The following is a 144,179-nucleotide window of genomic DNA, read 5'->3' on the forward strand; positions in this document are numbered from 1 at the left end:
GGAGTGTGATAGGAGGTGACCTGCTCCCTATTCTGTTGTCCTGGCCGAGCAGCTTTCTATACGTGTAACATCGCATGGCTGAGGGTTTCCCCCATTGTCACGGCTGGAGGTGGGGGAAACCCCCAGCCGTGCGGTGCCAGGAGATGGTAGGGTTATCACTTGGCCAAACAACACAGAATTAGGGAGCAGGTCACCTCCTGTTGCATCCCTAACTCTGGCCCTGTCTCCTACCTGCATGGGCCGACCTTGAAGGTAGGAGGACCCATGCGCAGGAACCTCGGATCCCTGCTGACCCTCCGCAGATCCCTGACCTAGGAGCTGGGTGAGACGACCTACTCCTCCTTGGCACGGAGGGGCAGGAGTCTCAATGGCCAAGCAACAAGGGGAAACAGAAAACACCTTATGGCAGTGACAGGCAAATGCAATCAACGCAACACTCACCTGCCACAGAACAACACAACCAGGAACCCATGTGCAGGTGCTGTTTGTTCAGGACACCAACAATGACAGCACACACAGACATCACACAGGGACCCGGACCATAAGCTGCAATGATACAGAAACCCCACACACACCTAGATAACACCGTGTAACAAAGATTTATGACCAGAAGGGAGGCCCCCACTGGTAGATGGTAATGTACAGGAGGTTGCTCCAGCTATGCCTGGCTGAATGCAACCTACTGAGCCAAGCCAGAGAACGAGGCTATATAGGCCTAGGTGGCCACACCCACCGGTCAGAACACACCCAGTGACATCACACACACTGGGAAGAGAATTAACCCTTCCTGCACCACAGGAAAGGGAAAACACCAACTAAAAGGGGAAGTACACACAATCCATAAAACACACCAACACACTCACCTGTTACCGCCAGCAACGGCATGCGTGGCAACCATGTTCTGGGGAACAGCCAGCAGGCCGAGACCCTGCCACCACATGCATACAACAACAGACGTTGCCGCGGACAACCGCAGGTGAAGGAAGGTGTCTACGTGCATACAACACATAACCTCGTGCACCACAAAACGACAAAGGGAGTGCACATAAAACACGTTGCCAAAGGCGACCGCTCGCATGCCTGTTGTCCGCGGCAACCGCACCTGAGGCAAACCACAAAGTGCCCCCAGCTGCGGTTGACACAACACCAAACCGCGGGTAACTGCATGCGGCTCCCAAGGAGTCATGACCATGACCAAGGGTCGTGACACCCATCCTCAGTTGTGACATTATCCCTCTGTACTGCGTTGTCCTCTTGGTTTTGACCCGGTCCCTTCACTATCTGTTATTTGTCTTGTCTGTCCTTCCCGCACGTATCCTAAGTTAGTGACTGCCGTCCAGTTGTCCCCTGTCATCAGGACTCGTGAGGCAAGTAGGCAGGGCCAAGGGTGAGGATGGAGCTCAGTTGTCACTATCCTCCCCCCTGTATGTGTGTGTATTTGACCGTTACAGTACTGCTGGCCCTGCCTTCAATCAACCTTGGACCCAACTACAAAATGGGCCCACTTTTTTATTTTATTTTTTCAGAGCCACTTTAAGTTCCCAATCCGCCCCCTGCCTACTGTTTTGTAAATTAACACACCCTGCTTCATCAGACATGTTTTAATCCAATGGGTCCAAATGTCTTTCTACAATCACATCAAGTAGTTGATAGCAATACTGTAATAAGTAGTAAACCACGGCACTCGTTTTAGTAGTTTTGGAGATTTATATTTTCATTTCATTTTTTCATTTCATCATTTATCATTTCATTGTTATCAGCATCCAGGAATAGTATATGCAAAACTGGCCAACATTTCGGTCCTAACATGGGACCTTGTTCACGGCCTTATACACTACATGTTGCCTCTGGGATGCGGTGATAGCAATACGACACATACTTCTGTCTAACCCCTCCTTAAAATCTTGCCCAGCTGACATTGGCATGGCTTCAGGCTAAGGCTACTTTCACACTAGTGTTTAGTTTTCCGGTACTGAGATCCGTCATTGTCAATGGGGACAAAACTGAACGGAATGCTCCAAAATGCATTTCGTTCCGTTTAGTTGCGTTTCCATACTGGAGAGCAAACCGCAACATGTTGTAGTTTGCATTCCGTCGTGGTATACGGAGCAAGACAGATCTGGCATGACCCCCAATGCAAGTCAATGAGGACAGACCCGTTTTCTCTGACACAATAGACAGATCTATCTTGGCAATGTTAAAGATAATACAACCAGATCAGTTCATAACAGATGCAGACGGTTGTATTATCAGTAATGGACGCCTTTTTGCTGAGGCCTGATGGATCCAGTAAAAAGACTAGTGTGAAAGTAGCCTAAGGGCTGATTTACATAATCGTGCTTGGTCCAGGATACATGGTCCATGTGTCAGCCGCATCTTCCGGACTAGCTGCGACTCCCCTGATGGCATCATTGTGTTTTATGATGCAGTCAGTTGCTCCATCATCTTGTACAGTACATTAGACCTACAATCATATGGGAACTGACTGCTTTACAAAACACTATGATCCAGTCATCTTGGGTCAGTGGAGCCGCAGCCACTCTGGCAGATGTGGCCAGCACGGACATATGAATCAGGCCTAAGAGATTTCAGTACATGTTAACATGATTTTTGCTAGGATATGTAGGAAGGCGCAAGGGTCCGTCATTGACGGAAGGTATGTGTCACCGAGATTGCTGGCCTCGGCGAGGTAAGAGCTGGTAAATTCATGTGTCGGCGGCAGCTAGTGCTGGCTGACATGATTTTGCTATTTAGTATGGCTATAAAGCCGATACTGGGAGCAGCCAAAGTGCAAGGTGGGTGGCTTTTCCCCATGTTCCAGGCCGGTTTTTGTTTGGGCTATAAAACACAGGCAGCACTGTCAGGTGGTGGGAATTGACTCCTCTCTGACAGTGAAGCTCTGTCAGTCTCTGTGTTGGGACCTGCGAGTTTGGGCCTGCGTAAAAGCCTGCTACCTTGATGGCGTGAGAGCAGGTGGTTTATGTGCTCTGTCCAAGGACTTCTGCATTGCTGCATTGTGTGAGCAAACACCAGACTCAAGGTGACTGTGTTTTCCTTGAAACTGACTTTTTGTTTTGCTTATCCTTATGTGTGAATAAACGCCGAACTGTTTAAGTTAAAGACGTTGTCATTGCCTCTGTACTTTGTCCGCAAGCCTGTCTACCAGAGCAAATCCCCACAATTGGTGTCAAATGTGGGCAAATGCAGTGAGGCAGGCCTGAAGGCTGAAAAGTTTTTTGTTTTCCCCGGCACAAGTGCATCTCCTACATTAAGCCGGCAAGGTTACGACCCGTGTCCCCTGACAAAATGGAGGCCCTCGTGGAGGCTAACTTGCAGCAGCGGGAGGCTAACAAGCAGCAGCAGGAAACTAACCAGCTGCTATTAGAACATGTGATAGCATTGCAAGTGGCAGGAGCATTCCTGAATGTCCATGATGCCCGGAAAGATGTCCGTGTGGCGATCCCTAAGATGACCCCCTCGGATGACATCAAGACCTATCTGGCAGTGTTCGAAAAGGTGGCCGTGAGTGAAAAGTTACCCTGAGACTAGTGGGCTGAGGTAGTTGCTCCGTTCCTGTCATCTGGACCCCAGCAAGTTTTTTCGATCTCCCCGATGATCAAGCGGCCGACTACCTGACCGTAAAAGGTGAGATCCTGGCGAGACTGGGGGTGAATGTGTTGGTCCGCACCCAGCGAGTGCATCAGTGGGAATTTAACCTGGCTGAACCCGCCAGACTGCAGTATTATGACCTGTTACACCGTTTGCAAAAATGGCTGCAGCCTGACGTACTGACCTCCACTGCTATGCTGGACCATCTCTTGGCGGATGTGTTCTGGAGGGATTTGCCGTACCCCCTCCAGCACTGGATCGGCCAGGTGTCTCCGGGTAATGCTTTGAAGATGGTTGACCTGGTGGAGCGCTACGAGGCCACCAGAAATCTACAGTGGGGTTCTTTTGAGAGGGGGCCAGTCAAACCCCGGAAATCTCCACCCCAGACCTGGCTGCCAGTGCCAGCCGAACCCGCCCGGGACGTACCCCCTGTAGACCCAGCCCCGGTGGTCTGCTGGCGATGTCAGGAGCCTGGACACATAAAGGCCGACTGTCCCCATGGGGTGGACCCATGGACACCAACTATGGCTACCACCACTCAATATAAGCCAGGAAGTTGTGTGCCACAGGAACCTCTGAGACTATAGACAATAGCCACCTGTGCCCGGTGGAAGTGGGGGACAATCTGACGGTGGCTCTGTCGGATTCAGGGAGCCTGTTGTCCCTGGTAAGAGCTGCCCTGGTACGGCCCGCCGAGTATACTGGCCGAAAGGTCGGCGTAGTGTGTATTCATGGACACTTAAAGGACTATCCCACCACCCTAGTCTCTCTATCAACGGTGGCTGGCAGGTGGACTCATGAGGTGGCCGTCGCCACAAAATTACAGTATGAACTCATAATTGGGAGAGACTTCCCCGGTTTCCCGACACTATGGCCGGATAATAAAGTTACCGATACTTGGGAGACAGACGTAACCCTAGCAGAGTGGCCCGGCTCAGGGGGGAGACCAGAACCCTGGGAACCTGAGTCCGAAGGGCCAGCGGTAGGGGTAACCACCACTTTGGTGGAAGACGGGGAGACAACCACACTAAGTGTGATGGTGGGAGACATGGAGGACTTGCCTCGGGGTCAGGAGTTGGCAGACCTCAACGTCCCAACTTTATCCCGAGCCTGGGAGAATGTGGTAGTAGTTGAGGGTGAGCCGCAACAACCGGGGGCCAAGTCTATGTTCCCCCGTTTTGTGGTTCAACAGGAGATGCTGTACCGGGTAAATCAACTACGGGGTGAGCATATTGAACAGCTGGTGGTGCCCAAGGCGTATTGCAAGCTTGTGTTGGAGTTAGCCCACCAACATGTTCTTGGGGAACACCTGGGCCAGCAGAAAACGCAGGATCGGATTCTACAGCGGTTCTACTGGCCCAGTGTGTTCAGAGAGGTGGAAGAGTTTTGCAAGTCTTGCCCAACCTGCCAGATAACCAGCCCCCAGCCACATTTCCGTAGTCCTCTGATCCCTCTCCCGATTATTGAGGTTCCATCCGAGCGGATCGCTATGGATCTCATAGGCCCAGTACCAAACTCATCTAGAGGGCACCAACACATCTTGGTCATCCTCGACTACGCCACTCGGTACCCGGAGGCGGTGCCACTGTGTCATACATTAGCCAAACTCATAGCTAAGGAGTTAATGGAGATGTTTTCTCGAGTGGGTCTGCCTAAGGAGGTTCTGACTGACCAAGGGTCCCCGTTTATGTCCAAGGTCATGAGGGAACTCTGTAAGTTTCTCCACATAAAACAGTTACAGACGTCCGTGTATCAACCGCAAACGGATGGCCTGGTAGAGAGGTTTAATCAAACACTAAAAAAATATGTTTAAAAGAGTGGTGTCTAAGGATTAGAGGGACTGGGACCTTCTTCTGCCCTATCTCATGTTCGCAGTGCGAGAAGTGCCCCAGGCCTCTACTGGGTTCTGGCCCTTTCGAACAACTATGCGGCAGACACCCTTGCGGTCTGTTGGCCGTCGCCAAAGAGGCGTGGGAACACCAACCCACACCACACAAAAGTGTTGTTGAGTACGTCCCTCAGATGCAAGAATGGATGGAAACAGTGTTACCTCTGGTTAGGGAGCATATGGAGGCAGCACAGCGAGCCCAGAGTAGGGTCTATAATCGGCAGGCTCGGGTCCGGAACTTTAACCCGGGTGATCGGGTGTTGGTTCTGGTACCGACTGTAGACAGTAAGGCCTCTTTCACACGGGCGTCATGTTTTTGGCCCGGATAAGATGAGGGTGCGTTGCGGGAAAATGCAAGTTTTTTTCTGCGCGAGTGCAAAACATTGTAAAGCGTTTCGCATGCGCGTGAGAAAAATCGGCATGTTTGGTACCCAGACCCGAACCCGGACTTCTTCACAGAAGTTCGGGTTTGGGTTCGGTGTTGTGTAGATTTTATTATTTTTCCCTTATAATATGGTTATAAGGGAAAATAATAGCATTCTTAATACAGAATGCATAGTACAATAGGGCTGGAGGGGTTAAAAAAAATGTAAAAAATAATTTAACTCACCTTTATCCACTTGCTCGCGCAGCCCGGCTTCTCTTCTGTCTTCTTCTTTGAGGAATAGGACCTTTGATGACGTCACTGCGCTCATCACTTGGTCCATCATGGATCATGTGACTGACCATGTGATGACCGCAGTGACGTCACCACAGGTCCTTTTCCTGTGCACAGCAAAGAAGAAGACAGAAGAGAAGCCAGGCTGCGCGAGCAAGTAGATTAAGATGAGTTAAAAAAAAATTATTTATTTTTTTAACCCCTACAGCCCTATTGTACTATGCATTCTGTATTAAGAAAGCTATTATTTTCCCTTATAACCATGTTATAAGGGAAAATAATAATGATCGGGTCCCCATCCCGATCGTCTCCTAACAACCGTGCGTGAAAATCGCACCGCATCCGCACTTGCTTGCGGATGCTTGCGATTTTCACGCAGCCCCATTCACTTCTATGGGGCCTGCATTGCGCGGAAAACGCACAAAGAGGAGCATGCTGCGATTTTCACGCAACGCACAAGTGATGCCTGAAAATCACCGCTCACGTGCACAGCCCCATAGAAATGAATGGGTCTTGATTCAGTGCGGGTGCAATGTGTTCACCTCACGCATTGCACCCTCACGGAAATCTCGCCTGTGTGAAAGGGGCCTAAGTTCCTAGCTAGGTGGCAGGGGCCCTAGGAGGTACTTGAAAAAATTGGAGAGGTAGATTACAAGGTACACCAGCCAGGGAGGCAAAAGCCGGAGCAGGTGTACCATGTGAATCTGCTCAAACCATGGAAAGATGGGGAAACCTGTACGGAAGGCAGCCCACAACCAAGGTTCTTAGGGGAAGCAGTTTCGGCCTCTCTGTCTGTAACAAGGGAAGCGGCTGCCACTGTGAAAATTGCTGACACCCTCTCCTCTAAACAGGCTCAGGAAACCAGGGAGTTCATTAGTCGGAACACGGATGTGTTCTCGGACCTCCCTGGACGCACGTCCATAATCCGGCATGGCATTATCACTGAGCCTCAGGCAAAAGGCCAGTTAAAACCGTACCAGGTACCCGAGGCTCGGCAACAAGCCATCGCGGAGGACGTGCAGCTAATGCTCCAGCTAGGTGTCATCGAGGAGTTAAAAAGTGAATGGGCCAGTCCGATAGTCTAAATACCCAAGCCGAATGGGACATTGAGGTTCTGCAACAACTTCCGCAAACTGAATGAGGTGTCCAAGTTTGACGCATATCCCATGCCCCGAGTAGATGAGCTTAATAAGAAGTTAAGCCAAGCCCAGTATTTTTCTGTGTTGGACCTCACCAAAGGGTATTGGCAGGTACCCTTGACGGAGGTTGCCAAGTAAAAAACGGCTTTCATCACACCAGAGGGGCTGTATCAGTACAAGGCATTACCCTTTGGTCTACATGGCGCTCCTGCCACGTTTCAAAGGCTAATAGACGTTGCACTACGCCCACGCTTCTGCGTACCTGGATGATATCATTATCCATAGCACCGACTGGGAAAGTCACCTATCTAAAGTACAGGCTGTAGTGGACTCCCTAAGGAAGGCAGGCTTAACCGCTAACCCATAAAAGTGCGCGACAGGGTTAGAAGAGACCAAGTACCTGGGGTATGTAATTGGGCACGGAATGATCAAACCTCAGGTGAACAAAATTGAGGCATTTAGGAATTGGCCCCCAACCTGTCACTACTAGTAAAGTCGTTTCTGGGTATGGTGGGGTAGTATATGAGGTTTGTCCTCAATTTTGCTACAGTTGCCACACCATTGACAGGCCTTTTGAAGGGACGCAAGTCAGTGACGGTTCAGTGGAATGAACAGGCGGAAAAGGCTTTCTCCGCTTTGAAGTCTGCCCTTTTTGGGTCCCCAGTGTTGGTGACACCTGACTTCAAGAGGCCTCGGAGCTGTACTCTCTCAGGACATCAATGGGGAGGAACATCCTGTGGTTTCCCGAGCCGAAAGCTTACCCCAGCTGAGACTAGGTACAGTATAGTGGAGAGAGGGTGCCTGGCCATAAAATGAGCACTCGAGTCTCTCCGCTATTATCTGTTGGGGAGAAAGTTCCATCTGGTGACCGACCACTCCCCTCTCAAGTGGATGAGCCAGGCCAAAGAGAAGAATTCTTCGGTCACCAGATGGTTCTTGTTGTTACAGAACTTCAAGTTCTCAGTGGAACAGAGGGCAGGCCACTTACATGGAAACGCGGATCCCCTGTCCCGGGTACACTGTCTGGCAAGTGTTCACCCCCTCACGGTTGAACAAAGGGGGCAGGTATGTAGGAAGGCGCAAGGGTCCGTCATTGACGAAAGGTATGTGTCACTAAGATCCCTGGCCTTGGTGAGATAAGAGCCAGTAATTTCATGTGTTATCGGCAGCTAGTGCTGGCTGACATGGTTTTGCTATTTAAGGGCTCTTTCACACCTGCGTTCTTTTCTTCCGGCATAGAGTTCCTTCATCGGGGCTCTATGCTGGAAGAATCCTGATCAGTTTTATCCTAATGCATTCTGAATGGAGAGAAATCCATTCAGGATGCATCAGGATGTCTTTAGTTCCGGACCGAACGTTTTTTGGCCGGAGAAAATACTGCAGCATGCTGCGCTTTTTGCTCCTGCCAAAAATCCTGAGAACTTGCCGCAAGGCCGGATCCGGAATTAATGCCCATTGAAAGGCATTGATCCGGATCCGGCCTTAAGCTAAATGTCGTTTCGGCGCATTGCCGGATCCGACGTTTAGCTTTTTCTGAAAGGTTATCATGGCTGCCGGGACGCTAAAGTCCTGGCAGCCATGGTAAAGTGTAGCGGGGAGCGGGGGAGCAGTATACTTACCGTCCGTGCGGCTCCCGGGGCGCTTCAGAGTGACGTCAGGGCGCCCCAAGCGCATGGATCACGTGATCGCATGGCACGTCATCCATGCGCATGGGGCGCTCTGACGTCATTCTGGAGCGCCCCGGGAGCCGCACGGACTGCAAGTATACCACTCCCCACTACTACCATGGCAACCAGGACTTTAATAGCATCCTGGCTGCCATAGTAACACTGAAAGCATTTTGAAGACCGATCCGTCTTCAAATGCTTTCAGTACACTTGCGTTTTTCCGGATCCGGTGTGTAATTCCGGCAAGTGGAGTACACGCCGGATCCGGACAACGCATGTGTGAAAGAGGCCTTACCGATCTGGGCCGGCTCTTACTGGGAGCAGCTAAAGTGCAGGGTGGGTGGCTTCTTCCCATGTCCCAGGCCAAGTCTTGGTTTGGGCTATAAAACACTGGCAGCACTGGCATGTGGTAAGAATTGACTCCTCTCTGAGTTGGGACCTGGGAGTTTGGGCCTGCGTAAAGGCCTGCTACCTTGTTGGCGTGAGAGCAGGTGGTTTCTGCTATGTCCAAGGACTTCTGCATTGCTGCATTGTGTGAGCAAACACCCGGCTAGAGGTGACTGTGACTTAAAACTGACTTTTTGTTTTGCTTATCCTTATGTGTGAATAAACACCGAACTGTTTAAGTTAAAGACGTTGTCGTTGCCTCTATACTGTGTCCGCAAGCCTGTCTACCAGAGCAAATCCCCACAGATAACATTCACGGCTTCTCATGATACTCGGTTGGATGTCTGCAACACTGACGGTATCCGGACATGTGGTTCTCTATTTTTGTGGCATCCTCCATGGATCCTCTGTTATACCACTTTCACAATAAACCTGCTTTTTTGTAACAGGAAGCTCTGGAAATTCAGAGCTTTCTGCGGCAGTCTTGATAAATCTCCCCCTATATGTGGTGGGTGCCGGCTGCATAATACCAGGATCTGAGATAACTTTAATTCAGTCACAGAATAAAAAATGTAAATGTGCAATTCTATATTTATTTCTACTACAGTTCAGCCTTCAAAATGCAAGCCCTTACAGAGTACTACAGATAGAAGTATAAAAAACACGTATGGGTGTCAGAATATGGCAACGTATTGAAATTTTTTATTTTTATTTAACTTTTTTTTCTAAGCAGTAAAACAAAAAAAACTACTTAGATTTGACATCACTGTAATCATCAGTGACTGCCGTAATATCAAGACCCAATACAAGACATGGTAAATTAAGTGGTGCAATTAAAAATAAAATTAGTCTGCAAATTGTGGATCCGCAAACTACCGGTCCTGTGCATTCTGCATTTTGTGGAACGGAAAGTCTGGCCCATAGTAGAACAGTCCTATCCTTGTCCGTAACGTGCACAATAGGACATGTTCTATATTTTTGCGGAACGGCCATGAAGAAATGCAATGCACATCGGCTATAAACATTTTTTTGTATGCAGACCCACTGAAGTGAATGGATCCGCATAGGGGACGCAAAAAAACCCCATGGAAATGGATTTAAAAAAAATATGTTTGTGTGCCGTTATACGGCGATGTGAGCGGAAAATTTCAAAACTTATGGTTCTTGGAAAGTGTGGGGGGAATAAAACACAGTCCTTAAGGGGTTAAGGATGAGGCGTGATGAGTATTATCCTGTACAAACCACACAAAGGAAACAGGGTCTGGTTTTGGTGGTCCACCCCATAGTTACAATATCCTCCTGACAACCGCTGCTGGCTACAGCCTCAACTACTATAATGACTTCCTAAAAAGCACAAAATATAGTTAAAAAAACAACAACTCACAGACAATATAGAAATACAGGAGTACAAATATCAGTAGTGCCCATAAATAGGAGTCAGAGAACAAGCAGAGCAGAGGGCAAATCCGTCCTGGTTCACTACAACTTCCAATATGCATTGCTGCTCAGGCACCAAAACTACATATACCATCAGCCATTACCACTGTAATGGACTACAAATCCCATGATGCACAAATAAAGTTAACAGAATTAGAGCGGATTAAGTTAAGGGGATTGTCTAGCGGTTCTTGTGCATTATTTATCCAAATTCTTAGAATACTTCGCGTTTCGATAATAAAAATTCCGCAAGTTGAGTGTAAGGAAAAACTACGTCTCCCGGCAAGCACCGGGGTTACCAAGGAGATTGCGCTCTATTTCCCGGAAAATCAAGCGAGCGCATGCGCTTAGAGATCAGTTGCTCGCATGGACTTCAGTTCCCGGCATGCCTCACTTCTCCTGTGAGAGGCCCAGCGGGGAGGACTCCATGTCCCAACATGCTCCGCGTCACTGAGGGAGAGGGGGCGGTGCCAGCGGCGGGCGGAGGCGGCTCAGAGGCACTCAGCGCAGAGACACGGAGGAGGAGAGGGGAGAGCGGCGCTTAGACCGGGGATATACCGGAGCGACAGCTACAGCGCCAGAAACATACTCGGCGGACAGACGGTGCATTCGCGGGCGGAGAGGAGCGGCAGAGTACCGCGGGACTGGCTGAGCTCACCAGGGGAATACCTGGAGACGGAAGCGGAGACGCAGCCAGAGAGATCCGGCGCCCACCCGGGACACGCAGGGGTCTCCGCGCTGAGCCAGCGGCCAGGGGAGAGTTCAGAGAGCGCCAGCAGCTGAGGCCGCCTCTCACTTCACCCCCCGGGGAATCTCCGCTTACTGAGGCCCCGGGGACTGCACGGCCCCGTGATGATGTGACCATGCTGAGCGTGCCCGGACCTGGATCAGCCATGAGCGGCAGAGAACAGCCGGAGCCGGCAGGGAGCGGTCAGTGTGGCACCGGGCACAGGGGACACGTCCAGGGAGGGAGGGAGGGGGGAGCGGCTGGTGCCAGGGGGTTATCCCGGGGCATGTCTATGCTGTGCGCGCTGTTGGAGGGCCCCCCGGGGACGGTGCTGGCTCCGCCGGGTGCGTGCGCCCTGCAGCGGGGCTGTAGATTTGTAGTCACCCCCTGTGGTGATTCATCTCCGGTGACTTCTCGGTATATACCCTGGGGGTCGTCTCATCCAGCACACACCGCAGGCGCCCCCGGATCTCATCTCCATGCATGTCTGTCTGTGCCAGGCTGTGGGCACCCCTCTGATCAGTGGCTAGGCCTCTCTGCATGGCTGTCCCTTTAAATGTCTGCATGTATGACATATATTAGTTGTGTGCGAGTTGCTGCCAGTCACACCTGCAGCCAGTCCCCTCTCCTGGGTGACATGGCTGCGAGCTCTGCTGTCATGTGCCCCCTCACGTCACCATTATCACCCTTACACTTGCTTCTCACCTTGCTACCAGTGTTTATTACTAGAGTTATAATTCACTTAGTGCCTAAAATAAAGGATGACACCATGTCAAGCCTGCTATCTCCCCCTCCCTTCCCCCTTTCTTCTAATTAAAAGGTGCCATTATACCCTGGAAGAGGTGGAGGAGGGGCGGAGGGTCAGGGGACATATGTCCCAGCTCAGGTGACAGTCATTGTCTGAGTGCCTCTGGTTTCTTCCTTTTCCCTTAACCCCTTTGGTCAGAACAATGGCCGGTCTGTGCTGCTGCCTAGCACTTGGAGGCTAATGTCCTGCCTGCTCTCCATGGTGTGCCCATCCTTCATTGTTTACCAAGAAGGGGCTGCATTCCTCCGCCTGGTGTCCAGGTGACATCACAGCCGGTGTCACATACATTGTTTATTATTTTTTGGTGTGTATTATATAAAATGTGTGTGTCCTAGGCAAAAACAATGACACTGGGAGTGCAGCAGCCAATCAGGGCGAGGGGGCGGTGTCTGGGAAAATATCCCACTCATATATACATATTTACATTTACACAGTAGTCTGGAGGAGCTGGAGGTGGCAGAGAGAAGGGAGCAGGGTAAGTTAATGTAAGTGCACGTTCTCCATCCCTCCAGGCTCATTACAGCACCCTTATCTGCCGTATCGATTTGTGGTAGTCATGCTTCTGTATACTGGCTGCAGATGGCTATAGCTCAGATACCTGGCTCTGTGCCTACAGAGATGCTGCTCATTGCATTGCACATTGATCTCAGTGGACAAGTTCTACCCTGGACCCTCTGCTGAGACATTGTGACCACCTATATAAATTTACATAGCCGTTGTGGTGGGGTATGTCCTGGGGGTAGGGGGTAGGACATTAGGCTGGTTGTATACTAGTTGTGTTGCATTTCAGATGTTTTACTAAAAATGCCCTAAAGTTAGGATTTGTGATCACTGCTCTGAGATTATCAGAGATTTAGTATTCCATGTAAAGGCTATCCATCCATCTATCATCCATCCATCTATCATCCATCCATCTATCATCCATCCATCTATCATCCATCCATCTATCATCCATCCATCTATCATCCATCCATCTATCATCCATCCATCTATCATCCATCCATCTATCATCCATCCATCTATCATCCATCCATCTATCATCCATCCATCTATCATCCATCCATCTATCATCCATCCATCTATCATCCATCCATCTATCATCCATCCATCTATCATCCATCCATCTATCATCCATCATCCATCATCCATCTATCGTCTCATGGAGACCTTTCTGTGTTTTATATGGTACAGATGGTTTGGCATACTTCTCTCTATACCAGTGAATGCTACAGCTGGTAGTTTATTACCAGTGTTATTGGTGTTTGGCCATTTTTGGAGTCGGATGATATCTTTACGATTGTCCTAGATTCTTCATATGTATTGATCAATTGTATGGACTAAAGTTTCCGTATTCTCATGAAGACATGTGTTTTATATAGTGGTCTATGATGTATACCTGTCTGTACCAGTGAATACTACAGCTGTTAGTTTATGGGCAGTGCTGTTGGTGGTTGGCCATTTTTGGCTTTGGACCTTATCTTTGGGATTGTCCTAGATTCTAGATATCCATTGATCTATTGCATGGACTATAGTTTTAGTATTCTTATGAAGACCTATGTGCTTTATATGGCGGTGCATGATGTATACCTGTCTGTACCAGTGACTGCTACAGCCGGTACTTTATGGGCAATATTGATGGAGCCAGACCATTTTTGGTCCGCTCAAGATATCTGTAGCGATGACCTAGATTTTTGATGCATATATATATTTTAGCAGTCCTGGCACTAGTAATTAGGGACTGCAAGCTTGTGCTGTTCCATGGCAGTAGATTCAGGACACAAGTCCGCTTTGTGTTGGTAATATTAGCCATTTGGCAGTCGTTGATCAAAGTAAAATAATTAGAAGAGTTATGCCAAGATGACATGGAGGAGGTTGGTGACATAGGATCGGTAATGGTGATGTGAGGACGTTGTGGTACCAATGTTGCACTTTTTACAAGTTTAGTTGTCCAAAATATTCATGATTATTACCAACTGAACAAAGTATACCACTCTGACGTGGACATCAGACTCACAAGCTTGGTTCGTTTCCCTCCCAGATAATGTGGTGGTCTAGCAGACTTCTTTATAGAATCCAGTTGTCTGCCTGGGACTTTCCAGTGTAAAGGTTCTCTTCGGTTACTTTTTGGCATATGTGTGTGAGGGTTGGTGTCATATTTTAAAGGCTGTGTTCCAGGCGGGAACAAAGCAGCATGCTAGCAGAGACATTAACCATTCCTTCGTGTAACGTCTTGTTTGTTTTGCAGGTGTAATAACCCAAGAATAATCATCTACCAGACTATTTCAGTCATGGTCATGGGATTTTGAAGATGTGTGGATATAAAGTCATTTCTTTTTCTGTTGTTTAGTAGTGCCCCCCCCCCCCCCCAACTCATCAGTTGTATATTAAGTTCTCTGGATTCTTGGATGTTCTAGTCCATGTAGCTCCGAAATTCCCTTATATATACTGTATTTTATAGGGAAACCTTCTTTTTCATTCTTTTGGGGGTTCTGAAACTGCTGACCTGGAGGTTTGTGAAATGTAGAATCCCTGTGGTTTTCACTAGTCTTCTCTTAAAATAAAACTTTTGTAGGCGCCACATAATTGTCAGGCAAATGATCTCATGAAGTACATCTATGACTTATATTCTTGAAATGCTATCATCGTCTGTTTGGGGCCTGACAACTGGGACCACACGCCCATCCAGAGGACTAGGGTGCCTGCTCTGTATTCCCACAGAGCTGTGAAGAAAGTGTGTACCCGTTATTCTGCAGTCTTATTGCCGGTGACTTGATCTGTCTGGATGCTGTGGTGGAGTCATTGACTGTGGTTATTGGCAGGTAACATAACGTTGATGTATATTTGTTTTCTTGCTGTCTAAATCTTGGTTGGATATACTGTGCGCTGTCTTTGTTTCAGAGCTTTTTCCATTTGTGCGTTACCTTGGAACGTCATAGTGTATAGTTTTTTCTTTTTTCTTGTGGGTATGTATATGTCATTCACCTGTGAGTCATGCAAGTACTTACTCGGTCACAGTTTGTCCGTGACAGAACATTCTGGCTGTAGATTAAGTTGTGTAAAACAATAACCCATATATCAGAATTACCATTCACTTTTTATAGGCGCTCACACAGGGTGTGGATATATAGCTTATGGGCATTGTTGAGGACACCTAACCGGCCTTTTGGCCAGGATGACAGAACAAACCTGATGCATTTGTAATGTCTGTAAAGTTAGCGTTCAGGGTAATAGATTATCTCAGCACTTCTGGATCTTTCTCTGAGATTAGGCTTCATCCCCACAACCGTTTTGTTGGTCTGCTTGGGCGCAGACCTGGTAATTTCTATGGGACTGCAAAAAATGGAGACCGCACATGGATGTCATCTCTGTTTCTGTCCCACAAATTGTAGGACATGTTCTATTCCTGTAGCGTTTTTCCCACAAGAAACGCGACCTACACGTGGCCGGTATCTGTATTTTGTGGTTTGCAGACCGCGAAATACATACTGTTGTGTGCATGAAGCTGAAATAAAACGCACAACCTATAGGTTAAGGTAGTTTGCATCAATGATAATGATTTCGGACATTAGTATGGATGCTAACATGGTAAAAGTAATTCTTGTATCACTGATACTTGCAGTCTCCTATGAGACTGCACATTCCTAGGAGGGTCATATTAGAGACCCCTTGTATTATTCATTGTCTGGTAGAAGTGTTCATCGGCACATTTGCAAATTTCCAGCACCCCCACAAATCACAACGGCCTTCAGATGCTTATTCTGCACTTGTCGACCCTGTAAATTTAGCTTTTAGGCTAGGTCTACACGACGACATTTGTGGCGCGACAGGGCACAACTACACTGAAACATTTGTCGCGCCAATTTTTATAATGGTAGTCTATGGTGTTGAATGGATTTTTTGCGACTGTCGCATGTTGCAGTGCGACACCATAGACTATCATTATAAAAATAGTCGCGCAACAAATGTTGCAGTGTAGCTGTGCCCTAGTTGTCGCGTGACAAATGTCATCATGTAGACCTAGCCTTAATGTAATTTCCAGGTGCACGTCGGGCCCCCGAAAGTGTTCAAGTTGCTGCATGTGCTCAGGTTCTCTTGTTCCACGCGCCCACCTTCCACTTTTATTTTAGTACGACTGTTTTGTGCCCGCGTTGCACAGCTCAGTCATGTGTGGGTTCACAATGAAGGACGACCAGGCTGTCAGTTCAAAGTCTGTGTGGTAATAAAGCAATGAAGCTGAAAAGCAAAATCCCTGCTTACCTTGGATGTGTAGTTTCGACGTTCTGCTGTCCCCCCAAAACAACAGGTGGTGAATAGGAGTCTTATGCAGCCATCCTCCGCCACCCCAGATCACAACCATAGCCTCTTGCTTGCAGCTCAAAATGATTTCTTCCGCTACTAAATTATTAGTCATCCAAGCAGACAGGGACAATGGTGAAGTTGGGTATTGTTTCTTTGGGAAGGATTCGGGGTTCCTTTGTTCCTGTAGGGGTTGTATGTATAGTAGACAGGAATGGTGACTACAGTATATATATTCATCAAGGGCACTCGCAGATCAGCAGCATCTATAGATGAGCAGTAGCGTGCAAGTCGAAATGCATTCTGTTCAATTTCTCAGTTCTTAATGATGGTCCACATCAGTCATGCAGAGCCTCCTCCTATGGATACTTATTACCACTTTTTGTGTGTTATCTGCACAGGAAGGGAGAGGTGCCAGCTTAAGCTCAGTTATCAGATCGATGGTGGAGCCCTGTCGGATTTCTTCCCCCTCCTCCCCCCCCCCCCCCCCCCCCTTCATGCCCTGAAGCCTGTGCTGGCGCTCTCTCTCTCTCCCACCTCCCTCCCAAACTGCTGCAGCAAGGAGCGGTTGGGGGTCAGCGGAAAATATGTGGCAAGGACCTGACAGACAGCAGGCATCAGAGAGTAGGCCGCATCCCAAAGGAGAGGGGGAGGAGAGAGACGGGGCTGATATTCCTGAATAAGGCAGAAGGCTTGGAAAGGGAGGAGGTAATGGGGGATAAATTGGAACAGGGGAGATGGTAGAAAGACACGAGGAAAGGGGGAGTTGACAGGTAGATTAAAAGTGGTTATATAGCAGGGGGTGGAGGGGTTTCAGCCTAATGAAACGAGGAAATAATTGAAAGCAAATAATTTTCGGGGTGGCTGGAATGGGAAGCTGAAATCCAATTAACAACTATAAATGTCTAAGGTGTAGGATTTTAAGATTTGCTTTCATTACTTGTGCGCTGAATGTCACCGACGCCTGTTTGTAGTCTATAGCCTGTTGCTTATATTTACAGAGCGTAATAAAACTTGGAGCTAATTTTTCTTTATTATTACTTCTCCGCTTTCCATGTGCGTTCTGTCAGTAAAAGCCCCAAACTGAAATTTACTCCAAGTTGGAATTTTGCTCCCCTTACAGACGTTTACAATGAATGAAGTCCGCGTTTTAGAGGCATGTCATTTTGGTGGTGAAGCTTCGAGGTTGTAATAGGTTGTCATCATTTGCAGTTTCCTCTAGTTATTTCTATGTCATTTATGGCTAATGATCTATATGAGTAACATACAGTAAGGAGTGGGTGCTGCTGTGATGCACCATCATGAGCCGTGGCTTGCCAGTGCCACGACATTTGCCCTTTAGTGTGCCTTCTCGTGTGGCAGATTTTTTTTCAACTGCAAATCTGTTCCTTTTGCCTGAATGAAATAAATCCATGTACTTCCCACAAAAAGAACCCCAGTCAAGTGAATGGAACTAATTTTCAGTCGCAGAAATTTTCTGCAACAAATTCTGCCATGTGTAAAGGCTCCCTACGATAAAAAAATGTTAGCATTCGCCATGTTCCAAGGTTTTTTTTATAGTGATTCTGTAAAACGTGCTGTCGCTGTTTGATTAAATAGCAGTTTCTCTAACCGATGCTGATGGCTGAATCCCTCCCATTAGCTGTTGTAATGATCTGAAACGGCGACTGGGAAATATCATCTTCCTATCCGTTTCTTTGGGTATCATTTACCAGGCTATAGACATGGCCCTCTACATGACTGTGGGGTGCGGTTGGGATATAGTTTCCTAGATTTGTATTCACGTCTACCTACAAATAATGTATGTATTCTAGGTCCTCCCCCCTGGTCGCCATTGGTTACAACCAGTTTCCGTATGTTCCTTGTCTTATCCCATGTTGACGGCTTGTAATTCCCTGCTCAGCTCTGGCTTTCTTTTTAGTTTCATATGTGAAGTTGTTTAAAGGGAACCTGTCAAGTATCTGAACTACAGGCAGTCTATTATAGAGCTGGAATAGCTGAGCAGACTGATAAACTTGCAATGTATTCATTTATATCTGGGCTTTAAATGTGAAGGAGGCGGTCCTTTCAGTGATTGACAGCTATCTGTATACACAGTCATAGAGGAAGACTGTCAGTCACTGATAGGCCCGCCTCCTGGACTTCAAAGCTCAGAATGAGCAGGAATTTAAATGTGTAAAAATACAAGTTTTACAGAATCTTTACCCATAAATCTATATATTAACATATAACATGATGCCTGCAGCTCAGAAAGCAATGTTCAATGTGACAGGTTCCCTTTAAGGAGTAACTAAACCGTTGTAGAAAAAATAAAGGCGGTGGCAGCTGTTTTAAAAGCGATCTGCCCCTTTGGCTTTCATTGATTCTGCTTGGTTTTTCAAGCGTGTACAGTATGGATCCCATATACCTCTATGGATCGAAAAGCCAAGCAGAGCCAATGAAAGGGACAGCTGATGCAATATGTCTGTCGCCAATACTGGCATGTCTGGTTTCGTGAATACCTGTTTTCTCAATCTAATATGAATTCTGGAACATCTATTCTCATAACGCTACTTTGTGCTGGTCCTCTGTTGTTCTTCCTAGAAATGTATAAATATAGTGACATCTGGGTGTCACTACATTCTGGAAAGTGACACGGATTAGATGGACAGTGACACAACTGGTAACACCCCTTTATCATTCCTGGCAGGATAACAGAGGGACAGCACACCACAAAGCTCTAAGAACAGATGCTCCGGTCATTTTCATGGGGAATGCAGTTCCTTATTACAGCCGACGTGTTAGAAGTGGTGACAGGTCTTCTTTAAGAATTTGATGTACATTTTTTGAGAGTTTATCTATTCATGCATCCTGAGATGTTACATAAAATAGGTAAATCATTTTTGGAATGCAGGATTTAAGAGAAATGTACATTAAGATTGCATACAGCGACACCCGTCTCACCACCGTCGACCACTTTGTAACAGTGCTGCCACTGCACTACATCAGGGAGCAGCACTTTTTGCAAGTTTCTTCAAACCTAGAACCACAAAAAATCCAGCTGTCGTGGCAACTTGTGAATTGCTGTGCAACTCCATGAAGTTCAGTGGCTGCACAGGGTGTTGCAGATAAAGATGGCATTGTAGCCCCAGCCTTATATTTTAACGGTAGTACCCACTACAGAGGTGTACACAGGTCCATGCTTAAGGATGATGTATTGGCTTCAGTGGTGGTTTTCTGATTCATAATGGTAAGCCCAGACTAAAGCAGACAGTGGTGTGACTCATTGGAATGGCACGCTCCATCCAAAAAAAAAAATGGGGAAACAACTATATACAGCATGCACTCATGGTGTAGCCTCCAAATGCGTTGCCAAATGTGTAACTTAAAGGTGTATTCTGGTTACTATGGCATAGGCTATAACTAATCAGTGGGGTCTAATCAATGGAACCCCCACCAATCCCAAGAGTTAGGGGTCCTGTTTCCCATCTTAATGGAGTGGTAGTGTTCATGTTACTGTTTATCTTCATTTCACTCTCTCTCTTCTCCCCCCCCCCCCCTTTTTATTTATTTGTTGTTCCCTGACAGCAGCGGGGAGAAAGTAAAGTACTGCAGTATGAAACGTGCATATGAATAAAGCAGCATACATTCTAGATCAAAAAACTTTTAAGTGGATTGCTATTGGTACACAGGGAATCAGGTGTGTAGTTCCCCAACTGGCAATCTAGTGGCATGGAACTATCCATTCCAGATTAATGCCCCTGTAATAATTACACGTTAGCTGCTGATGTTGCCAGTGCACTATCCACCAATGCCAGTAACATGTCCTGCTGCATCGTTCTCCTCCTCCATTACGTCAAGGAATTATGTGAACAGGTATTCTTGTATACAAAGTAATGCATTAGGGGAGATTTCCCGTTAACATTTGGCACCTATCCTCGAGATGGAGGTCCTGAGTGTGAATGGAGCACTGCTGCGAATGTGTGACCACTGCATTCACTACTATGATAGCTGTGCACTCTGTCTCATGGAAGTGAATGCAGCACTATTGCTTAGGGGATCCAAGTGGTTGCACCCCCCCAGTGATCATACATTTAATACCTGTTCTGTGGAGTGGGAAACCTTGTTAATAACTTATGAAGCTGTTTAATGACAACCTCTCCCTGCTGCTCTATGGGCTGTATATAGGCTGCAGTGAACAGCAGTTAATTCTCCGGACTTGATTTCACTGAAAATTATTTTGAAAATCTAAATTCTGGAACTTTTAGGTTTTATTCTTAAGGTAATGGTAAATAAGAGGAAGACTTGGCTATTATTTTATTAAATAGAGTGGTTTTATTTAATTTTTTTTGTGTAAACTTCAGCCAGAAATTATATTTCTAGATGCCTGTGTATGTATAAATGTCATATGTATAATAAGAATATCGCACCCCTAGTCCTGTAAATATGAGAAACTAAGAGACCTTTATTCAGACATACATATTTACTTTATTTGATGTCATTTTATTTAATTTCTTCACACGTTCACAAGCTCTGCTGCATGTGTTGCTTTAAGCCAATAGCTAAACATTGCGATTCCGCATTTGTCAGCATAAGGATACTTTCACACTAGCGTTTTTCTTTTCCAGCATAGAGTTCCGTCCTAGGGGCTCAATACCGGAAAACAACTGATCAGTTTTATCCTAATGCATTCTGAATGGAGAGCAATCCGTTCAGTATGCATCAGGATGTCTTCAGTTCAGTCCATCTTATGATATTTGGCCTGAGAAAGTACTGCAGCATGCTGGCTGCGGTATTTTCTCTGTCCAAAATTCCGGACAGAAATTTGAAATGCATTAATGTCAGATCTGGTACCAAGTGTTCCGGAAAAAACAGATCCGGTTTCCTGGTCTGCGCATGTGCAGACCATTAAAGGGCTTCTGTCAACCCCCCAAAAGTCATTTTTATTTTTGGGCTAATTAAAATCCAATATATAGTGCTCTTACCCTTTTCTGTTGTCTAGTTTCTTTAAAAACCGCACTTTTATAATTACGTGGCTACTAGCGAATAGGGCGGTTACTTGCTGGTAGCTGCCGCATCCTCCTTTAAAAAAAAAACGCCCCCTCCTCCTGTTGATTGACAGGGCCAGCGAGCGCTCTCCTCCTATGGCTGGCCCCGTCTGCGTTCTAAATCTTGTGCCTGCGCCGTACCGGTCTTCAGTCGGTGAAGACGTCGCATCTACACCTGGCGAAGGCGCACTGAGGAAGGAGCGGCCGAGTGAGCGTCCTCCTCTGTGTGCCTGCGCCAACTGAAGACCTTTACGGCGCAGGCGCAAGATTTAGAACACAGAGGAGGAGAGCGCTCGCTGTTATTGTCAATCAACAGGAGGGGACTCTTTTTTTAAAGGAGGATGCGGCGGCTACCAGCAAGTAACCGCCTTACTTGCTGGTAGCCATGTAATTAACATATTATAAAAGTGCGGTTTTTAAAGAAACTGGACACCAGAAAAGGGTAAGAGCACTATATATTGAAAAATCGCACAATAAGGATTTTAATTAGACCAAAAATGAAAAATGACTTTTGAGGGGTTTCAGAAGCCCTTTAAAAATGTGAAAAAAATAAACACCGGATCCGTTTTTCCAGATGACACCAGAGAGACTGATCCGGTATCACAATGCATTTGTGAGATGGAGCCGCATCCATCTACAAATGCTATCCGTTTCCATATGAAGAAATTTCTTGCAGTCCAATAATTGGCATAACCAATGAAAAAAGTCTGTCTGTCAGAGCCAATTGTCTCGGCACTTATGGTTTTTAATAATAATTATTAGGTTTCTGGGCAAGGGCTCATGCACACGATTGTATTTTGTGTGGATAGTGCACAGACCCATTCATTTCTATGGGGCCATGAGCACATCCTTATTTTTTTGCGTATCTGTGTTGCCGTTCTACAGGCTATCAAGCGGGTCTTATTTTTGTCCGTATTTCTGGACAAGAATAGTTCTCTCTAGTTCTTTGTGTTGGGGGTGAGATAAATATGAAATGACCATGGAAGGCATAGTTTTTTTTTTTTTTTTTGTTTGTTTTTTCTTCTTTGATTTGGAGTGTTTCTTAATGATAAAGCTTACACAATCACAACTGCTTTATTAGTGTTTATGGTGGGTTCACACCACCTTTTATGCCTCTGTTTGACATATACATTAGGAAAATGTTCTTGTATCCTGTAGAGTCCAGTAAAAGTAACTTTTTTTTAACATTGTAAAAAAAGTTTTTTATTTTTATGGAACTCTGTATGTTATCAGTCCGAGGCATCCGTTTAATGTATATATATATATTTTTTGTATATGTTAAACGGATAGGAAAAACATGTTAACTCACCCTTAGGCCTCCTGCACACGAATGTGTGCGCCCCGTGGCCGTGCTGCGTGCAATGCACGGACACCGACCGTGCGGCAGCTGCAGCAGATCGTGTACCCATTCACTTTAATGGGTCCACGTTCTGCATAAAGATAGGGCATGTTCCACACTGGTTGAATTAGTATAGCCTATTTGAGGGGTCCAGGCATTAGGGGGGGGGGGGGGGGCGTTATAAAGGGTGGTTAACCTAATTAATGTATACAAAACAGTGTATGTTAACGCATTCCTCAGACTGACGCCATACAGTGGCATTTCTTCACCATAGTTATTTTTGTAAAAATCTGCTGCAGATACAACCCCATTCAGATGTATGGAAATAATTTTCCTTTGCAGAAATTTCCCCAACAAATCTGCCCCATGAAGATACCTTAGAGTTGTGCACCACTTCCATCGACTTCTGTAGCTTTTGCCTACCTCTCTTTATAGTGAACCTGCACATGACAGGTTTTGTGGTGTGTTTTTATCGCATATATTTGTGTGTTCCCTTAGGACTGGGGGGTATGGAGATTAAAATGTTCAAATTATTTTAGCCGTTTTGCCTTGGGATGTTGAATTAAAGGCTGGTTCTGTGGAGGACACCAGTGCATTGTGTGTTGGCCATATGCTAATACACGTTGTTTTCAGCCATCATAATGAATTTCCAGATGATTGTACATTATTGTACCTGCTCATGCCCTTAACTGGGCAACAAATGTGAAGGTCTTGAGGGTTTAAAACCATTTCAGTCTTGTACTTCTGAATACATTGACTTTGGCCTGGGAATAAATATTGTCACAACAATGCATTATGTTACGGAAGGCAATACAGGGGACTGCGGAGTTTTACAAACACGTTTGTCTACTTGGTTGTTTAGGAAGGCTTTATAGACAGCATTAGGTTTCTATGGAAACACCAGAACGTACAAAAAAATCCTGCAAATCAAACAGAATTTAAATACTTTTTGAAGGCGCCAGTCCCTGAACCGTTTGGTACATACAGCATGGAGTGTGCTAACTTAATTTTTTTTTTCTTTTTTTTTTCTTCTTAACTCCGTGTTTTCCAACAAGGCTGCATGTCCTTGACCTTTTGTGTTCTACCCTTGCCTACTCTATAGTCTGTGGATGTGGACTTTAAAGAGATTGACTCGTCTTGCCCTAGTAACAGCGAGATGAGACAAACCCTTTAAAGTCCATACTAAAGGCTTCTTTACACTGCCCTATATTTGGGCAGATTATCGCTAACAAGTGTTTATACGAATCTGCTGGTGTAAAGGTGCCTCTGATTACTCGAATGAACAAGCGAAATGCTCGTTCACACATCACCTAAATCGTTTGGCGGTAAACAGGGATCCTTTATGGAGACGAATGATGGCGTTAGCGATCGCTCCTTCCCCTACTTCCATACTGCATGTAAATGCAGCGGTCTCCTACACTGGTGATTGTCACAATCGCCTGCACCGTCTGGCCCTGTAAAGGGGCCTTAATAAGCCCTTGAGCATTATGTGCTGGGAAACAGTGGAGCAGGCCCGGCACTCTGCTGTTTCAGTAGCTCCCATTGGTGTGCATGGGAGCTACAGAAAAAGTATAGCAAAGCAAACTATCCCAGGTGGCTACTAGCTGAGGCTTACCCTCATTTCACCTTAGTAATGACGAGACAACCTATTTAATGCACACCTACTTGAACCTGCCTTCTGTTTTATGCTTTCATCATTGGTGCCCAACAAGTGTGCCTGACGTTTCAAAAAAGTTTGCATAATTGCTGTGCTTCATTGTACAATCATAACAGAAGGAAAAGGTTTTTATTGGGCTTCCCTGATATATTCCTCTGCCAAATTATTCCCCTCTTTAGCTGCATAATTAGGTGCATTTCTCTCACAAGCAGGAGGCGTCTCCTTTTTTGTGGAATCTGCCAGCACTGTACTGCAGTGACCTCACTTCCCTTATTTCTCACTGTTTAAAGCTTCGGAGCTCACAGAACTGATAGAGGGGGAGATCACACCTACATCACACAGGACTCTCCGATAATCTTCAAAACCTTTTGTAATAGCAGTTGTTTAAGGCTACTTTCACACTAGCGTTCTGCTGTCCGCTCGTGAGCTCCGTTTGAAGGAGCTCACGAGCGGAGCAGAACGCTTCCGTCCAGCCCTGATGCAGTCTGAATGGATGCGGATCCGCTCAGACTGCATCAGTCTGGCGGCGTTCAGCCTCCGCTCCGCTCGCCTCCGCACGGCCAGGCGGACAGCTGAACGCGGCTTGCAGCGTTCGGGTGTCCGCCTGGCTGTGCGGAGGCGTGCGGATCCGTCCAGACTTACAATGTAAGTCAATGGGAACGGATCCGCTTGAAGATGACACCATATGGCTCAATCTTCAAGCGGATCCGTCCCCCATTGACTTTACATTGAAAGTCTGAACGGATCCGCTCAGGCTACTCTCGCACTTAGACATTTTTCTAAGTTATTAATGCAGACGGATCCGTACTGAATGGAGCCTCCGTCTGCATTAATATGATCGGATCCGTTCAGAACGGATCCGATCAAGCGCAAGTGTGAAAGTAGCCTAATCATGTGCAGAACCTCAGCTAGCTCTGACACTCCCCCATTTCATATGGGCTGTCTGTTACTAGGGATGGATCTTGCCTAACAGGCAGATTACCACAAATTATGTGGAAATGGGACCTCATGACTTTATAACAGACTGATTATTTTTCTCATAGGTCAGATAACCTCTTTAAAGTAAAAAATGAAATAAAAAGTACTTGCCTAACTCAGTCCCCCGCCAATCCAATACAGATTCCCCCCCCCCATCCCTTCCCTGTGCTTATTGATATTGTAATACTTTCAAGAAACCATTGGAAAGGGAAACGGATCAGACCGATGACACCACGAAAAGAGGCTATTCTGTTTCTGAATCTCTTGTGAGAGCAAACCTGGGTTCCTGGAGATGGACTGAAGTGCTGAGGTTTTTGTAATTTCCATTCACTTCTTGTGAAAGAAATGGTCCCTCTTGTTCTTGGTATCAGGCAGCAAGTGAAAATTACATGCTCCTAGATTATTTATTTGACTTAATCTTAATTTCTTAATGAAATATAAAACAAGCAATAAAGTATGTACATCAATTATCACTATATTGGCAGTTGCTAATAAATTTAGTGTGTAGTTCCGTGCCATGGCCCTGCAAAAAAAAAAATATAACCTGTCCTGTTTTTGTCTGCAATTGCGGACAAGAATAGGCATTTTCTATGATGGTGGCGGCATGTGTGGTCTGCAAATTGCGGAAGGCATATGGGCCGGTATTCGTGTTTTGCTGATCTGCAAAACACCATGTTCGTGTGAATGTAGCCTTATACAGAGAATTCTATCAATCACTGATAACACCTCCCCTGTGTGCTGAGGGCTGTTCACAGGGGTGGTCTTGGAAAAATCTGAGATTTAAATAGATAAATTAGAAGTTTTATGCCTCATGCACACAACTATGTATTTTGTGGCTTGCAAACTGGATTCACAAAATACGGATACCAGCCATGTGCATCCTACACTTTCCTCGGTTCCTCTTTCACACGAGCGTGGCAGATTAGGTCTGGGTGCGTTCGTAAAAAAAAAAAAGCGCAATTTTGCAAGCAAGTTCATTCAGTTTTGCCTGCAATTGCGTTCAATTCTTTTTCAATAGTTTCTATCTCGCTGGTGAAATGCGCATTGATTGCTTGCGGATGCGATGCTATTTTCACGCAGCTCCATTCACTTCTATGGGGCCTGCGTTGCGTGAAAAAGAGTATAGAACATGCTGCGATTTTCACGCAATGCACATGTGATGAGTGAAAATCAACGCTCATGTACACAGACCCATTGAAATGAATGGGTCCAGATTCAGTGCATTGCGCCCGCGTGGAATACTAGCTCGTGTGAAAGGGGCCTTAAAAAAAATGCCTATTCTTGTCTGCATAACATGTGCTGTCTGCATTTTTTTTGAGGCTCTAAGGAAAATAATTGGTCTGCTACTACAAAAAATGTGGATCGGACACGGACCAAAAATGCAGTTGGTGTGCATGAGGTCTTACATAATCTTTTCCCACAAAAATGTATTATTATGCTCACTTGCTTCTACTCTATAGCCGACTGTGGGTGTTGCACAAAGTATAATTATTACTGGAAAACCACTTTAAAAGGACCATTTTAGTAAACCTGTTCATATACCCTATTTAGGGAATTTGCAGTAAGTGGTGTACTCTGTCCCATGCGCCTCTTCGCTTGGAGAGTGGTAACAAACATTTTCTTACTCTGGAGGCTTGTCCTGTCCTGCATTAGGCCGAATGCACATGGCCATGGAACACGGTCCGTGGTATCCCAGCCTGGCATCCTGCTGACAGCAGGAGCGCACAGTGTCATTGGTTGCTATGACGACAGTAATACACTCGTATAGATCATACAAGTGTATTACTGTAGTGCAGTGGCGGCATGAAGCACATAGCGTCATAGCAACCAATGACGCTGTGCACTACTGCAGGATTCCAGGCCGGGATACCATGGAGCGCTCACATCCGTGTTCCATGGCTGTGTGCATACGGCCTTACACAGACAGCCCATTGAGTGTAGTAGGACTGTGTAATGCACAGTGTGGTGCTGTAGGGGAATTGAACACTTTCTGCCAGGTTCCTCTCACTTTCACACTAGTGTTATTCTTTTACGGCAGAGTTCCGTCCTAGAGGCTCAATACCGGAAAAGAACTGATCAGTTTCATCCCCATGCATTCTGAATGGAGAGCAATCCGTTCAGGATGTCTTCAGTTCAGTGTTTTTGACTGTCCAGGACAAAGATAAAACCGCAGCATGCTACGGTTTTATCTCCGGCCCAAAAAACTGGATGCTGATCAGTCCTACAAATGCCATCAGTTGGTATACGTTTCTGGCGACGGAACTGCTTGCCGGATCACTCTGCCGCAAGTGTGAAAGTAGTCTTAGGAGACTGGTCTGCTTATTGTAAAGAGACCTTTCGGTTGATTGTCCACCTAGTTTTTATTTACCATCTTTCTAATATAAACTATTAACAAAATGTATCCACATAATGAAATTGGGGTTCCTTCATAAAGACATGTCAGAGTGTACCTATGCCTTCAAAGAAACTTTATTAAAATATATTTTGCATGTGATATATATACATACCGCTGTGTGTGTACGGATTACCCTGCAGCCACACTGAGCGCTGTACAGACCGGAGCATGGCTGCTCTTGCCTGTAACAGCTCTGCTCTCTAAAGCCTGGTGTGGCTAACCATATATGCCAGGCTTAAGGAGAGCAGCGCCAACACCAGCAGGAGCAGCCGCTCAGTACAGCCGCAAGGGAATCTGTACTCCTATACAGTGGTGTATGGGAATGCAGATTGCAGGTACCTCATTGTTTCAATGACCCTCATTGTTTCTAGGCAGCAGATCACAGTTTACATTGTACGATCTACTGCCCAGAAAGAAAGATTTAGGTGTCAGCAATGAGCATCTGCTCGTTCATCGGGCGATTGGCTCGGTTCCTCCTTCCGTTATTTTCATTCTTCTACTCCTATAATGGAACAGAAATAATAAGCGCTGATGTGAAAGCTGATCTGAATCCAGCTGAATAGCCTTGGCATTGGCGCAATCACCATGAATGATGCCAACCAGTGCTGTGCCACCATCAAACTGTTGACCAAAAATGCAGGTAACCTGTTGATATACAGTGTACTTTTGTATTATCTCCATTAAGAGTAAATGGTTGAGTCTAGTCTTGATGTACACTTTTTTTTTTTGCTAATATTCTGCAGATATGGGTAACTATCTTTCCAAGTTTGTTATGGTGCAGTCGATTTGTTAATAGGATTAGCTCCAAGTTAGCAGAATTTTCTAAAAATAAAGTAGGGAGTTGGATGAACTAATCCCCTATCCACGGCGTTCCCAGAGGTCAGAGTTTTAGATCAGATACTTATTCCCCCCCCCCCCCGTGCCCAGGTGTAGTGCTGACATAATGCAAAGTATATGGGGAACAAACCATCATGGTAACCACTATTTTCCCCAACCTGGGTAAAGATACTTTATATGAGCACCAATGGGACCAGGCGATGTAAAAGGACCCTTAGAATCCCGACTGTGTTTGCGGCACAGTAGACGGCATACAGGCCACAACAGAAGGCCAATTTGCAGAGCAATGCTGAAAGCTTTGGTTCTTTTGGGGTCATGAGTCTGTGTCGTTGGAAGAGATCCCACTGGTAGGCCAGTTTTCTTGCAATCTATAGATGAGCAATTGGAGTTGAGACAATACTTTTAACGTTTTAGTTGATATTTTTGTGCATTTAGGACTGGCACCAATTCCTAAGATTGCCTGAAAGTGAAGATGAATGATTTGTAGCTGTTATTGCCAAGTTTGAATGGGTGACTCCATTCATGAAGTTTATGAATGCATCTGACCTGATTCTTTAGCATATAGAAAGGGACTTATCAGACATATTAAAGAGGACCGGTTAGCTCTCCTGGCTTGTGTGTCTTAGTAGGCACTTGTATTCTCCATGAAATAACAATTCTGGAACAACTCTGAAAAGAATAGAAGATTCTCCAGCATCCATCAGTGTTGGTCGTCTTTATTGTAGATCGGTATAAAAGTACCTACTGCAATCTTCACCACAGGTTAACATGTTTCAAACTCGAAAGTTCTTAGTTAACTCTGCTCTGCCATTCCTCTATTATTACTACTGATCACATAAGACACTAGTAAAACCAGGAAAAAGCTTTTAGTCTCGTCCTGTAGAGATGGAGATGAGGTGATGTAGATGCTGTAAATCAGGCATGCTCAACCTGCGGCCCTCCTGCTGTTGCAAAACTACAACTCCCATCATTCCCAGACAGCTATCAGCCTGGTGGGATTGTTGTTGTAGTTTTACAACAGCTGGAGGGCCACAAGTTGAGCATCCCTGCTGTAGATGGTCGGTTTGTTTTTGGAGCCACCTGGCTGAAGTGTTTTTTTGGGCTGCACTTGTGACATTCATTTTTCTGGCCGATGTGAGTGAATAAACCTTCTCTGTCCTGAACGGAATAATTTGGTTCTAGATGGAGGAGTACACATTGTTGGTAACGCATTAGCAAGCCTCATCTTGTTAATAAGATTGTCCCAGAATTTCCTGCTCCAAATCTACCACGTGTGAATAATCCCTAACATCCACATTCTGCTCATGTGTACACTGATTGCTGGTGTTGGGCTAGTTTCACACTAATGGTAAATTCTTCTGAAAGAGGAACCAGCTGCCTGCATTGTGAACCATAGCCCGATACTAGTGCATTGACTATAAGGGTGCTTTGCAGAATTTTCTGCCACCAAATCTGCCGCATGTGAATGCACCCCAATGAGACTTGTGGGGATCCAGCCTGTTTTCAGCATTAGTGCCAAGATTTGGCCGGACTAAAACCACTGCTTGTAGTGGTATTTGTCTGGCCAATTCCCGACACTAATGCCAGAAAAAGGCCCCCTAACTGGTAACACCCAGTTGCCAATGTGTTCATGCATTTTCAAATCAATGGTGTTGATCGTTGGGGTCCAGAGTTCTGAGCAAATTGTCTCAGAGTCTGTCTTGCTCCCTTTCCTGCATTAAAGAGAGTGTGATATGCGAGTGCTTCTCTGTCCTCATTCTAACGATCAGTGGGGGTCTCGGCACTTGGACCCCCACTGATCAAAACCTTTCATGCGTCTCTATGACATACCAAAAGTTTTATGGAAACTGGGTGAACCTTTTGTTAGTGGACTTCCCAGATACTTTCATACCTTATTCCACATTCACATCTGTAGCTGCTTCCACAATTCTGCTTGTTGCTTTTGGAAACTGACATTGGTTTATCTGTAGTCCGCTGTCAGCCATGTAGCTCTGTGTAGCTAACGTCTGTGCTGCGCCCTGTGGTAACAGGAAAGTAGAATTCTGATAAGTCTTTGCCAGTTACTGAGCCAATTTTGTGAAATTTAGCTTAAATGTTTTCCTTTCTCCAAATATATGTACATTCAGCTGTTTTTTTTAAGCATAGGCACCCTTAACAGTATAACATATGTGCCGATTACACCACCGTTTGCCCTGTGGCATACCTACAATATAGGCGCACAGGTAGAGGGTGTCATTTTTGCATGTTCCATAGGCTCTGACTGTAACCTGAATGCTAAGTGAGACCATAGAAGACCTTTACATGACCACTTTACATATGACCCGTACTTACAGTTACATGTATGGCTGTTTGATCCAGTCTCTACATGGTCCAAAATGAGTGCCCATAGTATATTAGTTTATGCTGTATGGGGAAAACCGCCATTTCATCATGACATGGTCTAGCGTTCTCCCCCACCAATACTGGGCTATAATTCACTCTGGGGACATGGCCGTGTAACTTGACTAATGTTTACTCGGGTCCCATTTGTGCCTGCATGCTGTGAGGCTATTTCTGGGGGTTGGTTGAGGAGAGCACATGTGTTGCACAGTCAGAGCCTCCCTTCTAGGGGGCTGGCCAGCTGTGTCCTACCACCTCTTCTCCTCCCCCCTACAGCCGCTGGTGTCCTGGCCTCTTCTCCCCTGGTTGTGCATGGAGGGAGAAGTAGCCAGCCGCATTCCTGGAGGCTGAGGGATGTGCAAAAAACCAGTGGAAAATTCCAGCCCTGCAGCCGGGGAGAGAGGGAGCGAGAGAGTGAGGAGAGGAGGAGGGGGGAGTAGGATTTGGACGCTGAAAGGAGATTGAACAACATGCTATTCCTCTCTCCTCTCCTCTCTCTCTCCCCCCATCTGTGCTCTGTGTTACATGCTGAGGGCTGGCACTGCCAGGTCCCCTGCCTGCTGCTAACTGCTGCCTCTCTTAACTCCTCTTTCTGTGCCTCCCTCCCCTGCTTCTGCCTTTTTAATGCATCCCTTACAGCTTGATTATTTGTTTCCTATTTCTTTGCCTGTTGGGAATCTGTACCCCACCAGTGTACCGTCTGACTCCCACTTTCCTGACTTCTGTGCTCCCTGATCTCCCCTACTTTTCCACCACCCCCTCCTCCTCCTCCTCCTTTTCTTCTGTCTGGCCATGTCTCCCACACCTTTGCTGAGCTATTTTTTTCTCGCAGGCTTTTCACGCTCATTCTCTCTGCTTGCATCGCCAGCTCTCTCCCCTCGGTCTCATCTCTGCTGTTCACACTCCTTGGCTTCTTTCTCTGAAGCTTTTTTCCTTCCTCCCTTTCCTCTGTGGCGTCTGCACTTTTCCCCCTCACTCCCACCCCTTTCCTTCATTTTGCTCTGTCCTCTCCCCTTTGCTGTCTCCCTCGCTTCATTTTGCTTTTCTTGCTCTTTTCCTTTTTGTGCTCTCTCTGCACTTTTCTCATTTTGATTTCATTGCACTCAGCTTTTCTCTCCTGTGCTTGCTCTATGATGCGTGTTTTTTACGTCCAGTCTCTAGATTTTCTTATCTTGTTTGTTCTTTTATTATATACTTAATATATTGTATTTTTCCTGTCTGTTGACTCCTGTTGGCTTGCTCCAAATTATAGGGACAACATTGCTTCCTTCTTCACTCCATCCTTTTTCAGCCCATCCTGGTTGTATGTACTCTGCCACCCCTTTCCTTTTTCAGCGGTCTTCCTCCTCCTCTGCACCCACCCCTTTTTCCTTTTAAACTTCATTGCTTGTGTATACCATGTACAACCTTATCCGGCACTGTCACCTCTGTCACATTTACTGCTGAATCTCCTTACTTATTTTACTTGTTTGTTTTTACTTATGTAGCTATGTATAATTGCGTAGCCATGTCAGTATGAGCTGCTAAAACCCATCCCGGGCGTGTTGAGTGCAAGTAAGTATGCAGTTCAGCAGATGGTTAGCATGTGGCTTTTTGTCCCCCCTTGGGGCAGAGTCTACAGGGAGGAAGTGTTTATTTGGAATTCCCACCCTGTAAATAGTGCCAGGAAGGGAAGGAATAAAACCGCTTTGTGAGTGCGAGGATACCTTCTTATACATACAGCTCCACCTGACATTTTATGTGTATGTTATATTTTTCTTATGTATATGCCATATAGAAGTCCTTTTTAGACTTGATTAATATTTCCCATCAGACTCAGGTGAACGGAGCCGGAATAAACAGCATAGCAAATGATCTGTCCAGAGCAGTCTTATGTGTTCCTTCACAAAGCAAGATCCTCTTTTTATTCATGGTAGGCTATATTGGTTGTCAGAGGATCTGACACAGGTCCCTCTGTGTCTTCTTCCTCCCCCCTCCTCCTTCCCGTGTCAGGTCCTGCACAATGCTGCTCCTGTGAGCTGAGAGCTGCATTGTGAAGCCTAGCTGTGTCCTGCCAGGTGTGCGCCGATAGGAGGGGGAGGAGCAGCCAGGCCTGCAGCTGGGAAGGAATTCGGTGTACCCCCCACCACAGCCGCCAGTGTCCCTTAACCCCTGGGCGCATGATGGTATATCTGGAAATTCCTGTAGACTTGATCCATCTTATTGACTGAAGCAAAAAGGTTTGAAGAACGTCAATGCTGACTGGTATTTTAGATGGAATCTGGTTGGCGACATTGTGTAGTACTAAAAATACTCACCAGCTTTTCCAATAATTCAGAATATTTAATGGTTATTTTATTTCCTGTCAGATTTGGTCGGGTCGTATGTAATTGATGTGATTGTGTCCATGCTGTAACAAAGGGATAATGGGGAGGGGGGGTGGTTTATCCAGGTCTGAAGATCAGAATCCTGATTTCAAAAAGTTGCAGAATGGTGCTTTGTCACTTTTTTAGCTTAATTGTGCAAAACATGTGCTGCATTTTGCATTTTTACACCACCCCAGTAAAGTTGCAGTCTTGCTCCACTTTTTACCCCACTTGTTTACTGGCGCAGTATATCAAGACACACGGGCAATTTCACAGCTTATGCAGTACGGGAATTAAGCTCTCTGTAAGTATTTCACAAACGCGCAACGTCATAAGGATTTATAATGCTGCGAGTTCTCGTCACAGGAGCAATGTCACACGGAGTGCATTCCCCACATTGAATAGGCCCTTTAGATGCACCAAATGTATCAAACGTTGTGCGGTGTTTCATAAAATTTGGCATAAATTACAGCAACACAGATTCCTGCAAAACAGACTTAAAAAATACCCTGCGTTATAAATCTCCCCCTATGTGTGAGATGTGGAAGATGTGCCTCCTCTGAGGCACTCATTTTATTACAGGGGCCCGGAATTTAGGGATTAGATGGAACTTTATAGGGGTTGTCTGAGTTATAGTATACTTTGCCCCATGCCAGAAAAAATCCTCAGCACCGCACCTCTGGTCCTCCTCATGCTGTTTGCATAGAGCGGTGAGGTGTATACCATACGACCACTGTAGCCTATCACTTTCCTCAGAGCAATACAGCATGGAGGCTAGTGATAGGCTGCAGCGGTCACATGCAACCTCAATGTCTCCGCTGCAGTCTTGTAAAACTGTTAATGGTTTTCAGGTATGAATAATCAATTGCAAGCAAAATGTTCCGTTGCCAGAATGTGTTTACTATCAATGATTTTCCATGTGGGGTCATATAGTTTACTGTGAATAGGTAACCTTAGAAATCAGTATAATGCATATGTATAGTTTCTAGAAGTACATGGGAAATGCCACTAATGGGCATAAAGCAAATAAAAATATCAGTGTGTGATCAACCTGTGATAACCCTCTGCTCTTTTTATGCGTCAGTCATGTGGGCAGTCCTACTCAATGATTGACAGCCTTCCCTGTATGCTTAGTCATGCACAGGTAGCTGTCAATCAACGAGTGGCCCCACCCACATGACGTCAGTGCAGAAAACAGCAGTGTTTGCTAAATCTTTACCCACAAAACTATTAGTGTTATACTCTTAGAGGGACATCAAAGAGCATGGCTAAGGCTTGTGACAGAATGCTTCAGGAAATGTTGAGCTAGTGCATACGCCATAACTTGGAAGGAGACTACAGAGAGCAAGGTGACTTCTAAACAACTAGTTGTGGATGTAGTTGGCATTGTATGTGACTGTCACATAACTGCCATAAGCATGCTTGGCTATTTCCAGAGCTCTTATAGCAGTCAATAGAGATTGCTGCATGGCCAAGTCTGGCCACTCCTGCTCATTAGATAGGTGTGGGGCCAAGATGTGGCATATCCTGGAAAGTCTGTTGTCCACGTTGGACATGTCTTGTTTCTTTTTCCACTGTGGTTTAGAAAATGGAGGGTGACATGTGGTCTCTGTGGGAGACAAGGCCACTCTTCCTATGACTGGTGTCTTGCCTTGCACTGCCCGTCACATACTGTATTGCAGCTCCTCTCCTGATGTGGGGTGCACTGTCTACAGATTTGGCTTTTCGTATGTCTGCACACAGGCTGACTTTATATGAATTTGCTTGTGCACAAAGCCCAAATTTACTGTTTTAAGGGTTTGACACCACCTGGCCTACAGCAATCTGTAACGCTTACGTTTTACACATGGCTTTAAAAAAAAAAAAAAGTAAAATGCAGTTTTTGTTATTTTTTTTATTTTTTGGAGCCAAAACCTGTATATTTACCCAACCTTTTAAATCCACTGCATGAAAAATTCTGCGTGTGTGTAAAAGTAGATTCCCACAGGTTTTTTGTGTGAAGTTTTTCAGTGTTTTTTTTTTTATTTTTTATTTAAATTTTCCAGAATTTTCTGTCTGCTTTAGGGTCCATTCACACGTTCGTAGTGCTTTGCGGATCTGCAATACACCCGGCCGGCACCCTCATAGCAATGGCTATTCTTGTCCTCAATTGCGGACGAGAATAGGACAAGCTCTATTTTTTTTCCGGAGCCGCAGACCGGACGATCGGCGGCGCACCCCGGAAATGCAGATGCGGACAGCACACTGTGTTCTGTCCGCATCCATTCCGTCCCCATAGAGAATGAATGGGTCTGCACCCGTTCCACACAATAGCGGAACGGATGCGGACCAAAATTGCGGACGCGTGAATGGAGCCTTAGTGGTAAAAAAAAAAAAAACTCCAAAGCAAATTTATTTTATGAAGGACACCTAAGGGTATGGTCACATGTTCATGTGTTTGTTTTTATTTATTTTTTATTTTAGAGTGGATTTAAAAAAGAAGTCTCATCTGTGTTTATGGGTACGACCACATGTCTCACAGAAAAATCGAGTGACACAAAAATGTGTGGCTTGTCTGCAAATGTTATAGAACTGTGATTTGGCTATGAAAACACAGCCAAGTTGTACTTAAAGTCAATGGTCTTGTGTGCAATGCAAAATATGACATGGATTTTTTGTGACTGTTGCAGCAGCAAAAGTACATGAAATGTCGTACGACGCGTTGCTTCAAACTGTACCAAAAAACCTGTGTGGCCATGCTCTAAGGCAGTGATGGCTAACCTTGGCACTCCAGCTGTGGTGAAACTATAACTCCCAGCATGCTTCATTTATTTCTATAGAGTTCTGAGAGCAGCCAAGCAAGGGGGGGCATCTTGGGAGTTGTAGTTTTACCACAGCTGGAGTGCCAAGGTTAGCCATCGCTGATCTAAGGCTAGGGTATATTCACACCGAAATCAGCTTCTGGATTCCTGCTTTTTTATTATTTTAATGCAGTTTTTATTTTGATGTAACAGTTTATAAGGCTGAAAAAAATAATTTTTTCCCGCACAAGAATCGCTCAAAAAAACCTGCGTAGACAGCAACGTGTGACGGTAGTGTATGGTACGGCCACACGGTTAGGTTTCCTGATGCAGTTTTAGAAAACAAAGCCAGGAATGAATTCAAGAAAGTTGAATCTAATTTCTCTCTTGTTATGATCCACTCTTGAGTTTCAAAAACTGCATCTGGAAACCTGACCATGTGGCCGTGCCCTAAAGGTCAATTCTTTTTGAAGGGCTGCACCATTTTCTATGTATGCAGGTCATTTCAACATCAAGATCTTATATAATTTTACCTACCTCCATGAACCCCTTATGGGACAGTGAGAATGACTTAGCTCAGAATTTATGGCTACTAACCAGAACTGAGCCGTTTATTGTCTTTAACATAGCCAAAACGGATCTGTCTTGAACACCATTGAAAGTCAATGGAGGACGGATCCGTTTTCTGTTGTGCCAGATTGTGTCATAGTAAAAAAAACGGATCTTTCCCCATTGACTTAGGCCTCTTTCCCACTGGCGTGTGCGCCCCGTTGCTGTATTGCGAATCCGCAATACACAGGCGCCGTTCTGTGGGCATTCTGCATCACGGATGCGGACCCGTTCACTTCAATGGGTCCGCAAATCCAGAGATGCAGAATGGTGTGGAACGGAACAGAACACTACGAAAGCACTACGGAGTGAATGGGTCCACGATCCGCTGCGGTTGCCCCACGGTCTGTGGTCGTGCATTGCCGCCCGCATTTTGCGGGCCGCAGCACGACCACGGGGCTCACGCGCCAGTGGGAAAGAGGCCTAACATTGTGTGTCAGAATGGATCCGTTTGGCTCAGTTTCATCAGATGGACATCAAAACGCTGCAGGCAGAGTTTCGATGTCCGCCTCTAAAGCGGAACGGAGGCAAACTGATGCATTCTGAGCGGATCCTTTTCCATTCAGAATGCATTAGGGCCAAACTGATCCATTTTGGACCGCTTGTGAGAGCCCTGAACGGATCTCACAAACGAAAAGCCAAAACACCAGTGTGAAAGTAGCCTAAGCCTTGTGATCTGTTATTCCAGTCACCGTTTGTACCTCCTTTTTTTTTTTTTTTTTTTTTTTTTTTTTTTTTTTTTTTTGTCACCACAATGCTGCCGATGTTGGAAAATGTAATTTATGGCACAGATGTACTCGGTATCATGGGGATAACCGCTACAAACTGCTACAGTGTGGAAACATTACTGCAACAGCAAAAAAAGTAATCATGCCCCGTGGAACTTTGGCTTTCAAAAGTCAGTGACTTTTTGGGCTTCTCTGTACAAACGTTTGCGACATTTGCGTTTTTCCACCACTCGCTCCAGTTTTGAAAAGTGGGGGTGTTTAGCTTTGGTAATTAGTTTCACTCCAGATTTATCACTGTGGATGGCGGAAATAAACTGAGGTGGCGTTTCTAGACAAGTGTTTGGTTTAGGAATGTGCCAAATTTAACAGACAACGTGCGACATTTGAGAAATTTAGTGCAAAGTACTCCAATGTAGACTCAAGCAAAAACTAATTTTATTATTAAAACACCATTCATTCCTTGGCACTATACATATGAAAAGGGGTGCACATGCAGACAAATGCAATAAGGAGAGGGCCCTGCCCGCCAGAGCTTACAATCTACAAGATAAATTGCGAGATTATCCTCCTGCTCTTAAAACTATGTCTTGTAGGGAATTGTCCAGGATTCTTTTTACTTCTCTCCGTCTCTCTCTCCTTAAAGAACACCCTGAATTGTCTTTGTAAATGTATTCCACATGAAATTGCAGTTGTGGAGCATTTTTTCCTATAACTCTGTTCTGCCATTCATCTTTTATTCCTGCTAGAAGTTTTGCAATAATGGGTCAACTGGGTGTTACCAGGGTGTGTCCTATAAGTGCAGGCAGAGTCACCCCCCTCCCCCAACAGATAATACCCAGGTGGACCTTATTCATAAACCTGTGGCAGGAATAATATAGTTATATGCTGTTACCAAACAGTGACAGTATGGTGATTTTCTGTAATGGGCAGATGCACTGGCACGCTATAAACATAAAATATCCGCCTGAATATTAACATGAGCAGTAAGTTGGCAAATGACGTCAGGCACCAGCGTGTGACATCCAGCTGTATGTTGAGAGAGGGCTAAGACTGCACACGTCTAATGAGCAGGTAGATTATTTTGTTTTCGTCAGGGAATAGCAGCCGGGCTGTAGTGTGGACCTCCTGCTAGCTTCCACCTTGACTCATCTCTGGATTCAAAGCAACATTGAATTGCTCCTTAAATAGCCCAGCTTTCAGCCGGTCATTACTTACCAGGCAACTGGACTGTCCTTTTTCACTCTACTGGCCTTGGTAACAGTCCTATCACCTCTGCATGTTTTCTTGGCTTAACCCTCCCCAGCCCCCAGTAAGATCACTGAGGGCATATGGTGTGGAATTTAAATCCCCATTGGGAGCTATGCAGCATGACCCTTCCTGGCCATCGTGCTTTAGCAAGCACTGCAGTATAACCCATGCCGCGCCACATAGATCCGTGTAGTGTGTCAGCGCCTGCTCCCCCTCCTCCCTGTTTCCCTCCTGTGTGCCTGTGTGGTTATTCCTGGTCTGTCTCAGATGTTGGAAAGAGGTGATAATGTCTTGGCGGATCTGTCTCCCTCCCTCTGCTCTTCCTCTCCCACACTACCCCCTTCCCAAACCTCTCTGCCACCCCCCCTCTCCGCTCTGTTTATTCTCTCCTGTCTGTGTCTTGAATTCCACCCCCAAGCTCCCCTGTTTTTCATCTTCTCACTTATTTCTCTCACCCTTCTCTCCTTCTTTAATCTCTCCCAAGTATATTTTGTTCACGGTGTCTTTTTATCTCTTTCCTAACCTCCTTTATACTTTTATCCCCTCACTTTTGCGCTTTCTCCTAGCCTATTCATGTTTTCCAATTTATTTTGTCCTTTTCGCCAGTCCTATAACTCCCCTTTCTCTGTCTACGCCTTTTCGGCATCCTCTCCCCTCCCTCCCTTCCTCTCTCTGGACATTGCTTCACATATGTTTGAGAAGACAGTATCCTCTCTGCTCCCCCCTCTCCCCAGGGCTGGAGGCCTGGAATCCCAGCTCTGCCCTCTTCTGCTCCAGGCCGGATTAGATGGGGGTGGCGTGATGGCCATGTGGTGTTAGGGCAGAAGAACAAGCAGGGTGTGAGATTACAGAGGCTTGTTTATCCCTTCCCTGACCAGTTTCCAGCTTTTAAGTCTCCTGCTACCCCTGTCTCTAGCGGGAGCAGATAAAAACTGATGAGAAGTCCTCATTATGTTGATGTATCTCTGCCTGGCATGCTGTGGAGAGGTGTGTGGCGCTGCCAGGTGAGACACTGTGCAGGATTTATAACCTGCGATTGCTGGGAGAGTGAGGACATAGTGCAGGTGAGGCAGGAATTCTGCAGGGACAATGATGGTATTTTCCAGCTGTAGTATGTGTTCTGTGGCTGTATGGCCGAGGGCATTCTCCTCTCTCCTCCCTCTCTCCTTGGCCTTATCTTCCTGCCTCCTAATCTCTTTCCCTCTGTCTCTCTCCCTCTTGGCTCTCCATAATTACAGGGTGGAACAGATGTCCCTGGATCTGTTTCAGATCCAACATCCATTAGAATAACCTTCAGCACCATGCCTGGAGGGAGGCCCTTGTTCTTGGTGCAGTATATACCGGTACTGAGCACATTACCCAGCTTCATTATACATTTTATGTTCCTTATCCCAGTGAAAAGAGAATGCTGCCTAGTGCTACATTTCTACCGGGGTGATATTCTGCTACAGGGTGCAAGTAAAGGAGCCTACAAGAGTTCCATGCATGCAGCTAACCCTAGAAACGTCATTCTTCCCCTGAAAATGCGACCTCAATCCTCTCCCTTCGGGCTCATGCACACAAACGTATTTTTAGTCCGCATCCGATCCACATTCTTTTGCAGGTCGGATGTAGACCCACTCACTTAAAAAAAAAAAAAAAGAAAATGTCTGATTCTAGTCCATTTTGCAGGGTAGGATAGGACCGCTTTATAGAGGGCATAACACGCACGCAGCCGGTATCTGTGTTTTGCAGACTGTAAAAACGGAAATGGCCGTGTGCATGAGCCCTGAATGGATGACCACACTTTTTTGTTCTTTCAATTAAGGCTACTTTCACACTCGCGTTTGGTGAGGATCAGTCTTGTATCTGCAAAGACTGATCCACACCAATAATGCAAATGCTTGTATCTGTTCATAACAGATCCGTTTGCATTATTCATAAAAGAAAGTCTAAGTCAAAACGGATCAGTCTCGACTTACATTGAAAGTCAATGGGGGATGGATCCATTTTCAACTGCACCATATTGTCAGTGAAAAATTGATCCATCCCCATTGACTTACATTGTAAGTCAAGACGGATCCGTTTGGCTCCGCATAGTCAGACTGTCACCAAAACGCTGCAAGCTTCATTTTAGTGACGGTCTAAAAAACGCAATGGAGACCAAACGCAGCCAAATTGATGCATTCTAAACGGATCCTTATCCATTCAGAATGCATTGGGGCTGAACTGATCCGTTTTGGGCCGCTTGTGAGAGCCCTGAAACGGATCTCACAAGTGGACCTAGAAACGCCAGTGTGAAAGTAGCCTAATATAAAAAAAAAAGTTTGCAAGGGGGATTTTTTATTTTTTTTTCCCCAAGGAGGGCCTTCTAAATATTGCTATTGAAACTGCATATTGAAAATATCACAATTTGCTTCCCGTCTGACGCTGATGTGGCTGCATCTGATGTCTTCATTGCTAATATTTGTTAATATTAATTGCTGTACCGGCACAACAGGCCTGTCCTGTATTTCAGCCATCCTACCCAGGGGAAGTTGCACAAATATATGGCATGCAACCATTTGGCATTATATACAGTTCTGTGTTACAATACAAACAGCTTGGGTAGCATGACCCACATATAGATACCTGATGTATACTTCCCCATCATCCTCGTGGACTGAAGCAAGCATCTGGCGTATCCACCTGAAGAGCTGAGCAGCAACATGAGTTTTCTCTTCATTTTTCTGCACTGGAGAAAGGAAAGCTGTAATGGGACTGGTTAGTACGAGCCACACACATACTTTGGGGGGTCATTTGCGACCATTTTTATGCCAATTTGTGATGTAAAAATGTTGCACAGTCCCATTTTTTGCAACTTATTTGCACACCCGTGCGACAATATTTTATGGCGCCAGGGTTTTTGCACTGCGTTAAGCACATAAGAGTGATGAAGGTGTGGCAGGGGCATGCCGGGGCCTGCAACTTCGCCACCGGCAAATTTATTAGCATTTACTTATGCCTGGGAACTAGCATAAATGTTGGCGAAAAAGTACTCCAAGTGGCTGGTCTAGTTTTTCCACCTGGAGCATGGTCTGTTGAAGGTGCCCCTAATTTATGACAAGGGGCACACTCCTTTTAATAAATTGGGCACATCTTCCGGCTGCAAAGCGCAGGGCAAAAGTGGAGATATAGACCGGCGTCAATGACCCGCTCTTGCTGCACAGGTTTTTGAGCAGGAGTGTGGAGTGGTTCCATTTTTATGGTGTTAAACTGTTCATTACCTTATCAGGTATCACCACAGAACTCGGGTCAGGCTACTTTCACACTCGCGATTAGTCCGGATCTGTCATGGATCTGCACAAACTCATCCGTTCAGATAATACAACCACATGCATCCGTTCAGAACGGATCCGTTTGTATTATCGAAAGTCAATGAAGGACGGATCCGTTTTCTATTGTGCCAGATTGTCATAGAAAACGGATCCGTCCGCATTGACTTACATTGTGTGTCAGAACGTTTGGCTCAGTTTCGTCAGACGGATGTGTGAATGGACCCTAACTGCTTTCGTCCAAAACACAGCGCCAAGCCTTGTCCAGTAGTAGTGTGTGGTATTGCAGCCCGATGCCATTGACTTCTGAGCTCTTATCTTGTATGCACAACATTTTCATAACCTATTTATAAGGCACAAAAACTTTCGTGTTTTAGTATGAAGCAATGTCCGTTCCCCAGTCTCAAGTCTCTGTGGCTATGTTCACACAGTGCAATCAACTTGTGGCAAATAACGCAGTATGACTTTACTGTGTGAATGCAGCCTTCACATCCACTGGATCAGACCACCTAGTGGTCGCAGCAGGCTATTGAGATTTGCAGACAGAAAATCAGCAGAATTTTCCAGCAGTAGCAAAGTGGTTAAAAAAGAGATAAAAAAAAATAACTCATCCATGCACTGTGGTGAAAAATGTGCATACGATTTAGGGTCCATTTACACGTCCATGTGTTTTGCGGATCGATGGATCCGCAAAACACGAACATCGGCGATGTGCGTTCCGCATTTTGCGGACCGCACATGGCCGGCACTTAATAGAAAATGCCTAATCTTGTTCGCAATTGCGGGCAAGAATAGGACATGTTCTATTTTTATTTTATTTATTATTTTTTTCAGGATTAAAATTGCGGACCTGGAAGTGCAGATCCACAATTCCGGATCCGGGCAGCACATTGTGCGTCCCCATAGAAATGAATGGGTCCGCAATTCCATTCCGCAAAATGCGGAACAGAATTGCGGACGTGTGAATGGACCCTTAACATGTGGTGTGGATTCTAAATCTGCAGCATTTTGCTAATTTGTCATGAATTTTCCCTTTGTAGCGCACAGGGTGAATCTGTATCAGATATGTAACAAGGTTCCATATTCTAATTTTGCTGCAAGTCCCTTAACAGAATTTTGTGTGAACGCAGCCTTACAGTTCCACAAGCAGTCTCCATTCAGTGGACCGTGTGTACAAAGATCACTGTGTCTCTTGGCAGCATTTGTCATTGAGACAAACCTGACCAGGCGCAAATACATTTTCAGTATAATGTATTTTTTCATATTCTTCAACACATTAAATGGAGCTATGATGACTTTTGTTACAAATAAGGCCTCTTTCACACTTGCGTTGTCCGGATCCGGTGTGTACTCCACTTGCCCGAATTACACGCCGGATCCGGAAAAACGCAAGTGAACTGAAAGCATTTGAAGACGGATCCGTCTTCAAAATGCATTCAGTGTTACTATGGCAGCCAGGACACTATTAAAGTCCTGGTTGCCATAGTAGTAGTGGGGAGCGGTATACTTACAGTCCGTGCGGCTCCCAGGGCGCTCCAGAATGACGTCAGAGCGCCCCATGCGCATGGATGACGTGCCATGTGATCACGTCATCCATGCGCGTGGGGCGCCCTGACGTCACTCTGGAGCGCCCCGGGAGCCGCACGGACGGTAAGTATACTGCTCCCCGCTCCCCACTGCACTTTACCATGGCAAACAGGACTTTAGCGTCCCGGCAGCCATGGTAACCATTCAGAAAAAGCTAAACGTCGGATCCGGCAATGCGCCGAAACGACGTTTAGCTTAAGGTTGGATCCGGATTAATACCTTTCAATGGGCATCCATTCCGGATCCGGCCTTGCGGCAAGTCTTCAGGATTTTTGGCCGGAGCAAAAAGCGCAGCATGCTGCGGTATTTTCTCCGGCCAAAAAACGTTCTGGTCCGGAACTGAAGACATCCTGATGCATCCTGAACGGATTTCTCTCCATTCAGAATGCATTAGGATAAAACTGATCAGGATTCTTCCAGCATAGAGCCCCGACGACGGAACTCTATGCCGGAAGAACGCAGGTGTGAAAGAGCCCTTAGTTAGTGTGTGTATAATATTTTATTTGTTTTTGCTATTTGTGAGTTGCATGCGCCACAGAGAGTTTAGGTTAATGTCTGTCCCTATACCCCAGGCCTGCTAATGCTGTATAGAGGGATTCTTGGAGAGCCCTATGTCCGGTCAGTATGGTTTAGATTGTGGAGAACAGAAACAAAATTTGGCTTTTCCATTTGAACATAGACCATTTTGAAGTGTCAGGTACAATGCCAAATTTCAGGAAATCCTGGGCACAACTGCCTGAGGACTTAAAGTCAATAGGTTTCTGGATCCTTCAGTGTTAGTGATTCCACTACTTACTACGTGTGTTCCAGGAGGTTGTGGATCTTTCAAGTAAAAAATTCTACTTTTTGTGAGTATAGAGTGAGCAGCGTTAGACAGGGTGTTTGGAAATGTGTCCTGCAAACTATATGGCAAGAATCTTAGTCCCATGCAACAAGCATTATGTCTGTGATGAGAACAGGTACTGGGAAATTGGATCGCACTCGGACCGATTAGAGTGCAAGCTAAAATCATCTACAAGATGAATTTGGACTTGGCTAAGGCGCCAGTCTGCCTGGGTCTAGTTGATCTGTTTTATATGTTCTCATCTTCTTTGTTCTTGACAAACCGATGTTATTTTAATTGTACCAATTGTCCTCTATCTCTCCACTTTGTATTTTGCTGGTTCAGACAGGAGAGGAAATTTTAGCTTTTCCTTTTCCCTTTTTTCCACCTAGACTAGGTTATTGCACAAGCCAAGAGCTTCAGATAAAACCAACTATACGTTATCGCTGGTCATGAATGTTACAAGATATTGTACCATCCAGTATTTTTGTATGCCATCTCGATGGGGCTGGCCTGCAGTATGTTTTCTAAGCGCTACACAGTGTATGGAGCTGTGCTAGCTTAATAAGGGCTGTTTCACACGAGCGGATGCCGTGCGTGGCATCCGCTACGTGAAAGAGTGCCAAGACCCGATGCAGACTGCAGAGGCACGGAGCAGTAACATGACTGTTAATGCTCCGTGCCTCTCTGTGATCTCTTTACTACGAAATCACAGTTGTCACTGTGATTTCGTAGTAAAGAGATCACAGAGAGGCACGGAGCATTAACAGTCATGTTACTGGTCCGTGCCTCTGCAGTCTGCATCGGGTCTTGGCACTCTTTCACGAAGCAGATGCCACGCACGGCATCCACTTGTGTGAAAGAGCCCTATGGGTACTTTCACACTAGTGCCGTTAGAATCCGGCAACGGAACTGCCTGCCGGGCGATCCATATACAAATGGAAAGCTCTTTTAGACGGATCCGGCATTAGGTGAAATACTGGATCCGTATCATCTGGAATACCGCTATTTAAATATTTTTCAAAGATTAAAAGAAAAACCCGCTCCTCCTATGTCCCGGCGCATGCGCAGACTGGAAAACCGGATGCAGCAATTTCTGGAACACTTGGTACCGGTTCTGGCATTAATACATCTCTAGGGAAATGTAATGCCTGATCTGGCAAGTGCGGTATTGTTCTGGAATTTTGTCCTGTCAAATATCGTACAAGGGAAGGAACGGAAGACATCCTGATGCATGCTGAACAGATTGCGTTCCATTCAGAATGCATTAGGACAAAACCGATGCAGATTTCAATACCGGAAAAGAATAACGCTAGTGTAAAAGTACTCTAAGTACGCTCCGTTTTCTTACATCAATTAAGTTGGGGTGCATGGAGATGGACCCTAGCTGGTCTGATGTTGATGGTCTATGCTAATGCCTCATTCGCACATCAGTGTTTAGTCAGTGATTTTAATCAGTTATTGTGGGCCAAAACCAGGTGTGGCTCTAAACACAGAACAGGTGCGGAACTTTCCCTTATATCTTATGTCTGTGGAGGCCCCAGTCCTGGTTTTGTATCACAGTTGCTGATAGAAATCACTGACCAAACACTGATGTGTAGATGAGGCTTAAGGCTAGGTAATCAATATTTTAAGTGGGTTTCCAGTAACAAGAAGTTTCCCTAACCTGTGTTTAGGGAATAAGTGCCTTGATTGCTGGCACTGTGACTGCTGGGATCCTTGGCCATTATAAAAAACGATTGCCCCAGAGTTCCATATGAGTATGGGAGCGGTGATATGCATTTCTGACCGTCGCTTCATTCACCTCTATGGTACTGCCACAGATGGCGCAGAGTGCTGTCTCGTAGACCGAAAAGGAGTAGCAGTCATTCATGTCTACCATCAGCCCATTCTTACCAAGCATAGCGGCTGTGCTTGGACTTGCAGCCCAGACCCATTCACTTGAATCGGGCTGAGTTGTGTCTTGGCCATGTTGACTGATAAACTTGACGTCACATGGCCTAGGAACAGGCATGAACGATCACTGGAGCGTGCGGACTCTTCAGCAAGCTGATCGATAGGGGTGCAAGGAATGTGACCCCCATCAATCTGATATTGATAGCCTATCCCGCGGGATAGGTCATCAGTGTTAAACTCATGGAAAACCCCTTGAACCCCTTGTCATTTGTTCAAGGACTTCTGACAAAAACAGTGTCTTCATGTTGAGCCATTGAATATATGTCAAAAGTGCAATAGACATTAGTAAACTGCCTAATTGCAAGACTGTCTTTGTCACCCATAGCAACAAAGCAGAACTCTGCTTTCATTTCTTAAACTATTCCTCGGAATGAGCTTAGCTCTGGTTGCCACGAGCAACAAAGACAGCATTTTTAGACAGTTTTGATGAATGAGGCTCATTGTTTTCTGCATTTTGGGCTCCTGGATGTGGTTGGATACTTTTTCCATAGCGAAGTGTAGCTTCTGATGTAACCACAAATGTGGGATGAATATAGCTGCGGCGCCCAGCTGGTAGGTACAGCTTATTTCGTAGCATAATGATGAGACATGGGAGCTTGTGTACCCAGAATGCACTGCCCAAGAACAGAAGAGCAGCTCTGTTTTCTCCTATCATTGGACGCTGCCGTATCTTTTCAATCTCTCCATTTTGTATTGTGTATAATCTATGGTTTATATTTATTTTCTGCACTTATATAGCGCTACTATATTTCGCACTTCTTTACAGACATTAGCATCCAACTGTCCCCGATGGGGCTCACAATCTAAGGTCCCTATCAGTATGTCGTTAGAGTGTGGGAGGAAACCCAGGGAGAACATGCAGACTCCATGCAGATGTTGTCCTTGGTCAGATTCAAGCCTAGGACCGCAGCGCTGCAAGACACCAGTGCTTACCACTGAGCCACCGTGGGATATATGTAGTCTCTGCATTCTAAAGTTTCCCCCAAATTCATTTTTATGGCCAAAAATAGTCATTGAGGCCCCCACACTCTGGTGGGATTAACATTTTGGGAATAGGTAGATGTTTTGTTTTAACATTAGTTTTTGCAACTGTCATTTTTCTTACATACATTTACTGCAAGTGGGATCCACAATTAACTCATAAGTGACTACCGAAAATTCACACCCCCCCCCCCCCCCCCCCCTCCAGTACTTGGTCCCAGTACTTTATGCTTATGTTTTGGGCCTGATTTTGACCAGAACATGTGAAAAAGCACAAAATCTAAATTGCAACTATATGCCGTCTTATAACTTTTAATTGCTTAACATATGTTCACACATGGCATAAGAACTGGTGCCTAAATGAAGGGTACAGTCACATGACCGTACGTGTTTTGCAGATCCACAAAATACAGGTACTTGCAGTGTGCATTCTGCATACCTTAAAGGGGTTGTCTCACGTCAGTAAGTGGCATTTATCTTGTAGAGAAAGTTAATACAAGTCATTCATTTTTCAGTCACATTATATACTGCTCGTTTCCATGGTTATGACCACCCTGCAGTCCAGCAGCAGTGGTAGTGCTTGCACATTATAGGAAAAAAGCGCCAGCGATTTCCATCTACCCCCCCCCCCCCCCATAGTTTGCAAGCATGACCACCACTGATGGATTGCAGGGTGGTCTGTAACCATGGAAACGAGCCGTGTACAATGTGATGGAAAAATTAATCCAGCCTGCAAAAGAAGCAATATGGATAATAATACATTAGAAAGTGCCTTGTATTAACTTTCTCTTCATGAGAAATGCCACTTACTGAAGTGAGACAGCCCTATCCTTGTCCATAATGTGGACAATAATAGGACATGAGCCCTACAGCAGAGGACGGAGGCAGAAGCACAGCTCTGTCCATGGTGTAGTGGCCATGCCGGGTTACTGCAGCTCAGCTCCCATTCTACTGAACAGATGACTGGTGTTGGACCCGCACAGAGCTGATATTCATTAATTTAATAAATATCTAGAACCCGGACAACCCCATTAATATAAAATGGGTTATGTTTATGGCTAGGCTCGGTGCTCCTAAAGTCCACTAGTGTTATTTTTTAATATTTTGTTTTTGCTTCTTTAAGATTAGTACATCTGAAACTGCCATAGCAGCTACTAATGGGAACGGTTTGTGAACCAGTATACAGGAGGGCCCCAGTGCTCACCAGTGCAGAGACAGGATGTGGTACTGCAGCATCCTGACATTACTACGTAGTAGTGATGTTATCAAGGCGCTGACCGCTTGCCGTGAACACAAGTGACGGCAGTAGACAAGTGGTTAATATTAATGTGCCGTGTTTTCGATACCTAAAGCACATATAAAGAGGATGAAAGTGTAACCATGCCTGAATACGGTAGAGTAAATTGCATTGTTCCCATTCGTTTTTGGAATGTGCACATACAAGCTGCTATTGTAATTTCATATTCATGGTTGTCCTGCTGTTCATGTAAGCTTGAAGTTTGTGCAAATAGAACAGTGCATGGTAACTTATTTCCATCATGCTTTCCGACAAGACTGGATACAGTGCAAGCAGCTCCCCAATTTGTGTTTTTGTAAGTGGTTGACCTGTTACTGAGCCAACGGTAATAACCCTTAATGATCTGATCAGTGCTCTGTCTATACCTGACTACAAGGCCTGTAGGGGAAGAAAATGTTTTTGACCTATATACTAAGAATTGCAGAATCCACTTTTTGAATAGGTTGTCCTGGACATTAAAAAAGTGTCAGGACTATGCTAGAGTAACAGTATTTGGGTACACTCACTGACTGTCTCTGCTGTCGTACAGTGGTTGAGTGCGGGTAGTTGTGACGTCATCAATGCAGGACAGCGGCGGCAGATTTTCCAGATGAGTATTAGTTATTTAAATTCCCTTATTTCTGCCACAACCCCTTTAACACCATTTTACAGTATGACATTAGTGACAGTTAATTACAGAATAAATATAACCGTATAATAATCCCATTTTATGATATCATTTCTCAATCAATTCTTCATGGATTTCAGGATCTCTGCTTTCAGTCATTTATTGGAATCGTCTGTTTCTTCCAGTAGATAACAATCTGTCCTGGTGATGTGATGGACATGCGTTGCAGGATTGGTTATAGTATGGTTGTCATGGTAGGGCCAGCCAGGAGATGTTAGAGTTGTGGCTGAGGTGCAGGTTGTTTTTCTGTTATTCATTAAAAATTGATTGTTAATAGATTAGCTGGGATGTGCTGGGGCACATGTTTGGCCGGGGTCACACATCACGGAAAAATCTGTTGTGATTTTTGTTGCTTATTACATATATTTTTGATGCAGAATTCATCCTTTCCTTCAGAAGCGAGAAATCCTCTGCATAAATGGACATGGTTTGGATTTTAAATTCTCAATACCGCAGCTTTTGTGCTGTTTTTTTTTTGTTTTTATGTACTGTGTGGATCAGAATTCTGAAATTCTTGTCCACTTTGCTGGTGCTGTACAACGCTATCGATTTGCCCCCCGAAGATCCACAATGGCAAATCTCTAGGTATTCTGTCATGTGTGACCCCCTGCCATTTACCTATACCAGGAAGCTGTGGAAGTGCTTGGTCATTTCTGTGACACTATAGAGCAGGCATGTCCAAACTGCGGCCCTCCAGCTGTTGCAAAACTACAACTCCCAGCATGCCTGGATAGCTTACAGCTATTAGGGCATGCTGGGAGTTGTAGTTTTGCAACAGCTGGAGGGCCGCAGTTTGGACATGCCTGCTATAGAGTTTAAAGGGAATCTGTCACCAGTTTTATGGGGTCCTAACTAAGAGCAGCATAAACTAGTGGCAGGTCTCCTTAAACAGCTCCAGCGCGTGCCAAACGAGTCCTGATATTCATAAGCGCCTGTATCTCCCCGCCCACCAGCTGCTGATTCTTATGGAAAAAAAACTGTCAATCAGCGGCTGGGGGGGCGGGGAGAGCAAGCAGTTCATGAATATGGGGACTCCTTGGCACGCGCTGGAGCTGTTAGAACCTAGCAGCATAAAACTGCTGCCAGATTCCATTTAAATGGAACTTCAAGGCACATGCTCGATGACTGCTCCATTCAGGCTCCTCCTCAAGGAAGCTGTGCCTATAGATAGCCCAACTATCAAATATTTAATACCCTAATTGTTGGGACCGGTAGGTATGTTCATGCTTGACAGACTTGCCGCCATGGGCAGAAAAACCAAAACACATTACAGCAGTGAGTGGATAAAATTGTTTAAAAAAAAATAATATATCATTCACACTCTTCAGAAAAAAAAGCAGCAGCAGGATTTTTAATCTTCAGAATGACAATTTATGCAGCGGATTTTCACCCTTGTAAGGCCTCATGCACGCAAACATTGTTTTGGTCCGCAGCTGAACCACAGTTTTTGCGGCTCAGATGCGGACCCATTCACTTCATGCGGGCAGGCAAAAGATGCGGACAGCACTCTATTTGCTGTCCGCATCCATTGCTCCGTTCCCTGGTCCGCAAAAATAAAATAAAAATGTTCTATTGTCCGTTTTGTGGACAAGAATAGGCAGTTATAGGCATTTTTGAACGCAAAACACACAACGGACGTGTGCATGTAGCCTAACGCAAAGGGTGCCTTCTGCAGCAAATGCTCAAATCCACATGTGACACTTAGATTTTTCCGCAGGTTTGAGGCTGAACCCCCCGTGGTAATACCCTTATATGCATTCCAGTACCCATCTCTAATTGAATTAGTATATGTTTGGTAAATGTTGAATCATGTAAATCTGATTTCTGTTGCTCTTGTACCAAAGTAATGAGGAATGTGGTAGCAGTATTCTTTAGTATTTTATGTCCATGCTCTCCTAGATACATTTCCATGTGTGCAGTCTTCCTCTTCAGCACACGCTAGAAAGATGTCTTGCTGGATGAGGCTTAAAGACGCATCATTTTGAAGTAATTGATCCCTATGTGAAAACGTATGATTCATTTGTACAAGCTGAAGCTCGTCCATGTAGCACTCAAATGTACGCACACGATTGTTGGCAATGCCTCAGAGAAATCTCAAGCATACTTGGCCACTAGGGTTGTGTGGTCCTATCTGAAAGTAAAGAAATGTACAACCATGATGGCAGAAAAGGGCCACATGGTCTATGTAGCCCTCCCTCACCAAGGCTCAGAAAACAGAAGCCCGAGTGTATTTATCCGTTTGCCTTCACTGTCAAAATACCTTTTTTTTTTTTTTTATCAATGTACGAGCAGTGGATATACTGGTTGTCCACAGTGATAGGAGTATGGTTAGGTTCCACCAGGGCATCATGTACATAACGAATAGTTCTCCTCACACCTTCCAAAAAGATAATGGGGCTCATAACCCTCTTGTGACCTTAGCATCTGCTGGTGTCTCAAAGAAATTAGGTTGTCATCCTTAGAGGGGACGTGGACTGATATACTCTCTGTAAACCTCTGCAGTGGGATAGAAAGATAACAAATTGCCAATCTTTTCCAAGGCTAATATTAATAATCTACTAAAAGAAAGTGTGGATAAATCGGTAACCCCAGGGGGTCCAGGAACATCTGCATTCAGTTTTTTTCTTGGTTGATTTGTCTAGAGACTCTGATTTGTTCCAAAAATATGCTGGAGTCAGTTGGCTTCATGTAAAAAATGTGAGTAGTGGAAGCCTCCACCAATGTCTGCTAACTGCAGTGTGAATAGGGGGCGCTATATTAATTCCAGGAAATAAATACTGTGTAATCCTGTATGTTTGTGCCCCTTTAATAGGTGGTGTAAATCGGGGTGACCACTTTAGCTGTTAAAATGCTGTAAAAGTCTGTTCTGAGAAACGTGCTTCCGTGGCTTTGTTCTCTGTATCAGCGCTCCCTGGCCAAGTCAGCTATACTGGGGCCCATCTGCTCTCTATTTAGAAAGCTCCAGCAGCATAGCCATCTCTAGCCGGCAGAGTCCGAATCACTGAACTGATTACACTGAGAGAGGTCAGACTGTGAGACCATTCACTGCAGTGTGGCAATGTGTAACCCTTTCCTGTCAGCTGGCTCATCCCAGTCGTCTTCCTGCCTCCGAAATCTGTAGAGCTTTGCATCAGAGCACCCTGCCGAGCACAGCGATGGAGTAACACTTTCCTTGCTGAGCGCTGTACCTATGGTAACCAGCACCTTGTAAGTAAGAAGACACCCCTCCCTTGTCATATGATGTCACTGTCAGCTCTGGGGATAAAGTGACCTTGTCACCTTCCAGCCAGAGACAGCTTGGAATAAAAGCTTCCTGCGCACATAATGTGTCTATAGATGTACAATGTCTGGAAAAAAATTCACTTAGCTGTGCTAGAATTGGGAAGGAAAATCAATCGTCTTTAAGAGATGCTGTCCACGCCTTGTACCGTACGGAACAACCCCCCTATATAGTGGCATGTGTATGTGATAGTATTACAGGTTGGGGTCATGTATCATTTGTGGGGCTCGAGCTGCCAAAAAATGGCGGTATCTGCAACATATCATCTTAACATTACACAACCGCTCCTAAATTTGTTGTAACTTGATTTCTAGTGCCCACCCGTCTAGTCCACTGTACATGAATACTGCGCTATAGCTGCTGTACTAATGTGTAAAGACCGTTGCTGGTATGTAAATGTGTGTATGTAGATCTCAGCCGTGACCTCTTATATTTAAGGGATCATAATGGCCTTCTCTCCATGACTGCAGATGGTAGTCACCGGTGGTCATAAAATAGCTATGCTTTGGTAATTTGTATAAGCAGTATGCGCTGAATGGAGAGTGCTTAGTCGTCTGATATCTGTTTTAGAGTTTTTCTTCCAACTTCTGGACTTCTTTAGTTAGGACCCCCTTTCCCCCACCCAATGTAAAACTTGGTGGTTTCAGGCAAATTTTGCTGCAAACATCAAGATTTATGTGTATTTACACTAGCCCGACCTGGCCAGTACTAGTGCTGAGTGTCGTTCCCGACACAACAGGTCCTTGGCACTACATGGGTTAATGGTGAGCACTCCCCGTTCAGATGTCACCGTGTCCCCACTGCTGCATGACCCACTTCCACATTTGGTATCCAGGCAACATGCTCCTGCTCCCTCTGCCCTACCACATGTAACGCCCGGTACAGCGGCATCCTGTTAGAACAGAGAGTGGCACTCAGTATCTGTACAGAAAATGCACACGCTGAGCTGTATAATGATGCTGAGTATCTGCACACCCCCTCTCTGTTTGTAGCTGTGTATTTTATCTGCCTGTCTGACAGATCCTGGATCCAGCGGGGAGCAGCTAATCTGTGCACACAGGAGGAAGCAGATAAATAAAGGATGAGAGAGACAGAGGAGACAGGACAGACAGGAGAAAGGGAGGGAAGGAAGGAGTTAGTGTGCAGGTCTTTGTAGTCGGAAAAGAAGTAGAGAGAGACATCTGCTGGGAAGAACACATTTTTCTGCATTGGCCTGAGATGCGATCACTTACCAATAACTAGTGTGGATGCTGGTTAAAAATGCCGCCATGTATGAGGAGCAGGGGCCAGTGACTGCAGACGAAACTTGTGCAGAAGGCTTAGTTCACCTGGAAAGTCCCAAAACCTTCCTGTAATGGGATGAAATCTGCAGATCAGCCGTAGGCCACTAACCTGACGGTATCACTAGAATGTTCTTCATCCTACCGTAGTGTCTTGTAGAGTAACGGTGCCCCAATACTACCATCTCCATGGTCTAATCTCACACCTATATGCTTCTGGTATTCAACCGGCCACACAATACATATTTGGGAATGGCCTCTTTGTGTTTCGGAGTAAGGCCAGAGTCTGTTGTTGCCTGATAAGTACTGTATCAGGCGGAGGGTTTCATCTTGGTCAGAGAGGTTTTAGAACGTGGTGTTGGAGCAGAAAGGGTTATACTGTCACATGCTGCTCTCAGGCAAGAAAGAGGTTGGTCAAAATGCCAAGGTCTGCAGGGCTTTCTGGCTGGAAAGGGAATGCTTTGCCAGGATGTGGTTCCCTGGCTGAGTGCTTTCTGCCTCAAAGCATTCTGGGAGGAGGGCAGCTATAATTAGTCCTGTGCCTGGAATCCAATGCCTGCTCCCTCCTCTTATCACTGCACCATCTGTCTGCCCTCTACCCTCCCCCACATACACTCAGCTGTGACACAAGCTCACTTCCTGATGTCTGACTATATAGGTATATGAGGAGAACCTCATTGCAATGTCAGCCTATGTCCAAGGTGCAGTCACGCTCAGGGCACGTTTGAGTGTATTTATATGTAGTAATGTGAGATCGTTCTCATTTAGCTCTGGTTTCCGATGACCCATCCTCTGAATCATGTGGGGACGAGGCAGAGCCCATTAGTGGTGGTTGACCTCCAAGCCAGTTTGTTGGATGGACCTCTATTCGCCCACCTTACCATGGTTTGTCCAAGTTTAATAAAAACTTGTGCAGCCCCTTATCTGCTAAAATAACAAAAGAAGCATTTTCTGCCCCTTTCCCCCTGCCGTTACCAGCTCTATGCTCTGGTCCTCCCCACCTCTGATGTCAGCTTTATGGCTTCACCTGCAATCATTGTCCTCAGCAGTGATCCCATATACTGCTGAAGCCAGTGATTGGCTGCATGGTGAACTGTGTCACCGCTGCAGTCAGGAAGATGACATTAGCGGCTGGGAGGACCAGTGCTTAGGGTTGGAAGCAGCAGTGAAGAAAAGGGGTACGTATCACTTTGCTGGGGCTGCCGGGGTAACTCGGATAGCTTCATTAGTCTTGTAAACCCCTTTTAGGACCGCCCACTGGACTCCAACACATTCAGCAGGAATGTGAATGAATAAAGACTGAGTTGTTTCCCAGGAAACTGGCAATCTCCTCAGCTCCTCCTGCCTGTGCCATGCAACATGTTGCCTTTATTGCTTTAGTACAGACTAAATAATGGTGTTTTGTATGTTCCTCTGAGGCAATCCACAATTTTTGGTGCGGTGTATAATGCTGCTTCTCTAGAGAGAAACATTGTTTTGCATGTTTGGAAGATGCTTCTAATTCGGATAGGAATGTTTCTAAATGTGTGCATATTGTTTGTGAAAGCACTGGTTTTGCAGAGGCAAAGACACCCCTGAATAGACAGGTGCTGCGAGGCCACAGGTGCACACATGCGCACATAAAGGTCCCTCAGCACATAGGAAAGGTTGGCATAGTGCCTGCAGCCAGAGAGGGCATAATTCAGTATAATGGCTTGTGGAATGTATTGTCAGATATAGAAAAACAACAAAAGAATAAGGATGAATGGCTAGGCATCTAGCGAGGCATCCTGCTCTTGTAGGCTAAGGTGAGTTATAGATGGCAGAGCGGAGGATGCGGGAGAAAGCGTGAAGCCTTGAGGAGAGGCGTGAGGAGATCATGGGATTAAGTTGAAGAGAGGAGGGGGAGAGCATGCAGCCTGGAGGTGTGAGGACTTGTGTCAGTATGTGGAGAAGAGAGACACATTATATATACACCACTCTGCTGGATACTGAGATCCAGATAACAGGAAAGAGAGAAAGGAGGAGAGAGGCAGGAGCAGAGAGACAGCAGGGGAGAGAAGAGTAGAGGAAATAGGGGGAGGGAGAAACTGGGGAATAAGGTAGAGAGGGACACGAAGGAGCTAAACAAGTCCAATGGTTGCCAAAGAAGGGTTTGGGCAAGAGAGGTATGTTCAGTGTGATCCAATGACACTGCTAAATGTTTAGGTGCCTTGTCCTTGGTGGATATACTTAATTGCACTAATGTATAGGAATAGCACCAATGGACAAAAAGTGCCACAAATGTGATGTTTTCTTTCTTTTACAGATGTCAGTGCTGCTGGCCTTGTCCCCCCTAGCCTGGAAAATGGAGATACTCCTGCCGAAAAGCGTCCTCCACATTCAAAGGAGGCCGAGAGGGGCCGCAGAGTGACTCTAGTCTGTAGACACCCTCGTTCAAGGTGAGCATATGCATGTCACCTGTAATGTAAATAGTATGTAAGCTGTAAAGCTTTGCACGGCCACGTTTTTAGATACTGCCATGGCATGTTCCCTGATCCAGAGACCTGAAATCTTTCTGCAGGAGGTTACATATAATGGCAGATTTTGCTTTCTAGGCACCAAAGATGCTTATTGATATTGTTCTCAAAAGGCCTTCAGCCTCCTGCTTAGTTTCTCAAAAAGGCACGGCAAGTTAACTTACACCTGAAGACGGCTTTAGTGGTGTATTTTTAAGTTATTTCTCTAGTAACATTGACCACCCAAGATGATGCTGATGACCTTAAACTAAAAGCAAAAGAAAGGTCTTTATTTTCTACCTTATTGTCATAATGTGATATCTAAATGCGTCAAACACTTTGGAAGGGGTTGTCCAGCCTTTAAAAAGGCATACTCCCTCTTACCCTCTACCTCCATCCTGTAGCAGGTGGGTCACTGCTACAGCCAGCGATTGAACACATTTCCTTTGTGTCAAGAGGGACCAGATAGCAGAGACCAACAGGGATCTGGAAATCAGCGGAGCATAAGCTGTGGGGGATTAGTCAAGTGAGCGTGACTCGGTCTGAAGACAAAAAATAAAAACCAGACAAGTCTCTTAATGTTTTTCTTATTTGTATGGATATAGACTTAAGAAAAACCTAAGAATCAATCAGGTAATTTATTCCTCTTAGAAGTTCCTTTCTATTGGACAGGGCAGAGAGCAGCTGCAGAAAATGGCCCTTGCAGCAGCTCTCAGGGAGGTGTGCTGCCGACAAATCAGGATTTTTGGTGCTGCATTAAAGATGCAGTCACCCAACAAACGACCAGAACTACCAACATCTTTACACAGGACTTTTCTTGGGAACATACGTTCATACAAGCATTTGTTTCTGATCATTGTCCAAATCCTTGGCCCGTGTAAAAGCGTGCTTTTTAGTTTTCTGTCTCATGGTTTTCAATCTCATTGTCCTGTTTGCATATATTTCTATTGTCTGGTTAAGACTGTCATAATTTGTGTTAATTTAAATGTTTTTTTTTTTTTTATACAGAGACCACAAGTACAGTGGGAGAAGTTCGAAGCAAGACAGGCAAGAAAGTAAGGACATTTGCATCAACCACATGATTCATTTATATGTTCCATCTGATTTACCCTAGTATTTAGTCATGATGAATTCTACAATTCATGTTGCTGCATTATGATGGTCTTAAAGAAGCCCTGTCATCACATAATGAAGTGCAATGTGCAGGCAGCATGTTGTAGATCAGGAGAAGCTGAGCAGATTTTGTATAGTTTTGTGGGAAAGGCTATTAGCCTTCAGTAAGGGTACAGAGCAGAGGGAAGGGGGTGTACCTGCCGCCGCCCCCCCCCCCCCCCCCCCAATCCCATGTTACCTCCCCTCTGTACCCTTACTGCAGACTGCTAGCAATTCATTCATAGTAGAGATAATAAAGGAACGGCACAACATGGAGCCATAAGAATAGATGCTCCTGATTTGTTATTACATGGGAAATGCATAAAGCTATTAAAACAGACATGTCAGGAGCGGTGGCGGGTCCTCTTGAAGAGCACCCTTCTCCCATGAACAGCTTTAAGTGACTGACGGCTATCTCTGTATACTTAGGCACCAGGCACGCCACCATATTTTTAGTCCATATCGCAGGGGTGGCCAACCTCTGTCTCTCCAGCTGTTGTAAAACTACAACTCCCACCATGTCCTTCTGTAGGCAGTCTTGGCATGCTGGGAGTTGTAGTTTTGCAACAGCTGGAGAGCCTCCGGTTGGCCATCCCTGCCATATCCGATCTGCATTTTTTTTGTGGATCAGATCTGGAACCATTCATTTCAATGGGGCTGCAAAAAAATGAGGCTAGCACACCATGTGCTGTCCACATCCTTATACCTGTTCCACCTTCCCACAAAATAGAACATTTGCTATTCTTGTATGTTTTGTGGGCAAGAATAAGCATTTTTAACATAGGTAGGGATGTGCGGAATGCACATGGCAGGGATCTGTATTTTGTGGATCTGCAATTTGCTAACCGAAAAAAAAACGATAGTCGTGTGCAAGGGGCCTAACGCAAAGAATGCTATTCATTGCCTCACTGCTGAGAGAACGGCATTTTTATTTATATGCAAGTGATTTAATTGCAGCATTGAGGGGCTGGCCAGAGCTCTCGGAGCACCAGCTTGTTAAACCCTTACAGCTTCAGTCCTTCCCCTGGTTTTGACAGGGCTAGACAACTCGCAACTCGTCTGGCCTGGTCATCTTGCGCCTACACCGTGTATCACAGTCTCGGCGGCTTCTCAGTGGATCTTCCGCTGTGCTCCAGGCAGTGAAGATTCCAACTGAGCAATTGCTTAATTGGAATATGCAGTGCTTGGAGAGCAGTAGGAGATCCACTGAGCCAGGAGACAGTCTCAGCTCTTGGAGTCATAATCGGGTATTTTTTATGTATCGATGTATGCCTGATTTAACATGGTTGATCATGTTGACAGATGCTCTTTTAAATGTATAAATTGCAAGTTTTGCTTAATGTTTCCACATAAAACTATATATCAATCAGCTCGGCTCCTCCTGCTCCATATCGTGCTGCCTGCAGATTGTGCTGCATTTTGTAGTGAGAGGTGTGCTTTAAATTTAGAATTAAAAGCTAGATATTACATAATTAAAGCTTTACATACCTTGATAATCTTCCTCTTATTTGGTCTTGCTGCGTGCCATACCCGGTTACATTAAGCTAGCAAAGCTTTACCTTTATTGACATGTGTTAGCTAAAGATGGAGACAACAAAGTGTTAGCGGATCTGTCACCTCCTGACAATTCTAATTCACTGCATAGTTTAATTCTTCCTGAAATGACAGTTCTGAAGGATATTTTCTTATAACTCTGTGTTGTGCCTTTCCTTTATTATTCCTCTTGGAAATGTATCGATACATTGATAACTGGGCGTTACCAGTTGAGGAAGTGTCACTAATTGAAAGGCAGAGAGTCCATACACTGGCTGACACTATCCAGCCATTGCTTGACAGTATTGGATACTGCACTGACATATTCCTTTGACAAGGGGATTTGAAACACCCACGTTTTCCATTCATATATTTCTAGGAGGGATAACGTTATCAGCACAAACAGAGTTCTCATAACATATGCTCCAGAATGGTTATATTATGAGGAATACAGGTATTTATTAAAACAGACAATATCAGAAAAGCTGACAGATCTTTAATTGATTCCTGTTTTCTTGCTGAAAGTCTGACAAATGGTGTTTTCATTCTATTAAGTAATTTTGTTAGGTTAGGAAAAAAACTATGCTTGTGTAAAGCCAGTGGAATTTCAACTATATTTATCCTTGTTGAATTATTTTTTTTACTAATTTGGGTTTCTCTTACAGATTCTAGATCTATCCAGCTTGAACACCAAGGAGAAGATAGTCGATCCCAGCATTCTTGCAGCCGTTCAAACAAATCTTTCTGTCGTACACCTGCAGGAACCACAAAGCTAGGTGTTGATGGAATTATTGCTCTACTCAAAAGCAAATGTGGCAATGGCCGTGTCAATCTACAGCCAGTTGTACGTTTGATGGATATTATGAAGGACCTTAGCCAACTTTCCAATGACCTACGATCCAGTGGTGTCCATCTTGATTATACTCATGTTAGCCCTCCATCTGAGAATGAGGATGTAGAGCCCGGATTACAGTACAGCTTCTTTTCTCAGAGTCTTGCATGTGGACTGCGGAGCCCAGAAGAAAAGCCTTCAGAAACAATTGATACCAAGGAGCCAAGCCCTGAATCGCCCAACCCAGACTCAAATGAATCTGCTAGTTCAAATGTTCTTAGAGAGTTAGCAGCCCTTGCCTGGATGGAGCCACAACCAACACAGAGTACGCCGGATAGGGAACAGGAAGAGTTAGACAGCAACAATTGGGAGGACAGTGCAAATAAAAAGCAGGCAGAGCAGAAAAATGAAAATAAAGATGAGTCATCAGGGGATGAGCAGGGCTATGATAGGCAAGAAATGGAGGAGTCTGGGGAGGAGCAGGAAGAAAATAAACAGGAAGAGGAATATTGTGAAGAACAAGAGCCAAGTAAGCAGGCAGAGAGTTTTAGGCAAGAGCAAAGGAAAGGAAAACAGGCAGAGGAATCTGGTGAAGAACATGATGACAATAAACAGGAAGAGGAGTCAGGGGAGGATCAAGTTGTTAGTAAACCTGAAGAGTCGCCAGATGAGCAGGAAGATGAATTAGGAGTAAGAATGATAAAGGAAGACAAGGAGGAGATAATACCTGAAGTGGAGCAGGGTAATGCACTTGCGATTCGAGAGAGAAATTTAAGAGTTAAAGATGTAGAGAGGACAGAGAATGAGGATGAAGGGGAGTCATCAGATGATGAAAGTAGGGCAGAGCAGTGTAGAAAAAGGTTGGAGAAACACAAAGAAACAGAAGTTATGGCAGAGCCAAGAATGGAAGAAATGCCCTGGATGCTACCTCTCTTTTCTGTGACATCAGAAACCCTGAGACGAACCCCATTTTCCACTCGTGGAGGCCACAGGTTTGGTCTCAGAGGCCGTCGGGGGGATAGACCTGGTAGGGGTCGGAGAAGAAGACCTGGAAGACCTCGAGCATCTGAAAGTCTTTCTCGAGCATATGTGATGCCTCCTTACCAACAAACACCTGAGGAGCCTAGAGCATATAGAACTCATGAGCAGAACTCGGTATTTCCACTTCCTTCTTTTAATCAGAAAACTGCAGTTGATGTGAATGCAGAGCAGGGCCCACCACAAAAACCAAAACGTAGGGGTATACGCAAAATGGTAGTTCGGATTGCCAGAATCCCAATGCCAATGGGGAGGAGAAATAAAACAAGCTATAAAGTATCTTCATTTAGTAGCACTCTTAGTGTTGAAGGAGGAGAACTGATTGGTGGTACAGGCCCTGGACCCACCTCTTTACTGAAGATGAAAAACAATGGCCGGAATGTTGTAATGGTTTTCCCACCTGGTGAGCTACCAATCATCCTTAAGAGGAGAAGGGGGCGGCCACCCAAAAACCTGGTTCTGGCTAGAGACACTCCACCTATGATGCCTCAGCCCTCTCCTATTGAACCATCTGTACCACCTCCACCAACTCCCCAGCCAGCTCCAGCAGTCTCCGAAGGAGAATTAATAAAGAAGAGAAGAAGAAGAAAGCAAAAATTGGCATCTCCTCAACCTTCCTATGTAGCTGACACCAATGACAGCAAATCTGAATACAGTGACGTCCTGGCAAAGCTTGCTTTTCTGAACCGTCAGAGTCAAGGGACTGGACGCACTTCTCCACCTCGCTGTTGGACCCCAACACTGCCCGATTCAGTACACCAGGCTCCTGAAACTCATAATATCTCACAATACTTACACAGAGTCCAGGGTTATAGGAGAAGAGGTGGACGTGGTGGAGGGCCTGGTCGTCGTGGTGGATGTAATAGTCATAATGCAGAACTGTCTCGCTGTTCATTTAGTGACTTTTTTGAAGGGATTGGAAAGAAAAAATCCAAACCAAGACCTGTTGACCCTTTAAAGCCAAGAAAACGTAGACAACCTAAGGCTGAACCAGATCCCAATGCCAAGCCCAAACGCAAAAGAAGATCTAGAAAGAATGGTGCTTTGCTTGGCGAAATAGGAGGAGAGTCTGGTTTAGGTTTTCCAGGCATGTCTGAGTGGGGAAGTGAAGGCAAAGGTGGGCCTTGGATGACACAGGTATCACATAGTCAGTCAAGTGGCAGGCACTGTAATTACCAAGGATCTGAGCACAGAAGCTTTTCTTCTTTGCATAGTGGGTCACCATCCCGTCAAAATTATTATACTGGAACAGGCTCTTTGTCTCAGGCTGAAAGTGGAGGGCAGGATCATCATGGGCTTTTTACTGGCTATTTCCGGTCTCTGTTGGACTCAGACGATTCCTCAGACCTTGTGGATTTTGCTTCTGTTCAGAGACAGGAAGCAAGAAAATCTGCATCTGCATTTTCTGGGTCATCTGCGTCCCCAAACCCAAGGGCACTCCAGCCCTATTCGAATTCTCGCGGTGCAAAATCTAGTACCCAAGAATCACCATACCAAAGTTCAACAGCTGCCAGGCAACCATTCCCTCCAAACCGGGGAAATGCAAATTTTGTCTCACTTTCTCAACAAGAATGCCGTGGTTCAGATGCCTTTCAGAAGCTGCTGTCACGTTCTCCTAACTCCCAAAGTGCTGGAGGCTTTGGCCAATTTGGAGGCTTTTCTGGATCTAGTGGACAGAATTTGCCTGGTCATGGTATATTTGCACCAAACAAGCAGTATCCAGCTCCTCCTGACTGTTTAGGTAATAAGGACTGCAGCTTTTCCTTTAGTGGTGGAGGTAATAGCCTCCCTTCATCACCAGGCAGTGCCCATAGCAGCACAAGTTTCAGCCAGCAACAACAATTATCAACAGGGACCGGTAATAACACAGCTAAAACTCCCTTTTTCAACACCACAGAGTTGCCACCCTTCCCACCACTTAGAAGTGAAAGTCGTTCAAGTACCTCTTCACCAGCTGGGTATATGGTGCCCAAGGTCTCTGGTCCGATGTTTCCTGGGGAGAACAACCGCAACTTTACAGGATCTGTAGGTACAGGTCAGTGGGGATTTCGTCAAGGTTATGGCCAGTCAGATTGGGGTAATGAGAGCTTTGGTCAGCTTTATGGGCCAGGGTTTGATTGCCACATGACAGAATCCAATGTTATCTTGGACATTAGTAATTATACGCCACAGAAGGCTAAGCAAAATACTGACAACATGTCAGAGTCATCATCTGACAGCACACAGTACACGCAACCTAGTGCTGGTTATCGAAGGGCCAATAGTGAAGCCTCCTCCAGTGAAGGTCAGTCAAGTCTCTCCAGCCTTGAAAAGCTAATGATGGACTGGAATGACACATCATCAGCACCAGGATATAGTTGGAACCAGACAGTCCTCTTTCACCAATCTGCTAAACCTGGTAGAGGACGCAGGAAGAAAGCAGACATATTTGAGCAATCACACCAACAACCCCATCACCTAGGCTTCTCATCATCCTCCCCATCATCTTCCTCATCATCAGCAACTGCTCCACCAGCAGGTTTTCCAACCAAGAGAGGCGGTGGCCCCAGGGGTCCAAGAGGAGGGAGAGGTGGTAGCTGTGCAGCCAGCAAGAAAGAGAGAGGTTCAGGCAAAGCCAAATTTTCCCCCAAACCACCTGCTCCACCACCTGTTTCCTCAGTCAATTCCCTCTTTCAGGACACCTCAGACTTAGGACTGGACTGCTATAGTGGGGACAGCAGCATGTCCCCTCTGCCCTCCCACTCGCGGGCGTATGGGGTGGGTGAGAGGGAGCCTACATGTGATTTCTCTGGACCTTATTCCATGAACCCATCTACCCCTTCTGATGGCACATTTGGCTTCCAGAGTGACTCTCCTGGGCTGGGCCCTCAGTCTACAGAACTTGATCCTGGTAAACATTTTCCCCATCTCCCTACAGTTGGCAACACCAGTACTGGAGCACCTCATCCACCACCACCACCACCTCCTGGCTTGGGATATGATCACCCACTACAAGACTCTCCCTTTTCTCCTAATTGCTCCCCTACTCTTGAGCTACGGCCGGGGGAGGGAAGAAAACTTGTGCCGCCTCCCCACTCATCCTGTGATACCCTGAAACATAGCCTCACTCCCCACTTGCCCTCTTGTAGGGAGCAGCTGCCTCCCCAGCCATCAACGCACCACCGCTATGATCCTCCCAGCTGCAAGAATGCTGGCTACTGGTACCCACCCCGCAGTCCCCCCTATGATGGAAAGGGTGGGTTACTTTCAGACTTCATGGGTAGGCGGGGAGAAGTAGTATCTTGTCTGAGCCCCCACATCCCAAGCCCCAAAAGAGACAAAGAGACGCTGGACATGGTAAGGGGGCATCATAGATCATCATACCCCTGCCCTTTGCTCAATGATATTACCCATTCCCCCGTGCAAAGAGACTCAATGGTGCAGCTCCAGGATTCCTATCGTTACCCGGCCTTTCCCCCCCAGGGTCCCCCAGTCCTGTCACCCCCAAATCTGAAGGGTGGCTTTCTGGGACCCGAGAGCATCCCAGAAGACAACTTCACAGTCACATCCCTCTAGGGGGAGTGGCACATCCAGAGTCATCAGGAGCAGCATAGTCAAAGGGGTGAGGTGAGAAGCTGCAGATAATGTTTTTTTGCTATAATTTTGAAACTAAATGTCGTGTGCATTCTAAGCATGTTTGGTCATTCTTTGCCACTTACTATTTCTACTTATCCAGAGTCATTTTTAATTTTATTTATTCTCCGCATTCAGATCTCTGCTGGGAATATGTGACCTCATGGCTTTTTTTAAAGAAGTATTTTGCAGACATACCTTGTCCATAATGTGTGACTCTTGAAAACGACGTCAGAAATATTTAATAAAGCAGTGCAAATTTGGCTATATTGAAGTACATAGTAGCCTCTTTACTATGATCAATGTGCTTTTTCTAATTTGCAGCTAGACTACCTGATTATTACAATGTCGAAAAAAAGGATTGTTTGGGGGAAAAATACTGACAAAATAATGTCGTCAGTAAAAGAAACACAGCAGAAGGATTTTATACTATTGGGAACTAAACTTATGAATGGTAGGATAATAGCTTATAAAAAGTAATTAGCTTGCCATTTTGCACCCTGTGGCAAATCAGTTTTATTATTCAGTTGCTGTAGGTTACCTCCTGCATTGGAGCCTTGTGATGTAGGACATAGCAAATGTCATTGGTAAGAACAAGAGGTGTGGTTAGTGTCGTCATATGTTCTGCAGGACACATCAAACTGCCCTAAGGTAAGAAGGGACACCAGACACATGACAAACCAGGAAATAGGATTCAAGCATGGATGATAAGTGAAAACTGCAAATGAGGTAACTTTGGGGGGGAAAAAAACTACCCAAGGTATGGGAGCTAGAGTAATTGCTGAAAATACACTTGAGTGAAAGTATTGTATGGCACAACCCCTCATGCTGTATATTCAAACAGCATCATTGCTGCAGCCAAATTTGGGGAAATAGATAATACTTGGGCTACTTTCACACCCGCATTTAATGTGGATCCGTCATGGATCTGCACAGATGTATCCGTTCAGATAATGCAACCGTCTGTATCCATTGAACGGATCTGTTTGTATTATCTTTAACATAGCCAAGACGGATCCGTCTTGAACACCATTGAAAGTCAATAGAGGACAGAACCGTTTTCTATTGTGCCAGATTGTGTCGGTGAAAACGGATCTGTCCCCATTGACTTACATTGTGTGCCAGGACGGTTCCGTTTGGCTCCGTTTCGTCAGACGGACACCAAAATGCTGCAAGCGGCGCTTTGGTGTCAGCCTCCAAAGCGGAATTGAGGCATTCTGATCGGATCCTTATCCATTCAGAATGCATTAGGGCAAAACTGATCAGTTTTGGACCGCTTGTGAGAGCCCTGAACGGATCTCGCAAACAGAAAGCCAAAACGCCAGTGTGAAAGTAGCCTTACTTTATAACATTTTCTCCCTTGGGAGAAAACGCTTCTGAATTGTAAAAACAGGTTGTAATAACCATAAGGCCACTTTACAGGCCCAACTAATAAGGGTGCAGTGATGACTCTAATGACAGTATTGTTGCCATGGAGACTATGTGGATCCGGATCACCATTCACATCAATATCCACACCCGAAGACCACTTGCACATGCTGTTCTTGAAATCTGTATCACTCAAATCTGCTTTTATGAGGGTAAAACCTTTTTTGGCATGCAAGATTGCATTGCGAGATTTAGGGTGTCTTTTTTGCACATGGCAGCAAATTCTGCCTGAAAATACAGTCTAAAGACCCGTGGCTGTTTAGCGGTTCGCAAATTGCGGATCCACAAAAAAATAAAATAACCACCTATGTGCATTTTGCAGAACGGAACTGCTGGCCCCTAATAGAACAGTCCTATCCTTGTCCGTAATGCGGACAATGATTGGACATGTTCTGTAATTTTGCCAGCAGCAAGGAATGGACGTGCGGATGCAGACAGCACACGGGTATGCTTTCTGCATCTTTTTCGGCCCCATTAAAGTGAGCGGGTCCACATCCGACCCGCAAAAAATGCTGATTTGATACAGACCCAAACAACAATCGTGTACATGAGCCCTTATCCCGTAGGGTTGAAAAGTGTCGATCCCTGCCCTGTGATTTGCTGTGAAATAACATTCTGCTGCAAAACTGTGTTATGGTTTTACTGAAGCAGAATATCTCCATTCATTTCAGTTGAGGATGTAATCCGCACAGAAATCCGCATCAAAATCCAAAAAGAAATTTGCATCCTAATTAGCACATGAAAATTCTGCTCCGATATTTTCTGGCAGATGTTCCCACCATGTTTGAAGGTGCCCTTATACTGATTCGTAGACACTCAGTGTGCTGCTGTACAAGTAGGACTGCAGCTATTGATTTATTTATTTTTTTAGTAATCAACTATTCTACCGATTAATAGGTCGTCGCCCTCCCCCTCCCAGTGACATCTGTTCTTAGCATCTCCAGCTCCCCCCACTGCCATGAACTCCCCCATGCCATCAGTGCCCAGCCGCAGCGTCAGTGAAATCAAATACTTACCTTTCCTTTTAGGGGCGCCACAGACACTCCACAGCTCTTCCATCCTCTTCACGTGATGCGCACTGGGACCTGATGTCACACAGCGTCAGGTCATAGTGCGTGCTTACGCGCACTACATCTTGACGAAGCGTGTAAGTCAGATGAACAGTGCATCGCGGTGCCGGCTGGACACCACGTAGCTGTGAGTAATAGCAATCGCTTGACTCCTGCGCCGTGGTCACATGGTACAAACGAGTCCTTGATGCCAAAAACTTGCATCGAGGATTTTTTTTTGTCGTTTTCAGCCCTATGTACAAAGTCATTGCCATTGCTGTGGATGCTGGTTTGAACCCATCATAATCTCTTAGTAATGCTGCTAGACCTAGGCCTGCAATGTGATTGATAATGTGCTACCATCTCAGGGGGTTTTCATATAAAATTTTGCATGCCCAGTAGTTTTGAAATGTGCACATGAGCACCATGTGTGGAACGATGTTGCTCAAATGTCTCAACTATGTGCCTAATGGATGTGCATGCATATTGCTACATCTCTGTAGGTCTCCCATTAACCTGTGGAACAGAGCATGGGACTGGCAGGTTAATTATGGAGTGTGGACCACATTACTTGCCCCCTATAAAACCAATGTGGGATTTCCTCATTGGTTGCACGGCTGAGTCACTGATGTAGATGGAGTTACTGTAGCGTAGTGGATATGGCTGCATTGTCTAATTGCCGGGACTGTTCTTCACAGCTCAGTATACCTGCAGCACAACTTGTAGAAAAGTAAAGCTGATGAAGAGCGCTCATTGTGATTGACCCATCGGCCTTCTGAATAGACTGTCCAATATAAGGTCAGCATATTACGTAGACAGGTCTATTCCATTAGAATTGCAAAAGAAGTGTGCCATTTAGTTGATAGGAGCAATAAAAGAATAACTGAGTTAGCTGTATTTGTGATTGAAGCCTTTTCACACCCTCCTCACACTGATCAACCGCTCTTCCGCCATGAATCCAGCTGTACAAGGCAGAATATTTAGGTGACAGATTTAATGAGGTTCTCTGATCTGGACAGTTTGCTATCATGAATATCTTGCCTCTAATCCCATTACAAAACACTAATCGGCAAATAACTTTGCATTCTATACCCAACTGTCATTTGGTAGTAGCCTTTGTCCATCTTATAAGTTTGTTGCTGTTACTATCTATTGCACTATTTGTTAATATTCTAGGCTACCTGCACACTTTTTTTTAAATTAATTAATTTATTTTTATTTTTAATAATCCAAACATAATACAGTACTAGTTAAGTAGAAGAGATTTTCAAAATCTTGTCTATATGATGTGGAAATTTTGTTTAAATTGACCTGTGGTGCAGATTAAGTCCATAGCATGTCAATTTATACTGCCGATCTAGTGGAAATTTCATGCAGAAAATCCCCATTGACACAGGAATAATTGCTTATGTGGAATTGTCGCAGATCCTCCCAAATTTATAACTAAAAAAATTACAGCATAATGGATCTGTCCAGTTTCTGTTACGCAGGAGAGGACTCCTGCATAACTGAAATCGTCCGGATCAGTTATGCTGGTCATAGACTTCTATTATGACAAAATGCATAATGAAATGCCTCTAAAAGCATTCCGTCATGGAATTGCGGTTATGGTCCATGGTAACGGAATCCATAACGCAATTCAGCACATACTCTAACTTACAAAACTGAAGTTTATGCAACACTATTGATGACCTATCCCGAGGATAGGTCATCAATATGGAAAAAAGCAGACAAACCCTTTAAGTGTATGGCTAGCTGTAAAGAGAACCTTTTATTGCTCTTTTCCACAGAGATCCGGCAAATATGGCAAGAATTGGCCAGACTATCCACTGTGTGTGTATGCCAGAATTGAAATCTATACCAAGGGAGCTTGTGTAGATTTCAGGTACGATCTGTGCCAGTTGCCTTGTGTATATTACAATAAATGTGATGGATTGGCCATACACTGCTGCCCACACCACTTCCCACAATTCTCCGTCCACTTCTTGGAAAAGTCGCAAGCGCGGCTGAAAAAACTTGCAAAATCTCAATTATGCACAAGCAGTTTGTGCTCCAAATTAGGCCTCATGCACACGACCGTGTTTTTTTTTTTTTTTTTTGCGGTCCGCAAAAAAGGGTTCTGTAGTTCCGTGATCAGTGTCTGTTTTTTCTTCCGTGGGTCTTCCTTGATTTTTGGAGGATCCACGTACATGAAGGAAAAAGTCGTTTTGGTGTCCGCCTGGCCGTGCGGAGCCAGACGGATCCGTTTGACGTTGACACAATATGGTGCAATTGCAAACGGATCCATCCCCCATTGTCTTTCAATGTAAAGTCAGGAGTCCCTATTATACCATCGGATCAGAGTTTTCTCCAATCCGATGGTATATTTTAACTTGAAGCGTCCCCATCACCATGGGAACGCCTCTGTCAGAATATACCATCGTATTTGAGTTAGATCGTGGAAACTCAGATCCGACAGTATAATCTAACACAGAGTGTGTGGCCCCCCCTCCCTCTATTGTATTAATTTCATTGGAGGGGTCCCCCCCCCCCCCCCCCCCCCCCGATCATTGGCAGCGGAGCGTTCCGATCAGAGTCCCAGTTTAATCGCTGGGGCTCCGATGAGTAACCATGGCAACCAGGATGCTACTGCGGTCCTGGTTGCCATGGTTACTTAGCAATATTAGAAGAATCATACTTACCTGCTGCGCTGTCTGTGACTGGCCGGGCGCTCCTCCTACTGGTAAGTGACAGATCATTAAGCAATGCGCCGCACAGACCTGTCACTTACCAGTAGGAGGAGCTCCCGGCCGGTCACAGACAGCGCAGCAGGTAAGTATGATGCTTCTAATATTGCTAAGTAACTATCGCAAGTAGCGTCCTGGCTGCCATGGTTACTGATCAGAGCCCCAGCGATTAAACTGGGACTCCAATCGGAACTCTCCGCTGCCACCAATGATCGGGGGGGCACACTGGCCACCAATGAAATTAATACAATAGAGGGAGGGGGGGGGCGCACACTAACCACCAATGAAATTAATACAATAGAGGGGGGGGCGCAATGGCCACCGATGTAAATTAATACAATAGAGCGCGGGGGGGGGGGGGGCTGGCACACTGGCCACCAATGAAATTAAAACTGGGGAGGGAGGGGTTAATTGTGCGGATCACAGCCCCCTGTAAGAGATCGGGTGCTGCCAGGCAGCAGTGGGCAGTCATGTACACAGTTCGTAGTATATTCTAACTTGAAGCGTCCCCCCATCACTATGGGAACACCTCTGTGTTAGAATATACTGTCGAATCTGAGTTTTCACAGAAAAATCTTTTATGCAGACGGATCTTCGGATCCATCTGTATGAAAGTAGCCTACGGATCACGGACACGGATGACAATCTTGTGTGCATCCGTGTTTTTTCACTGACCCATTGACTTGAATGGGTCCGTGAACCGTTGTCCGTCAAAAAAATAGGACAGGTCATATTTTTTTGACGGACAGGAAACACGGACGTGGATGAACAACGAGTTTTCAACAGACCCGTTGAAAGTCAATGGGCCCGCAGAAAATCACGGAACTGACACGGATGCACACAACGGTCGTGTGCCTGAGGCCTTATGCAAATGTTTTCTTCCGAAAAGGGGTTAGTCAGGGTGGGTACTTTCACACTTGTGGCAGAGGATTCTGGCAGGCAGTTCCGGAAATCCGGACGCAAACTGATGGCATTTGTCAGACGGATCCGGATGCGGATCAGTCTGACAAATGCATTGAAATACCGGATCAGTCTCTCCGCTGTCATCTGGAAAAACGGATCCGGTATCTTTGCATTTTTAAAGGTCTGCCCATGTGCAGACTGGAAAGCCGGATCAGTTTTTCTGGAACATTTGATGCCGGATCCGGCACTAATACACTTTAATGGAAATGAATGCCGGATCTGGCATTTCGGCAAGTGATCAGTATTTTTGGCCGGAGAGAGAACTGCAGCATGCTGCGGTATTTTCTCCGTCCCAAAAAACTAAGAGGGACTGAACTGATGCATCCTGAACAGATTGCTCTCTATTCAGAATGCATTAGGATAAAACTGATCAGTTTTTCTCCGGTATTGAGCTCCTGTGACGGAACTCAATACCGGAAAACTAAAACGCCAGTGTGAAAGTACCCTCAAACACTCCCATAGTATAGGGATGTAGTTTCTATATAGAAATTGACAGACAAAAACACAATACACCCTACTTCTGCACTTATACATGTTCAGCAATGAGCAATATATAGTAGTAAACAATACATACACATTTACACCTGACATCTACTTGTTTTTTGACAAAATCATATTTTCAATTGGCCTTGATTAAAAATATTGAGCCATTCTGTCACAAAGGGTTAACTGGTTTGTTAGCTGTGTGATTGGTACTATCACTTTGTGCCAGTCATTTAATTATCTTATTAAAAAATAAAATTAAGAGGTCATAAATGCTTATTTAAGCTACATTCTTATCAGTAAGGTAAGGATTGAGTTTTGAGTGTTTATAATGTCAGAGAGCAGAGATAAGGAGTCGGTCTGTTCTCCAGATGACGGAAAAGACAAAAAATACCATATTTTTAATAAACACCAATTGAAAAAAAAGCTTTTTAGCTCAAAATCACAACTGGATGCTACTGAGGCTCTCTGTAGTGCTGTGTGGGAGGAGAGAAGGCAGGAATATTGTTTTTTTAGCACACTTTAGAGCAAAAAGGGGGTTAAATAGGTTGCCTTCCTGTATTATAAGCAGGGAGAAATTGTTGCCTGTTGCTATTGCGCCTGGGGATCCAGTTTGACCACTGTCAGTGCAGCACTAAAAAAAATAAGTAGGAGAATAAGAGATGAATGAATAATACCAGAAGCTGAAAGAAAGGAAACTCCCCTTGACTGTGCAAGAGTAATGCAACCTGTAACTCTGGCCCAGACTGCATGTACTGTGTGATGGTCTAATTAATAATTGGTACAAATTTTCTTTATAGGGTTCATATGTCAACTATTGTCATTGTGCAAAGAGGGGGGAAAACGTGTGCCAGAATAGTACAACCATATTATAGAGATGTTCAGGAAATGCATTGTAGCCTAGGTAAATGGTCATCTTTACCATAGAGAAGGCACTGTAGAGTGGCATTTATAATGCAGCATCTGTAATTTACATTTTCAAATAAGCAACCAAGGTTGGATTTGGCCAGGTTCATGGAAGTACACATCCCTTGTTCAATGTAACCTTTGTACATTTCCCATTAAAGTAACACTCGCTGTATGAATATGGAGTAAGGAATGTCCTTTTATCTGTAACTCTTGTCTTGACTTGGGGTAGGCCAGACTGATTTTACTTTTTGAAAAGCTCTGTAAATGTTGAAATTAAACCCCTTTTATCCAAAATCTACAGATGCTCTCCTTAATGAATTACAATAGGAATTTCCATCGTCTACCATGCAATTCCCACTAATGAAAGTGTACAAAATTAAATATAATCTACTTTTTTCACAGTAGAAATATTCAGGCTTTTTTCAACAGAATGTTTGTGGGAAAAAATGACCCCTCTGAGATGAGAATGGCTTTGACTACCTTAAGCTATGATCTTAGGTACTATGAGTGATGGTCGATGTTTACTTGGCTCCTGCGATGTGGTGCCATTTTGACATGTGGCACAGTAACTTATCACTTGCTGCAGTGCTTGACTGTAGCAGGCGTGTGACATGCCATATTATCAATCTTAATAGACACCAACATGGAAGAGCGGTGGGGAATTGGTAAGCTTACTACTGTGTTTTTTGTCCAATTTTAAACGGTAAAAAAAAAAATCTTGGGGTGGAAAACCCAATTTTAAAGAGAAACGGTCACAATGAAAAGCAGTACAGTTTGCAGGCAGCATGTTAGAGAAGTTGCTGAGCAGTTTGATGTAGTTTTGTTGGAAAATATTAAACAGAACTTGTAATTCATTTAAAGAGGTATTCTGGTTATAATGATTACATTTAAAACCAGAGCATAGGATATAGAACAAATTAGAATTTAAAAAGATATATACCTATTTAAAATGTTGTTTGCAGACCTTTCATTATATCCATATAGTAGCCCCTCAAAAGAAACTAAAGAAAAAAATGATGGCCCATTTTAGTCCTGTAACATGCCTCTATAGGACATCTGGATAGGACCAAATACTGTCAGTCAAGTGATCTATTTATGTCACATGATCTGGCTTTCAATTAACTGCCTAAGTATCTAACAGGTGAAAATAGTATACTGGTGAAACTCCAAAAATTAGAATAGTGTGCAAAAGTTTATTTCAGTAATGTAACTTAAAAGGAGTTGCATTAATATAACTTAAATTAGAATTTTGTGAAAAGGTTCAATATTCTAGGCTCAAAGTGTCACACTCTAGTCAGCTAATTAATCCATACCCCCTGAGCAAAGGGTATCTCAAAATGTGACTTTGGGGTTTCATAAGCTTTAAACCATAATCATCCAAATTATAACAAATAAAGGCTTGAAATATCTCACTTTGCATGTAATGAGTCTATCTCATATATTAGTTTCACCTTTTAAGCTGCATTCCTGAAATAAATGAACTTTGCACGATATTCTAATTTATTTGTAATATAGACACTACTACTACATCATACAGCATCAGCTCTTCATCATGTTTGTCAGTGTAGAAGCAGATCTGTTTTTTTTTTTTTTCCCCTAACACTAAACTTTGTTCATAATATGATATACCTCTTAGAGACAGGCAGTCATTTTACAAATCACCTAGGGACAATCAGTCATGTGAATGCATACTGTGATATACCGGTATATTGAACCACAATAAAATTAATCCACCACTTGTCCTGTTTATCACATGGATGTGTGCTGGCACATGTATGTTATGCAACACTGTTGTTCACTGAATGCCATGGTACAAAGAGTGTTACATAATTATCACATGTTTCACTTAAGCCATGGATATATTACCTAGGACTGATCCATGGGCTATACCATTATACTGCATGTAGGGGTCCACTGCCTGATATAAGAAAGGTATTTGTGCAGAATTTTTTCATTTACTTTTTATAAGATTTTCTGTAGTCAAAGGGTAAGACAGGGGTCACTGGACCGGCCATGATTTTAGAAATTCTCTACATAAATTTACTTTCACAGTAGTAGTAGGTGAGGTGAGATGCAACAGTCATCAGAGAAGAACTGCAAAAGAAGCCCATGCAAATGCTAAAAAAACTAAACAAAAAAATAGTGGCGCTTTTGTATTTATACAGTGTTTGCCAAAAGTTATGCATGTAACTACAGTGATATTTAGTATATCAGTTTACAGCTGAGTGTAAATGACTTGCCACTTTTGGTTTAATAGGCCACCAGTCTATGTGCATGTATACAGAGATTTATTAACCAAAGAGCATTACAGCATAGTAAAGTCCATAATATCCCTCACATAAAATGTGTTAATTCAATGTGCAAAGCTATGAGAATGTAAAAAAAATATATATACTGGTGTGTATCTATCGATACATAATCCATGTGAATATATGTGACATCTAAGGACTGGAAATAAATTATATACAACACCAAAGATGAATGACATGAAGGAAAAGTTATGTTATACCTGATTATACAGCGTGACAGATGTACTGTATAGCCCAGTGTTTTTCTAAATCTGGAAAATCCCTATACGAATTTGGGTTTAATCTTCTGGATCTAGTAGGATGGAAACTAACCTCAGAGGTTCAAGGGAAATGAAGTGACTATGAAGGGCCAGTAACTGTCTACATGTTGATGGCAGTGCACGTCCAAACAACAAAATACGAGATTCTTGACAAGGAGTATACACAAAATAAAATATATTTAATAGACGTCAGACTAGCTGGGGGAACTCGCCATGGGATGAGTATGTACAGCACATGTAGAATGTGACAAAGAATCAGGAGGCTTACCTTTGAGATGTGCTGCTATAGGCACAATGCTGTTGCATGCATCAAGGGTCCTTCTGGGTTAGGCTACTTCCACACTCGCGTTTGGTGCGGATCCGTCATGGATCTGCACAAACGTATCTGTTCAAATATTAATAACCGAATCCGAATCTGTTTAACATGGCCAAAACTGATCAGTCTTGAACACCATTGAAAGTCAATAGAGGACAGATCTGTTTTCTATTGTCAGTGAAAACGGATCCATCCCCATTGACTTACATTGTGGAATGGAGGCGAAACTGAGCCAGTGAAAACGGATCCATCCCCATTGACTTACATTGTGTGTCAGGACGGATCAGTTTGGCTCAGTTTCAACTGATGGGACACCAAAACGCTGCAAGCAGTGTTTTGGTGTCTGCCTACAAAGTGGAATGGAGGCGAAACTGAGCCAAACTGATGCATTCTGGGCAGATCCTTAACCATTCAGAATGCATTAAGGGCAAAACTGATCAGTTTTGGACCGCTTGTGAGAGCCCTGAACGGATCTCGCAAACGGAAACCAAAATGCCAGTGTGGAAGTGTAGCCTTAGTGTGCTGCCGGTGTCCATATGACTTTTGCAGATAGTTGCCCACATCTCAGGGAAGACCAATCATACCTGAAAAGTGTTGGATATAAGACATTCAGTCAGATTGCACAAACAAGACATTCTCAGAGTAGGAGACCACCAGAGGATCCAGTAGTTTATTAGCCATTGTTTGTTAGCAAAGATCAAAATGTGTTTCAGGGCAGTTTTGCTAATAAAAAAAAAAGTGGCTGTAACTATTTGATTCTTTGGTTGTCTCCTGCACATCGAGGATATCAGATTGTAGAATCTGACTTAAATGTCTTATATCCACTACTTCCATTACTCTAGCAGCAACTGCAGCTTTGACTATTCTTTGCAAGTTTTAAAGGTTTGGTTAAGTTGCATGGTGACTGCATGAATAGTCCGTACACAAATTACCAACTGGTTTGAAGCCTGTCTCTCCTAGGGTTTATTCTAAGCCGGAGTGGACAGGGTACTTTTTACCTCGGCACGAGTCTGTCACACCAGAGTGAAACTATTAACAGACTGGTTGCTGAGGAGGAGAGGACCGTGCCCGCAAGAGCTTACAATCTGCAAAGGAAAGGAGAGACACAGTAGGTAAGAGTAACAGCTGCTTATCTGGCTGTGTGGTGGCAGCATACTTATTGAAGGTGGTAGGCTTTCCTTGAGTGGTGGATTTTGAAGGTTTGGATGTTGGGGGGACAGTCATATGTTGGCATAGGGAGTTCCAGAGTAGGGAAGATGCATGGGAGAAATCTTGTAGATTGTTTGAGCAGCAGACAAGAGGAAAACAAAGGTATTTTGAAGATCGGGGATTACATGTGGTAATATATTGCAAAAACAAGTCGGATGTAAGGAGGGGACAGACTGTGGACAGCCTTATATGTAGTTAGTATTTTCAACTGAACTTGCTGGGCCTTGGGGAGCCAGTGAAGGGATTGGCAAAGGGGAGAGGTGGATTGACTGGGCAGCAGAGTCTCGGATAAGTTGTAGGGGAGCGAGAGTGCTAGATGGGAGGCCGCAGAGGACAATGTTGCAGTAATCCAGGATGGAGATGACGATAGCATGCACATATGATCGAGTGAGGAAGGAGGGATGTTCTTGAGTTAAAAGCGACAGGTAGTGGTAAGGGTTTGTATGCATGGCTTGAAGGACACTGGAGAATCAAATGTTATCCTCAGGCATCAGACCTTTGAGACTGAAGAGAGCATGGTGCTGTTTACTGGAATAGATAGGTCTGGTAGAGGGGCTGAGTGACATGGGGGATAGATGATGAATTCTGTTTATTAAGAAGTGGAAGGAAAAGAATAAAGGTAAAAACTATAAAAATAAAAAAATAAACAACTTATTGAAGAGGTGGTGTATGAATGGGTAACGCTGAAGGTTCTGTTGGTGAGATACGAGGAGATCCAGGAGATGGCCAGGTCTTTGATGTCGAGGGATGAGAAGGTTTGCAACAGGAGAGAGTGATAGACTGTGTCGGTAGAGGACAGTACAAGAAGTAAGAGCACAGACTAATGATGGTTAGCTTTGGCAGCTAGCCGATCATTGGCAACTTTGACAAGGGCCGTTTCAGTAAAGTAATTGGGTTTGAAGTCGGATTGTAGAGAGTTTGGGAAATTTGATAGGTGAAAAGTAGGGCTTGTGAGGGTCTCTCTGTGGGTGGCTGTGGAGAACATTGTGTGAGGCCAAAGGAGGAAGTATGGCCTGTATTAGGGTATTTTCACAATAGCGTTAGTGTGAACTGGCAGGCAGTTCCGTCGTCGGAGCTGCCTGCCGGATCCGCCGATCGGTGTGACAACTGACAGCATTTGTAGACTGATCTTGGTGCGGATCAGTCTACAAATGCATTGCAAGAACGGATCCATCTCTCCGCTTGTCATGCGGATGGACAGATCCATCTTGCAGTCTTTTGCACAGTTTTTTTTTTTTTCACAGATCCGTCCTTCAGTTGTTTTCCAATGACGGATCCGGCATTCCGGCGACTGATCAGGCGTTTTGGACAGACATAATACCGCAGCATGCTGTGGTATTATGTCCGGCCAAAACGCCTGACAGTGACTGAACGGAAGGCATAGTGATGCAAACTGAACGGATTTCTATCCATTCAGAATGCATTGGGATATGCCTGATCAGTTATTTTCCGGCATAGAGCCCATTTGACGGAACTCTATGCCGGAAAAGAATAACGCTAGTGTGAAAGTACCCTTACACTGACCGATAGTCAACCAGATCACATTGTTTGTAGGAACACTCGTTAGCAATAATCTGGCAGTGTAATACTACCGGTGATTGCCGATAAATGAGCACACACTCGTTCATTGGGCAATACAGATTTAAGCATGCTTAGAAAAAACTTGCTGGTGGCAGATTGTGCATTCCAATCATGATCTGCTGTCGGCAGACAAGTCAGTATGACTAAGGAGGAGGTCGCTGCATGGATCTCCTCCCTGATCACCTGGTGTAATACTAGTCTAAGAGACAGGAGTTTGGAGGCGGTTGAGTTGCGTGTGTGTCAATAGGGACAGGAGAGTGCAACAAGGATGACTCTAAGAGGGTGTTAGCCAAGGTTTACCTAGACCAGGGATGCTCAATCTGCGGCCCTCCAGCTGTTGTAAAACTACATCTCCCATCATACCCTGCTGTAGGCTGATAGCTGTAGACTGTCCGGGCATGCTGGGAGTTGTAGTTTTGCAACAGCTGGAGGGCCGCAGGTTGAGCATCCCTGACCTAGACCAATGAAGGTACATTTTCGGAAACAGAGGTCTTGGAAGTAGGAAAGCTTGTTGCAAATAGAACTCGCGTGTATTTAGAGGTTTTAGTGCTTAGAAGGAAGTCAGTGAAGATGTCGGGTGAGAGGATAGAAGGGATGGAGAAATGAGTATCGATGCTGTGTAAAGGAATAGTGGGATACTGAAATATTTTGAGGGATATAGTGCAATAATTCTGACTACAGAATATTAGTTAAAATATTTAGGAAAAATGACAGGATGTGTATTGGTCCTAATAGTGTCTGTTCACTTATGGTTGAATTCCTGGTATAATTCTTGCTGTGCACTTATTATAGCTGCACTTAGAATTAGTTTCACAGAAATGACAACAGTCAGACATGGCCAGCTATCTTGCATTTATATAGTTTTGAATGACTGAGGAATGATACCTGGCGTGAACAAAAGGTGGGAGGAGGATCTCTAGGTCTAATCAGGACCGTCTCAGAGATGCAAGCTAGGAATACACAGGGACATACCAGAAAGATGTTTGGATGTACAGTTAGGTCCATATATATTTGGACACTGACACAACTTTTTTTATTACCTGTTTACTAACATATTCAAGTTATAGTTTTTTTTAAATTGACAAAGTCCAGACTCTTAGTTTATCCACGTTAAAATTGGATGAAGGGTTTAGGAGTTTCAGCTCCTTTTACATGTTGCACAGTTTTTAAAGGGACCAAAAGTAGTTGGACAATTGACTCAAAGGCTGTTTCATGGGCTGGTGTGGGCAATCCCTTCATTATTTCATTCTCAGTTAAGCACATATAAGGCCTGGAGTTGATATGAGGTGTGGTGCGTGCATTTTGAAGATTTTGCTGAGATGTAAACATGCGGTCAAAGGAGCTCTCCATGTAGGTGAAACAAGCCATCCTTCATCTGCGAAAACAGAAAAAAAAAAACTATCCGAGAAGTTTCTACACTATTGGGAGTGGCAAAATCTACAGTTTGGTACATCCTGAGAAAGAAAGCACTGGTCACCAACAATGCAAAAAGACCTGGACGCTCACAGCAGACAACAGTGGTGGAACATCGCAGAATAATTAGCATGGTGAAGAGAAACCCCTTCACAACAGCCAACCAAGTGAACAACACTCTCCAGGATATAGGCGTATCAATATCCAAATCTACTATAAAGAGAAGACTGCATGAAAGTAAATACAGAGGGTTCACTGCAGGGTGCAAGCCACTCATAAGCCTCAAGAATAAGAAGGCTAGATTGGACTTTGCTAGAAAACATCTTAAAAAAACAGCATATTTGCACAGATGAAACCAAGATCAATATCTACCAGAATGATGGAAAGAAAAAAGTATGGCGAAGGCATGGTACAGCTCATGATCCAAAGCATACCACATCCTCTGTAAAACACGGCGGAGTCAGTGTGATGGCTTGGGCATGCATGGCTACCAGTGGCACTGGGTCCCTAGTGTTTATTGATGATATGACACAGGACAGAAGCAGCCGGATGAATTCTGGGGTTTTCAGAGACATACTGTGTGCTCAAATCCAGCCAAACTGATTGGTTGGCGTTTCATAAAACAGATGGACAATGACCCAAAACATTAGAGCCAAAGCAACCCAGGAGTTTATTAAAGCAAAGAAGTGGAATATTCTTAAATGGACAAGTCAGTCACCTGATCTGAACGCAATAGAGCAGGCATTCTCAAACTGCGGCCCTCCAGCTGTTGCAAAACTACAACTCCCAGCATGCCTTAACAGCCTACAGGTATCGGCCTACAGCAAGGCATTGTGTGAGTTGTAGTTTTACAACAGCTGGAGGGCCGCAGTTTGAGGATGCCTGCAATAGAGCATGCATTTCACTTGTTAAAGTCTAAACTTCAGACAGAAAGGCCCACAAACAAACAGCAACTGAAAACCGCTGCAGTAAAGTCTTGGCAGGGCATTAAAAGGAGGAAACACAGCGTCTGGTGATGACTATGAGCTCAAGACTTCAGGCAGTCAGTGCCAACAAAGGGTTTTTAACCAAAAAATTACCATGTCACTTACAATTATTTATTTTGTCCAATTACTTTTGAGCCCCTGAAATGAAGGGATTGAGTTTAATAAAATGCTTTAGTTCTTATTTTTATGTAATCATTTTGTTAAACCCACTGACTTAAAGGGAACCTGTCACCTGGATTTTGTGTATAGATCGGAGGACACGGGTTGCTAGATGGCCGCTAGCACATCCGCAATATCCAGTCCCCAACAACGATTTGATGCATATGCAAATTAACCTGAGGAGTCCTGTCCCTGACTCATCTCGCGTACAGGACTCATCTCAGGTTAATTTGCATATGTATCAAATCATTTTTATTTTTTTTTTACACAATAAAAGCACACAGAGCTATGGGGACTGGATATTGCGGATGTGCTAGCGGCCATCTAGCAACCCATGTCCTCAGCTCTATACACAAAATCCGGTGACAGGTTCCCTTTTAAAGCTGAAAGTCTGATCCATCTGAGGTTTTAAATTTTTATTTTATTTTTTAAGGTGGTTGTGAATAAACAATGCTTTTTTGTGGTCACACATACAGCTTAGAATCTCTTTCGTACAATCTGAGTGCCCCGTAACCGGTAAAATACTAGAGCTGCAGTCACTATGTGGACAATCTCTCCCATATTTTAATTATTTAAAGATGTTTAATATTGATGACCTATCCGCTCGATAGGTCATCAATACCTGATTGTTGAGGGTCCAACACCCAGTATCCCCATTGATTAGCTGTTGGAAGAGGCCGAGGCGCTCTAGTGAGTGCCGTTTACTAAACACTGTCATCCACTTTAATGTTTAATGGGACTGAGCTGCAGCTAGGTCATGTGACCGATGTCTCTGCTCTTGGAAGACGCCGTGGTGCTCACAAGGTCACCATGGCCTCTTCAAATAGCCGATCAGCAGGGGAGTTAGACCCCCACTTATCAGACTTTAACGACTTATCCAGAGGATAGGCCATCAATATTAAACACTTAGACAATCCCTTTAATAACCAGGTTATATTCATTGCATATTGCTAATGTGTAATGGGTACTGGCATTTGTAGGAATTAAAACTGAACAGAGTCTGGAGGGGGAAAAAAGCCCTTTTAGTCTGAGATAACAGCTCTTTTTCTGAAAGATCCATGCTGTACCTACCGTCCAAAAAGGTTTCCATACACCTTATCAATAGGCTCAGTGCAGAATGAAGAAATTGTGTGGAGTGTTTAGCCAGCTTCCAAATGTCACCAGTGCTGTTTGGCCCAGTTAAATGGCTTCATTATTGCTATTAGCATAAATAATGTAAGCTGGGCCATTGTTCAGATTCATACATTTCAGGTTCACTGAATCTAAATCTACTTTAGATTTACTCTTTCATCACATTGGTAGAGACAGTCAGGATTTGACACTTTACTGCGTCAAAATACTGCAGATTTTTCTGTGGATCCGCTGCAAAAACATGCTCTTTGTGTTATAGAAATGGCTGGGAATTTCTCACAGTCCACTGCAAAGGGTGAGATCCACTGTGGAGTTGATCCACAGCATAAATGGGCAAGCTGCAGATTTTAAAGGGGTTGTGCAAGAACTGGGGCGGGGGTTGGATTGGCAAATCCCACCATTTTGCCTGACCTGCAAAGGGAAGATGACTCGCCTGCTTTCTAGAGCAATGTCTCTGCTCCTTCTCCTGCAGGTCTGTAATGCCACTCTGGGCCCCATCGGTCAACATCTGGTTTGACATCACTGCAGCCAATCACTGGCCGCGCCAGTGACCAGTTGTGTTTTAACGTAATGTAAAATGGTCACATGACGTAAGGGGAGCCGGACAACACTGTGGCCCATGATTGGCTACAGCAATGTCAAACCGGATTTTGACATCGATGGAGCAGAGCATTGCAGGCCTGAAGTAGGATGATTGGGGAGCCAGCTCCAGGAAGCAGGTAAGTCAACTTTCCTTTGCAGGTCCATCAGAATGGAGGGATTTGCCAAAAAACCCTGTTAATGCACAACCCCATTAAATCTGCATTTTGCAGTGTGCAGATGGAATTTCTTAATCTCATCCACATACTGCACCATGTTGCGGATTGGCCACCTAAAGATCCACAAGGCCAAATCTGCAGCAATACAGTCATGTGTGGACACCCTTAAGGAGGTTTGTTAGCATATTTTCTATTATTGTATAGTTTCTTTCTATGCTCTGATCTGTTTGACATCTAAGTGTATTATACATGTTCAGTATCTGTTCTGCACAAGAGCAGCCTGTGAGTTCAGTGATCCTGATCCCTGCACAATACTGGCAGTAGTCCTTAGGCTGCATTTATAACAGTCTTCCTTCTGATGGAATTGGGTCCTGGTTTTTCTGCCAAAAACATATGGTCCTCACATCAGCATGTCACAAAAATAGGAAAAATTTTGTTTTGCTCTCATGAGGACACTTCAATTTTGAGAATTTTTTTCATTGTATTTAGAATTGAAATAGAATACTTTTCTTTCATTATGGTAATTTGACACGTGCCATTATGATTCCGTTTTTGATGCCCATTCCTGTGTACTTATACTTCCTGTATAAATCATTTACGATCTACTACTAACATTGGCTCCAAAAAGTGGATTAAAATACAATTGGTGTACTCACTGCCAAAAGGTTAAAAATAAAATAAAAAATTAAGTGAAATTTTGTAACCTCATACAGCCCACTTAAGGATGTGTGTTTTGACCCTCAACTTTTTTGTGGTACATGAAATCCAATATGTCCAGTCCTAATTCCGATGTTGGGGGAATATTTGAGCCCATTTACACATTAAACCATTCACCAGTCTTGCTCTAATATGTAAGGACAACTAGATGGAATTTACAGGTACAGTTAGGGCAGTTTATACGACTTATTGTTTGTATTGCTGTACTGACGGCATTATGTCAGTACAGTTAGGTATATCCGAGGTCAGGCAGGAACCCATAGCGTTATAAATCATTGCAATGTCAGGAGCAATGTCAAGCCCAGGAAATACTGCTTTCACATCGAGCATGTGAATACACTCCTGTGAAATTGCTCTTAGACATACAGCTTGAGCTAATGGTGACTGCAGTGTGGTGCATGCAGTGTCTACTGGGGTTCCTGGGACCCATAAGTAAAATGAATTCTGGAGGCCTGCTGTAGAGCAAATAACAGGGCAAATACTAACTCCTCATAGAGCGGCAGGCAACAAGATGATATGTTATAGTGGGATTGTTCCAGTGGCTTTGGGAAGGCGGGTCTGTGGGTAAAGAGGATACTGGCTGGCCTGCCCCTGTACTTAGAAGGCATCTCAGCCACCTGTTGCATCTATAATACATTGGGGAGACTGAAATAATTCTACCCAGTTTTTATATGGACATTGGCTGCACTACATACAAATGCATACAACATCTCAACCAGCCTATCTATTGTGCTGTGTGCCACTTGTGCAGGGGTTTGGGACTAGGGGTCCACCTGGGAATTCACCAGTTTGCCTGTGGGCGAGTCTGAACCTGGTTGCATGTCTAATAGCACCCTTAGGCCTTGTTCACATTTCCTTTTTTTACTGACATCTGCTCTCAGCATTTTCTGAAGACAGTACACGTACCCATTGCTTTTAATGTGTTCGTTCACATACCAGTGTTTTGTTTTTTTTTTGTTTTTTTTTTTTTTACTGACTAGATCGGCTAAAAATTCAGAGACATGCTTTACTTTGGTCCGTGATGCCCATTATAGTCTATGGGTCTGTGAAAAAAAACACTGACATCACGGATGGTGTCCATGTTTGATCCATTTTTCCACTGACTACTGAGAGGAGAAGCTTTGGAAATTAATTTTCAGCTGCGCAGTCTCTGTGGATTACGGATGACGCATGGAGAGTAAAAACACACACACACACACGAACACACACACACACACACACACACACACACACACGCGAACACACACACACACGGACCAAACACTGATTCTTCACAAATGAAAGACAGATATGTGAACCAGACCTTAGGATTCGTTTTCACGTGCAGTTTTTGAAGTCAAGCCAGGAATGAAAATAAACCAGGCCCTCGGTCTTTCCTTTATATATCATAGACCAGTGGCGTACACTGGTCTATGATAAGCCTGTGTGCTGCCGGAGACTGCACCTAATTTATGACCAGGTAGACACCTCGTCAAGGTCCATGCACCTGGACTGGCTAACAGATTTCAGTCTTCTAATACGCCAGAAAACTAGCACAGGCCCCACAGTCTCCCGCTCTTGCAATGCCACCTTTTCGGCAAAGTCGGTAGATTTTATCAAAACTGGTGTAAGCAAAACTGGATTAGTTGCCCAAAGCAACCAGTCAGATTCCACCTTTCATTTTTCAGAGATCCTTTGCAAAATGAAATCTGGTTGCTATGGGCAACTAAGCCAGTTTTCCTTTACACTAGTTTTGATAAATCTCCCCTATTGTTTGCGATGGTTTCATGCCAGAAAACTGGTGTATAATAGTGATATATCCAATCTAGCCTCTTTCTTTCAATCCAATCCTGGCTTTGGCTTCTAAAACTGCATCAAAACAACAATGTGGAAACCCAGCCTAATTATTTTTTAAATTATTGCCACCACCTAAAATTCTAACGCTTTAAACAAATGTTGGTCAGCCATTTGTATGGTTGCTAATGATAACCAGTCTGGAGACTGATGAAAGGCAACATTTCTTCTAGTTCTTTCAGAAACAAGCAAAGAATTTTCCCCTCTTGTAATTGCAATACTCCAGTATAATAAACAAATCAAATCTGGACCTCACTTAGGGAACTGCCATTCTTTTAGGTTACGTGATGCATTTTTGAAGCCAAAATCGGATGCGTAGAGAACACATTGGGGCACATTTAAGAAGACTGGCTTTTTCCGCCGGTCTTAGTTTTCCCCCTTTGCGCTGCCCTTGGATTCATCTAGTTTATGACTAGGCTTGCTCCTCATCATAAATTAAGTGCATCTGTGGCAATCCTTGCACCTAGCGCAAAAACTACCTTAGCCGAAGGCTGAGGTAGTTTTTTTGCTGACATTTACGCCCGTTTCCAGGCATAAGAGTTAGTAAATTTGCCAAGGCACTGAAAGCGCCATAAAACATAACCTTTATTTAAGTATAAAATCAAAACCTGCTACTGAAAAGATTAGGGGCCCCAAGTGAAAACATCCCAACCAAACAAAATATTTTTTATATAAGTCAAGCTAATAAAAATAAATCACACGGACAGGGATGGGGTTAAGGGAGGATATCTTTCCCTATTTACACCCTAAACTAAATAGTCCTCTGAGTCACACCCTGATGGTGGATGTACTCCGTACTCGTGCCTATCATAAGACATCCTGTATAGCCCTTTAAATGAAAAAGATACACGAAGATAGAGCAGAGTCCACTATTCTCAGTAATTGAAAATCCGCCCAATATGTTTCTCCTCGAGCCAGGTTCATCGGGTGGGGATTGGGATGATTGACACTATAGCTAAACGAAAGCAAGATTAAAACAAAACCACAACTGGCATGGATACGGTAGCAACCACACATGGATAGATGACACTATATACAGGCTACTAGACACACCCAACAATTGTTCCAAATGTATATGGTCAGGTCAGTACCACAATTATATTGGCATAATGCTCAGATAGCCATTAGATAATGAGAGGCATACGTGTAACGGATCATAATAGAGCCACTCGTGGCCGCCTGATAAGCAGAGGCATCATGCTATGGTGAGCGTCTGGAAGCCAGAATTGAATACCTGCAAATAGTCGTTCTTGGCCAGTATAGGTGATGAATCTCTTTATAGCTCCATTCCCCATAAGGGTACTTTCACACTTGCATTGTTGGATTCCGGCAGGCAGTTCCGTTGCCTGTATTGCCTGCCTGATCAGGAAAACTGTATGCAAACGCATGTCATTTGCAGAATGATCGGGATCCTGATCATTCTGACAAATGCATTAAAATACCTGATCAGTCTTTTCAGTTATTTATATTTTTAAAGGTCTGCGCATGAGCAGACTAGAAATCTGGATCCGTTTTACCGGAACAATTGATACCGGATCTGGCAGTAATACAGTTCAATGTAAATTTATGCGGAGAAAATACCGCAGCCTGCTGCAGTTTTTTCTCTGGCCAAAAAACATAAGAGGGACTGAACTGATGCATCCTGAACGGATTGCTCTCCATTCAGAATGCATTAGGATAAAACTGATCAGTTCTTTTCCGGTATTTAGCTCCTAGGACGGAACTCTATGCCGGAAAAGAATAACACTAGTGTGAAAGTACCCTAAGTGGGGTCAGTTGAGGCCTCATTATCTTCGAACGAGAAGAAACTTTTGCTAGACATAATGAGTTTATGCTCTCTCTCACTGAATTCATACTTGCCCATAATTACTTGCTGTTTGATTCCTGCTTCTACCACCAGCGATGGGGGGGCCGTGATTGGGGGCCCTTGTGCACCCACTTAAGCTAATCTCCTCATGGGCTCGTAGTGTGGTATTTCCGTTAGAGGAGGTTTGGCGGAATGATGAGATCTCCTGGGCGAGATATATTTGTGTTTCTGATTTGGACAGGTACAAGTGAGGTATTTTATGAATTTGTCTAGTCATTAAATATCAATGAAATTGGTCTGTCATTTATATCAGAAATACATTATTGGATTAACATTTTTGGATGTTAGATTAACTAATACAGACTGAAAACTGCCTTCTTCGATCTATTGTAAGCCCACAGCCACAAATCTCCATGGGTGGAGTTTCCATCCCCCTTCTCTCCACAAAGGCATCCCTAGGGGCCAATACATGAGGGTTCGGAGAACTTGCTCCACCTTACCTGTTTTCCACCTAAAGGAGTTTGCACAACTGGTTTAAAGCATGGGGATACCCCTCATCTGTTCTCCATTCTGCCTTTTAATCGGCATTACAACAAGAAAGGGATCATCATTTGATCCCTAAGTAGAGAATGGACTCAGATCATGTGTCAAAATCATAGGTACCTTTTTATGGCCGCAATCGGGAGCTGCGTGAAATATCTAAATATTGGCTTATCTTGCACATGAATAATGATTTATCAGACGCCATCCCTCTTTATCCTGGTATCGCATACAAATATTTGAGCAGCATTAGGGACAGGCTTATTCATAGTCCTTATTCACAACCTCAAGCATTAGGCACATGGTTAGACAGGTGTCTCCTAGGCACCTTTTAGATGCGATAGTTACAAGGCTTGTAACAGTCAGAGTGGGCGGAGTGCGCCCCATATCTTTCCCCTCTAGGTAGAGTGAGCCCAAGGTGAGTGATGGGAATCCTGGCCTCACATGTGATGCATTATATTTATAGAGGAGTGGTCTTAGCCATAGCATGATGCCTCCGCTTATCAGGCGGCTGCCCGCACCAGCCCTTTGCTTTTGTCCTATGTGACCTAGGAGAGCATGAGTGGCTTTATTATGAGCTGTTACATCTATGCTTCTAATTATCTAATGGCTGTCTGAGTATTATGCCAATATACTTGTGGTACTGATCTGTTAGCCTGTATATAGTGTCAGCTATCCATGTGTGGTTGCTACAGTATCCATGCCAATTGTGGTTTAGTTTTAGCCCTGCTTTATTTTGGCCATAGTTTCTTTAAAATACCACGACTGCACTTGCTTTTATGTCCCCTGATGAACCCGGCTAAGGTAGAAACGCATTGGAGCGGATTTTCGATTGCTATTGCATGTGAGTAGTGTACTCTGCCCTAACTTCGTGTATCTTTTTTTCATTTGAAGGGCTTTACAGGATGTCTTAGGGTCAGCACGAGCACGAGTACATCCACCATCAGGGTGTGACTCCAAAGACAAGGTTTAGTTTAGGGTGTAACTAGGGAAAGATATCATTCCTTACCCCCATCCCTGCCCGTTTTTTTTTTTATTTGCTTGACTCATCCAAAAAGTATTTTGTTTAGTTTGGATGTTTTCACTTGGGGCCCCTAATCTCAGTAGCAGGTTTTGATTTTATACTTAATAAAGTTTGTTTTATGAATCTTTCAGTGACCCGATGTCTCTGACCTGCCATAAAAGTCCACAAACTCATATGTTCAATAGGAACTGGTTCAGTTGGAACGTTATTGTACATTTTGAGTCTCATGTATCAACATTGGTCCACATTTATGTGAGTGGGCCTACATTTTGGCTTTAATTGTGCCGGCTGTGAGCGGACCGTGGAACCACGGGCTGGATTCCTGCTGAGAGCAAGAGCGCACGGCGTCATTGGTTGCTATGACGCCGCACGCTTCCTGCTGCTGCCGCAATACAGTAATGCACTGGTATAGATCATAGCAACCAATGACGCCGTGCGCTCCTGCTGTCAGCAGGAATCCAGCCCGTGGTTCCACGGACCGCATTCGGCCTAAGGGAGCATTCAGACGACCGTGTTTTTCTTCCGCGTCGTTCCGCAATTTTTGCGAAATATGCACTGACCCATTCATTTCTATGGGTATGCAAAAATTGCAGAATGCCTTTCATTGTCTTCCGTGTGCTGCCCGTTCCTTTTATTTTAGAACATGTCCTATACTTATACTTGGCCACAAATTGCGGTCCGTGGCCCCATAGAAAGTCAATGGGTCCGTAAAAAACAGCACACGGAAATGCATCCGTATGTCATCCGCTTTTTGCAGACCCCTGGACTGAAAACATTCTAGGAAACCCCATTTCAGTCTTTTTCGGACCATTAAAAAACGGATGACACACAGAAGCACCACGTCCGTATTATACGGACTTACAAAACGGAAAGATAACTGAAGACATACGGAACACACGGATCCGTGATTTGCAGACTGCAAAACCAACACGGTCGTGTGAATGCTCCCTTAGCCAACTAATAGTTTCCATGGAGCTAGACAAGTGTCTATCCATGCAAAAATAAATAAATCCTACAGCCGGAGCCCCTCAAACAGCCTGTCTGTGTTTACGCCATCTACAGGATTAGCAAATGTGCCGAATTATCTTCTTGCTGCACATAGCCTCTAACCATTTTCTGTTGCCATTCAGGATGGTGAACATGGCCTTATTGCTATTGGCTACTTCCTACTGCTGTACTATGTGACGAACTTTATGTACAGGACCGTTTATAGGTTACTGCACAACGGCAAAGAAGTTTGTGTTTTTGTTCTTAATTTGAATCCAGCCAAGAAATGTATATAATAATAATAATATTGTATAGCCTGCAGATGTCACTGTTACTACTGCCATCTCTGCTGATCTTGCAGGTTTGTCATATACTGTACTTTGAATAGACAAAAGTTTGAATACTGACACCTGCTGGGTAGCTGGAAATACTACACAATTTTCACTCTAAATTATGCAGTTAAATTGTAATAATGAAACCATTTATAAGGTTTAATGTCGTTATGTGACGCACGAAATTTCAATATATTTAGTCATTTCCACATCAAAAATGTTGAATATTTCTCATTTAACTGTGAACAATTGTGCATTACACAGATGCCGCACTCACCATGTACCTACTTATTTAAAGGGTTTATTCCAGCATTACTGTTTTTCCCAGAAACGGCGGCATACCTTTTACTCTTGTTTTCAGGGGTAAAAGTAAGTAAAATTGATTTAAAAAAAATATTGTTGCACGGGTGTTAGTTGATTAAACATGGTCCTAAGAACTTTTTGTTTTTATTCACACCAAAAATGTTGGCCCACTTTGTAAATGACCCCCTGTCTAATGGCAGCCATAACCACCTGATTCTGCTCTTCTGTGCTCAGTGACCGGGTCAGTGCACAGTGGTGACAACTTATATTCTTAGGTCTGCTGCCCGTTAGGGTATGGTCACATGGTGCGTTTGGGATACAGACATACAAGCTGCAGCTGGATCAAATTTATTTGAACTAAATAGTTTATTCCATGTTCATTGTTAATTTGATCTTGCTGTGGCTGGTATGGCTGCGTGGTACTCTGCCTCAAGACGAACGTGTCCTAACCACAGGACGGCTGTACCCTTAATACCTAAGCTAATAGAAAATGTGTGACTGGGATCACCAGGATAACACTTTGTATCGGCTGCATTTTATGCTGCCTGGATTACTGTAGTCATATTTGGGCTGTTGTATATCGTACACTACTGTGCACACACCCAGTGCCATGAGTCATGTCTGTCTATACTGTTCTGACTTCTCTCTGCTGTTCGTGGCTTTTGTTATTAACGTTCTTTTTCTATTTGTTAAAATCCACAGCTGAGAACATTCCCCTCTACTGAAGCCAGAAGAAATGCCGTGGGATCCCCTTCTGGGCCTGCACCACCTACATCATGAGTGCACTCCCTCTATCCTCCTTGAGCTCTGGAACCTCCTCCCCTCTGGTTCTCCCCGAGAAGAAATTTGTGTTTTTGTTAAATTTTTTTCTTGTTTTACTTTCTTCACAAAACCAGCAAAAATTGTACATAAGAAATTTTTTTAAATGTTTCAAAATGTAAAAAAAAAAAAAAAAAAAGAAATATGGGTAATGGGGAGTATGTGAGGGGGAGGTAGGGAATGTAGCAGGGTGGAAGTCTGATCCTATTCCCATATGATCTGAGCTGCCTGCAGTGCACTGGCACCTCTGTCAAGAAGATGGTTAAACAGTCCCTTTCTCTCACATACCCCCAGTCCTGCACCACCACCCTGTGTCCCCCATCTACCGGCTGCACTGAAATTGCGTATGTTAAAAGCCCTACTACCACCCTCGGCGGTTAAAACTATTTATTGTAAATAAGAATTTCTCATAAATTGTGTATTGTCCAAACTCTGCCTTGTGTTTTCAATATGCGAGAATGAAGGTGACGGAACTGACTGCGAGTGTGTTCATGTGCACTTTTCTGGAATTTGTGTGCAGGAGTGTTATTTGAGCAGTGCGATAATCCAAGGTGACAGTGATCAGTCTCTGTTTCCATTCGGCTCCTTTGTGCTTCCCCTCTTTCATCAGCCCTCGTATCTGTATTACTGCTCAGTTACCCTGCTCTCTCCCTTTCCCGATATCTTTTCCCTTTTTTTCCTGCCTCGTTTTTTTTTTTTTCTTTTATCTCGCATCATCTCTTATCTCTCTCACACATTCAGTCTTCCTTTATGTTATCATGATTATTTCACTTTTTACATCATCAGCCTCTGCTTAATCATGACAACTCTCTGCCTGGACAACTGCCTTGTCAAAAATCCTTCCTGCCCATAATCTGCATGCGCATTAACTTTTAGACCTTTGTGATCTTTCTCCTCTCAGCTGTTCCCTGCTATCATCCCCTTCTCTTTCCTGACCTTGCCAATGCACCTACCATTTCCTGTCATAGACACATTTCCATCCCTTCCAGTAATGATCATTTAAGCATCTACCCAAGAGCCGTCTTTTGCGTTCTCATCTTGTTGTTTGGGGATTTTGTGTGTATTTATTAGCCTTTTTCCTCTCCTCAGCAGTTGCTGTACCCTGCTCCCCCCCCCCCCCCAATCAGTTCACACCAGGCTCTTGATGTCCCCATCCTCGGTTCCTCTCTCCTAGCTGTGCCAGCAGTGTGACAATCTCCTGCTGCTCTATGACCCTTCCTGCTCAGAACAGACTGTCCTCCCACAATCCCCCCAGGCCTACACCGCCATCGCCCTCCAATACTAATTATCCCAGATACACCTCATTGCTCGTCAAGAGCCCTCCACATACTGCGGTAGCACAAAACATCCACATGTAGAGCACATATCTATACATACATGGATTGTGTAGGTCTGAATACATGTAGAAACTATTGCAGGGCTCCATGTAGCTGCTGTAAATGGATTTGGAAATGCTGGCAGAACATGGCTTTGATTTCTTCGAGAAGGAGCTGCTTTGACTGTTTTCTCAGGCTTGGTAGAGGTTCCGCTGATACGCTCTGGAGGGTTTATTACATTGCTATGCTTTGTATGTCTTTCCCTGGCTTGGGAAGGGTTACTTTTCAAAGCTCTGCAGGGTTCTCTCTGGCAGGGTGCTAGTTAATCCTCTGTTCTGGCCTTGCTGTAGATTAGTGGGGGGGTGGAGGTCACTGCTGCTCCTCCAGATTTGCCTGCAGGGGGGTGTCTCACTGCCAGGTAAGTGGCGAGTGGGGGGGCTGCGTTGCCCAGCAACAGCCCAGATGTCTGACCCTGTACAATGTGCACTGACACAGCTGTGTGTGAGAGGTGTGCATGCAAGAACGGGAAAGGGCTGTTTGTGAGATGGATGTGTTTGTGTGAAAATGCGAAATATTTCTGAGATCTTTTGTGTTTGATTTGAAATCTGTTATGTGCATGAGAATTTGTATGTGTAACAGCTTAACATGCGTGTAGCTGAGGAGCATGTGGGTGTGCAAATAGACGCTGCTTCATTGATCAAGAAAGGGAGATTTGTAGAGAGCCGTGCTGGGAAGTATTGCGCGCGCGTGTGTGTGTATATATATATATACACACACACACACACACTGAACTGAATGCTATTTTAGGTATATGCCTAGTGCATTTTCTATAAACCTATTAATTAGACATGATTAATGTAATTGTATCTAGATTTCATATATACAGTATTAATTTTAGGCTGTGTATATACACTGAACAAAAATATAAACGCAACACTTTCAGTTTTGCTCTCATTTTGCATGAGCTGAACTCAAAGATCTGAAACCTTTTCTACATACACAGAAGACCCATTACTCTCAAATATTGTTCACAAATCTGTCTAAATCTGTGTTAGTGAGCACTTCTCTTTTACCGAGATAATCCATCCCACCTCACAGGTGTGGCATATCAAGGTGCTGATTAGACAGCATGAATATTTCACATTTGTGCCTTAGACTGCCCACAATAAAAAGCCACTCTGAAATGTTCAGTTTGATCACACAGAACAATGCCACAGATGTCACAACGTTAGAGAGGGCATGCTGACTGCAGGAATGTCTACCAGAGAGGTTGCCCGTGCAATGAATGTTCATTTCTCTGCCATAAGCTGTCTCCAAAGGAGTTTCTGAGAATTTGGCAGTACAACCAACCAGCCTCACAACCGCAGACCACGTGTAACCACACCAGCCCAGGACCTCCACATGCAGCATGTTCACCTCCATGATTGTCTGAGACCAGCCATCCGGACAGCTGCAGCAACAATTGGTTCGCCTAACCAAAGAATGTTTCTGGCAGTTTGTGCAGAAAGTCTCTGGGTCTGGACCTGACTGCAGTTAGTCGTCGTAACTGACTTCAGTGGGAAAATGCACACATTCAATGGTGTCTGGCACATTGGAGAGGCGTTCTGTTCACGGATGAGTCCCGGTTTTTACTGTTCAGGGCAGATGGCAGACAACGTGTGTGGCATCATGTGGGTGAGCGGTTTGCTGACATCAACGTTGTGGATCAAGTGACCCATGGTGGGGTTATGGTATGGACAGGCGTATGTTATGGACAACGAACACAGGTGTATTTTATTGATGGCATTTTTGAATGCACAGAGATACCGTGATGAGATCCTGAGGCCCATTGTGCCATTCATCCACGACCATCACCTCATGTTGCAGCATGATAATGCACGGCCCCATATTGCAAGGATCTGTACACAATTCCTGGAAGCTGAAAACATCCCAGTTCTTGCATGACCAGCATACTCACCAGACATGTCACCCATTGAGCATGTTTGGGATGCTCTGGATCGGCGTATACGACAGCGTGTTCCAGTCCCTGCCAATATTCTGCAACTTCACACAGCTATAGAGGAGTGGACCAACATTCCACAATCAACAACCTGACACCCCCCAGTAGGTAAAACTGTGCACATTTCAGAGTGGCCTTTTATTGTGGGCACTAAGGTGGTCTAAGACACACTGAGAAGTGCTCACTAACACAGATTTGTGAACAATATTTGAGAGTAATGGGTCTTTTGTATATGTAGAAATTGTTTCAGATCTTTGAGTTCAGCTCATGCAAAATGGGAGCAAAACTGAAAGTGTTGCGTTTATATTTTTGTTCAGTGTATGTGGGACAAGCCTTCTTAACCAGGAGTCAAGCAATGCTGATGAGCTGTAACCTTTGGGGAGGTCAAGCAGCTAATCTCTTAAAGGGATTGTCTCATTTCAGTAAATAGCATTTATCATGTAGACAAAATTAAAGGGGGTTTTCCAAGATTTATTAACTGATAACCTATCCTGTGGATAGGTCCTCAATATCTGATAAGTGGGGGACAAACCGGGTTACCCCTGCCCATCAGCTTTTTGAGGAGGCATTAACAGTACAGACTTAGCCTTCTTGCAGCTTTGCCTAGGCCAGATGGCAAACCTTTTACAGACAGAGTACCCAAACTGCAACCCAAAACCCACTTATTTATCGTAACCAGTGTAGTATATCTTCCATGTACTTTATCATGTAGCTGTAATAGCCTGCCTACATTCAGTGCGCTGCCTGTGCTGTTCATAGTACGCCCTGCTCTGAGGAATGGCAGGAAAAGTCTAAGGTATATCAATACACTATATAGACTTTTTCGCAGGTGCCTACAGAGAGGGCTCCGATTGCCGCCTCTGGCACCTGTGCCATAGCTTCACAACCACTGGTCTAGACCATGTAACGTCTCGTTCATCGGTCACATGGCCTTGGTGCAGATCAACCCTATTGAAGTGAATGGGGCAGAGCTGATATACCAAGCATAGCCGCTATACAATGTAAGGCCTTGTACTTGGTGAACTGAGAGAAAGGTAGAGCACCAGTGCCTTCTCAAACAGCTGATCGGATGGTTCCCGTGTGTTGGACCCTGATCAGATACTACTGACCTTGGAAAACCCCTTTAATACAAGGCACTTAATAATGTATTGTGATTGTCCGTATTGCCCCCTTTGTTGGCTTAATATATTTTTCCATTGCATTATACACTGCTCGTATCCAGGGGTTACGGCCACTGTTGCATGCCTATGTGTAGTCCCACAGTCCCAGCCAGCAGAGAGTCCGGAACCTTTTCCTATAGTGTACAAGCATGGCCACCACTGCTGGATTGCAGGGTGGTCGTAAGTAGTGATGAGCAAAGCGATCTTTAGATCCGAAGTCTCTTCGCTAAAAACTTCGGATTAATGCTGTACCGAGATCTGTCTCTGTACAGCATTGAAACTTACGGCCTCCAATAAGGCGAAGTTGGTTATAAGCGAAGTCTCGCAAGACTTCATTGAATAACTTTGTCATTTGGTTTTTAAAACTTGGATCCGTACTCTGCTTTGGTTCCCAGGTACCAGTCGGAACCTGACACAGAGTGCGGATCCAAGTTTTAAAGTGGTTTTCCGTACATTTTAATGCTTTACTGAGACAGATCTCTGTACAGCATTAATCCGAAGTTTTGAGCGAAGAGACTTTGGATCTAGGATTCGAAGTTCGCTTCGCTCATCGCTAGTCATAACCCCTGGATACAATCGGTGTATAATGTGATTCAAAAATCAATCAAGCCAGTAAAGGCAGCAATATGGACAATCACAATACATTAGTTAAGTGTCTTGTATTAACTTTCTCTACGTGATAAATCTCCTTTGTTGAAGCAAGACAACCCCTTTAAGGCTACTTTCACACTAGCGTTTGATCGGATCCATTCTGAACGGATCCGATCATATTAATGCAGACGGAGGCTCCGTTCAGTACGGATCCGTCTGCATTAATAACTTAGAAAAAATTCTAAGTGTAAAAGCAGCCTGAGCGGATCCGTTCAGACTTTCAATGTAAAGTCAATGGGGGACGGATCCGCTTGAAGATTTAGCCATATGGTGACATCTTCAAGCGGATCCGTTCCCATTGACTTACATTGTAAGTCTGAACGGATCCGCTCGCCTCCGCACGGCCAGGCGGACAGCTGAACGCTGCAAGCAGCGTTCAGCTGTCCGCCTGTCCGTGCAGAGGCGAGCGGAGCGGAGGCTGAACGCCGCCAGACTGATGCAGTCTGAGCGGATCCGCTCCATTCAGACTGCATCAGGGCTAGACGGAGGCGTTCGGGTCCGCTCGTGAGCTCCTTCAAACGGAGCTCACGAGCGGACCGACGAGCGCAAGTGTGAAAGGAACAACCAAGATCGAACCTACTCCCTTAAGGGGACCGCTGCTGAGGTCCATTACTTTCACACCAGATAACATTATATAATTCTCTTGCAAGTGTGAAAGGAGCCTAAGTTACTATGGTCAGCAGACTACATACAGTACTGAATGCAGTTGGTTCTTTTCAGTTTGTTTTCCCTCTTGATTTTCTATGATTATTAAAAGGCCATGTCACTAGTATGATATCTGCTGAGAGCACAGGGTTGTGTGCATAATGTAGCTTCTTGTGTGGGTGGTTTTGCAATTCTACGGTTAAAGTGCAGGAACATGCAAGTAAAAGGTAGCCACAAAAGTGTATGCAAAATCAAAAAAGGTGGGCAGGAACGGTCTAAAAATTGTCCTTCTGGTACACTAATGTATACCCCAAAGTTTAGGATATTTTAGTATCTAGTTAAGTGAACAGACTATGTACAGTTTTCACACCACCATCACATTTGGCCTTTTCCTGGCCTTGATAAGGAGATGCTATGTTTCCATATTTTAAACATACTTCTGTCTTCTGTGAAAGCCATGTAGTAGTAAGCAGCTGGAATGGACAGGCATAAGCGTCCTGCAGTAGAGCTCTTACTGGAGGTCACAGCTGTTGTCACCATTTTCATCCAGCACAATTTATGAGCCTCTTGGACACAGGCTTATTGTCTTGGGGGTCGTCGTCTTTTTTTTTTCTTCTCTCTAGATCACCAACAAAGCATACACGCATATTCCTTCTCTACCCAGACCAATCCAGTTCTAAAGTATCTGTACTTTTGTAAAAATAACTTATTTTAAAATGAAGGTTCTTTCTCAGATCTCTCTCCAGCATGAGAGGTGACCAGGTGTTCACAAAGAAATAACGTGGGAAGAATTACCTTTATATAAGGGTAGGTTCCCACATGGCAGATTTGAGAATGACATTTTTGGGGTTATAATAGATTTTTTTTTTCTTGCTTTTCTTTTTCATTTACCCCTGTAAATTACTCACATGTGGATGACGCCATTGACTAGTCCTTTTAAGCAGTTTTTTTTGTGTGTGTGCGTTTTCTCCCTATTATATGAATAGCTAATGCAGATGATCAGAATATCCCTGAGGTTTATGATCTTGGGGGAGGTACCAGAAAGCAATGCCATGAATAATTTTACTGAAAGTAGTAGATTCCTGAGAATAAACTACCAGCATATGTGGTTGGAAAATCTACATTTAAGGTCCATTCACACATCCACAAAATGGGTCTGCATCCGTTCCGCAATAGGTGCGTACCTATTTATTTTCAATGGGGTCGGAATGTGCTATACGCTTTTGCGGATCCGCACTTTTGTTTCGCAATTGCGGACAAGACAATACATCTTCTTTGAGAGTGCGAGCGATGTGCGGTCCACAAAATGCAGAACGCACATTGCCGGTGTCCGTGTTTTGCGGATCCGTGTGAATGGCCGTGTGAATGGACCCTAGGACTGGTCAACTTTCCAAATGGCAGTAAGGCACTATATAGAGGATTCCTATTGTCCGCAGCTGCGGACAAGAATAGGACATGCTCTATTTTTATTTTTTTTTACAGAACCGCAGACCGGAAATGCGGATGCGGACAGCACACTGTGTGCTGTCTGGATCTCTTCCGGCTCCATTGAAAATGAATGGGTCTGCCCCTGTTCCACATAATTGCGGAACAGATCCGGAGCCATTCTACTGACATCTGATTGGACAGTTACTCATATTTCCAGGAGGAATGACATAATTACTTTTTTTTTATTGCTACATGTGGTGATTTCACAGCAATTTCCAACCGACTTTCTCCATAGAGTAACATGATAATCTCTTGCCAATTTAATTGCTGGTTAAAGCACTTTTCCAGGCTCTTGATGTTGATTACTGATCCTCAGGTAAGGTCATCAATATCCGATCAGTGGGGGCCTGACCCCTCACCCCCTTGATCAGCTGTTCCCTGCAGCCTCTGGCACAACTTGGTTCACAGTGTAGTGGCCGTGCTGGGTTACTGCAGCTCCGATCCTATTCATCATAATGGGAGATGAGCTGCAGTGACCCAGCATGGCCACTACACTGAATGGCACTGTGCTCCCTGCTCCATTCAAAAGCTAGTTCCTATTCTGGGGATCAGGAGCCTGGAAAAGCACTTACCGTTCCGCTCCGCTCCCTCCCAATACAGATTGTTTCTGGATAGCAGATTTACACAGAATGATCTGCTGGCCAGAAACAGTGGTTTTGGATACCACATCATCAGCTGTATGGTACTTTCACACTAGCGTTTCTATTTTGTGGTATTGAGATCCATCAATGACCAGGGGCTGTTTCCCGAACTAAGGCCCCTTTCCTCTATTTATCAATGAGCCCCACCCCCATCAAAATGGTGGATTATTATTGAGTATTCTCCTCATACATGCCCAGCACACTGAGTGTTTGAACATCAAAATGGTTTATTATTAATCACTGTATCATACAGGGAATCATAATCCACCATTTTGATGTTCAAAAACTTGGTGGGCTGGGCACCTGTGAAGAGAAGGATTAATAACTACCATTTTGATATTCAAACACTTTGTGTGCGATTAATAATCCACCATTTTGATGGTCAAACACACTTGGTGTGCTGGGCAGTGGCACCTGTGAAAAGAGAGAGGCAGAGAGAATGAGGCCAGCAGCAGCCATTTCAGTCAGATTAGAGCCCAAACTGCAGAGTGGCTGCAATCTGACTAAAATGGCTGCTGCTGGCCTCAGTGAGTGTCTCTACCACTCCTGATCTGAGTGCCTGTATCACACTCTCAGCCCACTGACCTGCCGCCCAGCATAAACATTCATTCAAAATTACTATGGAGCTTTGGCTGCTGCTAGCAAGATGGAGGTTGCTCTCTTGTGGTTGCCATGCACAGACCCAGCCCACGGTCTGATGAAGCTGGCAGGCATTAGTGAGGTCACAGATGGGGTGGGCACCTCTGAGGCCAGTGGGGATAATCAGCTTCGCTTTCTGTGCCGGAAGATATGTAGTCATGTGCCCACTCCAAGACAGTCCTCCTTACTCTTCCTTGCTCCTACCTAGCTTCCATCACTGTTACTGCAGCAGGCAGCGCGTGAGTGATGTGTGCGCCCTGCTGCGTAACAGAGTGCTGCAGAGTCAGACATACTCATTTGTACAAATTGGTCTATTCTTGAACTTTGTGGTGGAGCAAATGGGGAGTTTGGAATGGCGAGTCGGCGATGGGCCCTTCACTCACTCTGGGCCCAGGGATGCCAACCCAAACGCCCCTATTATAATCCGCCACTGTCCGTCATAGGGTCTCAATACCTGAGAAAAACGCTTCAGTTTTGTCCCCATTCATTGTCAATGGGGACAAAACGTAACTGAACAGAACAAAATGCTCCAAAATTCATTCCGTTCTGTTTGTTGCATCACCATACTGGAGAGCAAACAGCAGCAAGCTGCGGTTTTCTTTCCGTGATGGGATATAGAGCAAGACGGATCCGTCATGACCCACAATGCAACCCCATGGGGACAGATTGTGTTTTCTCTGACACAATAGAAAACTGATCCGTCCCTAATTGACTTCCAATGGAGTTCATGACTGATCCGTCTTGGCAAAGTTAGGCTACTTTCACACTCGCGTTTGGTGCAGATCCGTTCTGATAATACAAACATCTGCATCCGTTCAGAACGGATCAGTTTGTATTATCTTTAACATAGCCAAGATGGATTCGTCTTGAACACCATTGAAAGACAGATCCATTTTCTATTGTGTCAGATTGTGCCATAGAAAACGGATCCGTCCACATTGACTTACATTGTGTGTCAGAACGGATCCGTTTGGCTCAGTTTCATCAGACGAACTCCAAAATGCTGCAAGCAACGTTTTGGTGTCCGCCTCCAAAGCGGAATAGAGACAGAATGGAGGCAAACTGATGCATTCTGAGCGGATCATTTTCCATTCAGAATGCATTAGGGCAAAACCATTTTGGACCGCTTGTGAGAGCCCTGAACGGATCTCACAAATGGAAAGCCAAAACGCCAGTGTGAAAGTAGCCTTAAAGATAATACAACCAGATCCGTTCATAACGGATGCAGATTGTTGTATTATCAGTAACGGATCCAGCAAAAACATTAGTGTGAAAGTAGCCTTAGCTTGTTCATGAATGGCATCTTTACACAAGGCAATTACTGGGAACGAGCTTTCATTCCCGATAATCGGCTTGTGTAAAAGGGCCTTAAGCCGCTGTTAGACACCTGCCATCAGCTTATGAAAGCAGATTAGGTGTTGAAATGCAACAGCCATCTAATGTATATGGCAGCCTTCTAACTCTTCTCTGGCATCATGGCAGGAGGCCTCTCATAAATGGTGATGAGCGGCAGGGGCAATATTCGAATTTGCAATATTTTGTGAATATTTGGTATCATATTTGTCATATTCGCGAATTTGAGATTATTTTCTTGATCGCAAAAAAGCGGCAATGTAATATTCGCATGAAATACAGGCGTGGGTCACTATAGCTACATTTTTCAAGCTGCTAGAAGTTTCCTGAGACTGGAGAAAGTGGTTGGCACGGCAGAACATTACCGTATTTTTCGGACCATAAGGCGCACCGGGTTATAAGGCGCACTATCAATGATCGCCTGCTAACGCGTTTATTTCCATATATAAGGCGCACCGGGTTATAAGGCGCATTAAATGAAACAAAACTCTGATACGGTACGGTAAGTCAAATTTTATTCAACTCTTTCATAATAACCATAAAATGGTCTTTAACAATAACTCTCAACATTGTTCAGTAAAATGAAATACAAACAATACACTAACTTTTTCACTTTATTCTTCTCCCGCAAATCCATCAAATTCTTCATCTTCAGTGTCCGAGTTTAACAATTGGGCGATTTCGGCATCAAGCACGCCAGTATCCCTCTCATAATTCCCATCATTATCCGAGTCAGTCTCGTTGCTGTTATCGGTACTTACCGGTAGCTCTTCAGTGATAATTCCAGCCTTCCTGAAAGCTCGGATGACACTGGAGACTGATACCTCCGCCCAGGCATCCACGATCCACTGGCAGATAGTGGCGTAACTCGCCCGGCGTTGCCTCCCTGTGTTGGTGAATGTGTGTTCGCCTTCTGTCATCCAATGCTCCCACGCAGCTCGCAATTTAGCTTTAAACGACCTGTTGACACCAATATCTAGTGGCTGGAGTTCTTTGGTTAATCCACCCGGAATGATGGCAAGCACCGAATTAGTTTTCTTCACTTTGGCTTTGACAGTATCGGTCAGATGGGCGCGCATGGAGTCATAGATCAATAGGGACGGAGATTGGTGGAAAAAGCCATCCGGTCTCTTGACGTAAACCTCTCCCAGCCAATCACTCATCTTCTCCTCGTCCATCCAGCCCTTCGGGTTAGCCTTGATGATGATGCCAACCGGAAACTTTTCTTTTGGCAGAGTCTTCCTTTTGAAAATTACCATGGGTGGTAGTTTCTGGCCATTAGCCTGGCAACCGAGAACTACAGTGAAGGATGACTTCTCGTTTCCTGTAGTGCGTATAGATACTGTACTGGTCCCTGTTCTCTCGACAGTACGGTTTACGGGGATATCAAAGGTAAGGGGGACCTCGTCCATGTTGGTGATGTGTTCTGGCCGGATCTTCAATTCATTGATCTTGCTCTTGCAGTAGGTACGGAAAATGGCCAGCTTTTCTTGGTAATCCTTTGGCAGTTGCTGTGAGATTGTAGTTCTTGTGCGGATGGAGAGATTACGCCTTTTCATAAAACGGAAGCACCAAGAGGGACCTCCTCGAAAGTCGTTGATCTCCATGTCGCGTGCTATTGCTGTTGCTTTGAGTCGAATAGAGACAGTAGAGACACTTCTACCTGCGGTTCTCTGTTCAATAACCCACTGTTCAATTTTGTCCTCCAACTGTGGCCATCTTGCTTTGTTTCCTCGGAAACTCAGTTTGGTCTTCTTTACCTGGCGCAGGGCATCTTCTTGCTTCCTCCACTTCCGTACCATTGATTCATTAATGTTGAATTCTCTCGCAGCTGCTCTATTTCCATGTTGTACTGCGTGTCTGATAGCGTTAAGTTTGAAATCCGCTTCATAAGCATGTCTCTTAACAGGAGCCATTTTTAGGGCAGCGAGTACCGGTATAGAAAATGAACGAATGAATGCGCACACCCCCTGACTACAATGGCCGTAATGCCCAATCCAAGCAGTGCAGCTTCCTAGGATTACCAATTCTAGGAAGCTGCACTGCTTGGATTGAGCATTACGGCCATTGTAGTCAGGAGGTGTGCGCATTCATTCGTTCATTTTCTATACCCGCTGCCCCAAAAATGTCTCCTGTTAAGAGACATGCTTATGAAGCGGATTTCAAACTTAACGCTATCAGTCACGCAGTACAACATGCTGGCCGTGCTAAAACATTTTGACACATATCAGTGCTAGGTCAGAAAACGCCATACATTAGGCGCACCGCATTATAAGGCGCACTGTCGATTTGTGAGAAAATTTAGGGATTTTAGGTGCGCCTTATGGTCCGAAAAATACGGTACAATAGCTTTATATGCAGATAGAGTGCTCCAATATATTCGCGATTGTGAAATCAGCACTAATGATGCAAATATTTTGGTGCAACTTCAGATTTTAACAGGTCTGACTACTTATTAGTGATTGGAGCACTAAGTATTGTTGTGAACTTGTGACATCACAGCACTATGATGTATGGACAGCAGAATCTATCAGCTACACTATATCACTATCTAACCTACACTGACTATCTCCCACTAACTATCTGTAAAAAAAATGATGATTACACTTACCGGTAATCGGATTTTCCAGACCCCACGACAGCACCATAGAGAGAGAGGGATCCACCCCCAGGGACAGGAAACCTACAGAAATAAAAGGGTGGAGCCTCTCTTCCCATTCAGTGGATTACAGAGCAAGAGAGGGACTCCTACACCATTGGTTATTCCGAACAGAACATCATAACTGCTTATACATTGCACAATTATTAACTACATCAAAATATACAATTTTTTATTTTTATTTTTTTCGATCATAGAAGAAACCAATCACCAAGGGTGGGAATTAGGAAGGGTGCCGTCGTGGGGTCTGGAAAATCCGATTACCGGTAAGTGTAATCATCATTTTTCCCCTCCCCCACGACAGCACCATAGAGAGAATTACAGAGAAAAGAACCCTTCCTAGGGAGGGACCACCGCTTGCAAAACCTTTCTCCCAAAGGAAAGATCAGAAGAGGAAAGTAAATCCAAACGGTAGTGACGGAAAAAGGTAGAAGGTGAAGACCACGTGGCTGCCTTACAAATTTGTTCAATGGAAGCCCCCGACCTTTCTGCCCACGAAGTGGAAACCGAACGCGTAGAGTGAGCCTTCACCGAAAGGGGAGGAGACAGGCCCTCCTCCAAGTAAGACTGAATAATGGCCAGTCTAAGCCATCTGGACAAGGTACTTTTGGTAGCCTTCCTCCCTTTATTTGATCCCGAGAAGAGAACAAACAAAGCAGAAGACTTTCTCCATTCTTCCGTAACTTTGAGATACTGCAACAAGCATCTCCGTACATCTAGCGTATGAAACACAATCTCTCCCGCATTCTTTGGATGGTCACAAAAGGAAGGGAGAACAATCTCCTGTGATCTATGAAATTTAGAAGATACCTTAGGAGAAAAGGCCGGATCAGGTAGAATAATAACTCTATCATCAAGAATTACCGTAAAAGGGGGATTGATGGAAATTGCCTGCAGCTCGCTGATCCTTCTAGCCGTAGTAAGGGCCACTAACAAAACTAGCTTGAGAGTAAGAAACTTAATACCTATAGAATCAATGGGTTCGAAAGGTGCTTTGGTAAGGGAATTAAGAACTAAATTAAGGTCCCACGGGGGCACCCTAGGGGAAGAGACTGGTGTCATCCTATCTACCGCCCTGAAAAACCTAACAATCCATGGATTCATGGCAAAATTTTGCTCAAAAAGGGCAGATAAAGCAGAGACCTGCACTTTAAGCGTACTTTTAGCGAGACCCAAGGAAAGACCCTTCTGCAAAAATTCCAGGACCTGGGAAATAGGGACACATTCTGGCAAATGCTTAGGGTTGAGTTTACTGAACTCCATAAACTTCTTCCAAGTCCTCGCGTAGATAGAAACCGTAACTGGTTTTCTACTTTTTAGTAAGGTCGTGATAAGTTCCTGAGTAAAACCTTTTTTAACTAATAGGCTCCGCTCAAATTCCATGCAGTCAGATGGAGACCAGCTGCTGCTGGATGGAAGACCGGACCCTGGAACAGTAGATCCGGTAGGATCCAGGGGTCCGAAATAGACATGGTTCGAAGCAGCGTGAACCATGCCCTCTTGGGCCAAAAGGGGGCAATCAGGATGACCCTCGCTTTGTCTACCCTGATCTTTTTTAGAACTGCTGGGATTAACTGGAAGGGGGGAAAGGCATATGCCAGAGGGAAGTTCCACTTCAGAAGAAACGCATCCACCCCATAGGGGGATTCCCTTGGATTTAGAGAACAAAAGATTTCTACTTTCTTGTTCAGGCTCGTACTGAAAAGATCTATAGTTGGAGTGCCCCACGACCTGCAGATCCTGGAAAATATTGAGGCGTTGAGGGACCATTCCACTTGTCTTAAAGGGTATCTGCTGAGAAAATCCGCCTGAATATTCTCTTTCCCTTTTATGTGGAGAGCCGAAACGTGACTGACCTGTCTCTCCAATAATGTTAGCAATCTCCCAGCTTCCCACCGTAGGGATACCGACCTTGTCCCCCCTTGGTGATTTACATATGCTACTGTCGTCTGATTGACAGAATTCTTACATGGCCTGTGCCAAGAAGGGCTAAGGAAGCTTTCACCGCCAGTCTGACTGCCACTAACTCTTTCCGGTTGGAGGAAAAGACCTTCTGAGCTGGGGACCATAGACCCTGGAAGTTGTATCCCAGCACATGAGCCCCCCACCCCCAGGGGCTTGCATCTGTGGTCAGGACAATGGGATCCGGGTAGGACCATGGAATTCCCTGAATCAGATTGTCTCTGACCAGCCACCAGGATAAGCTTTTCCTGGTTGTGCCTGAAATTCTTATTCTGACATCTAGCTTTCCCCCATGTCTTTTGAAGGCTGTCAAAACTTCCGACTGTAGCTGTCAGGAGTGAAGCTGAGCCCATTCTACCGCCGGGATGCAGGAATTCAGAGAGCCCAGTACAGACATAGCCTTCCGAAGAGTCAGGGAGGTGGAACAGAGGGATTCTATTTGACTCCAGACCTTTGCGATTTTTTTCTTCTGGGAGATATGTTCTTTGAGTCTCGGAGTTCAATACTAGGCCCAGGAATTTCTGCACCTTTTGCGGTATCAATCTGGATTTTTTGTAATTTACTATCCATCCCAGATCCTGGAAGGTCTGAATGATATACTGAACATTCTGTTGGCAGACCCGTAAGGAATCTGCAATAGCTAGAAAATCGTCTAGATATGGGACTATCAAAATGTTTTTTATCCTCATGAACGACACCATCTCTGCCACTACCTTCGTAAAAATCCTTGGTGCCATGGACAGGCCAAAGGGCAACGCCTGGAACTGATATTGTCTGATCTATCTGAATCGCCACTCTCAGGAACTTCTGAAACCTCTGGTGCATCGGTATGTGAAAATAAGCGTCCTTTAAATCCAACACTGCCATGAAACAATGAGGAAAAAGAAGCTGAATCGTATTCCTCACCGTCTCCATCTTGAATTTCCTGAAGACCAGAAATTTGTTCAAATCCCTGAAAGTGCCGTCTGGTTTTGGAACTAAAAACAGGTGGGAGAAGAAACCTTCGGACAGTTCCTCTTGCGGAACGGGAATTGAGACATTTTTCCTGATAAGATCCAAAACTTCTTTTATTATAGGAAAGGAACCTCTTACACAAATACTTTTTGTAATAATAAATCTTTGCGGAGGCAAAGAGATGAAATCTGGCTTTAGACCTGAACGGATTATGTCCAGGACCCAAGGACCTGCAACCTTTTCCCAAGAGGCCTGGAAAAATTTCAGTCTTCCTCCCACCTCTAACCTGGCGTCATTGTGGGGTCTGCTTCTTGCTAGTAGAGGAGGAGCCTCCAAATAAAAAACCTTTCCCCGAATTCCTGGATCTAAACCTCTGGTCTCTATCTCGGCCAGACCTCCTACTGGTATTACCTCTGAAGGGCCGAAAGGACTGCCTATTTCTGGGACCAAAAACTGAAGCAGGGCCAGGGGCCGGAAATCTTTTCTTTTTATCCGCCGCCTTTTCTAAAAGGTCGTCTAGCTCAGGCCCAAACAAAAATTCTCCCTGGCAGGGGATATTGCATAATCTTTGTTTAGAAGCCAAATCACCCCCACTCCAACTCTTCAACCAAAGGGCCTTCCGTGCAGAATTGGTGAGAGAAGCAGACTGAGCACTGAATTTAATGGAATCAACCGATGCATCTGTCAAGAAGTCGGCCGCTTTTTGTAGGGTTGGCAAGGAAGACAAGATCTGATCCCTAGGGGTTCTATCTTTTAATTGCCCCCCCAGCTGTTGTAACCAGAAGGATAAGGTCCTAGCCGTGACCGTGGCAGCTATGGCTGGGCAAAAGGCTAATGTAGAGGCCTCCCAGGCACCCTTAAGAAAGGTCTCAGCCTTCTTGTCTAAGGGTTCCTTAAGCATCCCTGTATCCTCAAAGGGGAGAGAGGATCTTTTTGATGCTTTAGAGATGGCGACATCAATTTTAGGGGCTTTCCCCCAAGAGGAGTAAGCTACTTCTTCAAATGGGTATTTACGTTTGAAGGCCCTAGAGGCAAATACCCTCTTGCCCGGCTTTTTCCATTCCCTCTGAATTAGGGACATGATGCTGGCGTGAACAGGAAAACAGCGACCCTTCTTCTCCTGTAACCCTTCAAACAAGGAGTCAGCTACGGATTTATCCTCTTTGACGTCCTCAATGTTCATGGTAGACCTAATGACTTTTAGTAATTTATCTGTGTCCTCAGGGGGAAAAAAGGTGTTGGACATGGACTCATCTTCCGAGGAAGAACCAGACGAGGATGACCCCGCTGATCTATCACTGTCCTCTGATGAAAAGACCTGGGATGTTCTTTCACTTTTATCTTTCACAGAAGTTCTTGCCTTTCTATCAGACCTCAGGGTATTCTTAACCTCCGTCTTGATGAGCGACCGGATGTTATCCAACAGGGACGGTGACTCCTCCGATATAGTTTTGTCAATACAAGTCTGACACAGCTTCTTCCCATAAGAAGCGAATAAAGCCGCACCACATAGCGGACATTCTTTGTTTTTTCTTTTGGCCAGCACTTTTTTCGGTTTAGGCTGGAAAAGAGAGCACAAAGCGCAATTCTTAACAACGCAAAAAAACAGACAATAAGCCACTTACCCCCTGAAGATCAAAAGAACTACCAGGATGGGATTCACATCACCCTCAGCAGATTCTTGTCTTCTCTCTTCCTCCATAACAACCTCTGATGGGGGGAAATATGGAGTCTATACACTTCAGGGATACAAGAGAATAGTATTAAAAACCCTTAAATACTATAAGCCAGGGCCAACAAACTGAAGGCCTCCTACATTGTCTGGCTTCAGACCGTCCTGTACAGGCTCAGGGATCGTCCGTCCTTATCCCCTTTAAATAAACATGAGGGACCGAGAGCGCCCGGCTCCTTAGTTCCGGAACCGGAAGCACCGATGTGCGTTCCACCTGAATCCGGAAGTGCGCCCTACTCGGCGCGCTCCGGAAGTACGTCATCATACTTACCGCGCACCGGAAGTGCGTCACTCGCTCACCGCTTTGGACCCACGTGGAAGCGCTGCACAGCTCCAGTACAAGGTTAGGTGGTAGAGCCCCAGACCCGAGGATAGCCACCCAACTGTGCCAACATGAGGCGCCTCCCATTGGGCAGAGCTCTCCCTGAGAGGTAACCCTCATGCCTGCCGCAGGATACGGAGGGCCCCTGGAGCACCTCCGCATCCTAGGGTCCTGACAGCCTGCCCAGCAGCGCGATGGACCCCGGCAGCAAAACCGTAGCCCTCTAGGAACTCCTAGGAAACAAGACCATGGTAAGACCTGAAAAGGAAACTGTAGGTCTCCCACTCCAGGGACAGGAAACCACTGAATGGGAAGAGAGGCTCCACCCTTTTATTTCTGTAGGTTTCCTGTCCCTGGGGGTGGATCCCTCTCTCTCTATGGTGCTGTCGTGGGGGAGGGGAAAAATATATATTATACACACACACACACACACACACACACACTCACCTAAAGAATTATTAGGAACGCCTTCAGAACTGTCTTAATTCTACGTGGCATTGATTCAACAAGGTGCTGATAGCATTCTTTAGAAATGTTGGCCCATATTGATAGGATAGCATCTTGCAGTTGATGGAGATTTGAGGGATGCACATCCAGGGCACGAAGCTCCCGTTCCACCACATCCCAAAGATGCTCTATTGGGTTAAGATCTGGTGACTGTGGGGGCCATTTTAGTACAGTGAACTCATTGTCATGTTCAAGAAACCAATTTGAAATGATTCGAGCTTTGTGACATGGTGCATTATCCTGCTGGAAGTAGCCATCAGAGGATGGGTACATGGTGGTCATGAAGGGATGGACATTGTCAGAAACAATGCTCAGGTAGCCTGTGGCATTTAAACGATGGCCAATTGGCACTAAGGGGCCTAAAGTGTGCCCAGAAAACATCCCCCACACCATTACACCACCACCAGCCTGCACAGTGGTAACAAGGCATGATGGATACATATTCTCATTCTGTTTACGCCAAATTCGGACTCTACCATTTGAATGTCTCAACAGAAATCGAGACTCATCAGACCAGGCAACATTTTTCCAGTCTTCAACAGTCCAATTATGGTGAGCTCGTGCAAATTGTAGCCTCTTTTTCCTATTTGTAGTGGAGATGAGTGGTACCCGGTGGGGTCTTCTGCTGTTGTAGCCCATCCGCCTCAAGGTTGTGCGTGTCGTGGCTTCACAAATGCTTTGCTGCATACCTCGGTTGTAACGAGTGGTTATTTCAGTCAACGTTGCTCTTCTATCAGCTTGAATCAGTCTGCCCATTCTCCTCTGACCTCTAGCATCAACAAGGCATTTTCGGCGACAGGACTGCCGCATACTGGATGTTTTTTCCCTTTTCACACCATTCTTTGTAAACCCTAGAAATAGTTGTGCGTGAAAATCCGAGTAACTGAGCAGATTGTGAAATACTCAGACCGGCCCATCTGGCACCAATAGCCATGCCACGCTCAAAATTGCTTAACCACTTCCCATCTGGGCCATTTGCCCCCTTCCTGACCAGGCCTAATTTTGCAAAACTGACATATCTCACTTTATGTGGTAATAACTTTGGAACGCCTTTATTTATCCAAGTCATTCAGAGATTGTTTTCTCGTGACACATTGTACTTCATGATCGTCATAAATTTGAGTTAAAATATTTCACCTTTATTTATGAAAACATCCCAAATTTACCCAAAAATTTGAAAAATTTGCAATTTTCTAAATTTCAATTTCTCTGCTTTTAAAACAGAAAGTGATACCTCATAAAATATTTATTATTTAACATTCCCCATATGTCTACTTTATGTTGGCATCATTTTGGAAATGTCATTTTATTTTTTTTAGGACGTTAGAAGGCTTAGAAGTTTAGAAGAAATTCTTCAAATTTTTAAGAAAATTGCCAAAACCCACTTTATAAGGACCACTTCAGGTCTGAAGTCACTTTGTGGGGCCTACATAGTGGATACCCCCATAAATGACCCCATTGTAGAAACTACACCCCTCAAGTTACTCAAAACTGATTTTACAAACTTTGTTAACCCTTTATGCGTTCCACAAGAATTAAAGGAAAATGGAGATCAAATTTTTAAATTTCACTTTTTGGGCAGATTTTCCATTTTAATCCAATTTTTTCTTTAACACATCGATGGTTAACAGCCAAAAAAAACTCAATATTTATTACCCAGATTCTGCGGTTTACAGAAACACCCCACATGTGGTCGTAAACTGCTGTATGGGCACACGGCAGGGCGCAGAAGAAAAGGAACTCCACATGGTTTTTAGATGCCATGTCCCATTTGAAGCCCCCTGATGCACCCTTACAGTAGAAACTCCCAAGAAGTGACCCCATTTTGGAAATTAGGGGATAAGGTGCCAGTTTTATTAGTACTATTTTTGGGTACATATGATTTTTTGATCATTCATTATAACACTTTATGGGGCAAGGTGACCAAAAAATTGGTTGTTTTAGCACAGTTTCTATTTATTTATTTTTACAGCGTTCACCTGAGGGGTTCAGTCAAGTGACATTTTTATAGAGCAGATTGTTACGGACGTGGCGATACCTAATATGTATACTTTTTCTCATTTATTAAAGTTTTACACAATAATCAAATTTTTAAAACAAAAAAATTATGTTTTAATGTGTCCATGTTCTGATAGCTATAGTTTTTTTTATTTTTTGAGAGATTTTCTTATGTAGGGGCTCATTTTTTGCGGGATGAGGTGACGGTTTTATTGGTACCATTTTATGGGACATACGCGTTTTTGATCACTTGGTGTTGCACCTTTTGTGATGCAAGGTGACAAAAATTGCTTGTTTTGACACAGTTTTTATTTTTTACGGTGTTCATCTGAGGGGTTAACTCATGTGATATTTTTATAGAGCTGGTTTTTACGGACGCGGCAATACCTAATATGTATACTTTTTTTTATTTGTTTCACTTTAAACACAATAATAGCATTTTTGAAACAAAAAAATGTTTTAGTGTCTCCATGTTCTAAGAGCTATAGTTTTTTTATTTTTTGAGAGATTTTCTTATGTAGGGGCTCATTTTTTGCGGGATGAGGTGACGGTTTTATTGGTACCATTTTGTGGGACATACGCATTTTTGATCACTTGGTGTTGCACCTTTTGTGATGCAAGGTGACAAAAATTGCTTGTTTTGACACTTTTTTTTTTTTTTTTTTACGGTGTTCACCTGAGGGGTTAGCTCATGTGATATTTTTAGAGAGCTGGTTTTTACGGACGTGGCAATACCAAATATGTCTATTTTATTTTATTTTTTCTATTTTTAATTTTTTTTTTTATTCCTTACTTGGGGACCTTTTTTTTTCACATGTGAAACTTTTTTTTATTTTATTTTTTTCAACTCTTTTTTTTTTTTTTTTTTTTTTTTTTTTTACACTTTTCGTCCCCCATAAGGTCATACAAGACCTCTGGGGGACATTTGCTTCACTTTTTCTTCTTTTTTTCACTGTTGATTTCTCCTGTAACTGGGGCTGACATAGTAGCCCCAGTTACAGAAGAAATGCATCCCCCAGAGAGGCTGTACAGCATGATTCTGCGCTGTACAGCCTCATAGCAGGGCTGATCGAGGTCTCTGAGAGACCTCACACAGCTCCTGCACGCTCCGGTCCCGGCGGTCACATGACCGCCGGGCCGGAACAGGAAGCGCACAGCGCTTCCTGCTCTGCAGACACAGCGCTCGGTGAGCGCTGTGTCTGCAGCGATCTAGAAGGCAGGGACACTTGGGCACTGTCCCTGCCTTATCTCCGGTTTGCCCTGCTGTCACTGACAGCGGGCAACCCGATCAGCAGCTGCACGATTAGCGTGCAGCTGCTATTTCTGAAAGGACGTTTTAAAACGTGCTTTCAGAAATAGAGGTCCACCCATAGGACGTTTATATCCTATGGGCGGACTTAAAGCGGTTAAATCACCTTTCTTTCCCATTCTGACATTCAGTTTGGAGTTCAGGAGAATGTCTTGACCAGGACCACAACCCTACATGCATTGAAGCAACTGCCATGTGATTGGTTGACTAGATAATCGCATTAATGAGAAATAGAACAGGTGTTCCTAATAATTCTTTAGGTGAGTGTATATACTAACTATCTAATGTAATGACACGGCAAAGCACAGAGCACAGCATTAAGGCCTCTTTCACACAGGCGTTGCGGGTGACGTGCGGGAAAAGATGCGGGTGCGTTGTGGGAAAATGCGCATTTTTTTCCCTGCAAGTGCGAAGCGTTTTAATGCGTTTTGCATGCGCGTGAGAAAAATCGGCATGTTTGGTACCCAGTCCCAAACCCGGACTTCTTCACGGAAGTTAGGGTTTGTGATCGGGTTTGTGTATATTATATTTTTTTCCCTTATAACATGGTTATAAGGAAAAATAATAGCATTCTTAATACAGAATGCTTAGTAAAATAGGGATGGAGGGGTTAAAAATGTTTTTTTTTTAAACGCACCTCATCCATTTGTTCACGCAGCCCGGCTTCTTTTCTCTCTTCTTCTTTGATGACCTGGGAGGAAAAAGGACCTTTGGTGACGTCACTGCGCTCATCACATGATCCATCACCATGGTGATGGATCATGTGACGAGCGCAGTGACATCACCAAAGGTCCTTTTCCTCCCAGGTCATCAAAGACGATGAGCCGGGCAGCTCAAACAAGTGGATAAGGAGAGTTTAATTTTATTTTTTTTAACCCCTCCATCCCTAATTTAATTAGCATTCTGTATTAAGAATGCTATATATTTTCCCTTATAACCATGTTATAAAAGGAAAATAAAAATGATCGGGTTCCCATCCCGATCATCTCCTAGCAACCATGCTTGCGGATGCTTGCGATTTTCACACAGCCCCATTCACTTCTATGGGGGCCTGCGTTGCATGAAAAACGCACAATATAGAACATGCTGCGATTTTCATGCAACGCACAAGTGATGTGTGAAAATCACCTCTCATGTGCACAGCCCCATAGAAATGAATGGGTCCGGATTCAGTGCGGGTGCAATGCGTTCACCTCACGCATTGTACCCGCGTGGAAAACTCGCCCGTGTGAAAGAGACCGAACACTGTCTATCTCGGATCTGCAAAATACTGCATACAAGGGCTGCTGGGGAGGTTCTTATATAGTAAGGGGTAGGCAACTTTCCTATTGGTTGCTAGGGATGTTGCTAAGCTCAGACAAAGACGTTGCAGACTTCTCATTGGCCCACAAGGAAGAAGGGAGGTTACCGATGAAAGAAAAAAAAAATCTAGAATATTCAAAATTACGAATATATAGCACTATATTCTAAATATTCGTGAATTCTCAAAGTGCCGATATTCGCGATTAATATTCGAATATTCACGCCCAACACTACTCAAACATAAATTGGTTGGTCCACAAACAATTCTATTAACTGCATGGGGACTTTTATTCACACAGTCCAGACACTTGCTTTTTCTTTTCATAAACAGAATTGGAACAGAGAGGAGTACCACTCCTAGTTTCCAGCGACAAAACAAAAACTACACAGAATCAAATCTGTGCAGTGTAAAGACATCAGTACGATGCTCAGTCTATGTTAGGTTGTATTCACATCATTTTCAATATCGTTTGTGGCTCAGAAAATACTTGCATTGGCCATAAAATAATTCTGGAGTCCTTTCTTAAAACTATGCCTTGCAGCACTTCTCCTGAATGAAGTGATTATTGTTTTTACCATCTCCCTTAGGCCTCATGCACACGGCCGTTGTTTTGGTCCGCATCCAAGCCGCCATGCGGACCCATTCCCTTTAACGGGGCCGCAAAACATGTGGACAGCACTCTGTGTGCTGTCCGCATCCTTTGCTCCGTTCCGTGGCCCTGCTAAAAAAATATAACATGTCCTATTCTTGTCCGCGCTTTGCGGACAAGAATAGGCATTTATATTAAAGGCTGTCCGTGCCGTTCCGCAAATTGCAGAACGCGCACGGACACCATCCGTGTTTTGCGGATTCGCGATTTGCGGACCGCATAACACACCACTGTGGTGTGCATGAGGCCTTATCAATAGGATATGTGCACCTATCTAGTATGGCGCTATCAACACTAACTGGACAGTGACAGACTGTGTAGTAACATGCCACATTGACATACGGAATGGTGCTACCCAATGGTAAATTTAAGCTGGGGCTCCAGGCTGTATCGCAATGTGGAGAGAAACCAAGTGTCAGAAAAGTTATTTGGCCCCAAAACATTTTTTTATTAGTCTTCGGCTTGCTACCGCAGCTGTGATTTGACTGTAAAAACACAACCAAAATGCAGAAGAGTTGCCAGGTAGTCGCATGTGACTTGCATTGTGGTCTATGATGGCAGGCATGTGTGACTTGCTACCAAAAATCTGTGTGTATGATTTTTGGGGGGCCCTCATGGCATGTGGCACCATGACCCCATTGACAATTGACAACCTTCTTGTCGCGTGACACATGTACTGATGTCTTTACGCAGATTTGATGCTGTGTTTTTTTGGTCCCTGGAAACTAGGAGTGGTACTCCTTTCTGCTCCAATTCTGTTAAAGAAAAGAAAAAGCAAGTGTCTGCACTGTGTGAATAAAAGTCCCCATGCAGTTAATAGAATTGTCTGTGGACCAACCAATTTATGGGAGGCCTCCTGACATGATGCCAGGGGAGAGTTAGAAGGCTGCCATATACATTACACAGCTGTTTTGATTGAAGGTGTTTTCTTATTTCAGACTATGGGGGCATATCGCTCAGATATGCCCCCATTGTCTGATAGGTGTGGGTCCCACCTCTGTGACTCGCACATACAATGAGAACAGAGCTCTGAAAGTTATGGAGGGCGTACTGTGCATGCACAGCCAAAAATAACTCTGGCTCGGCTATTTCCGTCGACCCCATAGAAATAAATGGGAGCGGTGTCCATGCAGACGCGGTGCACTCCCATTCACTACTACGGGGACAGCGCTTGGTGGTGGCTGGACCCCGGAAAACCCGTGGTCCTCCGGCTACCACCTTTCCCTCTCTGTGTAGGTCCCACACCTATCGGACAATGAGGCATATCCTAGCAATATGCCCCCATTGTCTCCGATGAGAATACCCCTTTAATGGACAAGCAAATGTTGATGATGTGGTATCCAAAATCATTGTTTCTGGGCAACAGATCATTCTGGGTAAGGCCTTATTCACACGTCAGTGTTTGGTCATTGATTTCCATCAGTGATTTTGAGCCAAAACCGGTGCGGCTCTAAACACAGAACAGGTGCAGATTAGGGATTCAGTTATTCATTCCATCATAATAGAAGTCTATGGTCCTCATAATGTATCCGTTCTGGTTCCATTATGCTGGAGTCCTCTCCTGCATAATGGAAACCGGACGGATCCGTTATGCAGACCATAGAGTTCTATTATGACGGAATGCCTCTAAAGGCATTACGTTATGCATTCAGTCATTGAATTGCGTTATGGTCCGTGGTAACGGAATTCATAACGCAATTCAGTAAATACCACAACACAAACTGAAAACTAATTTCAAAATATGAAATTCGCTCATCTCTAGTGCAGATCTTTCCCTCATACCTTATGTCTGTGGAAGCTCCAGTACTGGTTTTGGCTCATAATTACATATGGAAATCACTGATCAAAACAGTGATGTGTGAATCGGGCTTAAATCTGCAGACCTGGGAAAAATCTGTATGGGAGGAGTGATTCAATCACTAGAGATTAAAGTGGTTATCCAGGCTCCGGGTCCCCAGAATAGGTCACTAATATTCGATTGATGAGGGTCAGACACCATGCAAAAAACTCACTGAAAAAAAAATGGCCTAAACGGGTGAAAATGCTCCAAACCCAGACACTGTAGAGTGTCTACAACCGGGGGAGCAATTCCTCTGCATGCGGTCCGCAGATAAAGGCAATCCCCAGCAAAAAATGCGTACAATGTAGGATGTTGGGGCGGACTGCATGCACCACAAGAACATCTTACACAAAATTATACATTGTGCAGATGAAAAAAATATACATACAAAAATCACTGCAAAAAACGCACCTATCGGAGCCCCTCATGCACCACGTCACGGTGTCTCAGCACGCATGGGGTCCTACCACTAAACTGCCCGTGGTGTGTGAACAGGGTCTGAACCAACTCACAGCCAGACTCTCACATGCCTCCATAGTCATTGCGGCAATCCCCAGCAAAAAATGCACCACAAGGACATCTTACACAAAATTATACATTGTGCAGATGAAAAAAATATACATACACAATTCACCGCAAAAAAGCACCAGAACGATAAGCAACTGACAATACTAGCCAATTCCTCAGGCCGATGTTAAAAGCTGAGAACTTTGCCAATATCCTCCAGTCAGGAACATATCGGAGCCCCTCATGCACCACGTCACGGAGTCTCAGCACGCATGGGGTCCTACCACTTAACTGCCCGTGGTGTGTGAACAGGGTCTGAACAATGCTAGAAACCAACTCACAGCCAGACTCTCACGTGCCTCCATAGTGGTATCACCTATGCACTGTGAGGTAGCATAAAGCTGTGAGCCGCACCCACAACAGACCCTGTGACACAGAAGCCGCACCCACAACAGACCATGTGACACAGAAGCCGCACCCACAACAGACCATGTGACACGGAAGCCACCAGGTGCAAAAGAATGTTACCAACAAAATAAAGTGGCACATTCCATACACATAAAGGCAAAAACTCACTGAAAAAAGTGGCCTAAACGGGTGAAAATGCTCCAAACCCAGACACTGCAGTGTGTCTATAACCGGGGGAGCAATTCCTCCGCATGCGGTCCGCGGTCTGGTTGTTTTCTAGCACTGATTCAGACCCTGTTCACACACCACGGGCAGTTAAGTGGTAGGACCCCATGCGTGCTGAGACACCGTGACGTGGTGCATGAGGGGATCCGATATGTTCCTGACTGGAAGATATTGGCAAAGTTCTCAGCTTTTAACATCGGCCTGAGGAATTAGCTAGTATTGTCAGTTGTGTGTCATTTTGGGGCATTTTTTGCAGTGATTTCAGACACCATGCACCTCCACCAATCAGCTGTTCCTTGCTGGGTCACTGCAGCTCATCTCCCATTGAAGTGAATAGGATCGGAGCTGCAGTAACCCAGCACGGCCACTACACTATGAACCAAGTTGTGCCAGAGGCTGCAGGGAACAGCTGATCAAGGGGGTGAGGGGTCAGGCCCCCACTGATCGGATATTGATGACCTTACCTGAGGATCAGTGATCAATATCAAGAGCCTGGAAAAGCGCTTTAACCAGCAATTTTATTGGCAAGAGATTATCATGTTACTCTATGGAGAAAAAAGTCGGTTGGAAATCGCAGTGAAATCACAGCATGTAGCCATTTAAAAAATAAAAAAAATACTCATTTGCAGTGATTTAACTTTTTTTTTTTTTTTAACTAGCAATTAAATTGCTCCACCAATACTCAATTGGCTTCTGCAATTTAGGAGATATTTTCAAGCTACTCACTGTATTCCCTATGGACAGAAATTTCATGTAGTGTGACAAAAAATAAAATCTAGTCTCAGCCTTAGTAACCTGCAAACATTCTTACGTAGCTACTAAAATGGCTGCCGCAATTTAGCTACTTCCTGTATCCAGGTGCACGTGGAGAGGTCGGGGTCATGACTGGATGAGATGGGAAGAGCAGCATACTAATAAAGCAAATACAATAAACTGGCCGTCATTAGACTGATGTTAAACAGTGCCAACCAGTGGTCACAGAGAACTATTCCTAGTAAAGGATTTTCACTTCCATGACATACTCAGAATAAGGCCTCTTGCACACGACCTTATGCCCTCCGAGATATACGGTCCGTTAGCGGGCCATATGTCCCGGAGCGGCAATGATCGTGCACACGGGAGCCCACAGCATCATAGATTACAATGGTGGTGTGCACATCGGGCCGCCCGCAGGACTATTGTCCCGCACTCATACGATCAGAGTTTTGTGTAGCTTTATCATTTGTCTTGTTTATTCAGGGAACTGAATAAAAAATGGGATAAAACGTAGTAGACAGCGACTTGAGATCTCCAGTGGATCTGTATTTAGAGAATGGCTGTCCAGATGGGAGAATATCTACCTTTTTACGTCTATTGCATACTGACATACTTGGCTGGTATTTAAAGGGCTTATTCAGGGTACGAAAAAGAATCTACAGTGAAATTACAGTGCATCCCTATGTAAGTCAGTGGGGCTGAACTGCAATACTAGACACAGCCTGCAGACATATGTGGCGCTGTTCTGAAAAAGAAAAAAACATTTCCTTTCTCCTGACCATGGACCATTTAATGCCATTTCTGCATTATAGACCATATGCAGGGGTACTTCTGGTCACTGCAACGCTTATGCGGCGTGAACAATTTCCACGGTAATCCGGCTAGAGATCAGCCTGATTTTGATCAGGGAAGAATGTGCAGTGTGAATATAAAGATGCCTGGAAGTGTGTGGTGATGCAGAACTGTGCGCAAGTAGCTGACTATAGGAGGTGCGTGAGAGACATGGCTGGGAGTTTTGTCTGTAGAAGGCACTTCCCTTTCCACTGCCACTCAATGTCAGAGGCTGGGGACAGAGCCAGGAGCTGTGTGACATGTCAGGGACAGAAGGTGTGAGGGTGACACGTTACCATGGATACCAGCGGAGGGAGACAGAGAGGAGGAAGAGGCCTTTACTGTTTTTTGTCTGTCTCATGCTGTCCATTTAAGGTTTTTCCCTGGCGTTAATCTCCTCAGCACCGCCGATTCCCTCCCTTTGCACACCTCCCCCTCTTCTTTCTGCGCTACCTCGTTTCCCATCTTTTAGGAAATAGCAGCCAAAACACCTAAGAGAGAGAAGAAAGGTTCAAAGGTAGATTGGAGGTGGGGGCAGAAAGACGGGCACGCTATGCGCCGAAGATGGGGAGAGATTGCAAAATAGTGTATGCTAGGCGATTTGAGAATTGGGGAGAAGCAGGCTCTGCTGGAGGAAAAGGGAGGGAGTAGAGGGGTGTAAGTAGGAGAGAACAGATGGAGAACAGGGAAAGGAGTGGGGGTTGTCTGCTCTAGAAGCCTGAGGTGTCAGTAATGAGGTCAGCAGGAACTGGCACCAACAACACTGCTCCCACTTCAAAGGCCGCACAAGAAGAGGAGTTTGTCCCTTCTGAGCTGATCTCTCGTGTTAATGAAATATTACATGCTAATAGGCATCTATCTCATCTATCTATCAGCGTCCCTCTTATCCAAGGGTGGTGCTTCAGCTGTGCCAGTAATGAAAATGATCTTGACGCAGGCTGAGTCGCTGCTGCTCGGTCCAAGCATGTGATTAGCACATGATCTTCTGCGCTGGCTAACAGTGGTCATCTGCTGACAGGATTTTCTGTGCATGTCCAGCCTGTTGGAGTATTCCTATGCCTTCTGGAGACGAGACACGCACATGATGAGGCCTGTTCCAGGGCTGAGCGTGTGATATGCCAGAAAAAAGCTACTATAATTCTCCCTATACATGGACTGTATTATCAATGCACAATAGGGCAATATGGTGAAATGCATCGCCAGTGAAAACCTGTCACCATGAAAATGCTAAATATTTACAGGCAAAATGTTGTAGAGCAGGAGGAGCTGAGCAGATCGATATATGGTTTTATAGGAAAATATTTCATATAACATACTTTACTTAAAGAGGACCTTTCATGTGGCAAAATATTGTGAACTAAGTGTCATGATCTGTACAGCGGCGCCCAGGGACCTCACTGCACTTACTATTATCCCCGGGCGCGCTCCGTTCTGCCGCTATGCCCTCCGGTATGTTCGGTCACTTGGTTATAGTAGGCGGAGTCTGCCCTTGTTCTGCTGGGCATCTCCTTCTCACAGCCTGTAGCGCTGGCCAATCGCAGTGCAAAGCTCACAGCCTGGGAGTTTTTTTATCCCAGGCTGTGAGCTCTGCACTGCGATTGGCCAGCGCTACAGCCTAGGAGAAGGAGACGCCCAGGAGAACAAGGGCAGTCTCCTCCTACTATAACCAAGTGACCGAACATACCGGAGGACATAGCGGCAGAACGGAGCGGCGCCCGGGGATAATAGTAAGTGCAGTGAGATCCCTGGGCGCTGCTGTATATTTCATGATACTTAGTTCACCATTATTTGCCAGATGAAAGGTCCTCTTTAAATTCCTGCTCATTCTGAGCTTTGAAGTCCAGGAGGCGGTTCTATCAGTGACTGACAGTCTTCCTCTATGACTGTGTATACAGATAGCTGTCAATCACTGATAGGACCGCCTCCTTCACTTCAAAGCCCAGAACGTGCAGGAATGTAGAGGAATAAATCACAAGTTTTTCTGAATCTTTTCCCATGAACTATAATCAATCTGTTCTATAACGTGTTTCCTTTAGTGGCAGGTTCCCTTTAAATTGTGGCTTAGTGGTTAGCACCGGTGCCTTCCAGTGTTGGGTTTCTGTGTTTGAATCTGACCAAGGGCAACTAATGTTCTCTCCTTGTTCTTGCACAGACTTTCTCCAGCTGCTCTGGATTCCTTGCATACTCCAAAAAAAACGCATAGAGAGAGGTCAATTCTGAATGTAGATTGTGAGCCCCAATGGAGACAGAGACCTATGTGAGTGAATGGGAATCTCTGTATACAGCTGCAAGATATTTTGTTGCTGTATAAATGAATAAAATCAAGGCTAAGCTGCAGTACATCAGCAGTATGGCAGCTACATAGTGGATGGAGCTTTCTGCTTCCATCTGCTGCTGCCACCAGCTGATCAATGGGGTGCCAGTTGTTGGAATTCCATCGATCTGATAGCAATGACTTATCCAGGAAATAGGTAATCAAGAAATATATAGTTAAAGCGGTTGTCCCAAAAATTTGTATTTTACCGTTTTCAAACCAGCACCTGGATCTGAATACTTATGCAATTGCATGTACTTAAAAGTTTTGATTAGTCTCTGAGCTATTCAATAAAATGTATCTGTATAGCGCCACCTGCTGTTTTTTTTCCTTTTATTTCTTTGTCTGGATCACTGAGAAGGCCGTACACGCTCGGCTTCATTCTTTAACTGCCTCCTGAGCTGTGATAGGGTGAGCATGGACACGCCCCCTTAGCTGCAGCAGAAGACACTCCTCCTAAGCTCTCAGCTTGATATAAATCTAGCAGAGCAATGAATGGCAAGATCTCTGGATCCATGTGAGGTACAGGGCTGGTTCTAGCTTTGTTAGAAAGAGATTATCATGTCGTATATGATCTCAGATTTTCATTTTTACATTAGTCATGGGATAACCTCTAACGTAAAAACCCCTATAAGGCTCTGTTCCCACTTACCGTACATTATCAGGCTTTGTTTTTTTGATCATTAGAATAGCGTATCTGATAGAAATCTGACCAGATACATTGTAAGTGAATGGAGTAACAAACCTCCATCATGACATATCTGTCACCGCTCCTTTAAAAAACAGAAATGGTAGAATGTGAACAGAGGCTAACATTATATGTGTCTAGGACTATAATGCTGCAATAAAAGATGCTATGGAGGCTAGACGTGGTCTTCCCTATGGCTTAGTTTTCAGAATCTTAGACGTGTAACTTATTTCTTTCTCCAGAATTATGCAGCTCTGGTTAATACCCAAATTACATGCATTTAGCTGTTCAGGCACAGAATTAAAGGGTCTTTCTCATGAGACTATTTTATAGGGATCCCAGTTGCCAAGGTAAGGCATCCAGACTGGCATTATTCCATCTGTTTGTGATGTGCCGTGTCCCAGTGGATCCCCCTGTGTCTATGGGACCTCAAAGAAACCTTCCTGAATTACAGCTCCCTTGGCATGCCCTATTATCCCCTCACATTAGTAACGCAACAATACATTGAAGAAATAATATAATGGAAATATGCATAAAATGCTAACTTCTACTTGTTATTATTAAGTGATACCTGAAATGAACCTGTCAAGTAGAAGCCTCTCTGCATTTAGAGGGAGTCTGTCACCACAATTTGCCCTCCTACACTGCTTACATAGCACTGTAGCATAACTATACATGAGTCAAATGGTACCTTTGTTCTTTTTTTGGGGGGGCATTGCGTCGCCCAATAGCATCGCCCCATGCAGTGCGCATGCGCCGGCAGGATCTCGGCCAGTACACTGGATGACGCAAGAGGCTTACAGGGCGGGCCAAGCAACAGGCTGGGGAGGGATTATGTGAGAAGAAGGCAGAGTGGCCTGGGCACTTACAGGCCGAACAGCACCCCTGGGCACTCGCGAGCCCTCATTTACATATCAATATAACAGCATTTTGCCTCTGGTGAACATTACAAAAAAAAAAGAACAAGGGTACAATCTGACTGATGTATAGTTATGCTACAGTGCTATGTAAGCAGTGTAGAAGGGCAAATTGTCGTGACAGATCCCTTTAAGAAAATCTCCAGATATTTGCTTTGTATGTGTCCTATTGGGGAGAACAGAACATGTGTGGTCACAGGGTCCAAGCAACCAACTATAACACAGAAAAAACACATTGCAGATGACGCTATACATCCTGCAAATGTTATGAAAGTTCTAAGATACCTTAAATAGCAAAGAATGGTAGCTCTGTATATAAGGATAACATAAATGTAGGGAGTCAGTTATCAATCTGGTGTAAAGGAGAACTGGCTTAGTTGCCCATATCAGATTCCACCTTTCATTTTGGACAATTAAAGAAGGAATCTGATTGGTTGCTATGAGCAACTTAGCCAGTTCTACTTTACACCAGTTTGATAAATGACCCCCATAGTGTCTATAGCTCAATTACCACAGAATTTAGTTCAGAGATAATTTCCTATTTATTTTTATGAAGTGCAGTTTACTTCTTAGGTGAAACTTCTTCCCATAATTAAGCCAGGGAGTAGTTGATATACAAGCTAATCCTGCCCCATCACTCTGCCCTGTATCAGCTTCCTACAGTCTCTGCACTAATATCTGGGGAAATGCTGCTTTCTTGCATATTGATAAGTGTTATTCTATCCGTAAAGTAGATCTGAAGATTAAAGGGCTATTTCCATATGAACAGCATATGTCATAAATGACTGAAACATGTGGGTCCCAGGTTGGGGTCTCCTGTCTCCCACCCCTCCTGATGAGGTGGCAACAGCATCCAGGTGGAGAACAAATGAAGTGGTGGCTCAGTTTGCTTACCTGGCTATTTCTGTAACTCCCATAAAAGCAAATAGAGACCTATCCATTCATTCTCTGCCTAGTTGCTCACCAGCCTGGGTCGGTGTCGGAAGACCCTTATTCTCCACATAGGTGCGGATTCCAGTGATGGGACCTCCATCTATCCTGTAAATATGCCATAAATGTCTGCAATGGAAATAGCCCTTTAAATGTGCAGCCAAGACCGTGGCCAGTTATGTATTCTGGCAACCATGTGATCCTAAACCTTCTCCAGCAAAGCCATACTACTTATCATGGGAGCTTAGCAGGAGAGGCTTCTAATGCCACGTTCTTGGCTACAGAATTGTCCAGCCTTTCGGTGACACGTTCAAACTTCTGGCTGAGTAATGGTCAGCACCAGTCTAGAGGCCCACTTTAAAAGGACTCTATTACTAACTAACTAAACTTTACACTTAGCAGGTGGAGATGTATTGTCAGCCAGGGTGGTTGGGTTGACTAGGTCTGACACTGCATCTCCTGCTGCTGATTGGATATATGGCTACCAGTTTCTGAAAATGAAGTGATAACATTCAACATTCAATTTCATTTGTAGGCTGTGGAAAAAAAGATCACTGTAGCTTGTTTAACCACTAGATGTCAGCATATGTGAAAAATACAATATTTCATATTCACAACATAAACACTGCTAAATGTCTGATACTATCGTAATAGAGTGCTGTGGAAACCTGATCTTGTTGGATCCTATTGGTTTTAAAGTGCTGGAGATTTCATCAGTCCTGTCATGACCATTTTTTCTTGTCTTTATCTGTGTTTTTTTTTTTTTTTTTCTTTATTGAAGTACATGGGTTACAAAAAAAAAAAAAAGGGTGAAAACTACATGGGCCAGTGATTTGGGCAGTTATTGGGAAGGATCATTCCTTGGAATTCTCAATCTCGATAACTGCCCTAGGTGATCCATCTCTGCCGGACCAGTAGTGTGATGTGCCATCTTCATGCACATAATCGCGGCCTGCCAGTCCATGACCTCAGCAGTGATGTGTCTCAGACAACTCCTTCCCATAGACCATTACATTTCTCTCTGTTCATGGGTGTTTGGTAGTATAGATACACTAATCAACCATAATATTAAGTGGTAGTATAGATACACTAATCAGCCATAATATTAAAACCCTAATATTGTGCAGGTCTAATATTGTGCAAACTAAGCCGTGTTAGCTCCTCCATCGGACGGCGTAAGCTCAGTCCCCATCAGCATACATCACTCTGATGTGGACACTTGCAACTGACCATAACCTCATGGGAGCGAAGTATCATTTTTCTCTTTTCTTTTTTCTTTGATCTTCATCTATGATCTATGCTACACATCTTGATCATTACCCCCTGATGAGCCGTTGTTGCGGCAGAAACACGTTGGGGTGTGTGTATATCTTTATATATGTATTTAGTATCCTGTATAGGTATATTTAGAGACTAACAACAAATAGGCCAGCCCACAATATGGGATATAGGGTCGCTCTAGGGGTATAATAGGTCTAGGCACGAGGACAGGGCACCCCCACCATAAGGAGGTGTCCCTGGGCTGAGTTAGCTATAGGGTTGTAACTAGGGACATATTGATCCCTTTTACATCAGTAACCCACATACTTGTACCAATGTTACCTATACCTTTTCCCTTGTAATCCGACCTGTGATAAAGAAAGAAAAAATCTCTTTATTTTTTGTTTTTGTTTTTTTTCTGTGAATTGACACGGTATTAGTCTGTGTAAATAAGTCTCACCAGGGCAACTTTAGCCTATTACCCATTTATTAAAAGTATTTTTAGCAGAACACGTCAAACTTTGATACCTAATATTGTGCAGGTCGCCCTCATGCTGCCAAACAGTTGTGACCTGTCAGGACATGGAATCCACCAGATTAGGGAGGTGTCCTGCTGTGGTATCCTGATATTGGCAGCAGCTATTTTATACACTTGAAGTTACAAGGTAGGCCTCCATGGATCAGACCTGCTTTTACAGCATGTCCTTCAGATGCTTAGATTGAGATCAAAACATTTTGAAATGTGGCGAGAAGCAATATCTGGATGAAAGATCACTGCTGTTAGCAGATACCATTGCGATAAAGGGGTGTAATTTTGCTGCAACAGGGGTATTGCTAGGGTCTCAAAAGATTCGGTCCAATGCATATGTGTAAAATTTTTGCTCCAGCCTTAGTGCTAAAGGCATATTTGGGTGGACATTACAGTCAGTGCTATTACACATACAGGAGAATACAGCACTACATACCTCTTACATCCAGTAACGTCTCTTCAGATACAGACGTTCTCTTTCTTCATCTTCTTTCAGCCATGTCTTTGCAAACTTTGCTAAACAGACATCTTGGGTTCCTCACTTTTCTATTATCATGCTCCCAAATACCATACCGCAAAAATAAATGCCATACAGAATAGTCCCCCATAGTAAGTGTTTTAAAAAGTTCCACCTATAGTAAGAATTCTCTGAGTGCCCTTCTTAGTAGTCGTGCTCCCTACAGTGTTCATGGTCTCTGAGAGTGCCCTTATCAGTAGTAGTGCCTTCCATACTGTGCTCAAAAATAATAAGGCACCACTTGGAGAGCCCCCAGTAGTTATAATGCTTCCTATAGTGCTCTGGGTAATTATAATGCTGTCTCTAGGACACCAAGTAATTAAAATAGCCCCCTGTAGTACCCCAGTAGTTATAATTCCCCCTCTAATGCCCCCCAGTAGTTATGATTTCCCCCCCCCCCAGTGTGCCCAGTAGTTATAGTGCCCCCTATAGTGCCTACAGTAAGTATAATGCTACCTGTAGTGGCCCCAGTGCTTATAGTGCACCCCTGTAGTTACAATGCCCCCACATAGTGTCCCAGCACTACATTACCCCCAAATACTCACCTGACCCCCTACCTCTATTTGTGATACAGGCCTCTTGCGGCCTGCAGCCTAAGTTGTCGGCTTTTCGCTTCAGGAAGTTGAGAAGAAATCAGTGCGCCATGTGCATCGTCACAGTCAGGGCTGGCCTTAGGTATTCAGGCGCCCTGTGCGAGCTAATCTTGTGGTGCCCCCCCCCCCCCATTGAGACCCATAATGCTGCTACATGGTACAATTAAAAATATATATATATTTAAAAGATAGGCCCTTTTAAGTATAGATACAAAAGAAATGCAAGATTCTCAGCAGCAGTGTACAGATAATATGAATTTCCTAAATGTAGTACGCCCACATTTGCGCCAAATAAAGCATAGATAAACAAAATACCAAATAACCTAGGGCTGCACTAGATACCACCAATCGATCAACTGAATAATACATAAAACCCTGTACTGCAGGTATAGATCAACCCCTTCATCAATCCCCAGGCTGCACCCCTTAATCAACCCTTTGCACCCCTTAATCAGTCCCCTGGATCTTTAATCATACCCTCTCCCCCTTACCCAGTCCCCTGTCCCCTCAATTAGACCCTGCCCCCGTTAATCATACCCAGTGTCACCCATAGCCAGTCCCCTGCCCCACTTAATCATACCCTGTCACCTTTACCCAGTCCCCTGCATCCCTTAATCATACCCAGTGTCAACCAAAGCCAGTCCCCTGCCCCTTAATCATACCCAGTGTCTGTCATCCTTATCTAGTCCCCTGCCCCCTTAATCATACCCAGTGTCTGTCACCCTTATCCAGTCCCCTGCCCCTTAATCATACCCAGTGTCTGTCACCCTTATCTAGTCCCATGCCCCCTTAATCATACCCAGTGTCGGTCACCCTTATCCAGTCCCCTGCCCCCTTAATCATACCCAGTGTCTGTCACCCTTATCCAGTCCCCTGCCCCCTTAATCATACCCAGTCTGTCACACTTATCCAGTCTCCCGCCCCCCTTAATTAGACCCTGCCCCCATTTAATAAAAGATATTTGGTAAAAAAAAAAAAACAACAACAAAAAAATAAAAAATAAGAACAGGTACTCAATATTTGAAGTCTTCTGCTCCCTCCCTGTCTGCAGAGCACCGGCCGCCTGCCCTCACACATTGAGCGGATCCTTCCGCGGCTCTCTGTGAAGACCCCTAAGCTCCTCCTCCACGCTCCGGAACCTGACCTGGCAGCTGCAGCGTCTCAGGTCGCCAGGCTCGCCTCACACAATCTCAGGCCGGCCTGCTGTAGGAGATCGACTGCGAGCTGTGTCGGGCGCCGGGCGCCCCTGTTGCTATGGCGACCTGTGCGGCCGCACAGCTCGCACACCCCAAAGGCCGGCCCTGGTCACAATGATGTCATCAGTTCATGACCGCATACTATCACATAGACCTGAAGGCTATAAGAGTGAACGGCAGCTGAGGGATCCATTGGCTCCCATGTCCCACTACAGTAATTCAACTGTATCGCTGGCTGCGAATACATTTGGCTCTCAGGTCCCAAATGCTTTGACCTAGCTCCCCTGGTCTGCAACTGTGAGAGTCGTGCATCTGGTTTGAAACATTATTTTGTAGTACACATTTTTGTCCACAAGATGGCCGAAAGCCAGATGTTTGAGCCATGTGTGCATTCTTTTGTTTAAGGTAAATAAGGTAGGGGAAGAGGGGATTACATTACAGTTTCCAAATATACCTATGAACACAGTTGTAGTTGCTGAAACCACTCCTATCAGGTTAAGGAGCCAATAGTCTCTTCTTAAGGAACACCCCTTTTGTGATGTCATGTCTGCTATTTAAATCAATGTAATGTGAATAAAGGGGCGCGTCTCTTCTACCATGGCTGAGGGAAGAGAGAAGATGCTTTCATGAAACCACCTAGTGTGTCTGGTCTCATTATAAGCAGTATGGTGTACACATACTTATACTTCTAATTGATTTGGCACCACACAAAGAAGAAGGAAAGCGCATGAATTGCGATGACAAATTGGCGCCCAACGTGGGGCAGACAGCTTGCGTAACTTCCGATTCAAACGTTACGAGAGCGACTTAAACGGAACCATCAGACGAGATCATACGCTAGCAAGGTAAGAAAGCTTTATTTCTTACGAATCTCCTCTGAAACTTCCGCTTTTGTGGGTTCTTAAGAGTTGAATTGGTGTTATTGCGATATAAGGGTTCAAATTATAGCTGATCTGTCCGTAAGAACCCGTTTGAGTATTCCTTCTTTGTGTGGTGGAACATGCTGAAACTAAACGGAAGTTGTTAGACAGCTGAGTCGGATATCCTGTGACGTAGAATTGGATCTCAGCCAAGTTCTGATAAGAGAGAGTCTTGGACCAATGCTCTGACGAGAGTGTTTGAAGACTCATGAGTAGTGACCAGGGGTCCTCATGAGTGTGTAGGATTAACACCAATTGCATAGTAGTAATAAGCAATTGGAGGTTATTAAGTTGGTGCCCTGCACAAGAGAGATTGTGGGTTCAATACTATTATATCATTTGAGCTTTGTGCAACTGCACTTAAGTTAGTGGGTTCAGTGGCGATTACTTATAGTAATCGGATACCGTTTGAGCTTTGTGCAACTACGCTTAAGTTTGCGGGTTTGATAAGCAGATATTGTTAAGTTGGTGCCCTACAATGATGGGTAATTCTAATGTTACAGGATATAGTGAGGAGATGTTAACAGCAGCTCAGTTGATGAAAGAAAGAAAGGAAAAGTTTCAGTTAGGAATAATCTGTCATACTAAGTAGCAGCGATTTCCGGTATTAACCGGAAATACGTAGTATTGTGTAAGAGTTCCCCCTAGAGGCTGCATATCGAAACTAAAGTTGCAGTTATGAAGTTAAAATCGTTCATGTGTGCAATTGAGATGCCAGAAACCGGTAGATTAAATGAAAGTTTGTGGATAAGTGTATTGAAAGAAATTGAGAAGAATGGTCAATATTGGTATAGTAAGATGAAGGATTTGGATGTGATAAGGAACAAAGAACAGGACAGTTTGCCATGCGGCATCCCTTCCCCCACCACCTCTGTTGTAAGTAATCCTGGGTTTTGTGGTCCAACAAACAATCCATGTGTCAGCCCCTCCTCTACACCATGTACTGGAATGTGTTTATCAGCACCCCCCACTGTGTCTTCTACTCCCTCCATCCCTTTCACATCCCCCTCTGTGCTCAGTAATTCAACTCCCCTCTATTTGGGGGTAAGGGGGGGGATGGGGGCTGGTAATTAGTAATGCATCTGCAGACTGTGAAGATAATAAAGTGTGTTGTTTGTGGATCTCAAAGACAGGACACAATTCCTATCATAGTTCCCAGCACTGGATTAGATCCAATGATGTTTGCAAAAATAACCTTTCCAGATTGTATGTCCCAACAGTTTAAAATGTGCCTGCAGAGATCATTCCTATGATGCCAATTGGAAGTGTCCAATCCTATCAATCTAAGGTTTCACCCATTCTTAGTCCTTATTCAGATATGAGTGAAAATGTAGGGATATCTGCATCATTGTATGATGTATGACATCTATCACTCCCAGTAGTAACATCTGTTATTGGTGAGATTTGAAAAATGTAGTCCAATGTAGAGCTGGGGATTTACTGCATAATGAAGATCATTGAGTCTGGGAGGAAGCAATTAGGTGATTAGTCAGTCACATTGTCATCAGGACAGGACATAGAGTGTGGAGAAAGTTTTCACTAGACTCCAGGAAAGTTGGGTGGATTTGGATTTTTGAGTTTACTTTAGATATGCATGAGAAAATCCTAAGTGCTGCTTTTGTGGATGGGTTTAAGAATCATCTAGAAAGGTCACGTGTTGGCTAGGCTTGAGAGAAGTTCATTTTGTCCCTCCATTTTGCTAAAGTTAAATCAATCAAAGGCCTAAGGCAGGTGTGGATGCCTATCAGTCCTCCCCACTAGAGGGGGGAAGGAAGACTTTGGATGAACTTGCCCACTTCCTCGCCTGTGGGAGGAGCTACAAATATTCAGCCCCTTCAAATAAAACGCCCATAGAGAATTAACAACCCTGAATCAAATACTGGATATATTATTCTATACAATATACTAATGCAATTCCTACTCCTCTCACCAATTAATTGCCGTCTTAAGGGTGTGCAAAATTAGATCCAACTATTCTGCTGCATCTGGAGGGGGGGAGTAGTAGTAGGGCCTTCTGGGAGTAATAAATAAAAATACTTTCCCACCTCTGTAAATAAAAATTCACATGCCTGTCTCCAATAATAACCAAATTTTTGAGTTTCTGATAGATAATTTCAGGTTCTTGGAAGATGGATCATCTCGGACAGGATATGCTGTTCCTACTTAATCTGATGTTGTCAAGAAAGAACCACTCGCTCCAGCAATGTTAGTGCAGGAGACAGAGATGAAGACACTCGCTGAGGTTTGTAAGATGGCTGAGGGTAAGACTACTAACATCCAGGTATGCCTTCGGTATCACTCATTATTATGGTCTAATCTGGTGAAGCAGAGATTTTGTTTGATCCATGGGTAAGCCCATCAATAATGAATGCTGAGTGCATGAAAGATGTTTGATGCCCTGATGCTGCCTGAGAAGGTAGAGGCTAAGCGATTACCTGAAGTTTACGCTAAGTGGAAGTCTGTGTGATACAGGATGGCTTAGGGCGAGTGGACTTCCAAAAAGTTTGCCTTTTTCAGATACAGGTTACAAAGGCTGAAAGGAAACATCAAAGGATAAAGGTAGAAGTGATGATTGGACTCTGGAGAGTTGGTAATAAACTCTTCCTTCAGAGGGCACTCTGCCTAAAGAGGATGGATTTAGAACGTGGGCAAATCAAGAGAGGTGTGATTGGGTTCTGTGGTGGGTGGCTCCTGGGTTCAACAATGCTGCCACTAGGTTAGTTGAAGATGAATACTGTAATAATGATGGGAGAACTATGGGAGTTCCAGGAAGGCATATGCCCAGGTCATCTTACCCATTTCAGAGACTGCGGATTGACTACATTCAGAACAAAGGTGGAACAGTGTAAATATGTCTGTGTCTATATTGATCTCTTTCCAGGATATTCGGAGATTTGGCCTGTAGCAAAGGCTACAGCTAAAAGATATTGACTGAGGTGAGAGTACCTACCCCTGGGGCTTTTCTCCATCCGGTACACATCTAACTGGAAGATATGTCTAAGTCCTTATGAAGTACTCTTTGGGAATGCTCCTGGATTAGGTGTCTATTTCCCCAATAGTTCCAGATGCAGCATAATAGTTTTCCAAAATCATGTTGTCTGTTGTACAAATGAATTATCTAATGTATATTTCCAAGTTTTAGTTGTTTCCTAGAATCCGGACTGTATAGAAGCGATTCATTCTTCACAATCATGAGATTGGGTAGTGGTGAAACGAGAGACGGGTGGAAAGTCCTAGAGCTACGGTTTGAAGATCCACATCAAGTCCTGATGACCGCCGCCACTGCTGTCGAATTGCAAGGAGAAACCGATCGTATTGCACTCAAGTGCCAGGACTATAAGGGCCATAATGTTGTTACATGCCTTATTGTTTGTTTCATATTGTACAAAAGGGAAATCACAGTCAAATCAAATTCCAACAGTGTTATATTATCAAGATGGGTCAGGAACAACTAAGTTGACTTTTGCAGTATAGTGGACTGTAAGACAGAGAACAGATAGGACACTTGGTTTTGGTCTGATAAGTACATCTGTGTGACTGGAACTGACCCAGTCTATGGTAATTGTGTTTAGATATGACCATACCAACTGTGGATATTGGAGATTAACAGAATGGAGCACTAGTCTGAAGTGTTGGGAATATAAACCAGTGGAAACTACCTCTAGAGTCAGGAAAGCTGAAGGTTTGTTGCAAAGGATGACTGTCCTGAAGGGAAAACCACCAAACAGTTGTAAACATGATGAGTGTAATCCTCTGTTCCTGTCCATTAGAAATCCTATCTAACAGGATATATGTGTTAGGAGCCTGTGTAAGTGACAAAGATCCCCTAGGCAAATCTAGAATGTTGGTGAGGGAGAAACCTCAAAGTTCAGTCGTATCTGTGGCTCCTACGTCCTTACCTATAATTGACAATTAAATATTTGGCCTATTTAAAAATATGACAAACTGGCCTTAGAAACAGGATTTTATACAGGAAAGCCCTTTGGTGTTTTCCCTCCAGGATATTGTTCTTACATAATTCAGCTGAATGAGACGAGTTGCGACTCTAAAGTTTACTCTGACAGTTGGTTTATGAACGCAGATATCTGGTGATTGTGTGGAGATTTGAAACTCCGACCCAGGATGCAGGTGGAATGAAGTGGCCAATGTACCCTGATCAAGTACTGATGCCATTTGTTCTATTCTCACCTCCTGAGTGGGATCAAATCAGAAAACAATGTCCGGTCAAGACAAAAGAGGTCACTCCTACATCCTTTGACTCACGTGTATACATGGATGCCATAGGAGTCTGTAGTAGAGTTTCTGACTAATTTAAAGCAAAAAGTCAGATAGTTGCAGGATTTGAGTCATTAACTCCCATGATTAGTAAAAATAAATAAAAATTGGATTGGGTTAACATATCTATTGTCATCAACAGATTTGTGAATTACACCTGTGATGCTGTGAAGGGAATGGTGGAACAACTGAGCTCTTTTCCGGTGATGACTCTACAGAACCGACTGGTCCTTGACAGCAGAAAAAGGAGGGGTCTACAGGAACTGCTGCATCTACATCCCGGACAACATTGCCTCTGATGGAAGGATCACCAAGGATCTGAGGGAATTGATGGACTTTATCAAATGAACTGATGGAAGAACTTATGAAATTAATATCATGGACAAATAATGTTTTGGAAACTGATTCAGCGACTACAATGCGTTTAGAATTTGGGTTTAACAGGCTGTCATATAGTTCTACATTTTAGGAAAATTGTTTTTAAAAATGTATAATACATCCATGCCCACACTCTGTATGTGTGCTGTGCCCCTGTCAAAGACAAAAATGATTCCATCCTGAAGTAAATGAAACCTTGTTGATGGTTGCGGGTTAAATAGGACAAGGTGAAGGCAAACCCGAAAGGGAGTTGAGGGGACCTGGTGAAGCAATAAGGAAAGTCCAGCTCTTCGCTGTTTAGGGCGTTGGGAGAGTACCTCACTTTGCCTGTTCACCTTTGGTCTATTTCCCGCAAAAGGAGGGATTTGTGAGAGTCGTGCATCTGGTTTGAAACATTATTTTGTAGTACACATTTTTGTCCACAAGATGGCCGAAAGCCAGATGTTTGAGCCATGTGTGCATTCTTTTGTTTAAGGTAAATAAGGTAGGGGAAGAGGGGATTACATTACAGTTTCCAAATATACCTATGAACACAGTTGTAGTTGCTGAAACCACTCCTATCAGGTTAAGGAGCCAATAGTCTCTTCTTAAGGAACACCCCTTTTGTGATGTCATGTCTGCTATTTAAATCAATGTAATGTGAATAAAGGGGCGCGTCTCTTCTACCATGGCTGAGGGAAGAGAGAAGATGCTTTCATGAAACCACCTAGTGTGTCTGGTCTCATTATAAGCAGTATGGTGTACACATACTTATACTTCTAATTGATTTGGCACCACACAAAGAAGAAGGAAAGCGCATGAATTGCGATGACACAACAATGTTTAGGTAGGTGGTACTTGTCAAAGTAACATCCACATGAATGCCAGGATCCAAGAAGAGCGTTGCCCAGAGCATCACAAAGCTGGCTTGTCGTCTTTTCAGTGCATCCTGGTGTCTCATCCACAGGTAATTGACACACTTGGCCATCCACAGGGTGTAAAAGAAATCATGACTCAGTTTTGCTGCTCATATGCCCATTGTAGGCACAGGGGACCTCTGACCAGCCTGTAGCTATGTTGCAAGCTGCAATGCACTCTGGGGGAGATTTATTAAACTGGTGTAAAGTAGAACTGGCTTAGTTGCCAATAGCAACCTATCAGATTCTACCTTTCATTTTGGAAAGGAGCTATGATAAATGAAAGGTGGAATCTGATTGGTTGCTATGGGTTTGATAAATGACCCCCTGTGTGTTCAATCACCTTTCTATCATGACCAACATTAACTTTTTAAGCAATTTGTGCTACAGGAGCTCCTCAATGCGTATTGGGCACACATAATTAAACATTGCATACCAAGAATTGTCATTTTGGAGTCTTCTAGCCAGCATAATGTATCTCTGGTCTGAGCTGCTCAGATCCTAATCGTACAGCCACACTTATAAAGTGCACTGCAGATTTTTGACTACAGAATCTGTAGTGGATCTAGCTGAAATATGCACCAGAACATTTAGGTTTTGCAGTCGATTTCGGTAGAAATGTTGTGAAAATGAAGCGGATTTCGCCTTCTGCATTGCAAAGGGTGTAATCTGTGGCAGATGTCGGCAAACATAAATTGACATGCTGCAGCTATAAAATCACTGCAGACAGTCTCCACAGCCTGCAGATGATATTTTTTAAAATCTCTCCTAATTCACTGCTACTGTAAATACTAAAGAATCTGCATTTCCACCATGTTGTGCCATTACCCATTTTTCTTGCTTCCAATACATCAGCTTCAAGAACAGACTGTTCACTTGCTGTCTAATATATCTCTTGACAGGTGCCATATGAATGAGACGATCAATGTTATTCACTTCACCTTTCAGTGCTTTAACATCCTGGCTGATCAGTACACACTATGGGGGCAATTTATCATCAGGCAAATTTTTAAGGTCTGTTTTTCTTGAGTCTGCATTGTTGTAATTTGTGCCAAATGTATCAAAGTCGCAAATTGTTTGATAAATTTGGTGCATCCTCAAACATAACACTTTTGTCTAGAGATGTTAGTCCAGTAGCAGTAAATGGTGTAAAAAAAAGATTACGTAGATAAACATTAGATATACAATTTATCATGGAGAAGAGCTCTGTGATTCTTAGGTTGGCACTGTCATAGGTGGGCACCTCTCCAGAAAGCCCATCCTCTAAACCTTTGTCCTGCCCGTTGAAATGAATGGGTCCACATCCTATCTGCAAAAAAAACACGGAATAGCACGGAAACAAACAATGTTCATGTACATGTAGCCTAAGGGTCCATTCACACGTCCGTAGTGTATTGCGGATCCGCAATACACCCAGCCGGCATCCCCATAGAACTGCCATAATAGGACATGTTCTATTTTTTTCCGGCGCCGCGGACCGGAAGTTCGGGCCGCACTCCAGGAAATGCGGATGCGGACAGCACACTGTGTGCTGTCCGCATCCATTCCTGTGCCATAGAGAATAAATAGGTCTGCACCCGTTCCGGATAATTGAGGAACGGGTGCGGACACATTCTACGGACGTGTGAATGGACCGTTAGGCCTCATGCACACAAACGTTTAGTTTTTTCGTTTCCGTTACGTTTTTTGCGTTCAGTATACAGTCCGTATGCGGAACCATTCATTTCAATGGGTCTGCAGAAAAAAAAACTGAATGTACTGCGTATGCTTTACGTTTCCAGATTTCCGTTCTTCCATTCCGTTCAAAGATAGAACATGTCCTATTATTGTCCGCATAACGGACAAGGATAGTACTGTTCTAGGGGCCAGATGTTTTGTTCCGCAAAAAACGGAATGCACACGGATGCCATCCGTATTTTTTGAAAAACGCTAAATATTGAAAAAGCCATACGGTCATGTGCAATAGGGAGGCTGAAACTCAGAATAGGTGCAGATCTTTCCATTCTACCTGATCTCAGAGGAGATTGCACTATGGGTTGTGGCTCACAATAACTGATGGAAATAAATGACCAAATAAATGAAGTGTGAACTCAGCCTTATGCCTCATGCACGCGACCGTTGTTTTGATCCACATCAGAGACGCAAAAGATGCGGACAGCACTCCGTGTGCTGTCCGCATTCGTTGCTCTGTTCCGTGGTCCACAAAAAAATATAACCTGTCCTATTCTTGTCCATTTTGCGGACAAGAATAGGCAGTTATATCAATGGCTGTCTGTGCCGTTCCGCAAAATACATAGTCGTGTGCATGAGCCCTGAGCTGAAAACTTGTAGGCATGGCCAGCTTCAGGTCAAAGAAGTCTCAGCGGGCCCCTTTATGGTGTGTCACAAGTGGTATTAAAACTGCACGTGATGTAGATATTGCCAAAGATGTTACTTATGTATTGCTGTGATGTGTACCAAATTAAATGATTAAACTAACCAATTTCGGCAGAACCACCAACCATCTAAGGCCGAATGCACAGGGGGCGTGTGCAACCAATGTGCAACCAATGACGCCGTGCGCTCTTGCTCGCAGCAGGAATCCAGAACGTGTTAACACAGACCGCTCACGGCGGGTCCGCAATAAACAGGACACCAGCCGTGTGCAATCCGCATTCACTTGAATGGGTCCGCAAATTCGGAGATGCGGTGCGGAAGCCCGGATCGGAACCCGAGGGAAGCACTACGGAGTGCTTTTGTGAGGTTCCGTTCCATGCTTCCGTTCCGCAAAAAAGATAGAACTTGTCCTATCTTTTTGCGGAACAGGCGGATCGCAGATCCCATTCAAGTGAATGGGGTCGCGATCCACATGTGGCTGGCCCACGGTCGGTGCCCGTGCATTGCGGGCAGCAATTTGGGGTTCACAGCCCAAACACAGCCAGCACACGTTTGTGTACAAGAGGCCTAAGATGTACTAGGGTGCCCTGAATTTCCCAATGGTGGATGTTGGAGCAAGAAAGGGTAGGGCATGTTGGATCCTAACTTGCCTGATCCTTTGTTCATATGGGATATATGTTTTGCCCCACACCCAAATAAATGGGTGTGTGTATATATACCTTATAATGAAAATAAGCCTACAGACAGACATAAAGTTACCAATTAACACTATACAAGAAGAAAATATTATTGCCACACATAATACCATCATAATGTTACCGACCAAAACCCACTATAAAAGGCCAACATAGCACTATATATAAGCGCCAAATAATACTGCAAGACCATGCCATATACTACCACCACATAGTGAATAAAACACACTGTAAACACTATTCAAAGACAGATATTACCAGCATGAAGTGACCATATATAAGGGATACCTGTGCTTCACATCGCTCTGCAGAACATATAAGTAAGTACAGAAAAGTTACATCCTCTGACTTAGGGCTCATGCACACGACCGTATGTATTTTGTGGTCCTGAAAAACGAATCCACAAAAAATATGGATGACGTCTGTGTGCATTTCGTATTTTGCGGAACAGAACAGCTGGCCCCTAATAGAACAGTACTATCCTTGTCCGTAATGCAAACAATAATAGGACATGTTCTATTTTTTTGCAGAACGGATATAGAGACATATGAAAACGGAATGCACACGGAGTAACTTTTGTTTTTTTTGCGGACCTATTGAAGTGAATGGATCCGCATACGGTCCGCAAAAAAAAAACGGAATGGATGTGCCCTTAGAAGTGATGTATTCTGATTAGAGTTGTTCACTTCCCTTTTCTTTTCCATACAGCCAAGGGCCATAATGACTTGTCTTTGCAGAATGTAACACGGACATCTTTGGCACCTCTCTCTTCCAGACACTCCTCACCAATTCCCCACCCCCCTACACAAATTCCCTATGTATAGTGCTCCAGGTGGCAACAATGGCACCCTTGGTGAACCCTTTTTGACTATAGGCTCTACCTAAAAGGTTATGTACACCTTTGGGGCCAATTTTTTTATTATTGCATTGTACTCATTTTGAGCTTAAAATATTTTTTTTTTATTGGTCTTTGAATTTTGAGCTCCTATCTCTGTACAGCCTTGGGATTCTCTAGTAGTAGGATCTGTATTTTTACTGTTTTCTGTCTGATCTCATAAACACTCATTATAGCTCAGTTATTATCTTACTAAGAAAGTGGCTTGAATAAGTGTTTCTGACCTCTTAGTAATTGAGCCATGAGGTTTATTAGATGATCTAGACAAAGTAAAAGTACAATTCACACAGCGAGACAAACAGTTAACCCTTTGTGACAGAACGGCTGAATATTTTTAAATAATAATCAATTGAAAAAATTACTTGTAGCCCAAAATGAATAAAATGCAATCATAAAAAAATTGCCCGGAATGTATACATAGCCTTTAAATTCAATGTGAACAATGACCTATTCAAGCCACACATTAATATGTTCCACTTCTGTTCCACTAAGTGCTCAAAACTGTTATGGTACCTCATTTTTGCCTCTCTCAGTAATAATGCACCTACTCGGTAATTGGTTTCATGATCCCTTTATTGCCTCCATTCAGTAAGAGGTTCCCCTTTATATCCCTCTTAGTAATAATGCTTTTATTACCTCCACTCAGTAATAGGGCCCCCTTTATGCTGTTTAGTAATAATACTCCCTTTATTACCTCCACCCACAGTAACAGGGCTTCCTTTATTGACCCTTTTTATGTCCCTCAAAAAAAAATAATAATAATGGCCATGACCAAAGAACCCTGGAAACATGACACGTTGTAACTTCTTCCTTAGCAGCTTGGCACAGGCATTGCACTGCAACTCGCCACCTTAGCTGGGCTGTTAATGTCATAAGCTTGTGTGCAGTGTCTCAAAGGCTGTATGCCTAAACCAGCCAGCCTATAAGATGTGTTTGGAAGGGAGCTTATGGCTCTCTGCTTCACCATGCAAAGACAAGGGTGCGATACACCTGGCCTAGTGCTGGCTCTGACCTGGCTTGTAGGCCACACAGCCCCACACAGCCCCAGAGAATAGGACTACTAGAGGCTGAAGCATATAGGACAAAGAAATTATCTGTCTGTGGTTGCAGTACTTTGTATTGAGCCCCAAACTGCCTCTAGAAGCAACATTTACCCCATAACTGTTCCATAGTAGAGTCAAAGATTTGGTTTCCATGTTCAGTTTTTATGCAGTTTTTGAAGCTAAAGACAGGAACAGATCATAAATGTAGGCCACAAGAAAAAACTAAGGGTGGGCGTATCATTGTGCTACATCAAACCACAAATTTGGTGCACAACCCATTTTACACCAAAATTACAGACTGTTGCTGTTTTTTTGGCCCATTCCTCCATGCAGATCTCCTCTAGAGCAGTGATGTTTTGGGGCTGTCGCTGGTCAACATGGACTTTCAACTCCCTCCAAAGGTTTTCTATGGGGTTGAGATCTGGAGACTGGCTAGGCCACTCCAGGACCTTGAAATGCTTCTTACAAAGTCACTCCTTCATTGCCCGGGTGGTGTGTCTGGGATCATTGTCATTCTGAAAGACCCAGCCATCTTCAATGCCCTTTCTGATGGAAGGAGGTTTTCACTCGAAATCTCATGATACATGGCCCTATTCATTCTTTCCTTTACATGGATCAGTCGCCCTGGTCCCTTTGCAGAAAAATAGCCCCAAAGCATGATGTTTCCACCCCCATGCTTCACAGTAGGTATGGTGTTCTTTGAATGCAACTCAGCATTCTTTCTCCTCCAAATACGAGTTGAGTTTTTAGCAAGTTCTATTTTGGTTTCATCTGACCATATGACATTCTCCCAATCCTCTTCTGGATCATCCAAATGCTCTCTAGCAAACTTCAGAAGGGCCCAGACATGTACTGGCTTAAACAGGGGGACGTGTCTGGCACTGCAGGATTTGAGTCCCTGGCAGCGTAGTGTGTTACTGATGGTAGCTTTTGTTACTTTTGTCCCAGCTCTCTGCATGTCATTCACTAGTTCCCCCGTGGGGTTCTGGGATTTTTGCTCACCTTTCTTGTGATAATTTTGACCCAACGGGATGAGATCTTGCGTGGAGCCCAAGATCGACGGAGATTATCAGTGGTCTTGTATGTCTTCCATTTTCTAATAATTGCTCCCACAGTTGGTTTCTTCACACCAAGCTGCTTGCCTATAGCAGATTCAGTCTTCCCAGCCTGGTGCAGGTCTACAATTTTGTTTCTGGTGTCCTTCGGCAGCTCTTTGGTCTTGGCCATAGTGGAGTTTGGAGTGTGACTGAGGTTGTGGACAGGTGTCTTTTATACTGATAACAAGTTCAAACAGGTGCCATTAATACATGTAACGAGTGGAGGACAGAGGAGCCTCTTAAAGAAGAAGTTACAGGTCTGTGTGAGCCAAAAATCTTGCTTGTTTGTAAGTGACCAAATACTTATTTTACCAAGGAATTTACCAATTAATTAATTAGATCCCCCCCCATTCTGTCTCTCATAGTTGAAGTGTACCTATGATGAAAATTACAGGCATCTCTCATCTTTTTAAGTGGGAGAACTTGCACAATTGGTGGCTGACTAAATACTGCCCCCCTGTACATTAGAAGAAAGTCTGCTGAACCCAACAATTTCAGCTAACAGTTTCAGCCCAATCCTTTTTCCCTGCAGTAGGAAGAGGAGTCTCAGTGTGCATGTGTATGAGAATTCAGATGAATAGCTGACAGGTATCTAAGGTGTATGGCACCTTAAGAAACTACAGGCCACATTCACCTCAGCATTCATGAGTCAACTGTTAAATGGGTAAAAATAGACTCCATGGAGGAGTTACCTTACAGAAAAAATGTGTATAGGAGTCAAGCCACTGTACTTTTTCAAAAAGAGTTACACTACAAAATTTATCACGTGCATGCAGGAAGCATGAGTTATTTCTACGAAATTCAGTGTAGCCACAATGTTCCTGTCATTGTCACTGACCACCTTGCCAAGCTGGAGTTGGCAGAGAGAGAGCCAGCAGGATGTGCTTGATGCATTTTAGCAATGTATTGGCTGTGTTGACTACTCTCACTCAGGCCGATCAGCTCTAACATGGCATGGCAACGCTTCACACATATGGGATAGGAGAGAGTGGGAGCAACATTCTGCCCTTCTTTTCTTGGGGACAGGAGGATGTCCGTGGGGGGAGGCAGATAAGGTGTGGGAACCAGTCCAACACAAGCTTGGGGGTGGCACTAGACCTGAATTTGTTGCTGCTTGTGAAAAACATTGACCCAGCAGGCCATGAAAGACATATACTATCCCTACCCAAGCTGCTCCAGGTGTCCATGGTGGCATGCACATTGCCACACAGTGAAAATTGCAAGGCGTGGCCCACGTTCTCCACCACGTGTGGCAGGGATGGCTTTTTTGGGCTGGCGGACACTTCTATTTTCCCACAGTAACTGGTGTTGCCGCATCATGTATTGTAATAGAGCTGTGGTGCCTACCTTTGTGTTGAACACCCACAACTTATATGAATCCTGCAGATCCAGAACATTGCATTGCTTTTGTCTTTTGGCACTGTGGAGAAAAATTGGCAGCAATGATACTCACACACTCCGCAAATAGATAGCAGTAGCTGAGCTTGGCTTAGGTCTGGCATGTTTTAAAGCCTGCTGTCACAGCATCACCAGTTCTTTGAGCTGACCAAATTAGAAGATCTGGCACTGGCAGTTTTTTGGGAGGTTCTGGCCATACGCTGCCTCTGCTTTTTATTTTTGTCTCGTCCACCACCCTCCTCCTCTGGTGTTAGCTCCTACTCAGCATCTCGATCTGACTCCCAGGTCCTGTCCAACACACAATCATCAAGTCCCCCATGGCCCTGTCGCTACCATTGCCCCTTATCACCACAGTTATGCATGGGGTCCCCTGCCTCCACTTGACTCTCCTTTTCATGGCAGTCCAAACTCTGACTGTTCTCACAAAAGTCATCAACAGGGAGACTATTGTGAGAATCATCCACAGTACATGGGGTTTTGTTGCCTCTTCTTAAGAAAAAAAATAAGGCGTTCCACTAGGAGGGGGTGGTGAAGACAGAGGGGCTGCGACTGAAAGGCTTCTCTGAGCTTGCAACGAGGAGGAGCAAGAGGAATGCTGTGGTCACTGGCTCCAAGGCATGGAGTCAGACTCAGATGTGACATCCACATCATCCTGCTGTGACTGAGAGGAGGAGTTAGCTATCCAGTCAACAATCTCATCCTCTTTAGCCTCAATAATAATATGCCAGGGAGAACTGTGGCCTACTGCTACTGGTTAGAAGGGCTGGTGCTCCTGCTACCTACATTCTGATTCTTAGATGAAGAGCACTGGGTCTTTCATTTTCCATTCATCCATTTTCCAGACAACTTATTATGAGGCCTATAAATGAAAAGTGACAGGTTTGATACATAGATTATTAAACAGTACTAGCAAAATTTTTCTGTAATTTAAAGACAGAGGTGCAATTAAATGTCTCTCACCTATCACAAACACACTGCACACTGTTATTGACAATTTACTTTGGTACTAATTCAGTTTTTGCAGTACAATATCTAAATTACACAGTCTGTTGCGATAATGCATTCACTAACACAGGTATAACAATGCAATTTTTGCAGTAAAATGTATTTGAACTACACAATCTGTTGCAGTAATGCATTCACTAACATGGGTATAAGAGTACAATTTTTGCAGCAAAATGTCTTTGGACTGCATGGTATGATGCAGTAATGTGTTAACTAACACGTCTAATAATGCAATTTTCGCAGAAAAATGTTTTTGAATAATACAGTATGATGCAGTAAAGCCTTCACTAATGTGCATAACTACAGTTTTTATAGTAAAATGTCTTTGAACTACACAGTATGTTGCAGCAATACAACACATTTTATGTAATAAAAAAATGCATTCAGTAACACGGGTATAAAAATGGAGTTATTGCAATATTGCTTTTTGCTGTAACTGTTATTTTGGAGTAATATACAATGCATTCAGTAACATTGGTATAATGCACTAATATGCCCAATTACAAAATTAAATTTAAACATAAATAAGCCTTTAATGTAGAAACTACAGGTTAAAAGAAAGCTAGCTGTCTGTTCATATACAGAAAAGAATTAGTTGCCAGCAGCTATTTTAAACACACTAGGTGACCAGCGCCTTGCTCCCTCTATACAGGGGTGGATTGGGAACTTAAAGTGGCCCTGGAAAAAAAACTAAAAGTGGCCCCATGTTGTAGGTGGGTTAAAACTGACAGAAGACTGGCCAAAACTAGTAGGTGGGGACAACCGAAGTTGGCGGGGCAAGCAATACTGTAGTGCAGCGCAGAATACTGCCCCAGCAGAACCAAATACCACAGGACAGCACAAAATACTGCCACCCTCACCACAGAATTCCAACTATATTACCATCATGAAGGTAGTAATACAATTGAGTGCAGGAGGCACCTGCGGCTGTTGTCCCTGGCCTACGGCCATCAAGAGGGCTTGAGTGGCCCACTGGGAAATTTCCCTGTAGGGTTTATGGACAATCCGCCCCTGCCTCTATATATGCTTTTTTTGACCAAATTCCCTAAAATACACCCAATCATATCTTCTTATTCTCTCCCTATACTCTGGTTATAGTGTCATTTTTAAACCTAACACTTTTGTCTATAAATGCTAGTTTTCTGCCCCCCAACACTACCGGAGTGGTTTTGGGATAAAAAAAAAAAAAGAAGACTGGAGTGAAACTCATTCACATTGCTAATCACACCCTCTTTTCCACCTACTTTTCAAAACTGGAATGAATGGTGTAAAACGCAAAAAGCCGCCAAAATTTTGAAAAGCCTTATTTTGCGACTTTGAGAAGGCAGAATTCAGGAATGCAGGGCCTGATAAATTCTCCCATAGTGTTCTTTTATAACCACATAGTGCCCTCTGAACATCCGGTCCACTTCGGATTTTCCACAGCAGAAAATCTGCAGTGGACCTGTTGGAATTCTGCAGCAAAATCTGTACCTACTAATAGAATTGCTGCGGATCTGCGTCAAGTTTCACTGTAACCGCTGCACATTTCCCGCATGCAAATCCACTGTGGCAAATCTGCAGTGTACATGCTACATATGGCCATACCCCAATAGTACATATGCTGCCCCCTTAT

The 144,179-nt window shown here is 44.3% G+C and overlaps 1 protein-coding gene across 2 annotated transcripts; it reads left to right on the forward strand.

Moving 5' to 3' along the window:
* Positions 1-11,256: 11,256 nt before the first annotated feature.
* Positions 11,257-91,218, forward strand: AHDC1 (AT-hook DNA binding motif containing 1). 2 transcript variants are annotated; one of them, XR_006388389.1, is made up of 5 exons: positions 11,257-11,715; positions 56,390-56,522; positions 57,588-57,634; positions 59,930-64,740; positions 90,672-91,218. XR_006388389.1 is itself a non-coding variant. In XM_044288027.1 (5 exons), the coding sequence occupies exons 1-4, from the start codon at positions 11,649-11,651 to the stop codon at positions 64,687-64,689; spliced, it is 5,007 nt and encodes a 1,668-aa protein (XP_044143962.1). In that variant the 5' UTR covers positions 11,257-11,648; the 3' UTR covers positions 64,690-64,735; positions 90,672-91,218. The 2 variants fall into 2 exon arrangements, 1 of the variants encoding a protein (XP_044143962.1); XM_044288027.1 differs by having other exon boundaries at positions 59,930-64,735.
* Positions 91,219-144,179: the final 52,961 nt, after the last annotated feature.

This window comes from Bufo gargarizans, chromosome 3 (genome assembly GCF_014858855.1).
Source record: "Bufo gargarizans isolate SCDJY-AF-19 chromosome 3, ASM1485885v1, whole genome shotgun sequence".
NCBI classification, from domain to species: domain Eukaryota; kingdom Metazoa; phylum Chordata; class Amphibia; order Anura; family Bufonidae; genus Bufo; species Bufo gargarizans.

Coding starts and splice junctions, on each gene's coding strand:
- AHDC1 (XM_044288027.1), top strand. CDS start 11,649: ATGCTGAGCGTGCCCGGACCTGGATCAGCCATGAGCGGCAGAGAACAG. Junction 11,716..56,389: donor GCCGGAGCCGGCAGGGAGCG/GTCAGTGTGGCA, acceptor TTTCTTTTACAG/ATGTCAGTGCTGCTGGCCTT. Junction 56,523..57,587: donor TGTAGACACCCTCGTTCAAG/GTGAGCATATGC, acceptor TTTTTTATACAG/AGACCACAAGTACAGTGGGA.